The sequence below is a fragment of the Gordionus sp. m RMFG-2023 genome, chromosome 2 (assembly GCF_954871325.1).
Source record: "Gordionus sp. m RMFG-2023 chromosome 2, tfGorSpeb1-WG-v2, whole genome shotgun sequence".
Classification (NCBI taxonomy): domain Eukaryota; kingdom Metazoa; phylum Nematomorpha; class Gordioida; order Chordodea; family Parachordodidae; genus Gordionus; species Gordionus sp. m RMFG-2023.
In genome coordinates this window covers 2875024-3001893 of record NC_088776.1, presented here as the reverse complement: position 1 = coordinate 3001893, position 126870 = coordinate 2875024, and the positions used below count along the sequence as shown (strand labels likewise).

The window sequence follows — 126870 nt, the reverse complement described above, 5'->3', positions numbered from 1 at the left end:
GTCTTAGAACTATTCGTTACACAAAAGAAGTTAAGCGCTTCTACTATTTGAAAAAGAAAGTTTTGATAGGACAAGCCTCCCTCGATAGTGCTTTCAGCGAATGTTGATATGTAGTTGGAAGAGCGATAATTGATTATTTCGAATATGTTGGCATAATATTATATCATCTTTGAAGAGTGTAGATTATTATACTTAGAAATCGACATTTTAATTGGACAAGATGTCTTTTTTTTTGGGAGAATTGAAAAGGGACGATATTTTCCGTGAATGGAGAAAAAAAAATATATATATACAGTATTGTGATGATTTAATGAAACATATTGACGATTAAATTTAAAACCCATCCATATAAAATTATAATCTTTGCAAAAATAATTAAAATAGCAAAGGAATATATAAAAGAAATTTCAATAATGCTTTGTCTATTATTTTAATTAGAAAACATAAGGTTGCATATTTGACGCTACAAATAACTTTTTATTAAATCAAAATATTTGCTAATCTAAATTACATATTAATGAATTTTATATAATATACTAAAATCATAACTGTTGTGATATTCAGTTATAAAAGATATCTTATTCAAATTGTTTCAGATGTAACTTGTAAACAACAATTGTTAGTTTTGAATAATTATTTATTTTTTAATTTAAACGATTGTAATTTTTAGGTAAAATTTAAATAATAAGTTGATTGTACTTTTATTTTCATTAATCATTATTTTTTAATTTCAGACGATTGTAATTCCTAGGTAAAATTTAAATAATAAGTTAATTGTACTTTTGTTTCATTTACAGACGAATTGGATATTTGAATAATTTGATAAAAAAAAAGTTTATAAAAAGAAAGAAATTGTTTTCAATTTCATTTTCCTTTTCTTTTCTTTTTATTTTTATTTTTAACTTAAATTTTATTTTTGTAAAATTAATCTATTGTTTTCAAAAACCTATATTTTAATTTATTTAATTTTTATTTCTTTTATTTTATTTAGAAAAGCTAAACCTCTCAACTCTACAATAACAATATTTTTTAATATATTTCAATTTACAGTGTCCAACAAAATGGCACATGGTTATTATATGTTTTCATCCACTTCGATAAGATAAAAATGAGGGTTTCAATCTACCACACAAAAATGTTTTGTCAATTAATGTTTACCTTGGTGATATATTGACAATTACCTACATAAACATATTTATAGTAGTGAGTGTTGTTAAACGCCTCGATTCGAGCCGAATTTTTAAAAACAGCTGACTCAATATTATAGCCAGAAAAATATTATCTATGCCTCGGGATTTCGTTAACAGATGTTCAACCCTTTGTGCCACGCAGGATCAGAATCTTATTGGACTTGCATAATTTTTTTACTGATAAAATATAGTATTCAGCTGTTTTTAAAAAATCGGCTTAAAATGAGCCGTTTATGCAATAATCGATAATGTTTATAAATTATGGGCTAATCATATTATAAAAAGGTTATAATTTATGGGGATAGTATTTTGATGTCAAATATGAATTGATTTATAAATATATTCCGCAAACATAAAATAAATCATTATATACGTCTGTTTATTCCCCTGGCTTTAATTATGATCGTTGTGCCTTGGGCACCGAGGTACCATCCTCAAACTCTATACGATTCAATTTCGCACCCCCAGTTTCTGCTATATTACCCTATTTTCCCCATTTTTATTTATTTTTATGGTCAAATAAACGAGCCCATATATTTTGTTCCACATTAACCCTAACCACTTTGGTATACCCCGGGATTATATCACTTATTTCTTTCTTTAATTTTAACAAATCTAAGGGAACCTCTGTTCTTCGACTAACCTAAGGAGTGCCACCTTCTCTCGAGAATTAAGATAATATAACTGAGACGTATAAATCTCGTCTTTATGTTTTCCTGCCTTTTTAAATCCAATTTTTAGCCATTGCTACCATCCTTTCTGCTTGTCCATTCGAGTTGGGATGATACGGTGGAGCAAAAATGTGTTGGGTCTGTGACTCAGCACAAAACTGTTTAAAATCATCACTTTATGAAGGCTGGACCTCCATCAGACACTACTGTATCAGGTAAACCGAATCGGGCTCCATAATTTCCTAATAACAATTTTTTATAGTATTATATCCATGTACCCTTTGCATATTCTATCCCCTTTGCATATGATATTAACCGCGAAAAAGCATGATTTTTTTTGGTATTTATTGATATGAAGATAATGGCCATTTAATTGTAAAAATAAAAAAATATATTTTTTAATTTAAAAAGAAATCATGAATTTAAATTGCACCCTCCCCCCCCCCCCCCCCATCTCTCCAAGAAAAATTTAAATTTCAAAATTTAATTTTAAAAAAAAAAACTTCATAACCGATTCAAAATATTTGTAACAGTTCGGTTCGCTCTTTTAATATTATCTTTATAAGGGTTCGGTTACGGTTCAGAAAATTATAACGGTTTTCCCGGTTCGGTTTAAAATTATTCAATAGTATTTGATCGATGAATAAAACTTTTCATTTTTTTCCAATTTTTTTAAAAAATAAAAATAATCATCCAAATAAGATATATTAAAATATATGACGCTCGCTAGCGGGCCAAAATATTTAATCTTTTAATTTTTAAAAAATTAATTGACTGGATTTATTTTTCAATACATTTTACATTTTATTTATAAAAAAAAACCTTGAAAATAAATGACATGTTAGAAAACATGAGGTGACAGGTTTGATGCTTCAAAATAACTTTTATTAAATCAAAATATTAATAATCCAAATTACGTATTAATTAATTTTATAATATATTTAATCATCTAATCCAAATTGAATAACTTATAGGATGTTACTGTAAAATATGAATACGTTATTGAATAACGTATTAATTTTTTTAATTTATAATAAAATGAGCGTAATCATTACAAAATAAAAATAATAAATTAAACATCCCATAATTCAAATAATTACTAAATTTGCTATTACAGTGTTGTGACTTGTGATATGAAACATGTTTGTAGTAGTTCGGGATTGATATAATAATATTCCCCAGAGAGTGAAAATTTGTTAAAGGAAGAAAGAAAGAAAATTTTATTATTACTTTAATTTTAATATATATAAATATATATATATTAAAATTAAACGTGTTATGCTATAAATGCGTTTTACTTTATATAAATTAAATTATGTTTAAAACTATACTTTTATATAAAAATATTGTCTAACCCTCGTGATTTCGTTAACAGATGTTCAATTCAAACCCTTGTGCCACCCTATGAACAAAATCTTAAGACTGGCATAAATAATTTTCCTAATAAAATATTGAGTAAGCCGTTTTAACAACACTATGTATGGTTTTAAAATGATCAGGAATTTGGAATCAAAATCTTTTATTTTTAAAAAATCAGAGTAGGAGTGACAGGGGCGTTTCCAGCTGATCTCTATTTTGCTTTTTCAATTTTTTTTTTTTTTCAAAGGTCATAAAATTACAATTTCGGAAATCTTTGACAACCAAGCTCACATAAATTCGGAAAAAGTAAAATAAATTACTCAAATCTTCGAATTGAAACATGTGGAATTCTTACGAAAAATCAACGATTGCGAGATAATTTCCATCTACAATATTTGGTCACATAAAAATTCTACTCCTCTATGAAAATTGGAGTTAAAATATTTTAAAAAAACAATATTGAATTTATACCCTAAACTTAGGACTGTGAGATGTTAAATATATATAAAGTTATCATTAGCCATTAACATGAATATTTATTTATTTATTTTTTATTAAAGAAAGAGGGAAAAATGATAGTGAAAGAATTTTTCTAAAACAAAGGTGAACAGAATATATATGAATATGGGAGGGAACATAATGTTTATATAAATCTCAAATTAAAAAAAAAAGGGGGGGCTATTGAAATTAGTATTGGTTAAAGGGCTCGACTTTTCAAAAAAAAAAGAGAAAGCTAACTCTAAATTTTTAGCCCTAAAAGAAGCTTGGAGATTTTGTTCTTAGATGGTCAGAAGGTTTGAACATCTATAAACGAATAGACTAACTTAATATTATTTTGGGTAAAATGAGAGACCCTTAAAAGTACTATTTTCACGGCCCGACCAGTGTTTCATATTCTAAGGCCCGGCCAGGTCATATTACTTGGCCGGGCAAGCTGGGCATAGGGCCTTGGCCAGGAGGTCTATGGGTAAAACAATAATTTTAAACCAGCAGAAAATCTAGCTGTTTATAACAACACTATTCAGAAATATTGTTAAAAACAATTAGGCAAAATTTTGGTTTAGTTAGAAAACTGGGAGAAAAGTTAACGTGAACAACGGTTAAAAAAAAAAAAAAATTAAATAAATGATTAGGGAAGCGAAAATATTGAAAGGTTATAAAAGAATACCGTAAAAGAACAAAATAAGAAAGAATTTTAAAAAAAAAACACTATTATACTAAATCAATATTAGTAAATATACGTATATGCCAGGCATAAAAACTGCGGTATTCGATAACCTACACTTTTTGGAACGACTTGATTAGTGGTCTACATCGGGCCTAATTTTTCAAGCTCGATTCGGCCCCAAATTATTTTTGCAAAATATTTACCGGCCCGGCCCGAATTTATTTAAATGTAGAAATTAATTATTGTAATTACTCAAAATAAAAGGTAATACGTTATATGGAACCTCGTTTCTATAAATAAAATTCAACATAAAATCGATAAATTAAGATATATATTTTAAAAAATAAAAATGTTAAAGGCCCGACACGACCCGGCCCTAATTTTCTTAAAAAAATATTAGTAGGCTCGATCCGGTCCGAACCCGATTTTTTTAAAAAATAGGCCCGGATACTGGCCGGGTCTCCTTTTGCAGAGCTCTAATATATATAACCGCATTATAACTATCCTCTTTGTCGAATCATTACTTTAAAATTATACAAATAACCCAAAATTCGTTCGCGGCATTGGGAATAATTCTCTTTTAATTTTTCAATAAAAAATGAGTCTGAACTCTGAACCATGGGTCTGGACCCCGGGCTCAAAGCAGGCTCTTAGCACAAAATCGTGTCGTAAATTTTACGAACAAGCAAAATTAACAACACTTACTTCTATAGGTACACTACCAAAATTTTTTTTTTATAGAATATAAGATAATTTTTTTTTTTTTAAATTTATTTCCTTGAATTGATTTTAACCTAAAAATTACCTTTGTATCGGAATATAAATTTTTTTAATGTTTCCATAAAATTATTAATGCCCGCATTCTTTGGCTAAGGCCTGCACTAATTTATCTTGCAAAGGTCGTTATATAAATTGAATTAATTCCTTTTTATTTTTATTACCAATTTTAAAGGTTTGGTGTTGTTCTTAATTGTTTTACTATATATAAAAAGATTATATATCGAAAGGCTAGTAAAAAAAAATGTTTTAAGGGATCCTCCCCCCCCCCTCACAACTATCTCGCAAAATTAGAATGGCCCTCCTACCACCTAGAATTATGATGATCCGCTGTCAAGGTTCTCTCTGTAAAAAAAAATAATTTAATTTACTTTAACAGTATTAGGGTTGGTATACTTGTGTAAAGGTGGAACTGCATCCCTAAAAAGGGCCAAAGCATAAGAAGAAATTGTTAGAAGTTCGGAGAGATGCGATAGGTTATTCATTTTCCAAATTTTTCTACAAACGAAGATGATTGGTTAATATTATCACCATAATAAGCGAGTTTGCTTTGCTTTATTTGTCATATTTTTAATTTTTCTAAAAAAAAAATAAATAAAGGACCTAAACTGGCCCGACCCGATAAAGATGAGGTTGGATGATGGGAAGGGGGGGGGGGTAGGTTAATGTATTTTGGAAACATGCTTTAATCTTTGAGAAAAGGAATATTATCGAAAGCCGTTTTTTAAACTTCTTGCCATCGGTTTTCCATCCTTATATAAATGGTAGGGACAAATGGTAATATTATATCACTTCATAGGCGTCGCCACATGAAGCGATGCAGGGATTAATCGCCGCTTCTGGAATTTGCCTATAAAAGTTTATAAAAAAAAAAGAAATTGTTTTTAATTTCACTTTTCTTTTCTTTTTCTTTTTCTTTTCTTTTTCTTTTTTCTTTTTCTTTTTCTTTTCTTTTTCTTTTCTTTTTTAATTTTTATTTTTAACTTTAATTTTAATTTTGTAAAATTAATTTATTGTCAAAAATGGATATTTTAATTATTTAATTTTTATTTCTTTTTTTTTTATTTAGAAAGGCCAAACCTCTCATTTCTACAAAAACAATATTTTATATTTTAATTTGCAGTGTCCAACAAAAATACAACCATGGTATTACAAGTTTTCATTCACTTCGATAAGATAAAATGAGGGTTTCAATCTACGACACAAAAATGCTTTGTCATTTAATGTGACGATTACCTATATAACCATATTTATAGTTGTATAATGTAGGATATCATCTTTCTTCTTTCTTTCTTTCTTTCTTTCTTTCTTTCTTTCTTTCTTTCTTTCTTTCTTTCTTTCTTTCTTATTTATAAATATATTCCGCAAACATAAAATAAATCATTATATGTATGTTTATTCCCTGGCTTTAATTATGATCGTTGTGCCTTAGCACCGCTCAAACTCTATACGATTCAATTTCGCAGCCCCATTTTCTGCTATATTACCCTTTTTTCTCCATTTTATTTTATTTTTACTGTCTAATAAACGAGCCCATATATTTTGTTCCACATTAAACCTAACCACTTTGGTATACCCCAGGATTATATTACGTTTTTTTTCCTTTAATTTTAACAAATCTAGCGGAACCTTGGTTCTTCGACCAAGAAATAACTCCTAAGGAGTAACGCGCATTCACGGTCGCGAGAATTAAGATAATATAACTGAGACATATAATTCTCGTCTTTATGTTTTCCAGCCTTTTTACTTCAATTTTTAACCATTGCTACCATTCTCTCAGCTTGTCCATTCGAGTTGGGATGATACAGTGGAGCAAGAATGTATTGTGGGTTTGTGACTCAGCATAAAGTTTAAAATCATCACATATGAAGGCTGGATCTCCATCAGACACTATTTCTGTTATTTCTTAATGACAAATTTTGTGGCATATCCATGTACCTCTGCATATTCTATCCACTTTGAATATGAATTAACCACTAAAAATATGATTTTTGGGGTATTTTATTAATATGAAGATGTAAAAAAAAATATTCTAATTTTAAATCATATATTTAAATTGCTCCCCAAGAAAAATTAAAATTTCAAAATTTAGGTTTAATAATTTAAAAATTAATTATTTTTTTAAAAAAACCGTCATGAAAAGGTTTATAAACGATTCAAAATATTTGTAACAGTTCGGTTCGCTCTTTTAATATTAACTTTATAAGGGTTCGGTTACGGTTCAGAAAATTATAACGGTTCGTTTTCGCGGTTCGGTTCGGTTTAAAAGACCCACTATTTGATCGATGTATAAAATTATTGATTATTTTTTTTCAATTTTTTTTAAAAATAAAATTAATCATCTAAATAATATAATATTATAATATATGACGCCCGCTTGCGGGCCAATATTTAATCTTATTATTTTTATATGTTGATTGACTGAATTTGTTTTTAAATATATTTCATATATATTCTTATTTATAAAATAAAAACTTGAAAATAAATGACATGTTAGAAAACATGAGGTGACAGGTTTCTTATTTCTATATATTTCTTATTTCTATATATTTCTTATTTCTATATATTTCGATTTCCTTATAATTTTATCTCAGATATTAGTATATTAATGTATCAATTTCCTATTTCTATATAATTTACTTTTATTTTCTAATAATAAACAGAATAAAAATATAATGTTTAATAAATAATTTTTATCCCAAAAATTTGTCTAAATTTATTTACATTAACGTTTTATTCGCTCAATTAAATTTTGTAATAGCGTTTTACTCGCTCTGATAATATTCAAATATCAAGCGACTTACTCGCTTTATATATTTTTTTAATAGCGCTTTACTCGCCTTAAAAATATCTGCGAATCTCCCGCGTTTTATTCGTTTCAATTTCCTTTGTAACAGCGCTTTACTAGTTTTAAAAATCTTTACAAATCTGCAGAGTTGTTGAAAGATTCTTTTTAAATGGATCTAGATACAGATACATCCTCTAAAATAATATCTAGATACAGATATTTTAATCAAAAATCTATCTAGATGCAGATACCACATTTTTGTATATAGATACAGGATCTAGATACTTGTATCTAGATCCTTTAACAACCCTGCAAATCTGCAGAGTTTCATTCGCTTCAATTTTATTTGTACTAGCGCTTTTTCCGCCTTACTAATTTTCGTAAATTTTACAGCGGTTATTTTTCCATGCTTCAAAATAAATTTTATTAAAATCAAAATTTTGCTAATCTAAATTACGTAATTAATTTTATAATATAGTAATCATCTCATTTAAATTGAATAACTTGTAGGATGTTAATGTAAAATATCGTTATTAACGTAATAATTTTTTTTAATTTATAATAAAATAATAGTGGAATCTTAAAAAAAAATAATTTTCAAGCCCAGCCCGGATTTTTTTTAAAATATATTTTATTTAATTTTCGATTTTACAGCTTTAGTTTTAAAATATGAGGCCCAGGCCCGGATAAATTTTAAAAAAAATTAAAATATGGCCGGGCCGGGCTTAAGGCCGCGTCTGCTGATCTCTGACCAAAATCAAATAGTTTTATAATAAATTAAACACCCGATAATTCAAATAATTATTAAATTTGCTATTACAGTGTTGTGATGATTTATTGAAACATGTTTGTATGTACTAGTTCGGGATAGATATAATGATAATATTCCCGAGAGAGTAAAAATTTGTGAAAGAAAAAAAGAAAGAAAGAAAGAAAAAAAAATAATGAGTAAGGCGTTTTTTAAAAATCTACTCAAAATGAGCCGTTTTAACAAGACTATATATAGTTTTAAATGGTCAGGAATTTGGAATCAAAATCTTCTTTTTTTAAAAAATCAGAGTATGAGTGACCGGGGCGTTTCCAGCGATCCCATTTTTTTGAATTTCAACCTTAAGAATTTCCAAAAAAAATGTTTTGATTTATATTTATATAGAGAATTTTTAATTTCAAATATGGAAAAATATTTGCAAAGATATTAAATTATACAAATTTAAATTAAATTGTTTTTTAAATAAAATTATTTATTTTATAATAAATTTTAATCAATAGAAATAGAGATAGACATGAAATTTTGCCCAATTATAGAGCAGGAAATCCAACAGTTTTAAGATTTTTTGGGGCAAATCTAACACTTTTCCGAAATAAATAGTAATTGTTCTATTTTTTAGCCCCATTTTTGGACAGATTTTAAGTCAAACCTAGTTTCATAGCTTTTTAAAAGAAAACCCATCAAATTTATACCTAGAATTTCTTTCGGAAATATACAGCTTAACTGGTGTTGTTAAACGGTTCGTTTTGAGACGATTTCTAAAAACGGCTAACCCAATATTTTAGCCAGATTAATATTGCCTAAGCTTCGCGAAATTTCGCTAATAGATTGTCCAAACCTTTGTTCCTTCTGCAAACGAAATCTACAGACTTGCTCAATATTATTCTGGATGAAATGTTGAGTTATCCGCTTTTAAAAAATCTGCTTAAAACGAGCCGTTTAACGACACTAAGCTTAACCTTTCAAATAAAACGTATAAGAGGACGAGATGGTTGATTAGCTAAGAAGAAAATAATAATTTTCACTCGAGATAATCCCAATTAATTATCTTTATATATCTATATTCGGGCTACACATTCGCGTTTAAATTTATTCGATTAAAAAAGACATTCTTTAAATCGTTTAAGTCGCGATAGCAAAAAAAAAGCTTGGTCACTTATCCCCGGTCTTCCCTACCCTTACCAAAAACTACTGACCAGGCGCGTACGCAGGAATTTAGTCTGGAGGGGGGGGGATAATAAAATTTTTTAAGAAATATTATTGTTTTTTAAAAATATCAAGCTTACATTTATTAGGACTAATAACTATTTCTAATACACAATTTTAAATTAATGTGGTGAATTATAAAAAAATTATATGTAAAGAATCACTTAAATGACCCAAAATAGAAATTTGAATTTTTTTTAGCTATAAAGTTTATATATATAAAGTATAAAAAAATTTAAATGTTAGAAATATAAATTAATATACAAAAAGCTTAGAGAATAATTGTATTTTGTGTGTTATATATTTACAATGTAAAATCCAATCTTCGTTGGGATTGAGCTAATTTTTCATTTATCTCATCCTTGCTTGTTGTCAAATGCCTATGAATATTCAAAAGATCTAAACCTTTCAATCCACTTTCAGATGTTGTACTTCTTGGTATGTTTTTCAGAGACCTGTAGGCCCCTGGGCCGGACAGTATTTTAATTTTTTTTAAAAAAACACCCGGGCCGGATCTGAATTTTTTTAAAAAAACACCCAAGCCGGGCCTTAATTATTTTTTAAAAAACACCCAGGCAGGACTGTATTTTTTAAAACAGCCTTATATTTGAAATCGTTATTAATAGTAATAAAAATCAAAAATAAATATAATTTATTTTTAAAAAATCCGGGCCGGGCCTGAAAATTGAGCTTAGCCGTAAAAATCTTTAAAAAAATTCGGGTCGTGCCCTGCAAATGGTACTTCTGCAGGGCTCTGTTATTCTTCTTAAAAAAGAGAATGTTCTCTCATTAGTTTACTATTGGGAAGAGTTGCTAATATATATAAACCCTTTTAATACATTGGGAATATAATCTAAAATGTGTTTGAAATAATGCAGAGCATCCATAGCCTTTTTTGGGACTGTATCAACAATAGTTAATCTTATAAACATAGTTATTCAGCTCATAAGGCATCATAAGATACTTTAACATCTTCATGATAAAAATCCAACAAATATTTTTTTTTCAATCACCATCTGAAAAAGGTTTAGGAAGGCTTTTATGAAAATAATATTTGCAGATTGGTAAGTGCTGCATAATGAATTAAAAACCATTCATTTATTTGGTTTATAAATGTATTTGTATCTAAGATATACTCTTCTACTGATCCTATATTAATGTTTTAACTATGAGCTTGCCTTGCTGCAAGTCGAATGAGACAAATATTAAACACGTATAGCTCTCCTTTTGACTTAACAATAACATATAAAATATGAAATTCTTCATAAAAATTAGCCCTAATTTCCTTGAATTCTAATAAAATTCTCTCCGCTATTCTCATCTTTTTAATCAAGTCATCATGTTTTTGAAAAGTAATACATAAAATAGTTGTACATTCTAATGAGAAAAAAATTTGAAATAAGCATTGAATCCAATAATTTTTTTGCTTCTAAGGAAAAATTTTATTTAGGCCATTGTGATATGTCAGTAATAGCAAATAATCGGCTCTTCTAACTCTATAAAAGCTGTTACTGCTTGATGGCGGAGACTTTATCTCGTAGGACAAGGTTGCAATTTCTTTCTCCCTGATGGACAATTTCAGAATAATTATTATTTGACTAGAAATTTAAAAATGGTAGATAAATATTACGCCACTAAAAATTTGAAAATAATAAGATAATATTACGACGGAAAACTTGAAATCGAAATTAATTGATACACTAATGTGATAATAAATGTAATTAAATATATATTTAATATGAGATAGGAATAAATATTAACAAATATAAATTAATATAATACTGTGTAAATTTAATTCAAAACATTTCCATACTTATTAATTTATTTGAAAATAAAATTATTTGACTTGTAAAAAGTTGTTAAAATAACATATTTATATATTCTTATCAATTTTTACAAGTTAAAATTTTTATTTACAAACGAATTAAAAAATATGATGTTTTAAATTAAATCTGCACAACACTCTAAACAAAAATATTTTTGAAAAATATATCCGGCATCTGCATTTTTTGGCTTTTCGGGGGGGGGGGGGGATTTGTCCCCCTGTCTCCGCCCCCCGCTGCGTACGCCAATGCTACTGACACATCGTGATTTGCCTTTACGTCATACTTATTTAATAATTTGCATCTCTGATAATATGTTTTTAATTAATCTCTTTACCTTTCACCTTCAATTTTTTTTTATTATTATTTGAAAAGAAAGAAAGAAAAAGAAAGAAAGAAAGAAAGAAAGAAAAAGAAAGAAAGAAAGAAAGAAAGAAAGAAAGAAAGAAAGAAAGAAATAAAGAAAGAAATAAAGAAAAAAAGAAAGAAAGAAAGAAAGAAAGAAAGAAAGAAAGAAAGAAAGAAAGAAAGAAAGAAAGAAAGAAAGAAAGAAAGAAAGAAAGAAAGAAAGAAAGAAAGAAAGAAAGAAAGAAAGAAAGAAAGAAAGAAAGAAAGAAAGAAAGAAAGAAAGAAAGAAAGAAAGAAAGAAAGAAAGAAAGAAAGAAAGAAAGAAAGAAAGAAAGAAAGAAAGAAAGAAAGGAAGGAAGAAAGAAAGAATAAGTGTTGTTTAAAAGTCCGATTCTGGTCTATTTAAAAAAGAATAAATGGCCCGATTAAGATAACCAAAATAACATTATGTAATCCTAAAAATTTTTGCTCGTATAAGCTGGCAAAAAAAAACGCCTGGACAATCTATTCACCAAATCTCGACGCTTATTAGTGTAATATTATTTTTAGCTAAAATATTAATCTGGTCTCTTTGACACTTACTATATGTGCAGGGATCTTGATACCAGCAGAAATCTATTTCCCGAAGTCTATTTACCTCGTATTTAAAGGACCCTACTTATAGGGCAAATCTTAATATACAATAATCATTTATTATATATTCTTAAAGTCTCTTCTCTAAGTAGGGCGTGAAAATAAATTATTATTATTATTTAAAATATTTTTCTTTAGTTTTTCTTTGTAATAATAACGATTTATCTCCAAAATTCTCACGTTTCGGATTTGGGATGAAACTTAAAATTCTCTTCTCTTTTTTTTTGCCGGAAATGTGTATATTTTTTAGCGGGTATTTTTAAATTTTTTTAAAAAAAACCTGCGTTCGTTAAATGATTTTCAAAAAATTCAAATTCTCGCTCGAGAATTAAGGATAGGTGGTTATATTTTATCAAAATTATTTACGGTATCCCGTCATTACAGAGAAAACAATTACATAGAAACTTTTACAGAGAAAACAATGATTATAGATAATATCGTTTATAAGAGAATATAATTTATAGAGAATGTCATTTATAGAGAATGTCATTTATGTCATTTGAATGTCATTTATAGAGAATGTCATTTATGTCATTTGAAATTTATAGAGAATGGCATTTATAGAGAATGTATTTTATTTACGATATATATATATTGTTATTTTAATAATGGATTAACATAAGTATTCTTGTTAGTTTGTTAAGTATTATCATGAATTATATAAATCAAAATTTGATTTTTTTAAATAAAATAATCCCTTTTTCAATATCCGCGTACGCGGTTGATGATGACCATTATTCACGCGCGTTGTTTCTTCGGGCGAATCTTTTATAAAAAAAATGATTTTTAAAAAAAATTAACCCCCCTTGATTTTTTTAAAAATAAATGCGTAGTGTTGTTAAAAACGCCAATCAAAAAAAATTACGCAATGCCTTGAGATTTTGCTAATAGATGTCCAAAACCGTTCCGCCCATCTATGAGCAAAATCTCTCTAGGGCTTGCGTAATATTTTCTTGGCTGAAAACATTGGGTCGACCCGTTTGTCGTTTAACGCCGCACTAGGGTTAGAACCCCGCGAAATCCCAAAATTTGATAATATAGCTTATGAGTAACTTGCAGCCCAAACCTACCCCGGTTTAAAAAGTCCTATCAATTTACTGATTCGAAATAACCCCATAAGATTAGGAACACGTTTTTTATCGAGTTCGGGTTTTTAATAAACATATTCGGTTCCGGTTGAAGGGAACCGGGTTTCGAATAGGTCCGATATGGAGTTTCCTAAATATAAAGTGATAAGTTATCTTAATGATAAAATTAAATTGCGCTATTTAGTGAATTATTTAATTTTAGAAATCGGTTAACTATATTAAGTTATTTTCTAATACGATTAATCTACTATTTAATTAATAAAAAAGATGAAAAAGGCAAAACGCGATTCACATTATAATGTTACATTTTGAATTAATTTTTTTAATGTAAAGAAAGAAAGAAAGAAAGAAAGAAAGAAAGAAAGAAAGAAAGAAAGAAAGAAAGAAAGAAAGAAAGAAAGAAGGATGGAAAGAAATAATGTTAAATAAATTACATGCAATTTATTTCTATGTACCCACCTAAACATAAAAATAGGTATCATAGAACAGGCATATTTTATATCCCCCAGGAGCCAATTGCCGTATTACCTCACTTAACCCCCTATCTCTAGTGTGGTTAAATCGATTTTTCAAAATTAGCTAACTCAATATTTTATCCAGAAATATATAATGCCATCCTGAAGATTTTGCTCATTAGATGAAACCAAGATTTTGGCATCTATTAACAAGATCTCGAAGCTTCTTAGACAATATTTTCATGGCGGAAATATTGATTTAGCCTTTTAACAACACTACCTAAATGTTAAAGGTTATCACCAAATTTTGGGACAATTCTTGTGTAAATATAATTCAAAAATTTAATTTTCTTCGGGAACTTCACTATAGTGTAGTACAACTTTAATAAAAAAATGAACAAAATTGATACGATGACTTTGGGAGGCATTCCTTCTTTTAAACATAGACCTAGTAGATGGAATAATTTTAGGTCTCGAAGGGTCTAACCTAACCCCGTATATTATAGACTCTCCCCCTAAACTTCCTATGTATACTAAACTCGTAGCATCGAAATATCTAAACTTCGAATTGATAATAAGTGGATTCAAGAATAATAGATTCCCCCCTGCTGAGAATCGAACCACGAACCATTCTCTTAGCCTTGATGGCTCTCAACTCTCATTTTAAAAAAAACTGTTATTTTTTAAAAAATATTAGTAATAGCCAATCCCCACGATCTCTGTCACCATAGAATTTGACTTGGCGCTTAGAGACTCCGCTGGGTTACTTTGGTGTTATAAATTACCAGATTTTGCAGAGAATTTCTAAAAAAAAATATATAAAACAAACACTTACCTAACAACTCCCGAAAAATAATTAGACCCGTCAATCAAGAATTTATTTAACACGATAATTACCTAACTTTTACCATCTTAAAACCTAAAAAATTGAACTTAAGCTTTCTAAAGTTGAGGACTCAACTCGAAGATTTATTGGAAATATTTTTGGATAAAAATATGGGTATGCTGCTTTATAGTGGACCATAAAGTTAGGTAGTTAAACAACACTAGGTATTTCTAAATGACGAAGATCCTCATTAAATTGAAGAGGGGTAGTAAGGGATTGGTAGGGGAGTCGGTAACAAACCAAAGGGGAAACGGGTTACTGGTTTAGATGAGGAGTGTTTTAAAAACGGCTAACTCAATATTTCATCCCAAAAAAAAACTTACACAAGACTGAAGACTTTGCTCATAGGAACGAAGGTCTAGGCATACTTTAACCAAATCTCGAGGCTTATATTTTTCTGGCTAAAATATTGAGTTAGTACATTTCAAAAAATATTGGTAGTTACAGTTACACTAGTTACAATTTTTAAAATATAACCACTTACAGTTACATTTGCAACTAGCGCCTCAAAACGAGCCGTTTTAAAAAGCACTATTGATAAGCACGTATAAAGGTTAAGCATATTACGATTTGTAGCTCATTTTAAAACATGCGTGGCATATCATTCGAATTTTAAAGGCGAATTTTCATGCGTGTTATTAAATCTTATTTTGGTAAATTTTCCTGAATATATATAACCAATTGCAAATGAATTTTAAATTTGATTATAATTTAGCGTAGTAAAGTATCTTTGGTGACTATCGCTAACTCAAACTTAAAATTTTTGTGTGAATTGAATTTAGAAAATTGGAATATGGAAGTGGGATTGCATTTGCACAACGAAGATTTCTCCCATAGATGGCAGAAGTTATATCGAGGCGTATTATACGTAATATTATTTTGGCCAACACTTAATTTAGCGCGTTTTTTTAAAAAATCCGCTAATCGAACCGTTTAGCAACACTAACCGCGAGACTCGATGTATATTTCGGTTTAGCGAAATCAGCGAGATCGTTAATCAAGATAGAATTGTAACGGTATTAAATTAACGGATCGAAAGAACTCCAAACACCTTTTCTTGAATCTAATTATTTCCCTACCATAGGCGTAGCTACGATTTTTTCTAGGAGGTTTCGCCACCCCCTCACCCGCTTATTTCGACCTTTAGCCCGGGTAACACTCGTATTTTAAATTAGTATATATTTATTTTCAGGGTTGTTAAAGGATCTAGATACAAGTATCTAAATATAAAAATGTGGTATCTGTATCTTGATAGATTTTCGAATAAAATATCGGTATCTAGATATTATTTTAGACGATGTATCTGTATCTAGATCCATTTAAAAAGTATCTTTTAACAACTCTGTTTATTTTACATTTAATATAATCCGGTTTTTGGACTCTTAATCATTCCAATTAATATGAATAAACCAACTTTTTTGTGGTACGGTTTCGTGAAAAAGAAATTCGGGGTATAAATACGAAATTCATTTCGGCAAAATAATATAAAAAATTAGACTAAATCTTAAAAAACAATTCATCTATTACGATAAAATATTTTCGATAAAGTTTTTATCCTTTTCGTGTCGTGGAAACCCTTTCTAAAGTAATCATAAAAAAACACAATAAAGATCATTTCAAATAAGAGTCGTTATAAACTAGTCCAAAAAAAATGGAAGCGCGGTGAAAGAAACAGCTGTTTAAAATCGAATGAAGCGTAGAAAAACGAAACGCATTTCATCTAAAACAAAATTTCTCCACTCCTCTATCCCTCTGCTAACAGCTATGTTATATGGCATACATACCTCATCTCTTATTATTTATGCCTTTTAATACTAAACAATATCATCTAAATATTAAAATAATATATTCGACATCGATTTTCGGTAATCGGGATATAACAAACCTATTTTGTGGCGAAAAAGCAAAATATAAAGATTATAATCAAAAAAAAGACGCGTTCGTAATAATGCATTTCCAAGGGGTCGTTGAATGCTAATCAGCTGGAGCCGCCATTTTGGTAACCCATACAAGCTCATATTCTCATGTTACAAAACTACTATTAAATTGATAAACTCGCTTCCATATTATCTCGATGATCAGGCAAATTCTTTGATAAAGTTTGATGTCAGAACATAGGAAATAAATTTGGCCTCTCGTTTTTAAAATTTTTTGATATAATGATTACGGGTAATCAAAATGGCGTGCCCATACGGATAATCAAAATGGCGTCCCCAGCTGTTTTCCTGCATCGTCAATGCTTTTATAGAAATTAAAAGAAGTCCTAATAGTTGTACCAATAGTATATATATCAAGTTTAAACTATTACCACCCACCAGGATTTAATATCTAATAACTGAAAATGATGAAACATATGTTGCCGAGTTCAATACAAAATAGCATTGAGCTGAAGTTCTAGGTATTGGCCAAAGAACGAATAAAAAAATAAAAGACAAATTTGTAAATTATAGCTAAAAAGCATAGCATGCAAGTTTATATTATTTTTTTTATACATGACAATTTTATATCAGATCCAATAAAAATATATATTTAAAATTTTTTTTATAATATATTTATATATAATAATGTAAATAATTCATGCATCATGCAATTATCTAGAATTGAGCCTTTTATACTTTTATACTTAAGAGTGATAAAAAGTGACTTAGAATAAAAGTTTACGAGTATTTTATATATAATTGAAATAGAAGAAGAAAAAAAATAAAATTTAAAAAAATGATCTAAAAATGCAAAATTAAAATTTAGATAATTAAAATAAAACTGATAAAAAGATACAAAATCGTTAAAATCGCAAATTCTTTGTGTAAATTAGAGAGGCCACCGGAAGTGGTGAATACAACTGAAGAGTCAGTAGAGGTCGGTAAATGCGTATCTTTTACCTCTCCGCAATTGATATTCTTCAACATATTGATGTAGTCGGTTCCTAGGTATTCGCGAAAATTTTGCATGTTTGGCGGCACTCGTTCCAGCTTCGTGGTATCGTCCTTGAATAGGGTGTCCTTTTCGTTAGGAGAGGATCTAAATAGGCTAAATGTGTTGGGGTCCGATTTAGTAATTTCTCCGAAACTTTCCTGAGCTCTAAGGAACAAGTTTATTATATCTCTCTGTTTGGTCCAATTTTTGGGGGATGCAACCATGACTTCAGCGGGAACTTTGGTTATGAAGCAACTATTTAGAATCATATGGAAAATTTATATTTGTATATAATTAAATAAATATGTCATTACCTCTTCCATTGACTGACACCTTTGCGCGTACCGTCTCTACATAACAATTCGTAATCGTGAGATTGCAGGCCTCTAGCCCAGGGCTGTTGATTATTGCCATCTGTGTTATCTTGAACAGTTGTGTGTTTCATAAAAGCGACAGTGCCCGGACCACTCTCCACCAAGCAACGGAAAGAACCGGAATAATCGTAAAAAGGTTCAGCGGAGTTCCTAAGTTCAATTCAATAATATTAGATTTAAGAAAAATTGAATTTAAAAGAAGTAGATTTTTTGGGGGGTGTTAGTGTAACTAATGATATATTTCATATACAACGATACCTGGCACAAAAGTCCTTTCCCTTTCCTTTGCACAAAGCGCAGAGATTGACGGGATTCGGTTTTTTGGGATTTCGGAAGAATCTTGGATCGTTAGCTCCAGGAGCGCAGCTTTGCTTGAAGAATTGGCTCACTACTTCCGGAATATTGCAGCCAGAGTCTTTGAGCGCTTTCGACGATATTTGCTTCGAATCTATCAAGAAGCTGACGGGCACGTTCCATCCAGCCGTTTTGTCGATGCCGGTATGACAAGATTTTAAGCCTTTTTATTTTGGGCGGGAAAATTTTTTTAAAATTTTAATTTTTGTTATAAAATTTTTACCCTTCAGATTTTTTAAATCTATTTTGCTATCGCTCTTTTTGACCACGGCCACGGCGTAGTAAGAAGCATCATTCGCGCCATAATTTTCGTGAAGAATTGGTACCAACCCGTATTTCCTATTTATATGATATAATTACAAGTTACTTCTTTTCGAAATAAGTAAAAAAAAAAAACGTAAAAAATTCAAATCATTTAACCGTTTAGAAACTCAAAACAACTCTATTCGCTATCCGAACTCGTTGTTTACGAATAACATAAATATCCGAACTCGAATAAATCGGAGGTATGCGCGGGAACCGGGCTGACCCGCGCCCTATTAAATATATAATTAAAAAGTGAACCCATGGGTTGGACCGAGTTTAAAATTCAAATTTCCTTTTCATAGGTTAGGGCTCGGGTTTTGGATCGCGGGGTAGGTTTAGTCTTATATTTAAAAAAAAAAACTCTGGACTGAGCTAGCCTGGGGGGGCTAAAACTATTTATCTTTTAGACTACGGGCGGACCGGACTGCGGGCGAACCGGTTGTAATCAATGTTTTGGTCCATTTAGATTAACCCCTCTGAACCTAATTTACAATCGATACACAATTCCTCTCATATAATTAATTGGTAAACTATCAATTTTCTTGGAATGCCTTGGGTGTCCAGGGCCTATCACAAATACCCGAACTAAGTTTGGCCAATCATATTCTTTTTTTTAAAAAAAAAGGTTAAAATTTTTTATCGATAGCAGTTGGAATCTTATAATATTCATTTACCGCTCAAATATTTTCAATTTCGAAACAAAATTTACGGAAAAACCCAACTGTCAAAAATATCGAAATTTAAATATAAACCGCGAAAAAGAAACAGGGCCGTAACAATTATATAAAATAGAATCTGAGCAATACCAAAAGATTTATTAGAAAGAATATTTTATTTATAGGCAAAAATGTTAAGGAATTTCGTTTTTCCGGAAGCAGTAATCCACAAGGCATGGGTAAAATGTCCGGCTACATCCGTTCCCTAATCTTAGTAACAATATAAATAATTAGTTTAATAATTACGATCCAGCTAAATAGGCGTCTCCGCCATCTAAGATAGCAATGTCGGCGTCTCCGCTGGATATCTTCTTCATGCATTCTTCGTGCGTTTCAGCTTTCAGAGGTATGATTTTGGGGAACCAATTTTTGATCGAAAATTCTCGAGACATTTGAACGACTTTGTTCAATTCGTTCTTAGACGTAACGCAGAATATGGCCATTTCCGTGTTACATTTGTTATTCCCCTCAACCACGCCGGCGTAAGAACCTTTACAAAATAAAAGTTTTTGAGCGAATAATATAATTTTTACGAAATTTTAAAGACGGACGTTTAATCATCTAACCTAAATACGATTTCGAAGTATTGCGACTTCCGACGTCAATCAATTCGACTGTCGAATCCTTGAATAGCAAATCTTTATGACCATATATCTTGTTGCTTTGTCCGAACATGCGAAACTTATCTGTTTGAGAGCCGTTGACACCGAAAACCTTTTTAAAAATGGTATTATTAAAGTCATATGGGGGACTTATTATTTTTATTATACCTTTTGACCTTCCAGCAACAAATTTTTGAAGGCCTGTTTAGATTTATCGCTTTGGCCCGATAACGTCATAACCGCGTGTGCCGGCGAACTTCCCCAGAAGCAATCCTGGCTGTCGAAGATGCTAGCTTTGCGGCCGTCGGGACACAACAGCTTAAAATCGGTATCCTTGAAACCATCTCTCAGCTGACCTTTAGTCATTTCCAAGGGTGTGGCATCCTTGACGAACGCTATATCTCCCTGGCCATCTCTCAAACATTTGAACGCGCCATCGTATCCGGCATACTCGTCGTCCGATGTGGAGCAGTGTTTTTCACCAGTTCCGGCGCATAATTCGCACATGTTGTCAACATTGTTGCCTAAATTTTTTTTAAAAAAAAATTGTATATTATTAATATTAGAGATCCGCAAAATATTAGCCCGACCTGAATCCGGCCCGGTTAAAATAATTCGGGTTCGGGCCGGGTCGGGTCGGCAATTAAAAAAAATTTCGGGCCGGGCTTGAAAAATTAGGCCCTACGCAGATCTCTGATTAATATATTCTCAAATAGGAAAAAAATCAACTGGTTTACCCCCAATTTTATATGTCTCGTTATTGGCACCGGGAGCGCAGCTGGCTTTAAAAAATTTGGAGGCTGATAATACGGGATTATTACAATCGACGACTTCCATGACTCCACTCCTTAGTAATGTACCTAACAAAAAAAAATCATGATTTTTTTAAATTTCGATTAAATTACGGATTGAAAATTTGAATGATTTTAATCACTAGTATACCCCCCCCCCTTGATATCATCATCTTTCATTAAGGAGTGTACTCCAAGGCATGGCTCAAAAAATAAAACTCGAGGGGATGGAGGAAAATATGGTTTTTTTCTAGATATCATTTTGGGTTAAAGTATCGATATCGAAATACAAATTAATAGGTTAAATATTAGTGTTATCAAAGTAACTAGTTACTTTTTTTGAGAAAAATTAGTAGCTCTAACAATATGTTTAAATAGTATGTGTATATATATATCCTATGTATTAAGATTATACGATTGATTTTCTCAAATTCAAAAATATACTGTTTATTAAATATAATGTCTTACTCAAAAAACGCTCCCGTAGAACGTTTGTTAAAAAAAGCTTACGCAGGCGTCAAATTTTTTACGCAAAAAATATATTTTATAGTGCCTTTTATTATATATTTTTTGCTGATGCAAAATTTCAGTTTGTAGCCTTTACTTCACGCGGTATATATAATTCCATGAAGACTCTCTGCTAGACGCCGATGGCAAAAAACAGAGATATTTGGACGTCATATAACTTAAGATGCTGGCTATAACAGATAGGGATGAATTGCTGGGTTTGGGTTAGGATTGGGAGAAAACATCATATGCATAAAGTTTTTTTGTCCGCCTAACTGGTAAGCGTGACGCGCGTCTGGTTTTTGCGGTCTAGAGGAGGAAATTGGGGAGTTGAAGGCGGTTCGCGAACCCTGGGGAAGGTGGGGGACTTTAATAAAACTCTCATTTCTTATGGTGTAAGGCGGCGACTTGATAATTTTTTTGAACACGTGAGGCTATGGTGACGAAAAGCATCGACTATACCCTCAATCCTGCATAGGTTTTACGCTACCATTTTATAGGCGATCGAAGTTAGTCCGCTACCTCGATCTCGTGCTGAGCAAAAGACCAAAGTGACTACTAAGGAGTGTGCATCAAGCAATACCTATCCAATTTTGTGAGTTTGAGTGGGATCTAGTTTTAATAGTGAAAGAACTGACTCATCAGCAGTTGATGGTCAAAGTTTCTTCGCGAAAAAGGTCGCACAAAACTATTTTTTCAGGGTAAAAATAAGTGCATTTAAAAAAGGGGCATCATTTGACTAATATTTTCTGGCATTGCTCAAGGAAGGCTATCGGGCAACTTGATTTTGCTTAGAAAATTTACGAAAAAGATAAGTTCTATATAAAAGGAAGACTGAGTGAACTTTATGGAAATCTCGTACAAATTCGTCCCCCATCCAGAGGGAAGGGAGCCATCTACGAATTCCTGTCAGACAGATCTAGATCAATAAAATTCTTGAATAAAAAAAAAGGATCCTTTCATGAAATAAAATATGTGGTGGGTAGGTAGATAGATAAAATGTTTCTTAAAATGAGGTCTTAAGATCAGGGGATTTTGAATGATGGAAGGATGTGGGTTGGGAAGCAGATTTATTATTCATAACGGTATAAACGAATGATCCAAGCGGAGTGACATTATGTTTAAAGTGATGGATTATTCGGATATTCGTGAATGGATCAACTAATGTACAATCCAATTACAAAATGATTATGATCCAGATTGAAAAAGATCTCTTTAAAGGGGATGAGGGGTGTGGGGGGGGGGGTTCAGGTTTTTCGTACCCGAAGTTTAAAAAGGGGCGAACTGAGTTAACGGTCAAACTTGTTGAATTTACTCTTGGAAACTCAATAGAGAGTCGTGAGACCAATGGAGGCGTAGTAATTCTGGCGGAAAAATATGGCGACAACCGGAATAGAGGCGCGTTTATTTAAGGCCCAATTCGCATATTATTTTTTGTAATAGATTCGAATTTAACCTTAAAGGCAATCGATAATATGATTATTCGTATTAAAATGTATATTATTAGTTGTGTATGATGATTAATCGATGTATTTAGATTGTATTTGTAAAAAGATTTACACATATATAGACTGAAGTACAAAAATATGACGATACAAAGTTAAAATATAATAAAAAATAGTTCTGTCGCTAACTTTGGATTTTTGGAGAGAAAAAAGAAAGAAATACTAACTAAGAGAACGTTAAAGTCTTCTAGTTTTTGATTCTACGAATAAATTACCTTGGTGACAAGTTCTTCTGAATAAGGGAAACCGAACCTTTAAAAGTATTCTTTTATTTTTCCCAAATTTCTAAAGAAAAAGACTTTTAATCTTATATTTCATTTACTAATTCATTGCTTATATTTACGATTATAAACTAATAAATTTAATAATACTTTTAAAAATCCTATACAAAAAATTTAATCATTTTAAATTTAAACCCTATACCAAATCAACACACAATATTTTGGACCAACGTACTCAGTGTAACTGGGGAGCCTTGGTTCAAAAAAAAATTAAATTTCCTAATTGGAACTTTACATTGAGATGTTACATATTGATCTAAGATTAGAGGTTATTTATGTTATATTTATTGATATGTTTGAGATAGAAAAAGTGGGCCAACATGCCCCGGTCTCCCAGAAACTATAAATCAACCATTTTTTTTATAACCAATAGGAATGATCCACCCCGAGCTCCTTCCAACAGCTGTATGGCAACTCTTTTTGTTCTTTAGATCGTTTAAGGAGTTGATCGAATTGTCGGACGCTTTTATAACGGCGACTCCATTATATTTCGGTTTTTTGACTCCCTTATCTTATTATTATAAAAAAAGTAATTAAATAATAAATAAATTTATCTTTAATCTACATAATAACTCAACACAATTTATAAATCCCCCCCCCCCCTAATCAAACGTCAATCTGTTTTTCCCGGCAATGTGTCACTTTTTTTTTCAAACTCTAAAATCATTTTTTTAGCGCCTTTTTTTAAATTTAAAACCCGGAAATGTATTTGTTCATGTTCGGAATTCCTAACCCTATTAAATATGAAACAATTTCGTAATGAACTTTTTTGAACTTAATATTATATTAATTGTAAATGACTCACAGGTTAACGAATAGAATTTTTCTTAAAATTCATAAGATAGGTTATTCCAACCTAGACTGACAATTCATTCATTAAAGGTGCACATCTATGCAAATCAGCTGGAGACGCCATCTCGGTTACACTAATCGTTATTAAAATTTTAAACGAGAGGCCTAATTCATTCCTATATCTGATGCGAACTTTATATAATAAGAAGCAAGTTATCGATTAGTAGTTTTGAACGTGAGAATGATTACCATATGCGTTACCAAAATGGCGGCTCCCAGCTGATTTGCTTTTAACGACGCTTCAAAAATTGCATTTTAAATGAAACGAATCGTCAGTCTAGGGTATTATTATATATGTCATTCATTGGCTGGAATACATATTTCCGGTAAAAATCTCGACGATAACATATGGTCTCTGGAAGAAAAAAATAATTACCCGTTCCGTAGACTTCGGCTAATATAGGGGACAGGCTGAATTCCTGTCCGGCTTTGTAGATGTATCCGGGATCTAGGCTCACCAAATCGGCTTCGAAGTTCTTTATTTTGGTCATGCAATCGAACACGTCCTTCCCCACGAGGCATTCGAGTCGAGGTGTCAGACCCAAGTCGCCGAATGCCCGACTCATGGCCAGGCATTTGTTATTTTCCTCTACATTTATCACGCACCACCGAGCTTTAAAAAAAAATAAAAAAAATAATTAAAGGAGATTTAAATCTTTTGGCGCGAGATTTGAAAAGTTTGGCGCGATATTGAGGGAGCTGGGGGGTCAAGCGGGATCAATAAAGTAAAGACACAATTTTCCTACATTCAAAATATGTTTATATGCTACTACGAAAATTTCGAAAAAAAAATGTTAATAATAATAAATTAACGCGGGGAACAGCTGTTAACAGTGAAAATTGGAGACAGGTTTTCCTTAAGGAAGAAAAAAAAAATGTTCTGTTCTTTCTAAGCTTCGGTCCCTATTGACCTAGTCGTATCGGCTCTGGAACGTTTTAATTACTAGTGTTGTTAAATGTCACGTGCCCGTTTTTAAAAACGGTAAACACAATATTTCATCCAAAAAAAATATATATATTAAGCAAGCTTGAAGATTTTGCTCATAGAAGGAACAGGGGTCTAGGCAATTTTTTCTGGCTAACAACACTACTAATTACCTTCAGTAACGTTATGAAATAGTAATTGCTTGGAATATTTAATAATGACAACTTTCTAATTATCTTGGTTACGTGTATGTCGGGCTTCTGATGTTATATAAAATACTTTTATAATGTTCCATATATTGACCAAAACGTAACCTCCATTAATTGAACACTACATTATAGCTAAAATAGAATTGGTTTGGTCCTTCCTGTCGAACCAATTTTTAAAGCCTGAGAGTTCTCCTTATGGTTTTGTTCTTTTATAAGACAAGTGACTTTTTTGGCGACAAATTAGTTCCACGAGAAAATCCTTTCACAAGAATTCAATGTTCCTTGTCAATTACAATTACCTGTCAGATTGACAGGGATGTCAATATAAATGACAAATGTTTATTTTGATATCGGTCTTTCTAGCTGATTTTTTTTTAAAACTTTTTTCATTATCCACTTTCAATCTGATCTTATTGATTTAAGTTCTGGTCTCTCCCCCTAGTCTAACCTCCACTAGGAAAGCTCAAATTACATTGAGGAAGAGGGGGGGGGGAATCAAGTAACTTAAGTAAATTTTTTTTTAAAAATTCAATTATGGTACGAGGTTGATTGGGAAAATCCAATCACTTCTATATTCATATAAATATTTGCTTGGTAAGGGAGGTTTTGTACCTCGAGGATAGCTAACTTACAATTCTCTTAATTTTTCATTTTGATTTCACTTTAAAATGGGCGGTTATATACGGTATAAATTTCAAAGACTCGCAAAATCCAGCCCAAGGAATAACCCCCCCATAAACTTAAGCGGACCTTAAAATAAAATGAATTATAAGTATTTTTGGCTGGGCTCAGTTTCTAAAACCAACTGGACCTAAAAAAAACTGTAAATTCTAAAAATAGGCGGATTTTAATCCCTCCAATAAAAGATACAACCCCCTGAGTATGCCAATTATTTTTGTTCCTCTTAATTATTTCCCATCTTTTTTATCCCGGTTTGATGGGCGTTTTACTAGAGAACTAAACGTTGTTGTCATAATAATAACCTAGACTGATCACGCATACATTAAAAGTGTCCATCAATGAAAAACAGCTGGAGACGCCATTTTGGTGACCCATATCATTATTTAAAAATTTAAAACGAGAGGCCAATTTATTCCTATATCAGATGCGAACTTTATTAAAAGAATTACCGGATCATCGAGATAATAAGGGAAGCGAGTTATCAATTTAATAGCAATTTTTAACATGAGAATAATTACCATATGGGTTTTACCAAAATGGCGGGTCCAGCTGATTTGCATTCAACGACGCTTTCGCATGCATCGTCAGTCTAGGTATTATTATTGACGTCTAAGGCTAGTACGCTTAATGTCACGTTCGCATATCAAGTAAAAATAATAAACAAACTTATAAACCAGAGTTGTTAAAGGATCTAGATACTTATAAAAATGCGGTATCTGTATCTGTATAGATTTTTGATTAAAATATCTGTATCTAGATATTATTTTAGACGATGTATCTGTATCTAGATCCATTTAAAAAGTATCTTTTAACAACTCTGTTATAAACTAATACAAAACTGTCAAAAGTGTCAACTACTAAACAATATTTCGTAAATATCATCATTCATTAAAAAGATATTATTAAAACTTTTCAAAATATTTAATTAATGCAAAATTTTTTTATAAATATTCTTAGCCCCCCTGGGAGTTATAAGGACCTTTTTTTAAAAAAATGATTATCTATTATTAAGTCTAATAATAAATTAAAGAAATATTTTATAAATTTATAAATTATAAATAAAATCAAAATTAATATTTTTGATTATCAATCTTTTTCAGAAATTTTTTTTTTCTAAATCACCCGTTAGGGGTTCTATGAAACGCGTACTAAAAAGAGATTCATAATTTTGGTCAAAAAATTAGATAAATAATAAATTCGAATTTTATGGAAATCCTGTCGATGGTTCCTATGCGCGGATCTTTACCATATGGGTTGGGGATTCTTAGATTTCCAGGGAAATATTCTAATAGTGCCATTCCCCTCCCACCTTCCATTTAGCGAAATCCTGGATAAGTGCTATGAACTATTGAGTAGTTGGAGATCTCTAAAATTGGTCTTTCCTTACAACACAACCCATGAGGATATTAAACCCCCCCCCACTCCATATTTTAAAATCATTCTTCACGACGAACCTGTCTTTTAAGTTTATCACCTTCTCGGGATTTTTTACATCCTTCTGTCAAAATATTTTCGGACAACTCGATTCAAATCCATTTTTTTTTTTAAATTTCTTCCCTGAATTATATTCCATCGCCTTTTACACTTTAAAAATTTTTTTTTTATCCTCTCAAATTTTTGCCTATTTTTTTAAATCTTCCCTTTGAAACATCTTGATTTTAATTGGTCATTTGCTTCTTCGCACTAACCAATTACAATGTGGCAGGATTTTGTTAAGGGGATTTTTTTTTTTAGGTTCACTCATTATAGGCCCACGGATTTTTAAAAAATAATTATTTAACATATAACTCAGCCTTTTGTTTCTCTCAAATTATTGTTTATATAGGAATATATTGCATATATATTTTTGAGAAGTGATGGGAGTAGAGGTTAGTTTTTTCTTTAACAAGGGGGGGGGGGGAATTCTTCTTATCTAAATAAACATGCGAATTTCCGGGTGAAGTGGGAACGGCTAGATGTCTGCGTTGGGCGGATTTTTGGCCCGCTCGCCAATATTTCTGGCGGGCTTGGTCTGGTTTTCTAAAAATATTTTTAGCGCTAGAGGGCTGTGAAGAAAATTTAAAACGACGAGTGTGGCTGGCTTTTTGGGCTAAAAACCAGCCCATCGCAGACATCTAAGAACGGCTCCATGCCAACTCCCCCCCCCCTCCCGTTCCAATCGCTTATCACGTCACATCCCAAAAAATAGTTATGTGATTATAAATTAGAATTTATATTTTTAATGAATTGGGCTCATGTATGGGCCGGATATATATATAGATACATATATATATGTATCGACATTAGAAGTTAATTTTAAAAGATTATCAGAGTTGTTAAAGGATCTAGATACCCTGTATCTAGATATAAAAATATGGTATCTGTATCTAGATAGATTTTTGATTAAAATATATGTATCTAGATATTATTTTAGACGATGTATCTGTATCTAGATCCATTTAAAAAATATCTTTTAACAAACTCTGAAGATTATATAATAAATTAATGACAATTAAATATTACCCGTTAATCCATCTTGGCATTTTACCGAGATTAAGGTGAGGATCAATAAGATTAAACGACAGAAAACCATTCCGAATTAAGAATTAAGTAAATAATTTTTTTTTTTTTTTAAAAAATAATAAATAAAAATTTATATTTAATAATATTATTATTACACTACACTACACTACACTTTTGTTAGTCGTTAATAAAAAGAATTGTTTTTAACCTGAGGAAAAAAAAATATATATTTTATTATTTTTTTTTAACAAATCGTGAGTCGTTAGTGAATTTTATATGAAATCTTATACATAACATTAAACTTTTAGGGACCCCCATATAGGTAAATAAACTATTATATATGATATTTTTATTTTTAAATAAATATTTTAAATAATATTTATTATTATCTTGTTTAAATATTGTAACTTATTTTTAAAGTTATTTTGAAGTAAATAAATAAAAGTAATATTCGTTTTCAAATGTCCTCATTTATTATGTAAAATTTACAATGTTTATTTTTAAAATATATATTTTTTTTTTATTAAAAAATTTGATTTTTCCCGTTTATAAAATTTATTTCAAATTAATTTGTCAAACTTATATTAATGTTAGCTAATTTTGTATATATATATATAAATTTAAAAAGCAAGTGATATTTTCTATTAATCATAATTGATTTTTAAATAATTCTGACGAAGGCACAAAAAATCTCTTCTCTTCTCTGTTAAATTTATCAATAAAAGTCAAATGATAGATGGCATGGCAAAACGCTTATTGGCAAATCTATTGATTTTGTTTATTTATTATTTTTTTATTCAAAAACTAATTTAAATCTTGAAAGAAAAAAAAATTAATTTAATAAACGTTTTGGTCAATATTTACACAAGTTATTTCAAGGTCGTTTTAAGGAAATTCATTTTTTAAAAAAAAAATAAATTTAACATTTTACCGATAACAAAAATGTATCGTTTTAAAAATTAGTAAGTAATTGTAAAAAAAAAAAAAAATAACTAATTAATCAGAACATCTGATAGTGTATTTGCATTTTTAAATAAAATTTGCATAACCAAGGACCATTTTTTGTACTCTCCGCGTTACTGGTACGGCAGAGCGTTTTATCGATCTTCGTGATGCCAGCTCTTATGCGCTTTTAGGATAATTTCCAATCCCGATGCAGAAGTAATGGCATTGACACTTTTCAAAACATTGAGCAGTATCAATATGAAAATTAAGATCTACACGATAAATCAAGAACATCTTTAAGATAAAAGATACTTTGTTATGAAAAATTGGTTTAAAAATAGTATTTGTGTTAAGATTATATAAAAAATGTGTTAGAGAAAATATTAGTAATTTCCTAATTATATTGGAGTGCTCCGCTCAACCTTCTCAAAATTTTTGAGTTTTTACTTCCAATTAATTTTTGCCAAAGTTATAGCACGGTCAAAAATTGATCAATAAGCTTTTTTCCTATATTTTGATTTTTAAAACTTTGAATGTTGATTTTTCTCATTTTTAAACATTAGCGCAAGTGGATCACTCTCCAATTCTATGCCGACAATATTATTAAGAAGCTCATTTCATTCTCGAGAATAACAGGTCAAGACCCGTGGTTTACCAAAGAATCATATCATTTTCGTTTTTTTTTACCATCCAAAACTGCGATAAAAGAAATTATACGCGACGATGTGGAGGTTTTGTATTTATTATATATTTTTTTTTCCAGGTATAATTCTTTATTTAAATCACATACCTGCAGGCAAGACCCATGCCTAGAAAGCTAGATCCACAGATTTCTAAGAAGATCCTATATCATAATTAAAACTCCTCGTTGGGATCTCCGGTGTCTACACACCTACAGTTATTTTTTTTTCTTCAGAGGTCTTTGATTGATTGGAAAACATCGTCACCAAAGATTTCCATTTCCCAGGGTGTTTTAATAGTATTTTGAAGATCGAAGTATTTATCTATATTTAAATTATCGACATGGGTCAGGGCATGAGAAATCAACGCAAGCCTAGTCCTAAAGCTTTACCATCCGGTGCCTTTCAGAACTGATTTTAAAGGAGAACTGCTGATTCTTCGGCTTACGTCACATATGTTGATTGCTTTTTGTTGTGATTGGCGTTGGTAAAAATATTTGCAGAGTAGTGATTATATTCTTTATTAACCAATTTACCAGTCAACAAAGGTGTATGCCGTTACGATATTACATCCTAAGACCGAGGACGATGCATGTTCTGTTGTTCTGCCGAGAGGAACAACCCGAGGATTGTCCCTAGGCATTCATATCCTGTTTTAGCTTTAAAAATGATTGAATTAGGGTTTTTCTCAAGGAGACAGGGATAATCATCGGGAATGTGCAAAAAGTGGAGTTTCAGTCTTCTTGAGAATGGGTGGTTGGTCTGATGTTGTATGGTGGTCAGTTTATGTCACAGGTGCAAGAGCAATTTAATTTATTTTCTTATAAATATCTGTCCAATTTTATTTATTTTCCCTTAAAAAGCTGACCATTTTAAGCCCTGTAAATCTTGGGCATTTACTTCCATTTTTCTATATTTTGGCCGTTATGTTTACTCCTAACTTCTAGTCTTGCTATTTATTTTTCAAACTAATGAGTTTATTTTTCACATTCCTCTTCTTAGATTTACCTAGAATCCATCTTAGATTTTCGTGTTCATCTAAGAATTTTTATTACTATTATCCACACAATAAAGACGGCCTAATCACTGAGGAGTTATATCCATCTTTTAAATTTAACATCAAATTTTGAATGATTCAAAAAACGAGGGTCAGGATATTACTAGATTTAAAGATTCTCAGAATTTATAGCGCACATATTGAATAATTTTAAATGTTTATAGCTAAAGGGGATATACTTTAATGACGCAAACTTTAACTAACAGTTAAAAATAATATCTAATAACCACTAACTTACATACATAAATATATTATCAAATTTAATAAAAGATGTTAGGTTCAAATTCACAATTTGAAGTTTTAACGATAGATTTTAAATTTCGACATTATGCATAAATTACATGCTGCTAAAATAAAATTGTATCTTGCTCTACCTTTATAGTTAACACGTTATTTTCAAGCGTTGCGTTATTTAACGCGGAGTTATTACAGCTGATTCAGTTTTAAAAACTAATTTTAAGATAAAGACAAAATAGGGATAACTAATCACCGCAAACGCAACATATGTTTTTCATATTTTATCATAGCATTATCATCATAACGCTCCATATTTATAATAGTTTTATTTTATAATATTTCATATTATGCTTAATTTGTAATACATTAATTTAAATAAAAAGCTAAAACCAGCCATTAAAATATTTTTAAGCATTAGCCTGGGTTAAACCAAATTTATATATAAATGGGTGGGCAGGCGGATAAATATTTCCCTAAAAAATTATAAGTTGGTTTGGCGGGTTAAAAAAAATTCAAAAGAGCGAGTGAGCTTATTGGCTAAAAAAAATCGCCAATAGCGGATCTCTACTTCTTATATCTAATCTAATGCCTCATAGGCATGTTGCGCGATTTTTCTCGATCTATTTTAATAAGATTAAGTTTTAAATAAAAGACAATAAAAAAATAATATCTTTTTCTTAACCAGCGAAAAGCGAGTTCAACCTAACCAAGGATCAAATTTATCCTCCGAGTAAAGATGAAGGAAGCCCCAACAGCCAAGAAATTTGATCGGTCAGATGCTTTAAAAGATTCAAAAATTTGTAACGTTTTTTGCAAAGCTTTGATTTATGGTAATGGTAACAAAATTAATAAGCAAAAAATCCTAATTGATATGCCGCCTGACTACACCCTTTATATTTTGTTGAAAATTTTCATCTTATATGTGAGATATTTAAGTTTAATCAAGCTTCACAGAAGCCTAATATATCAACTATCCAGAAAGATAGTATATTTTAAAACTAATATATAATAACATCAAAGGACATAATTCACGTTGAAATCTATTTTTGCAAAATTTTATTAATTAAACTAGGTCACAAGGGCTGAGAGTGGTTAATTATGAAGTCATAAAAAAATTAAAATCAAGATAAAATTTGTAAATCGCCCATAAAGGTCATACTAAATAAAAGTTAATAAATACATTCGAAATAAAAATATAACACATAATAAATTATTTATCCAAATTAATATATATCTTTAAAAATTTGTCGAAAAATATTAGAAAAAAAATATAATGAATTCAAGATGTTTGTGAATTGGTTTTGTTGGGTTCGTTTTTGAGCTGATTGCTAAGAGTTAAATGCTGAGCAGACAGGGGAGGAGTTGGTTTAGACTGCATACAGGATTTAGACACCGAATCGAATAATCTTAAAAAAGGACGAAAATAAAATTATTTTAATGTATATCTATAAATATTTAGAATTGTATGTCCTGTAAATTAATTTTTTTTACAAAATTCTTATCAATCATATAAATGTCGTAAAAGTTAAAGTCAGTTTTTTTTTGAAAGAAAGAAAAAAAATGATGGAAGGAGTAGCGAAGATCAAGAAGTGGTCTTTGGTCCGGACCCATGCACTTCGACCGGAACACGGTCTTTAAAAAAACCGATCCAGACCGCGGTCATAAATATTAAAAAAACATATCCGGGATCTATCTTTTGATTGTTATTTATTTTTTAAAGTCTAATTCAATTCTTAATTATTGGGACTTTATAGTTAAAAATGCTTCTTTGACACGATCATTAATATATAAAAAATAAAATTACATAAACTTAAAACATTAATAAAAAAGTAAAAGGACAGGTCAGGGTTGCGGTCCGCTCAAAAAAGGAACGAACCGCTGTCATTGATTTCCGTTTATTTTATTATTTTTTGATGAAAGCGTTCGGTTTTTAAGTTGAATCAGGTTAACAATGTTTGTCATTGATATGATTGGTCGAATAATGATAAAATGTATATGTTTATTTAATTTCAATGACATGTATAATACCTAGACTCACGATTCGTTCATTGAAAGTGTACATCAAAATGCAAATCAGCTGGAGACGCCATCTTGGTTACAGGAGCCTAATTTATTCCTATATCTGAATGCAAACTTTATTAAAGAATTACCGGATCATCGAGATAATAAGGGAAGCAAGTTATCAATTTATAATAGTAGTTTTTAACATGATAATAATTAATATATGCGTCACCAAAATGGCGGATCCAGCTGATTTGCTTTTAACCGACGCTTAAAAAAATGCATTGTCATGAAATGAATCGTCAGTCTAGGTATTATATTATGTCATTGATTTAATTATAATTTTAATAGTTTTTTTTTTAAAATAAATAATGTTTATCGATTTCTTTTTAATGTTTATCGTTGAAAGTGAAAAAAAATAAACAAAATAAATAATTATTCATTTTTGTCGAAAAAATTCAAGTTTGAAGTTTCAAGAAGTTGAAAAAAAAAATAAGAAAAAGAAAAATAAAAATTATACATTTAAATTCCAAAAAAATAAATAATAAGTTAGATAAGTTATATCTGAGTTTTAGGTTAAAATAGAAAAGGGTTATAACTGTTTATCGCATAATAACAAGTTACTTTTCGATCTCGGGAGCGCATCTGACAAAGTCGTGTTGCCAAAAATTGAACGAAGAATTCTTGATAAGCTCGATGAAGGTTATCAAAAGTCCCCAAGGGTGGGGTCTGTTCACTATAAGCCTCTCTAATAGTACTCTGTTTTCGTAGGATTATATCACATAAATTTCAAGGAAATAGATTATTTAGTTTATATTAAAGAAGTATCCAACTATCAAGTCATTTCAGCTAAAGCGATCATCGGCCAATGTCGATTTAGAGCAAAAGAATAATTCCTCAAAATAAAATATTTTTGTTTTAGTGTTTATTCACGAAAATAAGACAGAATAAAAGATAACTCCCCTTAAGCTATCATTATCAATTTAATCCAACCTAAATTTAAGGACATGCTATATAAAAGGACCTTACGTGTGGTTGGTGGTTACTCTATATGTGACAAGAGCTCACCAATTGTTAAATCGAGCATATACTCAAATTTTCTGGAACAAGTATATGGGCTCGAGTAAAAATTTAGATTTTATTTTCTACCAATCAAATTGTAGCTAGTAGAGAAATAATATTTCTACGAATATTTTATTCATATCGCGCGAAATTACGCTTTTGCCCGGTATCGCCAATGGCTGGAAAAGTTTTGCAGGAAATGACGCCCAACCAAAATATATTTAAATTTAGAGAGAATTTATAACCTGGTGATTTGTTCCTGTATGGCCTCCGTGTTAGCCTCGGCGAATAAATGCAGCAGGATACAACTAAAATAATGGGTGTGGCTATTGGGGTACCGCAATTGATTGGCTATGGCGTTGAGAAACAGGTAGCGACCTATGGATAAGGGGGTTATCCCCCAAATTATTTAAAATAGCAATGGGGGTATTTAAAAAAAAATACCTTCCGAGTCCAAACCAACCGCTAGATTCTGAAAAATATCCATGTGGGCCGAATGGGTTATAGTCGTAAGACCCGGGGTTAGCCCCTTGTTTTGAATGGAAGATATGGCTTGCGTACCCACGTACAGAACCAAGGCGTTCAGCAAGGGGATATTGTAATGGGAACCCGCACTGGGAGCGGCCTTAATTTTGTTTTTTTATTGAGCGTAGCGCATTTTAATTTTAAAAATAACAAAATATTTTTATTAAATCAGACTCGCGCCAAAATTAGGGAATATGAATAATTAATATCAATCGCGTTACGAAGGATCAGCTGATTCATGATTCGTTACGAAATAATTTAAAAAAAAAATACTCTCAATAAAAAGAAGGTGGGGGGGGGGAAGGGAGAAATTTAGATTAATTTATATTTATAGGACAGGTGAAATACTTTTTTACCCAAAATGATACATATCATCCAATAAATAATACTTTTTTTTCTTCATTATTCATTAAAAAATAACTTAATCGAAATAATTTTATTTTTAAGCACTTATTTTTTTTTTATACAACTCATGTTTTATGACCATAAGGTATCTAAGAAATTAAAGTGTCAAAAAAAAGTTTATGGTTTTGTAACTAGTGTAAAACGAACCAACCCAATATTTTAGCCATAAATATTATATGCACACTTGGAGATTTTGCATATAGATGGAAGAAAGGTTTGGACATCTTCAATAACATTTTTTGGCTAAAATCTTTGGGTTTAGCCGTTTAACAACGTAGCGCGCAAATCACATTCCAAAACAACAATGATAAAAAAAATTACGGAAAAAAAATGTCATATTTTTTTTTAAACCTGCAAATTTGATCGAATATCTGTCAAGAATGTCACGGGACTTCTAGTCTTGAGATAAATGTCCAAACACTTGATTAATTTTTTTTTGAGGGTTAAAAAAACATCATATAAAAACCAGACAAACTTATAATCGATGGAGCGTGTGACCTCCACCGTCAATCGTTAGCGGTCTCCAAAAAATAATAAAATGAATAATTAAAATATATTTCAGATAAGAAAATACAAAAAAATTATTATGACTATTGTCTCGTCGGTATAGAAATGCTTCTAAGGAAGCAACCGAGACCCAATAATAAATAATGTAGTATAATATGTTCATTGAAGATAGAGGGCAAAGATATAAATTCACCAATAATTATCGAAAACCGATATCAACTGGGATCGGAAACCGGTATCGGTTAAAATTGAAGGTATCAATCGATGTCGATCTAATACCTATCCGCATCAGCTATTTAGTTTTGTAATTCGGATCATTATCCCAAGACGATATCTTGAGTATTTACGCAAAATCACTTCATTTTGAGACCGATTTTTAAATAGGGTCTAATTAATATTTTAGCCATCCCGAGATTTGGATAATAAATGTTCAAACCTTCGGTATCATCTACGAGAAAAATCTCAGGCTTGGGTATCATTTTTCTGGATAAAATACTTGAATTAGGGCCGTTATTTAAAAAACCGGTTCAAATGAAACAATTCTCATTAATCTTGAGAAAAATCCATTTTTGATTAAAGAAAGTAAAGATTTAGCATATAAGCAACGAATTACACTATATAACCTTCTTGAAAGCGCCTTGATTCTCGAGACTATGATCGTTGACCATGCGGCCAAAGTCCAAGTGGGGAGTCAGCTTGGGACTGTTCCCTATCTCGGGCAGCATGTCCACCTTCAGGTTGGGGGTAAAGGGGTCCGGAAGTCTCATGTCGCGGGGGAAGGCCGAAAGAATAAGGTTCCTCATTTGGACGCAGTGGGGCGGGATAGCATCGCAGAAGCCATAGTGGAAGTCGCACAAGAATTCGGGAAAATCGTGAAGTAGCACGAGAAGCAAGCGTAGGCTACCCTGTAATTGTGCGTTATTTTAATTTTAAATTTCCCAATGTCACTTTCATACAAAAAAAAAAGGTATGTAATCGATGGCACCAAAGATCCCATAGATACGAGTAACTTTTAAAAAAAAATCGATATTTTTTTTTAAAAGAAAAAATAAATTATTAACGTTGTAGAAATAAAGAAGGGATCTTGGCAAATCGACGTTCCTCAAGAATGGCGCCAAAAATTTGAACATGTCGGTCAGCAGGAGCGCGTAATAATTCCAAATCTTTGAGAGTAGAAAAAAATATAATATTAAATTAGATTATTACCTAAAAAATAAATATTAATACTTGGCAAATATAAAATACAACCCTTATATTTATATCCCATACTCGTGTTCATTTCTAGCATCCATTAAATTATACCAGAGTTGTTAAAAGATACTTTTTAAATGGATCTAGATACAGATACATCGTCTAAAATAATATCTGGATACAGATATTTTAATCAAAAATCTATCTAGATACTACAGATACAGATACCACATTTTTATATCTAGATACTAGGATTTAGATACTTGTATCTAGATCCTTCAACAACTCTGAATTATACAAGTCAAATTGGAAAGATTTAATGTGGTCTTATGGCTCTAGACTAAGATAAATGATGTATGTCAAGGCCAAGGCTTAAAATTATTTCTCAGCATAATTAATTGTACTCTGTAAAATATTTTTTTAAATATACGATATACAATCAAAACATATAATTTATCAATAGGTATAGACCACCTTGGATTGAGAAGGGTAGGTCAGGGTTTTGGCGATGAACGTGCGGTGAGCGATGAGTTCTAGCCAGGAAAAGGCGAAACCCGGAACTTCGCTAGGCCTAAGGACGTGGTACGCGTTGCTAATAAAAATGTGTGGAATAAATTAATTTTTATTAAAAACGCGAGAATATCATTATGGGGGTATTTGTGAACGGGGTAAAATAATTAAGGGGGGGGGGATGACGAGAATAGTTAAAAATCGGATTGGGAAGATTTAATTTTAAAATTACTAACCAAAATGCGGTGATTATATTGATTCCGTGAGATTCCATCAAAGCTTGCATACTCACGATCTCGGTGTAAAGCACGGAAAACAGCCGGTAAAAGGGGACCGGTTGAAACCGCCCGTTATGACTTGGCGGAAACCTGTGATGTTGAACTAGCAGACCAACGAATATTCCCAAAACCTTTTAATAGGAAGAATTTTTTTTTTTACAAAATACCCTTTGCATCGTTCAAATTAGGACGACTCTATCCGTCCAATCATCATATTTAAAAAACGCAAATACGTTTGCGATTTAATTTATCGTTTTAGATTTTTGAATATGACCAAATTTAAACGACGCTGGAAATATTTTTTTTGTTTATTTCGTTTTTATCAAGTGAGAAAGAAAGAAAGAAAGAAAGAAAGAAAGAAAGAAAGAAAGAAAGAAAGAAAGAAAGAAAGAAAGAAAGAAAGAAAGAAAGAAAGAAAGAAAGAAAGAAAGAAAGAAAGAAAGAAAGAAAGAAAGAAAGAAAGAAAGGAAAAAAAGAGAACTCATTACAGGATACTCCAAAGGAGTTTACCTCGCCAGCAGATTTCTTTCTCAAACATTTCCTCCTCTCTAAGATGACATGTTCCTGTCAAATTTATTTCTACCAAAAATTGGTTCTTAACAAGATGAAAAAGAGCAAATTTTCTCTCATACAACTGATTTGAATAAAATCATACAATTTAAATTTTTGTTTTATATTTGGTATTACAAAAAATTTAAACAATAAAAAAAAAATATTACACTGCATAAATAAATAAAAATTCGATTTAAAATTATTTTGGATTTACAAAAAAAAAAAATTACTAATATTTCCGAATAATTTAAATATTTACTAATTTGTTATTCGTCAATTTTTTTTAATAAAATTATGATTGGCTTTCTATTCCAATATTCGTAAAATTTCGATAAGCCTATTTACTAACCTTATTCATGAGGTTGACTTGGGTGCCATTGTTAAGGCTCTGGTTGGAGTGCTTGATGAGCAGCGATATTAGCTTAACATACGCGTCGATGTGCTGGTAGCAATTGTTCAGTCCCAGAACGTCCAACCGCGCGCGTTCTTCCAGTAAATTCGCGTTTTCCGTGGCCTTCCCGCTAGCGATATCGTTGTTGCTATTCTTGCGGGGATCGGGTTCTTGGAGGCTCTTGTAACAGGACTCGAGGCAGATGTCGGTACAGATGCGGAAGAAACGCGTTATCAGGTCGTCCGTTTTAAAAATGCCTTGTTGGTGCATCTTGAACAAGTATATAAAACCAAAAATTTTCGTAGATGAAATCAAAATTTCAAAATGAAGTCAAAAAAAGTTCGGTCCAGATCAATTAATCAATAAAATATGGGTCCCAAATCTGCGCGCGTATTTATTTTTTTAAAAACCTGCATCATAAAATTGGTGATGGTAGAATCGATGTCCACTCTTCTACCACAACCGGAGCCCTTTTCCCCCATCGACGCTTTGAATTCGGAGTTGGCGGCATTCGTAGAGTTAGATAGTGACCCGGGGTACAGTGGACCAGCCCCCAGGTAAAAACGATACGTTTCGAGCCATTCCTTGTATAAGAAATCGACCCGATCTCTCAAACCTACAAAAAAAATGAAAAAAAAATCAATTCATATGTTAAACATTTAGAAAATCTAATTAACAACTATTACATCGCACCCTCTAAAACGGTCGAGATTACCTATAGGGTCGTCGAATTCTTTGGCGGCGGAAACGCCGGAATGGAACATGGCAGCGTAGACCGTAATAGATAGGTCTTTATCGCTGCCCAAATTAGCGAAATCCTTGGCGGAACGGGAAGGCGAGCTACCGGTGGTCGTAATCGAGTCCAGGAATATTATGTCGGAGTGATCCGTCAAGTGGTTGAGCGTTTCGCGTAACCTTTCAACAAAAAAAAATGGGATGAATAAAATGGAGTCCCTTTTCAAGAAAAATCCTGTATCGTCCTCCCATATTTTTACGAATAAATAGGTTCGTCTCCATTTTGGATGTTGCCCTTGGGTCATTTATTCAAAAAAAAAATGAACCTAATCCTCTCTCAAAATACTTCAATTAGACCGTTAAGAAATTAATTTTTTTTATATATATCGTCTAATAAACTTATTTAAAAACTTGAATCAAGTAATTTTCAGGGAATTTCTGTACGAATCATTGAGTTATTTCTGGTAGAACCTAACCTAGATATTCGCATCCCCGGTTGTCGATAAAAAAAAACCCCCGTAAACATAAACTAAGAACTTGAGCCTAACACTCGATTTCTGGAGCAATCATCTAACTTTAGTTTCTCCTGCCCCCCCCTTTCCTTCACTCCTTTTTTCCAATGAGAATTACCGCAAATTTTTTAAAAAAAAATCAAATACTCGTAAAATAGGGGGATATTGTGCCTGGTTCCGTGGGATAAATTAGCCAGGGCATCGATCGTCTTGTAAAGATCAGAATCGGTGAGCGGATAATTTTCTCTTTCGTTCACGCAAAATTTGTTGACGAGTTTGATGACGTAACTGATGGCCTTAGCCCCGCTGCTGCTATTATTGGCATTATAAATGCCGTGGTCCATGGTATTTTCAAGACACTTTTTTGTTTTGGGAGAGGTAAAATGAATTAAATTACATACTAATAAAATGGGTTTTTAAGCTTCTTTCTAATTAGGCAAGAAAGTGTTGGATTGTTAATTAAACGTTATAGCATTTATTGAATGACTGAGAGATAGCCATTTTTATTTCGTTGCGATAATCGGCTAACTCTAATGAAAGCCATGACCCAGACCCGTAATTCTAACCGAATCGAAATTCTAGGAACTGGGCCAGGGCTGTGGTCCGGTGTCTCGGGGCTGAGACTCTAAGATCACCACTTCGTTCGAGTACACACATGTTATTAGATACAGTTATAATTGAACTATTAGACGCAATGTTGTTAAATCGTGCAGTATACTTGCGACAAAAAGGAGTCGTACATAGAAGCGTTCAGCAATCGATCGTTGTAGAGGACGGTTATTAGCTCCAGATCGAAGCCGATATCATCTTTATTTTCCACCAAATACCTTGTCGGTTTAATTATTTTTTTTAAATGCAAGACATGTATGATTATGCCGGATTGACCCCTTTAATATTATTTCTACAGAACTACTGGGGCTCAATAAGTAGCCTTTTCTCTACTTTACATAGGAAACCAAAAGCGTGAAGTAGCATATTATACAAGACGGCCGATGTAATTCTTTTATAAAAAAGGTAATAATCTTTAAATTTCACATTTTTACCCTTTTAATCTGATTTGATCTGGTTGATATCACCCTAAAAATCAACAGTTCTCTAGTATTGTAAAATCGCTACCTTTTGAGCCCATTTTTTAATCCACAAAAATAATTTCGAGCGAACCTAAAAATTCGACTCATATGATAGCATAACGTTCGAACATCTGTTAGCGAAATCTAGAAGCGCGGGTAAAAAATTTTTGTCAAAAATATTAGGTTCGCCAGCTTACAAAAATAGGCTCATAGTGGAACGATTTTTACTACACTCTGATTGACTCAGATATATATAAAAAACTAACTTGGTGACGTGCTTGTTAACCCACTGGGGTCCGAAGGTTCTAGGGTCTTGCAGCGTCTTGAGAACCAAAACGTGAGCATCCCTCAACTTAGCTAGCGATTCATCGTGCTTGCCCTGAAGTCTCGCGGAGCTGTTACAACATTGGACCAGACCGTCAATGCACTTGATAAATAAAAAAAATATATATATAATAACCGGACATGCCTGGTCCACACAAAGTGCGACTTGGGCGGACCGAATCTTAACCGACCTAACGCGTGAAAATAGGTCCGATGTGGTGCTCTACTATTTTAACATAAAAGTGTTTTAAATTTTCTGGTTATGTGCTCGATGCGAACTCAGCCAGTGAAAAATAGGTAAGAGTTTTCGATCTGAAAAAGAATCTAGAGAATGGTCACGTCTATAACAAAATCATATGGGAAAACAAAATGGCATGTCACGGGCTGATTTGTAACAGCTTGGTTTCTAAATACGCTTAACATTTTATATTTTTGTAACATAATTTTTAACAATTTATTTCCATTTTTCATAGGTCTATAAGACTTTTTAGCCCCCTTAATCTCATCCAAAAAGTTGGTTTGGGAAAAAATATTAATTTCATATTACTCAATAGCTACTCAAGTTGTCCATTTTTTGAATATACAACTAGTCAAAAAAAAAATAAAGAAAAAAAATGTGATTTGTAAACTTTGTGAATAAGGTTTTGAATGCCGGCCATGGCAGAATTACTGAGCTTACTGCCAGGTTCATTAATGTTGGAAAAGTCCTTCATCCCGGTTAATCCAGATGCTAGATTCCTTATCACGAGGGATAGCTGTATGACCGATCTAAGAGGAGCAGATGTGTAAAGACGGTTGGGACTTGTGTACTTTATATATATATAAAATAATTGTATAGAAGTTATAGAGTCGTCTTTAAAGTATAGACTTAATAGCCAAAAAAAACGAGAATAAAACACAAAAAAAAATAGCAATGCCACCAAATATTTAAAATAAAAGATCCTGAACCAAAATACTTTTTTTAGCCTATACCAAAAAGCAATTAAGCCGACCTAGGATCAGGGCCCCTTTCCTAAAACGATTTCAAATGTTGATTAGTAAGTATCATCCTATCTTTTATCATCGAAAGCATTCGTACCCATTTTTAATGGCACGGGGTTAAAAAGAAACTTTTATTTAGACAAAAAAAACGCCAGGAAATGTAAAAAAAACTGGTTATACTTAAAATCTGGGGATATTTCCCATTAAAGATTGAAATTAGTGTTGTAAAAAGGTTCGTTTTAAACCAATTTTTTTTTTAAAACGGCTAACTCAATATTTTTATCCACAAAAATATTACGTAAGCATGAAGATTTTCCCCATAGATGGGTACAAAAACAAAGGTTTATACATCTATTAGCGAAATCTCGCGGCTAACGCAACAATATTATTCTGGCTAAAATATTGAGTTAGCCGTTTTAAAAAATCGACTCAAATTGAGCCGTTCAAAAAACACTAGAAAGAAAGAAAGAAAGAAAGAAAGAAAGAAAGAAGAGATGGCGCAATGTAAAAAATAAAAAATTGAAATATCAAAATCAAAAAAAAAAAACTTGTATTTTTTTTTTCATACCTAACCCTAACCCCGTTGTTAAATAGTTCTGATTCGGGTCGGTTTTAAAGAAAATGGCCCGATCAAGATTTTAGCCCAGAGAATAATATTGTGCAAACCTCGAAATTTGGCAAACAGCTGTTCAAACATTTGTAGCCATCTTGTGAGCACGAATCTCCTTGGTTATAATCTTTAATAGGGCTTTTTTTTAACAATGCTACCTCTAACACTATACGCTTTAAAAGGAGAGATTTTTTTTTTAAAAAACCTCGGATATGGCATCGCTCTGAATACCCATGTGACTTAGTCGTTTATCGAGCTCGTCGCTCAGCTTGACCAATATACCGGACGGGGCAGGATGGGCCCTAAGAAGGTAGGCGTTCTCTGGCTCGTTTGGGCGGGTGTCTAGGAACTGCGAACACGGCAAAATGAAAAAATTAATATAATGTTTTTTTCCTAATTGTTCTGGAAGATTCTAATATTCTATTTTTAAAAATGTAGGTTAATATTTAAAAATTATAAAGTAGTTGGGATTACCTTACACTTACACGGGAAAGCGGGTTTAAATACGGGTCGGAAAAAAAGAGATTTTGCAGGGCTCTAGTACTAATATATATAAATAAAAAGGGTAACGATATTATGTAACGGCGTTACATTTGTGGGGGAAAAAAAATAACGTCGATAAAAAAAAGTTATCCGATTAATTTTACCCCGGGCATGGCACTAGCTTGCGACGATTTCTGTGGCGGCCCGTTGTTGAAAGACGAGGTCGCGTTTGAAAGGGAGCTGTTGGAAAGGAACCCGGGAATATTGCGGGAAAATACGTCGTAAACCAGGGATTGGTTGGGGCTAGCTCCGCCCATCTTTCCAGATAATGAATAAAAGAAAATTTAGTTGGCAACGTTAAGAATCGATAGTGATTTATCTAAATGGGAGGAGGATAATGGGAGTGATCAGAAGACGTGGGGGGCGTGAAACGGTCTTCCAAGCCGAGACTTGGGGCGGGCGATAGAAGGGTTAGATGATCGCGATAACGGAATCCGTTAAGGGACCTGAGCTTAAATATTTGACCCTTTTCACATTTACGCAAACAGGAGTGATCATCCATATAATTTCTCTTTGAACACATACTTACCAGGTTGTGGTAATTAGGATTTTATTAAGTTTACTAATGATTATATATATATGGATATTTTGTTACATGTTTTATAATGCTGATAAATATAATAATTATATACGATAATTTCCTAATATTTGTTATATACACTTATCCATTCTGTTTGTTTCCGTCATACCATTAACAATATATAAAGTGGAGTAAAAGCCAATGTGTATATATCAGAAGACAAATGAGTATACCTAATAAACTCATGGAAGAAGGAAGAAGTTCCAAGGCCTCAAGAAGCGATAACAAGGTTGCGAGATATTGAAGATAATAAAAAAATCGGATTATCTTGAAATTAAAATACTACAAGAAATTGGACTTGCACGAAAAAATGCTTCTGTTAATAGAAGAAACGTGTTACCTAGCTCTTATAAGATTTTCTTGGTTGAATGCAAAGAGAAACAATAGCGCAAAGAATCTTTCCTTTTCTTACGATGGCTCTTATCATATCTTACGATACTATTGGCCCAACTCCATCTTTGCAATCGGATTTCCTCCCTGAATCCAGATAATTTCGACCCCATCTAACTTACTAACAATGAGCGAAAGAATTTTGAAGGACCCTGAAGCAAATTTGTATGATAGGTACAAAGCTCTTTTCACTCTCAAGGACATTGGGACTGATGATGCAGTTGAAATAAGCACAGGTTTTAGCCGATCATAAAAATAGTCAGTCTTACTTATTAAAGCACGAGCTAGCCTTCGTTATGGGTCGACTTTTTGCCACTAAAAGAAAGGCTTAGCGATAAAACGGGAGCATTGTATGGTTAGACACGAATGCGCTGAAGCCATAGGATCTATCATTGGATCCAGAAATGCAAATCCAGCTTCCTGGTGGAACTAACGAAAATATTTAAAATTTCTCAATTATTCATCGGGACGTTAATGATCAAATCGGGGAAGATGGCGCAAATCAGAGAGGAAATATTGATAAAATAATCGCCATTTTGAGTGAAAATTGATTGAGAATCGAGCTAGCTCGATGAGCAACATGAGTGGGCTGAATTTGTTCCAGAACTTTTAGGTCGCTCACGTGTTTATTTGCAACTACAATTAAAAGAAACTGTTAATTTTTAATTCAAAGACGAGAGGAGTTTTTATTCATAATGGCACAAAAATACTCTATTAGGAACAAATTTTACGGATGTTAAAATGTTAACAGAATTGATACAGGAGTTGGCAGAATATTGTAGATATGGTGCTGGCTGAACATCCAAAAACTTAACAGCAGCCAACCAAGAAATAAGATCTTATGTTAGAAGTTTTCCTGAATCTATAGTAAATTGTGCTCGGAATGATTTTTTTTAGAAGAGTGAACCCAAATATTAAACCTGGCTACAAAATAGGAAGATTGTTTCTGAATAAGAATATTTAAAGTACGATATAAAAAATCTCAGGATGAATGCTGATTGACAAAACTACTGGTCAAATTTTAGAAACTCCAATCTATGATGTAATTCCTCCCTATGGTGATGGTGAAAGATGGTCATCGCAATTGTTTTACAATAGCAGGAATGAAGATGGTTCTCCAGCGGAAAAATTTTTGTGAGGAAGGACATTTTTAATGCTGGATTCGTTAAAGGAAGGAGAAAATGAAAAGGTTGGATGTGTAGTGAAATCTAGTAAATTTTTCCTGGGACAAGAAATACGTATTTTTTTAATGTTCAAGGAAAAATTCAAATGGACCATGGGAAAGGTGGGAGAAATAATTGGCAATGTCAAATACATGGTTAAAGATGACAATGGAATAGTATACTGTAGACATCAAGATCGATTGGGGCCAAGAGAGTAATGTAAAGGAGGGGAGATGTTGTAATTAGGAGTGTATGAGAGAGAGATATGGTGATTGATGTTGGAGAGTGTTGTGTATTTTGAAAAATGAATAACGTTTTTTGAATAGTATGTTCGAAGGAAAAGGGAAAATGAAAGATATTATAATATTTTTTTTATACGATAAAAAAAAAGTTTTTGGATTTAATTACAAATTAAATAAAATAATTGTATATTTTTTATACGAAAGTTTTGAATTTAATTTTAAATTTGAATAAAGAAATAATTAATATTTTGGTACGGAAAATTATTATATTGGAATTCCGCCCGCGGAACCATAAATTCCACATTCCATTATAACTAAGATATAATAATTTGCTGGCAAAACCCGGGATTCGAACCCGGATCTGCTGCTTGGAAGGCAAGATCCATCGATATTGATGTTCCGGTGGGAGATCAAGACACAATGGCTCGATAACGATACTCCATCGATATTGATGTTCCGGTGGGAGATCAAGGCACAATGAACTCGATAGCGATACTCCGGTCAGAGATCCATCGATATTGATTCTCCGGTGGGAGATCATTATCTAGGAAAATGATATTGATACTCTAGGCGTGATCAACTTACCAAGGCAGCTTATCTAGATGCCCTTTTGAGAGATCGAAATGTTAATTGGGGAGAGGTCGTGTATGTCTCTAGGAGATATAGTTTTCCTATCAATCAATGAAAGGGAATATAATACTCAGGGTAATATGAAAGTAGGGGATGAGGTTAAAATTAGTAGTAAGGGTATAAAAGTAATGAAAGATTTTGTATGTTGGGAATTGGAAGGAGGTACTAAATGATAATACTTTTAGTATGCCAGATAATGAAACTTTTGCCATGGAAACATTAAAAGGTAAGATAGCGTACTTCAATTCTCAGGGCAACTGTGGCGAGGAAAAATTCTTAAATATAGATGACAGAATAAAGGGGATATATGGGGAACAACTACGAAGGATTAGTGACGATAATACAAATAAATATAATGGGGGAGACAAATTACCAAAAGGAGAAGATAATATCGAACATAATGTAACAGTAAAAACATATCCTTATATTTTAAATATGTCTTTGGCTGAAAAATTAAATTTCAAGAGTTGGCCATATTTTATAAATGAATTTTACCAATTTAATGAATAATACAACTCTACTTCTTTTTTTATGCAAATTAAACAACATTTTGATAGTTTTAATAACGTTTTCATCTGGCAAAACACTTTGTACCCAACAATCTACAATATCCTTTACGCATAATATCCTACCATGGTAATGTGTGCCCATCTTTTCGGGATTGCTTTTAGTTTTTACAAAGAAATTTTTTGGGAACATCTTGAGCTATAGCCCTTTTCTTTATAGACGCACAATGGATATTTGATAGATAAAGTAGAGACATAGTGCTTGCTAAAGGATTAGGATCTTTCAAACACTTTGACGATTTCTCTATTAATTTTAAGTTACTCCGTGTGTTTTCCCTTAAAATAATTATTGTTATTCTTCCTGGTGTTGATGATGTTGTCGCATGCTAACAAAAGGATATCTCTTGAAATTTAATTTTTCAGCCGAAGACATATTCAAAAATATGAGGATATGTCTTTACTGTTACATTATGTTTGATATTATCTTCTCCTTTTGGTAATTTGTCTCTCTCATTATACTTATTTGTATTATTGTCTCACTAATCCTTTGTAACTGTTCCTCATATATCCCCTTTATTCTGTCTAGTGTTGTTAAACCACCTAATTTTGGTCAACTATAAAACAGCGTGGCCATGTTTTTAATAAACATATTCGAATCAATTTTCAAGCTGAGACTCAACTTAGGCTAAAGGTTTGACTAAGCCACAATAGAAATGGTCTCAAAGTTAGGTAATTTAACAACACAACTGCCATCTATATTTAAGAAATTTTCCCCGACACAATTGTCCTGAGGATTGAAATAAGCTATATTATCTTTTAATGTTTCCATGGAAAAAGTTTCATTATCTGGCATTAGAGAACTGCACGGGCTGTCCGTAGCCCGACCCGTCCCGAAAATAAATAATATTATTAATATCTTAAATAGTCAGTGTAATTTATAATATTAATTATAAAATCATATCATTTAATATTTATCACATTTTAGGATTAAAATGTCAATCATATTAACATGTCATGTCATTATTAATTATTATTTTATAAACCTAACAACCGGATACCAAACTATTTTATCACTAAATTGTGTGTTTCCCGTGAATTACAGGATAAGACATATTTTATGTACTAAAGATAAGTTTTATTCATTATTTATTATTTATCTAGCCTATACATTGTCTTTTTTAACATTTGTTTTAAAAAATTTCCATATAAAATTTAAGATTGGGATTTGATTCAGGGGAACTTATTTCTATAATTTAAATTTCACTACCATAAATGTTAATCATCCTAGAAATTAAAAAAATATTATATAAAATTGGTAATGATATTCTAAGTTACATTTATATATAAAATATAATCTTTACTTATTTCGTTTTGTTATTATTTTTTTTTATCTATCTACCTTAATATGAGTTGTAAATTTTCCAGCTAATTTTGGTTGTCAATATTTTAAAATATGGCAGAAAAAAATTAGGAAATTAATATAAGATTCTCAAAGAAAATAAGATGTATACTGTGATATGTAAAATTTAAAACATGAATATTAAAAGAATCTGTATCTGTATCTTTTGTCAAGAAAATGAAAAAGATACAAGATTCTTTTCAGAATTAAGGATCTTAGATACAGATATTAGTATTTTATTAAAAATGTCAAAATACACTGAGTACAAGATATAAAGGGATCTTGTATCATATATCTTAGATACAAGTATTTGCAGTACTGCCCAACTCTGTTTATTTCAATCTAATTGATTAAAGTCATTTTAAATATTTTTTTTAGATTTTAGACACAGCCATATTAAAAAAATTATCTCAATGGATGCAAAATTAAAAAGAATTGGTGAAAAGATTAAGATAAAAGAGTATGAAGTAAGGGAGAATCTTAATGGAAAATCCGATGTATGGAAGAAATTTTCATTTATATATGATGAAAATAAAGAAAAGCTTAATAATGTCATTTGTATTATATGCAAATTTATTTATGTATATAATTCAATAACAACAGGTTAGATATTTATACATAAAATATGATCTTATTAAATTATTTTAGGCACAAATCAACTTAAAAGACATAAATGTGTATATACAAATACAAGTACAACAGCAGAGAGTAAAAAGACACAATTAACAATTGATAGTCTTTTAGGTACTGATCCGAAAAAACTCAAAAGTTGTACAAAATTGAAAAATGAGTGCACAAAGGTGCTTACTATGTTTTGTGGACGTGATTTGAGATCATTTGATACAATTCATGGGGAAGGCTTTGTTGATTGTTGCCAATATTTTGCCAAAATTGGTTCAATATATAGAAATATTGATGTTAAAAGCATCATTCCAAATCCTACTACAATTTCTAGAAATTTAGTAGATACTGCTGATGGTATCCGCAATAAATTATTTCCTATATTAAACTCATATATGAAAAAGGGTCGATGTGAAGGTAACAAATTTATGAAAATATGGTTAAATTATTAATAATTTTTTAGAGCCACCACAGACCTTTGGACTGATGATTATAAAAAAATATCATATGTAACTCTAACAATTCATTTTATAAATAATTCCTGGAAACTAAATAAAATTGTATTGTTTACATGAAAATTTAAAGAGGAAAAAAAGACAGGGGAAAATATCAAAAAGGAAATTATTAGAAATTTCACCTTGTTAGGTATTGATTTCATTAAAAATAATAAAAATCCATGTATTCTTTGTATCAGGATACAGCAGGGCCTATTTATCGGAAATTCCAATTATTACCGACCAAGGAGCTAATATGATTAAAGCTTTTGAAAATCATAAGCGTTTAAATTGTGCTTCTCATCTATTAAATACAGTATTGAGAAATACTTTTGATAACAAAAATATTGAATCTTGTTCGGAGATAAATCAATGTTTTAATGACTGTAAAAGTTTAGTAACGTATATGAAACAGAGTGGGTATGTTAAATTAACTTTTTATTAAAATATATCATTACATTTTAGATTAGTTAATCGCCTCGAAAAAACTCTCCACATGTGTGTTGAGACTAGGTGGAATAGTAGGTTGAATATGATTGAATCGATCTTTAATCAATATAATGACACATTAGAAATCCTCAATTCCAGAGGAGAGTCGATTAGACTTGAAAATATTGATTTTGAAATGATGAGGGATCTGATCAAGTTTCTGACGCCTTTTAAAATTGCGAGTGATGAACTTGAGAGTGAGTTAAAACCTACTATTCACAAAGTTATTTTATGCTATCATAAAATATTGAATTTTTTAGCTAATCCTAGCTTAAACTATCAGCTAAACCAGCTTTCATTAAGATGCCGGGAAATATTGGTGGATAAATTTAAAATAGATTTATTCCAGCAAATTTCGACGTTTTTGTGCCCAAAATTTCGGGATATGAAAATGTTATCCCGGGAACATTATAAAGATTTGTGTCAACATACCAACACGTTGATTAACGCAGAGAAAATCAACAGAGATGTGATTGAGCAAAAGTCTTTAAACAACTCACCATCTAACTCGTGCTCAACCGATAGAGTAGTAAAATATTAAATTAATAATAAAATTATTTATTAAAAAATAATAAAGTAAATATATATCTAAATATTATTAATGAATATTTTTTTCTTAAGAAACTACGGAGGTGGTAGATACGTTTTTGGACTAGTGTTGTTAAACAGCTCGTTTTGAGCCGATTTTTAAAAACGGCTAACTAGATATTTTAGCCAGAAAAATATAGCCTAAGCCTCGAGATTTCGCTTATAGATGTCCAAACCTATGTTCCTTCTACAAACAAAATCTTCAGGCTTGCGTAATATTATTCTAGGTGAAATACTGAGTTAGCCGTTTCTAAAAATCGGCTCAAAACGAGCCGTTTAACAACACTATTTTCGACTTCTCTCTATGGGAGGCTGACAATGCGTATTCTGATGCTAGCGCCGAAGTTGACGAGCTAAAAAAATACCTAGATCCGAAATTAGGTATTGATGACGATAATATTTTAAAATGGTGAAAAACAAACCATTATGAGTTTCCAAATTTAAGTATTTTAGCTCTTAAATTCCTGGATATCCCTGCTTCGTCGGCTAGCAGCGAAAGGGCGTTTTCAGCTGCTGGTAGGGCCTTTGAGGAGAGAAGGTCTCGATTATAACAAGCCAGATAAACTGGACGTCTCTTTATTTATATATCATAATTATTCACTTTGTGAAAATTTTGATAATGATATTGATGAGGTCAATATAATATAATAATGTTCATTATATTTTTATATATATTTATTAACTTTTATATCATATCTATATTCGCATAAATGATGCTTATTGTATTATTATAATCGTTATAATTCTTAAATTCGCTTGTACATTAATCGTTTTATAATATTTTTTACAAATTTAATAAAATGCAACTTAATATATATCTTGAATAGATTATGGCCGTCAAATAAACTTTTATTTAAGGTGGCTGAACTGAATAAATACACATAAATTTTTTTTGGTTATTATAATATTAAAACTTAAATTGCAAAATTTTATTCGGGTCGGGCTCGGGTCGGGTTGGACTAAAAAATGTGTGCTCGGGTCGGGCTCGGACAAAAAAAAATTTTAAATTCGGGCTCGGGTCGCGAAAAAATTACTTTGCAGTTCTCTATCTGGCATACTAAAATTATTTTATTATTATTTAGTACCTCCTTCAATTCCGAACATACAAAGTCTTTCATTACTTTTATACCCTTATTACTAATTTTAACCTCATCTTCTACTTTCATAATTACCTCGATTATTATCTCCCTTATACAATTTATTTGCACAAGTATATCTCGTAAAACCATTGATATTATAATTCTCCACTTTTATTTTATCAATTTCATTAATCTTACATTTATTATCCTCCTTATTAATACGATTTTTAACATGTTCATCGTCAATATATATTTTTTAAATATTATTATAATTATTATTTCCCTTTATCTTCCCTATCCCTACGATTTTTAACATATTCATCGATAACATATTCCTTAATAATATTACCATTATTCACACAATTTTTACAAAACTTCTCTTTACTATTTTGTACCTTAAATAAGTTCCACCATGCATTACTTGGACCTAAAATCTTAATATTATCCCATCCTAATATCGGTATGATGTGGAGCAATTCATAAGCCGAAAGAAAGATTTGAGCTTACTTCTAGATCAACGTTGTAGATATCAACGATAATTCCCCTCATTTTTTGGATTCCTTTAACCAAATCGTCAAAGAGTACCGATTTAGTGCAATGGAAGGGCCTATACAAAGTAATAAATCTATTGCGCAAATAACTGCTATCGATCCCAGTGTTGCGGACAAACTGACCTTTTATTTAAGAGGCAACCCCTCTAATCACTTCTTAATAAGAAATGATGGCTCTTTATATGTGGCCAGCTCACATGGTTTGGCTTTGGGCCATGAAAAAGTTTCATCTTATAACCTAAGCCTATCCGTTACGGACGGTTTGCATATCGCCTATGCTAACTTACTCATAATTGATACCCGAGAATATCCCTTCAGTCTTACGTTGGTATGATACAAGCTAGCGATGTTTATTTCACCAGCGTAGGCAAATTAGCCTATCATATCGTTCATTCTAACAGAAGCTCTCATATCGTGAACATAGATCGCAATCAAGGTCTCATCACGATAATCAGTCCCGGGTTAGACCGGGAAAATATCCCTCACTATAGCTACACAGTTAAGGTCATGGATCAGGGCTCCCTGTTTTGCCTGACTAAATTAGTTATCAATATTTTAGTGAATTACAACCCTCCACTATTCATACTATCGTCAGCCAAGGTCACCGCCATGGACCGCGATACAAGGCAAGTAATCTTCCATTTCGAAGATCAGAATGAAGACTTAAGCAGCGACAAATTGGCATACGGGATTTTGAGTTAAAATTATACCCGAATAACCATTTTTTGATAGCTTCACTTTAAACGTGGCCGTTTTTGACGGACATTTTTATGATTTCGCTGTTTTAACTCTCAGTTATAACCGGACCACTAGAGATAGACCTTTCATGTTGAAAGACTTTTACAGTTTTATTGATTTGGAAGTCTTGAAACGTGGTGACGAGAATTTAGACCCGAATAACTTTTATGGAATCTTTAGGAACCCTAACTTTCAAACAAACGCTTTACATTAACGGAAATATAGTATCACCGACTCTTTTGGGAAGAGTATATATTCGGAATCATTTAACGCGCTTATTGGCTTACTCAACTAACCCCAGCCTTCAGTACAAACTCATATCTAACTATGGCGAGATAAATTTTCCAATCGTTGCTTCATCTACCAACGGAGACTATTCAGCTTTTTTATATGACTCACGGTTTCTTTAATGTCTCCTTTTTTTGTCATTAGATGTACTCATAAATATGGCTCCTTCACCAGTATATCTGTTTGGAACCTTGAAATTGGTCATCTTGAACTGAACCGAGAAGCTCGAAAGACCTAATTTCATCGTCAAGTATTACAACGTGGACTTTAAAAGCAAACTCATGGTAGGCGGAACCGAACTGTAGAGGCTCGTACCGTTACCCCATTTAAACCCTTCCCGCTTGGAGTACCTGGTATTGACAAATACAACAAATTTATTTGCCGTCATCATTTCATTTGGAGAGATGGGAGGATACAGATAAGACTAGTGGGGTTATTAGGCTCAAGAGGAGCTGGAAGGAATGTTTCCATCAAGGGTGAACGAAAGGAAGGTCCTTCGACATTAGCTTCACTGCCAGAATTCGGGATAGGCGCAATGTGTTGAATTTTAACGATATACCGATTACTGTGTCCGTTAAAGATGTTTTGGAACCCTTTTACCACTATATGATTCTAGAAGACTCCATCATAGGTCATATCTCGTCTATTGCCTCAAACGAATCTAGTGTTTCTTCTGTTGGCGCAAATTACTCTTATTTCTTGGTTTCAGGCTTTATCGAATCCTATGGTTCTTCACAGGGCGATCTTAAGGTAAATCCATCAGGCCCAGGTTTAGATCGGTCAAAAATTCAGGAATACCTATTCCAAGTTGGTGTAATTAGGCACTATGATAAAATCAGTCTCAAACGGTATTGCAATGTGTTGGTGACGGTCAAGATTTCCACGGATCCTAAGCTAGTTTTTGACTGCGAGAGAATTTCAATAGTGATACCATTTATAATTTTACCAGATATCCCATTTTCAAGCGATTGGTACCTGGTTATGAAGATAGTTTTAACCTGATAGAATCTTTGAATATTTGTCAAGAAATAGATATACATGAAGATGCTTATGATTTGAAAGATCGTGTTAACAGATCGTCTTCTCCGATGCGGCCTCCACCGTCATTCAAAATTGGGGCCCATTTTGCAGACCACCTCATTTTCGAGTCAGCCAACCTGACCTACTCTATGGAATCCGTCCACACCATACCAGCTAAGAAAATGGGCAAAATAAATGCCTTCACACAGGACACCGAAATAAGGCTTGGTAAAACGAACTCGTTTGCCAAGGGTTTAATCATCGATCGTAACCTCGGTTTGGTCTATTTCGATCCTTCTCTTGTGAGTGAATGAATGGGGAAAAGGCAACGATTACAGGCTCGATCGCGAGCGCGTAGGAACGTATATAATAAACATGTCAGTAACTTATTTCGGTGGCGATTTCGAAAATGGAGACGAAATTTTGAAATAAATCATTAAATAAAAAAAAATACGATGTTAAAATTTTTTGTAGTATCTTTAACTGATAATATTCGTATCATTTTAGCCAGATAATCCAATATCTTAAATTAACGTTTGAAAGCTATTTGGAATTTGGATAATAATTCAGATATTGCAAAAAAAAATCCTACATTTTATTTTATCATATAATCCCATTATGTCGTGCGCATTCAAATTCACAAAGTTACAATCTTAATTAGATTTTTTTTACTGGTAATAAATACATTTATATAGATTGGTCACCTTGGGTCGTATCTTAGCTGGTAACTGGTCGAACCCTACCAAACCCGTGTCACCCACGTGTCTCTTTATACCGGATCGGTTTCGAATAACGGATCTTCGGTCGATTTCGGATACCGCTCTCTCTATAGTTGTCTTCTGGGCGAAGCAGCAAGCTAACTCGAAATTGTCCGAGGCTAAGCAACTGGCGGCGTGTTCGAGCAATTCGGAAGAAAGGAGAAGGGAATTGGGAGGAGATCGCTCTCCGGTGAGGTTGAGATTGGAAATATCGGACGAATGAGCCGGGGGAGATATGGTCGTAAGATCTGATTAATTGGATTGTGTTTTGGCATTCACAAAAAAAATATTGATTTATGATCGATAATTTAAGAAGAAGCACTTTTAATGCCTAGGATAATAAATCTATATAAAAAAGACAAGAAATAAAGTTTTTACATAGTGATAAAAAAATGAAGATGGACCCAGACCCACCACTCATACAAATCATATTGATTCCTTATCGATATAATCATAATCGATTATCATATTTTTGGGATAAAAAGGGAGGGGGTGGGGAGGAGGGGGGTTCATAAAATTTCTAGTCATGATTGAAAATTTTAAATCGATTATTTTTATGAGTGGTGGCATGTAGGCTCAAAGGTCATTGGTAAAAATAGTAACTTTGACCCTCTTATACAGATGTGATTCAGGTGACGTTTTGCCAATTCCCCTAAGAGGTGTTAAGGCGACCAAATCATAAAGGATTCAGTAATAATTTGAAATCAAACCTTCCAGATTTTCCTCGTTTTTGGTGAGGGTGCTTAGATCGAAGGCGTTAGAAAGCGGGTTCAATAGTTGATTCTGCGCGGAGCTGGGCGTAGTGGAAGGAGCCATCGAGAGGCTAGAAGACGTCATGCCCTTTAAGGAGTGCGATAGTGATATATAAAAATTAATAGGTCGGTAGTTATATAATTTTGCAGGGGGTCAAAATTTAATTTTTCCTAAATATATATATATAGATAAGCGATGATAAATAAGGAAACAATTTAACGTTCAAATTTTAACTCAATATTTCATCTAGAATAGTATTACGCTAGCCTGAAGATTTTGTTTGTAGAAGGAACAAAGTTTTGTTTGAACATCTTATTAGCAAAAATATTGAGTTAGCCATTTTTTAAAAATCGGCTCAAAACGAGCCGTTTAACAACACTAATTTTTGCTGTTAGTTTTTTTTTCATCTTTTGTTGAATATTAAAATTGGGCAAATTATTTTGATAATAAAGCAATTAAATTTAAAACCCACAAGTACCTTAATAAATACAATTACATATAACTCAATGGTTTCCTCTTTTTTGGGGGGAAACGCAATTATGAAATTGCGTATTTTTACATTTCATAGTGTTTTGAATATTATGATAAAATCGATTGTATAAGCAGGGTTTGGAAACACTAAAACATATTAAAAACAAAATTAAATTTTTTATTTGAATATTCAAAAAATGTATTTTTTGAAACCCAGTTATAACTTGTATCACCAAACCAAATATTCACTTTTATATTTTTAAAAATCAAAAATTAAATCGATGCCTTTTTTTACATTTGATATTCCTTGGGCATGTTAATGTCCAATTTATTTTATTTTTTTTTAAAAAGTGGCCATAATTTACCCCGGATGTCCCTCTGATAGCTAGAGCGAGCGCACTCTTGAAATTGGTGAGCAAGCTAGCGTAAAGCGGTTCTCGAACAGTGTAAAGCGAGATGCCGCCAGCCAAAAACCGGATGAGGTGGTGAGACGCGGTTCTCACGCGGGCTTCGTCCGGATCCAAGGCGAAATCCTTGTTAAGATTTTTAATAAAAAAAATAAAAAATTGTTTTAAAAACAAAAGTTTTGATTTTAAACTCGATTTTCCAATTTTTGATTAAAGAAATGTAAGAATAAATAGAAAACCGAACCTGAAAGGGACAACATAATGTCGGAATTTTTCGTAGTCCCATAAAGGTGGTTATTAATTTATTTTCTTATTATTTCAATGAAAAATGGAATGAAACGATTGTCGTAAACAAGAAAAATTTAATAACAAATTATAAGTAATATCTTAAGGTATCTTTCCTTCTCTCCAATATTTTTTAAAAAAAATTTAAAATTTACATATTCTTTGGTAAAAATTTATAATATTTACTCACCGAGCTAGTGATGCTAAACGGATTGAAGAACACAAGATTTTAACCAGAAAAATATTGCTTAGGCCCTCGAGATTTCACTAATAGAATGTCCAAAACTCTGTGCCCTCTCTATAAAGCGAAACCTTAAGATTTGCTTAAAAATTTTTTTTCTGGATAAAATATTGAGTTAGAATTTTTTTAAAAATCGGCTCACATCGAGCCGTTTAACAAAACTAGAGAACTCGATAAATATAAGCAGTATATTTTTCTGTACTAAATTTGAATCAGAGCGTTAAACGCATTTAAAAAAACTAAATCGCGAACCTTTTTGATTAGGCTTTCAGCGGTGGCAAGCGTTATCTTGAGGACCCTTTCTGTTAAAGGCGGCAAAATCTCTTGGACCGAACGCTCGAGCGCCACCCTTACAACCTGCCTGAGTTGGGGCATCAGCTGGAACAAGGGGATTTGGGAATTAATCTGGACGCGCGAAAGGAGCCCACTGGCGATGCTACTAACATCGATGTCGCCGTACTTGAATTGAAAGTGGGGGATAGGGAGGACGGGCCCGCTACTAGAAGCTGAGGAGGAAGAGTTCGCGATTTGGTGGGCGTTAGAGGAGCCGAATCCCGCACTGGAAGAAGGAAGGGAAAGCAACGGGGCTAAAGTGGTGATAGGAAGTGAGGATAATAGAGACGAGGCTAGGGAGGGGGTCGAGGTTGCTGAGGGAGGAGAAAAAAAAACGAAAAAAAATGTACATATTTAGTGTACTCAAAACAAGTTTAGAGCCCAAATTATATATTGATTTCATACATTCCAAAAAAATAATAAGGAACCATATCCATAAAAGGCTCAAATCGATAAATACCTAGTGTGAATCCCTGTGGATATTTCTTGGTTTGTTGGTTGCTACTGAAGGCATTGTTGGAGAGCGGCAAATTGTTCGAATTCTGGCCTTGACCAGGGTGGTTAAAACTGTTACTACCCTGGCTTTGAGGACCATGTTGCTGTTGTTGCGCGTAAGCAGCTATCATTTGCTGGAGTTGGTGCTGAAAGTGGGGACCGGGTGGTTGCATTGGGGGTGGTGGCATAGGGTGCCCACTTTTAACGCCTGTTCAAAATAGGTATATTATAATAACATCATATTGGTGAAAAAAATATAAAAAGATGGCACGATAAGCAGATGCATTGAAATTAAAAGAAGTTAGATCATCGAGTCACGTTATTTATTAAGTTTGAGAGAATGTAGGTTTCCAAGAATAGCTTAAGACAAGTGGCAAATTCAATTGTGGGAAAAAAAATGAGAATAGTAAGTATATTAAGTATCTTATTTTCTTCTTCCCCTATTCACGTCTCTTACCGTAAAAAAAATATCAAGGAATTACCCAAAAGTGCCGCCAAGAACTGTTGCTGCTGTTGATTGCTAACACTTTGTTGCGATAGTATTTTGCCGGCGGTGGACGGTCTGGAGAGCGCTAATGAGGTGAGGGTGGAAGAGGAGAGGCTAGGAGCGAGGGAGTCCAACGTGGAGCCTAAAATGAAAATTGGGTTACGAAATTTAAAAAAATCCAATTGTTCTAACAAATCATTATACCTTGAGACTGATTTTGTTGTTGCTGCATGAGCATCATACTGAAAAAATTTGCTGGGGTCATTAGGTGGGGAGGCATGGAGGACATTGGGATATTATTGCCAGAGCTGCTGATACTCATCACGGAGGAAGATGTGCCGGAGGCAGTTGATAGGCTCAGAGTTGCCGTACAGGTTATAGAGATGGTGCAGGTTGAGACCAAAGAAGAGGAAAGGGTAGAAAAGGTGGAAGAGAAAGAGGAGATATTTTTGAGGCCGATAATTTTATTGGGCTGTTGTTGAAATAGGTTGCCCTGTTGTTGCTGGAACTGTAGCTGTTGGAGCTGCTGGTAGAGTTGATTCTGAAGCTGGGTTTGGGAGGATTGCTGGGAGGAAGCTTGGGAAGTAATCGTTTGGAGTTGAGTGGATTCGTTGGCCAGCTTGTCGCGGTATTTGGCAAGCTCGTTGCGGCAATGTCGGGCCAGCGCCTAAAATTTTAGGAATAAAATTGAGTAGGTATGGCATTAATAATAATAATAAAATACGTTGATATCCAAGCTGAAGGCCTTGCAAAGCATCTCTATTTCGAATTTTAGGTTGAGTTTCATGTCAGGTTCTTTGTGAATTTCCGCGAGCAAATGCATTATGGCCATGGTCCAAGGATTGGGAGGCTTAAAAACCTAAAGAATAGATTAAATAGATAAGGCATTAACCGATTAATAAAGATGATTTTAGGAAAGATGAGTATTACTCTTAGTACAATCTAATTTAAAGTTCTTTGTAATTAAGTAATATTTTTTTATTAAAAAAACTCATTTATTCCTTTGATTATGACCATTGCACCTATAATTAATGTTGATTTAATGAAGTGTTTCAAACAAGTTAAAGTATAACTTAGGTATCATTTTAAAAATGTATTATCATTTCTATTATAATGAGAAAAAAAAATGAAATGAGGGTACTTTAGATTTGGCGCACGATTCCAGTATCTTGGCGGCAAAGGGAATAACGAATAGCAAGTCTTGTATACCCTTTACACCAGCGTCCAAAATTAATTGCTTCAGGTCTATCTCCTAAAAAAAATCAAAATATTAACCGTTTTTTACAAAATTATGAGGAAAAAGAATTGTCTTAATATCCGTGTAATGTTTGGATCTTATCGTTAGCAAAAGCCTAGTTTCCTGCCCCCGATTTCGCCCAGACAGGAAGAGGCGACTTGATTTTAAATACCGCACCGGAAGATAAAATATACAACATAATTAATGTATAGTGGGGCGGGCCATATTCAAGCGGATACTGAGCTGGTTTAGCCTGCTCAGGGCTTTAAACAAATATCTAACCGTCTACTACATAAGAATATATGTACATATATAAAAAAAGTCATCATTTTTATAAAGGAAGTTTAATTTTTAATTTTAGTAAGAAAAAGAGGAATTATAAAAAAAAAAAAAATTTCGCTAAATTTAGATAAAGATTGGGTGGAAAAGGGGGTAAAAAGGTAGTTGGGGTGGGGGGGGGGTGATTATCTTCTTGAAGGATTAAGGAGATATAACGATCAATCATATTAGACCGTTTACGTTAAAACGAAGCTATAACTATAACAAAAAACTACTAATTAGTAGGTTATGGGTGGTGTCCACCTCGAACTAAGCCGGAGTTATCTTTTAGGGGATTCACGATAATGGTGGCCTTGATAAATAATATATTTTATTCTTTCTTTCGGTGAATATCAAAAAAAACAGCATACCGATTGCAGGAGGGGTTTATTCTTGGCGATAGTTAGAAGCCCGAGCCAATGACCCAAATTCTTGAGAAGGGAGCGGTCCGAGAAATTTCCGGCTGATTTATCGCTCCTCAGCAAAATCTGTAATATTTTTATTTTTCGCGGGGAAATAAAAAGGAAAAAAAGGAATTAAATTTAAATAACGCGATAAATTATGTGGCATAAAATGAATGATTATAACAAGTTTGAAATTTTGATAAAGCGATATCGCTCAACGAGTATTTCATGTTTTGATCAACTACAAAACGCGCATTTAATTAATATCAAAATTAATCGCGTTTAGAGTCATCGTAGATATAGATAGAACTATTAAATCCCAATATTTCGTATGATCCTGTTTAAATTATCTTTATTTTTCTTTATATACCCCATATCACACGTTTTAAATGTTAAAACAAGGAAAAATTAAAAGTTCTTTTTTTCCTTATAAAAAAAGTATATTTGAAAAACGTCGATAAATGTCGATTACAAATTGACAGATAACAACGAGAACAATTTATCGCTCGATTAATTTAGTGGACATAGAACAATATAGATCTCAGCTGAGGATATATCTATCTATAATATAATATCTCCAAAGAAATGTTTATCCGATTCGTCCTACGAATTAACCTTCATTTTCGAAAAAATATTTTGTTCAGAGCGTTTTTTTTCTGGATTGTGGGGCGATCTGAACTAGGGTAAGTTAGACCTTTTACAATTGAGGCGTAAATTTATATTTTTTCATAGAAAAAAACCTTGATATTCTTAAAGGTCTCCTGAATGACTAACGAACTGAGCCTGACAATTTTGATGCAATCTAAAAAGTTGCTGTACAGGGTATGGAAATTGTTCTCTATGCTGGCTCGCTTGTTGACCACGTACTTCGCTATCCACGCCAAATTCTCGTCCGTGAGTAGTTCCGATATCTCTTCCGTCTTTATTAAAATGTAACAAGTAATCGTAATTTTTAATAAATTTAAAAAAAAAATTAATTTCTTATTTTCCTTTAACTTGCCCATAATTCGGCCCGTTAAACTTGATTTGTTTTGTTGAATCGATTTTAAAAGGAAACGTATGCCATAATTATGTTTGGGGAATTACCCACCCTTCGGAGTTTGAACTTCTCCAAACACTTTTTTTTCCGCGAACTTTTAAAAACTTGATTATAATTTATATCAAATTTTTCCGTATATTTTTTTCCTATATAAATTATATATGACTCAAAAGGTTAACAGTCTATAAAGAAAGAAAGAAAGAAAGAAAGAAAGAAAGAAAGAAAGAAAGAAAGAAAGAAAGAAAGAAAGAAAGAAAGAAAGAAAGAAAGAAAGAAAGAAAGAATAGGTAATTTCCAAACATGATATAATATAATATTTCTGGTAAGTAGTGGTATTAAGAACACCTGGAAGATTTACATGAAAGGACTTTTGAATGAAGAAAATGAATGGAATAATAATATTAGTTGTGCAAAGGTAGAAGGTCCAGGGTGTAAATTTGGCAAGGACGAGATAAGGAGAGCAGTGAAAAAGATGAAGAAAGGGAAGGCATCGGGTTTAACGATGGTGGTATCAGAGATGTTTAAAGGTTCTGATGATTTAGGGATTGAATGGTTAATGAATTTAGCAAATCAGATTGTCACAGAAGGTACTATTCCTGAGGACTGGCGAAGAAGTATAATTATCCCAGTATACAAGGGGAAAGGTGATCCTTTAGATTGTGGGTCTTACAGAGCTATTAAACTCTTGGAACATGCAATGAAAGTATTTGAGAGAGTGTTAGAAAAGCGGATAAGGGAACAAATCAAAATTGATGAAATGCAGTTTGGTTTTACATCGGGAAAAGGCACGACAGATGCAATTTTTGTGGTGAGACAAATTCAGGAGAAGTATCTTGCGAAGGAAAAGAAACTCTATTATGCGTTTGTTGATTTGGAGAAAGCATTTGATAGGGTGCCGCGTGAGATTACAAGATGGGCCTTGAGAAAATCCGGTGTGGAGGAATGGTTAGTTACCGCAGTGATGGCAATGTATGTTGGAGCACAAACAGCAGTACGGACGGATCATGGTGATAGTGACAGCTTTGAGGTGAAGGTAGGACTTCATCAAGGATCCGTGCTGAGTCCATTATTATTTATCTTAGTAATGGATGTGGTGGCTAGAGAAATGCGTGAAGGACTTCCCTGGGAGATATTATATGCAGATGACCTTGTATTAATGGCAAACAGTGAGGGAGAATTGAGGGATAAAGTTAGTAAATGGAAGATGACTATGGAAGCAAAGGGCCTGAAAATGAATGCATCAAAAACAAAGGTGATGATTGGTGGGGAAAATCTAAAGATAGAAGAATCAGGTAAGTGGCCTTGTGGTGTATGTGGGAAAGGAGTTGCTAGAAATTCTATCCAATGCACCAGATGCCAGAAATGGGTACATAAAAGATGTAGTGGGAAAAAAGGCAGTTTGATGTTAGAAAGAATGACCTTTATTTGTAAAACATGCATGAAAGGGATACATAATAATGATAACCTAAAAAATGGTGGTCTGGATATTGGCAATGGGTTAACCCTAGAAAAAGTGGATAAGTTTTGTTATTTAGGTGATATGCTAAACGCAGATGGTGGTGTAGATTCTGCTGTTGTTGCAAGGATCAGACAAGCTTGGAAGAAGTTCAGAGAGATGTCATCTATTCTTACAAATAAAAAAGTTTCTCTGAAGTTAAAGGGGAAAGTTTACGTAAGCTGCGTGAGGAGTTGTTTAGTTTATGGCGGTGAAACATGGGCAATGAAAGCAATTCGCGAAGCCAAATTAGAAAGAACAGAGATGAGGATGGTTAGATGGATGTGTGGGGTATCTCTGAGAGAGAGAAAAACTAGCAAGGAATTGCGAGCAAGATTAGGTATAGAAATGATTGGTATGGTAATGCGACGAAATAGACTAAGATGGTTTGGGCATGTGGAACGTATGACAAGAGATGACTGGGTAAAGAGATGCACAATGATGGAAGTAGGAGGATCAAGACCTAGAGGAAGACCCAAGATGACGTGGACAAATGTGATAGCGGCGGATATGAGAAGCTTGAATCTTACAAGTATTGATGCTCAGGACCGTCAAAAATGGAAAAGAAAAATCAGAGGGAAAACTGGCCTACCCGGGTAAACCTGGAAATCGCCATAAAACGGAGAAGAAGAAGAAGAAGAAGAGCTCAAAAAAATGATTTTAAAAGTTGTATTAAAAACACATTGCCGGGAAAAACGTAACGCGTATCATGTATCAATTTTTTTTTGATAATGCCAAGTGCATCGCGATTTTACAAATTTTCACGAATCTGATTATTTTTAAAAAAGCGAAACTTTTTAAAACTATCTCATTATTATTTATTGTGGGAGAAGATATTAGACGAAACTTCTTCCACGATATGACCTTATAGCATTCGTTAAAAGTGTAGATAGATGAAAAACAGCTGGGGACGTTATTTTGATTACCCGTATCGTTATTTAAAAATTTTAAAACGAGAGTCTCGATTTATTTCCTATGTCTGACGCGAAACTTTGTTAAAGGAATTGCCCGATCATCGAGATAACAAAGGAAACAAGTTATCAATTTAATACAGTAGTTTTTAACACGAGAATAATTACTATACCTGTTACCAAAAAAGCGGGTCCAGCTGATTTGCAATCAACGACGCTTTCGTGAATGCATCGTCAGTCTAGGTATTATTTTATGTCATTTGATTTGTCCAGAATACAAAAATAGCTAGAAAGGGCGGGGTAATTTAAACCAATACTTTCTTTTCTTTTTCCTTATTGGTTAAAACCAAAATATCTTTTGGCTAAGAAAAATATCAATTTAATTGGATATAAAAAAATACCTTTTGGTTGATATTGGCCTGAGAAAGGTTGTTAAAAATGAAGGCCAGTTTATCCTGCACGTTTTCGCTCGGAACGTGAACTTCTTCTTTCACCTCAGATGGAGCGTTGTCTTGATCCGCCTGGATGTCCGAATTTTTTTTTTACGAAAATGGGAAATAACATGTGTTATAAACAAAACAAAAAAAATAGGCTTTCAAAAATAAGATATCAATTTTTGTTTTTAAATGAAATGATGAAATTACGTTAAACAACGCGTTGGAGTTGGTGGCCATGAGCGTATTGCTAGATTTGGAGGATCTGGCTGCAGAAAAGAGTGAAATCGGTGTCAGGGTATTACTAACGGCAGATCTGTTCCTTATTATATATATATATAAGCAATTGAATAAAAATATGATTTTAAAATCGAAATACACAAGGAACGAAAGATTAATTAGGAATTTTGAAAAAATAATATAAACAACAGTTCTGGTCAAAAATCATCGAGATTTTGAACTGAATATAATTATATTTATTATTTACGCGGTGTTCGAACTGTTAAAGGCGGTAATGGTGTTGAGCGTGTTGACGGAGGTAAAATTCGAATTCCCAGCTGTTATGGTGGTCTGGACGTTTTGAAGGGGAGGGGTAAAGCTCTTGGATGGGTTGGGGGCCGATATTCTCCCACTTTGAGGCATTTCCTGGCCCTTGATCCCGTACTCTATATACTAAACGTGAGAGATAAAAAAATGGTTGGGCGTTCATTATTACATATTATATGCGAGGCCGAATATTCGCGGTTATCGGCCGATTACTCGTTTTTTCAAAAATATCGGTTATAGGCCAGTTATTTTCAATATCGGTTATCGGCAGATTATTCGTCTTTTCAAAAATATCGGTTTAGAGGTCGGTTTTTCGTCTATTTAAAGATATCGGTTACCCCGCCGATATTATTTATAATTTTCGCATCCCATCCGTAAAAAACGCGTAGGCACCTTTTAATTTTAAAATAAATTTTTTTGAAGAATAAATGTATCACTTCTTTAAGGTAAGACGGGAACTCCGTCGCAAAATGGGGTAAAGCGGCTACGTGGGCGCAGTATTGTGGGTATTGCCAGAGTCGATCCTTGAAACTATCCAGAGCGGTTAAACCAAAGTACCTCATCTTGTCGCCTCTGCCCGGCCTTTTAAGGGCTTCCAGCACGAATCTCAAAGCTATCCCCAGACCCAGGTTATTGCAAACTACTCCTAGGTTTTTAAAATATAAATGCGATCATTAAATATCGTTACTTTAAAAGTCGATACATATGTCATATTTGGATATGGAAATTCATCCATGGTGATTCGGAATTTGACAAATTTTATATCATTCACTTTGAAGAGAAGATTTTTTTTTTAAATTTGGGGAAGATTTGGTCCCGAAATTTAAAAATGGATAGAAGTATAAGCGCGGTTCAAATGTTTGCGACAAAATTGTGCGAAATTCTAAGTGCGGGCATAAGGTAGTAGATTACATTTCAGGTCAAATTAAATTTAAAAAATTGCCTTGAGTAAATGATTTAAAATTGAGGGATTCCCAATACGTCAATATATATATATATATACACACACGCAACAATTTTTTAAACCTAATAAAACACATAATTTAAGTCAATCCACTTGGGTTAAATACTGAAGCGCTATCTTAAATCGTTCTCCGAGCTCAGAAGCGTCAAACCGACGGATAACGTTTAGTCGCATTCCGTAATGGTTAACGAATCAATATCATCGGTTCATAAATTCATAAGGTTCAATCAACCCAAAATATAAATTACTCTAAAAAACGGAAGAAATAAAAAAAACAAAACAAGAACATTTTCTCAAAAAAATAAAAAACAAACCAAAGTAAAGTAAAGAGAAAATGAGTTGAAATCTCATTATTCATAAAAAAACGAAAATTTGAGGGCCAATTTTTTTTTTGATATTTAAAAAATTTATGGCAATCATTTAAAAATTTTAAAAATAAATATATTATAATTTCAAAAAACCATCGTTTTTCCGAGTCGGTTTCCCTCTTTACAAAAAATATTCTTGTAACGGTTTGAGAAATTTATAACGGTTTTCCGCCGATCTCATGGTTCGGTTTGACACTCCATAAAATTTATAAAAGCCCGGTCAAAAACGGGGTTTTATGGATCGATTTTTCCTTTAACTCCATGACCATTAGGAGAAGTAGGAAATTGTCAAGTGGATATATATGTATATGTATATATATATATAAGAAAACACAAGGGAGGGGGGGTTAATATATCTGGAATAAACTAACCTCGGACCCTTATCTTTATCATGTCTAGTGATCTTTTATTGGAGGACGTAAACTTAAGAATCCCGAAATAAAATTAAACTATGCTAAATACCTTTTTCGACTAATCCACCGAAAAGACAGCTCGTGACGTGCAGTTCCTTGTCGGGGTAAGTCGAGAAAAATCGGTACTCTTCGAATAGGTTACGTATCATGCAGGCAAAGACTTCCTGTAATGGAGGATATAAAAAACAAAATAAAAGGTATTTTAAGCATGTTTAAAAAGTATCGGGATCGTTTTGTTATATTATAAAATAGGAGATACACCCGACCAGAGTTCCAGTAATGGATCTTATAAAAAATATACGTACATATATATATTTATTAACTCTCTCATTGTGCTGGTAGTTAACATAAATTTAATTCAATAATTTTTTAAAAAAGTAAGAAGATAATATATGTCCTGAGTAATGACTAGAGGTCCGGTCTCGGTCTAAGACCGATAGGACCGGACCGATCTTTTTTTTGAGGACCGGGGTCCGGTCCGGTCCGAGGGTATTGGCCCAGTCCGGACCGTGACCTTCAATATTAATGAGAAACTGTTCCATTTATCATCCGTGAATGAACATTATGCGATTATGTTATTAATTTTTAGCTGTATCGTGTTAAATGGAATCGATAAGAACACTCCGGTCGGATGTCAGACTCCAGGGGGGTGTCAGAAATATACGTATTTTTAAGAGGCAGAAAATAAATTTTGTTGTACCCGCTCTCTCTTCTCCGTGCTATCCCTGAATCTCTTGAGCATGTCGAGAAAATCCTCCAAGCACATGATAGGGTGGGGCGGTCGGTTATAAATCCGCTGGAAATAGGCGTTCGCCTCGTCCTCTATGTCCTTCCCGAACGAGGCCATGTTAAGGTCGGGGAACATCGCAGATAGATCCACCGTGAATAAGTCTATTTGTAAAGTGAGTGTTTTTTTTTACAAAAAATAACAATAATATATATTATCAATTTGGTACCGAAGAGGGTGGGAGTAGGGGGGTGGTGTTTTCTATTGCATCTATGAATGATTTTTTTAGAGATCATATCTCAAAAGCTCTTAGACTAATTATCCAATTAGAAAATGACCCATTTCATCATTATTCGCGAGTTCTTCCAGATCCGTTTAAATCGGGTCTCGTATCTGCACTGCCAGGCCCGGTCCGGATTTATTATAAAAAAATATTTAGACCCGGCCCGGATTTTTATCGATCCAAATCGGGGTTTTTTTTAGCAAACACTACTTTTTTTTCTACATCAATTCTCTTTAAATTCATTTTTTTTGACTTGGTTGGTTAGAAGTTGTGTTAGCATTATCGACACCCGGATTATCGTTAGAAACCATCTGATGCTGTAATCGCTTCGCGTACGCGTCCACTTCCGACATGTCGTTGTCTAATTACGAGATATATAAATGACGTAAATAGTTTATAAGATAATTGGACGTTTTTCATTAAATTAATTAATCAGAGTTATTAAAATTTTTCTTTTTTAAGAATATCAGAACGAGGTGGGGGGGGTTGGAAGGGATTTCAAAAAGAAAATCGTTTTTATAATATTTTTTCTTACCAGCTGGAGCACTCATGGCCCTAGCCAGAATAGCGTCGAAAGGGGAGGTGGTCATAGCGTTGCTATTTCTACCGCCCTGATCCAAGTCCATCTGATTGTTACGAGATTGCATGACGCTCGAATCATTAGCGTTCTCTTCGGTCTGGAAGGAGGCCGTTATATTGGAGAGGAGCTGATCCATGATTAAATTAGCGGCGTTATTAATGCCGCCTGGGTTATTGCTGTTAGCATTGTTAGAGGAGGAAGTGTTAGCAGGGTTATTGATAGTGTTGGCGTTCGAGTTAGGATTATTCTGGAGTTGAGGAAGCGTGGGCATGGAGAGTATGTTGTTCATCATAACGTTCAAGGCCTTTTGCTGTTGGGGCGACTGATCGAAGGGAGCACCTTGTCAAATTTAGATCAAGATTTTTTAAGTTAATTATCATATGCGCCAGTGAAAAGATTTAAAAAACTAAAGGTTTAGACAATTTATAATATATATATATATAATAAATCATGTGATACTATAAGTGGTTCGATGATTATAAGGGTACTAACACTTCTATTAGACAATCTGCTTTATTTAAGATATCGTTTCAAATCAAGGTCGCGGGAGCAAGGGTTCAGCATAGATAAAAAAAATGCCCTGACGGCAAAACTAGTCATATTTGTATCAGGCAAACCCTTAGTCTGAGATTTTACTTGCATAGAACATCTTGCCCCCTCTATTAATATACGTGACCCTAGGGCTGAGTCATTAAAATGTCAAAAATATTCTTACCAGATGGTATTTAAAATTGTTTGGTTGGCCATTTTGAGACCATAAACCAAGCAGAAAACGATCCACTGGGAAACCAATCGAAGGGAAATGTGGACGCGGGTTGGGACCTTTTTAGAAAAATCGGTTTTCGCTTAGGTTCTTTGCTATCGAAACCTCCGCTAAATGAGTTTAGTCGGGTTGATCCATACAGTAAAAATATATAACAACCCCTTTTGCAAAAAAAAAGAAAAACGTCTTAAACCCTATGATGGTGCATCAAATTATTTTATTTCGAGAGGGATTGGGGGGTGAGGTTATTTATAAAATAAGTAAGATGCCCCTCTACAAAAAATATTAGATTTAACAAAATATGCAGTTGGAACATTTAAATAATCTAGGCGAATATAAATACGATAAAAAATAATATAAAAATAATGGCTTATATTAAAAAAAATTAAAATTAATCGGCAATTAATAACAAGAGCTTACGTTTATATCGAAATCCAACTTAAAAAATATATTTTTTTAAAAAAAATAATTATAATTTAAAGTTTGTGTCCTAAATATTAAAAAAAAATATATATAAAATAAATAAATTTATTAATTTTGAAGAAAAAAGAATAGGCATTTTTGTATTTAAAAAAAAAAATATTTAAAAATTATTTTACGCAATATTTTATTGGGAGAAAAAAAATATATTAAAATTAAAATAAAATTTTTAAATATTTTTTTTATAACAATGAATAAATCGATTTGGCTATTTAAAAAATATAAAATATTCACGCATTAGAACAAAAGAAATATAATAATACTTAGACGGACGATGCAATCATAGAAGAATACATCAATGAAAAACAGCTGGGGACGCCATTTTGATTACCCATATCATTATTATAAAATTTTAAACGAGAGGCCAATTTATTCCAATGATGTCTGACGCAAACTTTATTAAAGAATTGTCTGATCATCGAGATAATAAGGAAGCAAGTTATCAATTTAATAGTAATATTTTAACATGATAATAATTACTATATGGGTTACCAAAATGGCGGGTACAGACGATTTGCTTTTAACGACGCTTTAAAAATGCATTTTAATGAAATGCATCGTCAGTCTTGTCATTGATTAGAACCAAAGAAATATAATACTTGCCTAGTTTGATGGTTCATTCATTAAAATGCATTTTTGAGATGTCGTTTAAATTGTCACGCCATTTGGATTTACATGTTAATAAATTTACCAAAATGGCTAACCAGCTGATTCACAAATGATACGCAATTTTTAGCGTTTGCTAAGCGACTCGATTTCGCCATTTTTTAAATTAAAAATTTTAGCCAAAATTAACAGAGTTGTTAAAAGATACTTTTTAAATGGATCTAGATACAGATACATCGCCTAAAATAATATCTAGATACCGATACTTTAATCAAAATTTTATCTAGATACAGATACAACATTTTTATATCTAGATACAGGATCTAGATACCTAGATCCTTTAACAACTCTGAAAATTAATATCACGCAAGCCTCGAAGTTTCAATAATAGATATCCAACACTTCCTGCCATCTATGAGCAGAATCTCCAGGGTTGCAATGATATTTTTGGCTAAAATATTGGACGAGTCGTTTAACAAACCACACATTTAGGTAGTATTATAACGTCATCGATTAATCGATTAGAACATACTTCTGTTGCCGGCTATATTAGGTTGCAATGGCGCTAGAGATTGGGGAGGAGACTTTTTGTTGCCAGAATTGGTGATGCTTCCAGGCAAACCTAAATACAAACCAAAAAAAAATAGTAAATTTGATCAAAGAATTTATTGGGATATACAGGACTACCTTCAAAGGATAATTCAATTTTCGTGAGCGAGTATGTTTTTAAGATACAACTGTCTAGAGTAGTTGCAACTTAATATGCACCATAGATATCTGCAAAGTTAGGCCCGGCCCGTACCCTGCCCAAGTCCGGCCCGGCCCAAACGGGCTTCGGGCCTAATATTTTTAAAAAAAAATAAAAAAATTTACCAACCCAGCCCGGCCCGAATTTATTTAAATATAGAAATTAATCTTTATAATTACTCCAATGCAGATCACTAATGCACCATACAAATAGTCAATTAGCTTTGGATTTGTAGGGGTAACATATAATTAGCGGATATAAAGGCAGCCAGGGTAGAAAAAAAAACTCACTCAAGTTGGTGTTAGCGATTGAGGCATTGGAATGATGGCACAGCGCTTGTAGAAATTCGATCAGTTCCTCGCTCACTTGCTGGTTGGACGAAGAAGCCGAAAGGAGCTTATTTTGATAAAAGGAGGAGGGTGATAGAAGCGAGCCCCCACTTTGGGAAGAGGGAAATAAGTGACTTTTGTTCATTCCCAAGATATTGTTGTTGTTAGAGGTGTGAGAGGAGAGGAAATTCTTGATAATAATAAATGTTTATGAACACGTGCGTATTTAGACAAATATAAATCAAATAAGCGCCTGACATGTAGCGCCCATTAGCCTCCTTTAAGTCCAAAAAATGCCGAGGCTGAAAACTAAAACGTAAAATAATTCGACTACAATAGTATCCCCCTGTATTAGAGGATCCTACTGTTACCTAGAACTTCAGGCGAAGTTTAGAAAGGTTTAATACATAATAAGGTTCCTATTCTTACTTTCCTTGTGTGGTATTATAAAAAAAATGTCGATTTTTTTTCTCTCTCTCCTCTTTCAAAAGTACCTGCAAAGTATTCAGCATGATATTGACGATTTCCGTTGGCAGCTGTAAGGCCTTGGGCAGCGAGATATCTTTGTTACCGTTATTATTATTCCCGCCATTTTGGCTGGTGGTGTTCGCTACTATGGCGCTTATCCTGCTAGTGGAGGAGGAAGCGAAAATGTTTGGGCATCTAAGTAAAAAAAAAAACAAAATAAAAAGTCGCGGTGATATTGAAATGGTTTTCGTCATTCCGAAACCGATCGTTTCTGTTTTTAATGATTCTAACCGGCCCTGGTGAAAAATGGAGATGAGCCAATTTTAAGCACTTAGGAGTATAAAAGTAGTTTCTGTTCGGGTCACTAAAATATTAAAAATTACCTTCTGGATCCAGTCCGTACAGTTCCAAAGGGGTGTTCAGGTTCTGACTCAGTAGAGCCCCGTATTGTAAGGCCGTATATTTTAAAAATGCTTTCCTTTTAAGCCGAAGATGAAAGGTATGGGGGGGGGGGAGGAGGTTACAGAGGAAATAAATTGTAATAATCTTATATCGAGGAAAAGAGTTGAAACATAATTTAAGTACCTTCTCTTGAGGAAATAGATCAGGGCCCATATAAATGGTTCCGAGTGTTCCCTTATCTTTTCCGCCAACCATTTTTCCAGTTTCAGGTACTCTCGTCTCGAGGCAAGGCAAGCCAGGTCTATGATAAAGCCGAAGGGGGTGCAGTTCAATAGCAAGGACAAAGCCTGGATAATAAAAAAAAAGAAATAAAATTAGTTTACGATTTATAAGATAGAAAGAAATAAAGAAAGAAAAGAAATGACATACCCATTCATTCACGCTTAATTAAAATATAAATATAACCCTCTTTGGGGGGGGGGGGGATTAGAAAATGAGGCATGTTTTGTATAAAACAAAATATAGCACACATTAAAATACTATTTTATTTCCATTATCACTTATGCTTAAAAAAAAATAATTTTTTATTTTTACTAACGCTCGTTATTTAAATAAGTAATTTGATTGGTTGGATAGGTTCAAACTTGATATAATGCAGAGAAGTTTGCAGATTTTAATTTTTTGACCAATCCCGGCTTAGGTCTGCAGTAAAAAAAAATTTAAGCCCTGGCCCAGCATATATTCAATATTAAAAAAAATTCCCAAGCCTAATAAGTTTCAAAAAAAATGATTTATTATATTTAATAAAAAATAAACAATATTAAGTGTATTTCGATCATTTTTGTCATATTAATTATTTTGAAATAATTTATTTTTTTAAAAAAAAATTATTCGTTTAATATTTATCATATTTATAAATAGTCGCCCGATTTTATATATCACGTGTAGAACACGTGATTTCTGTCCCAAAAAAAGTATAAAAGGGACGAGATTTTATGATTATAATGACGTTTTAACTTTTTGTTTATTATTTTTGTAGTTATATATTTTAGTTGGCGATTACAATTTGGAGTTAAAAATTTATTCATTTAATTTTAGGGTGGTGTTGGTTATCACGGCCTCCTTCGACAGGGCATAAAAACCAGCTAAAGGGGTTGATGTCGGGAAGGGCATCAGATTGTAAAAACCTTGCCACTACAAAATTTCCTAATGATTAAACCAGAAACCTGGAAATCGCCATTAAACGGAGAAGTACTGAAATTTATTATTAGAAAAAAAAATGGCAATATTTCTTTAAGTTCGCAACTGTTTTTAAATAAGCTAAATTTAAATTTAATATTTTTACAAGCCCATGCCCAGCCCTTAAAAAAAATTAAAAAACCCAGGGTAGGCCCATGCGCACTAGGAACCGGATATGAGCCTGCCCGGCCTTTGATATAATGTGAACCAGGCCTAAAACCTCCAATATTAGAAGACAATATAAAAAAAACCTAAGCATTTTATAATCAATTTTGAATCAATGAAATATATAATACCTAGACTGACGATTCATTCATTAAAAGTGTACATCAATGCAAATCAGCAGGAGATGCCATCTTGGTTACACTAATCATTATTAAAATTTTAGACGAGAGCCTAATTTATTCCTATATCTGATGCAAACTTTATTAAAGAATTACCGGATCATTGAGATAATAAGGAAGCAAGTTATCAATTTAATAGTAGTTTTTTTAACATGAGAATAATTACTATATGTGTTACCAAAATGGCCGGTCCAGCTGATTTGCTTTTAACGACGCTTAAAAATGCATTTTAATGAATGAATCGTCAGTCTAGGCATTATATATGGCATTGTTTTGAATAAGCTCTCTTAAACAGAACCGCGGGTAGTTATCCACGCGGGTAGCTATCCATCTACGTACAGTCGGATTCTTAAAAACGGCTAGCCCAGTATTTTAGCCAAAAAATAATACGCGAGTCTGGAGATCTTGCTCATAGAAGGCAGAAAGATTTAGATCTAGAAACTTGAGAAAATATTATTTTGGCTAAAATCCTTAATTTGAAAATGGCTAAATCAAGCCGTTAAGCAGTTTAACAAGATTATCTACATTATTACAAAGCAGCATTTAAAAAAATTCTGTATGAGTTTTAAAATTTTTAAAAAACTAAAGCGGGGATAGACACAACCTCTTTAAGGAATAGCAAAATCAATCCCGCCCCGTAATATAAGTACCCATCCCCCAGCTAATAAGTGCTAACCTTCAAATCTTGTGCTATGTCTAGAATCCTGGAAAGTCTGCTTTGATCGTTAGGATCTTTGACATACCAATCGGCCATCGAATGCATTATGAGAGTTCGAGTTATGTTGGAATGATACTGGAGTTTTAGGAAGAGATATTTAAATCAACGAGAAAAAAAAAGTCGATTCCCAACAGAATTCAAAATTTTCTATCATATTATATTAAAAAATTTTTTTTTTTAATTTCCTTAATTGTTTACTTCAAAGAATATGAGAGGGACTTTAATTATAAGAACATTATTTATGATAGCTATTAAATTATGCTCTATTGGGATCCTTATCCTCCCATTTACGGTAAATAAATTCTTCAAAATATGCAAAAGTACCATTTAATAAGTAAGTAACAAATAATAATAATAATAAGTACCTGATTATGCCAGGCGATTTGCAGTACGATCAACGAATTCGAGTTGTTGGACAAAAAATGGGGTATAAGGGAGGCCAACAGATCCTGCCCGAGGAGGGTGAGCAAGCCCTTGATCTGAAGCAAGGCCAGCATCAGAATCTCGGGACAATTTTGCAGCGGAAACCGGAAAAGTTCTTGGACCCTTTGGTAATGGCCTCGCTCCGATAATTTCAGGAGGGCTTCTATCATGTCCAGAGATTTCCTGGCGGTAAAAAAGGATGAAATATTTTTAAATATAAAAAAAGGCTCAAGTTAGATGTTCACAGTAATATTTTTTTTATGGATAGAATCATTACACATGTTAAATATTCACTGCAAAATACGTAATCAAAATGAATACAATTTTCCCATCTCTTGTTTTTAAAATTTTTTTCACATGGCCCGGGCTACTAAACTCTAAAATGTACATTTTTATTGCTCACGACATTTATTATCCTTTCATTTTCTTTTAATTTTATTTGTTCTATTCTATTTTTTTCCTTTCTTTTATTTATAAAAAAAATACTAACAAAACTCATTCCCAGTTATACCCATCATGATTTTATTTACACCAACCCAATCCCTCCCCTCTGTCTTTCCTTTTCTCATTTTCTCACCAGATATGGGTTTTTCTATCGCATTCCTCTTCGGGGTTTAACTTGAGGATCTCGGTGGAGATTTGTCTAGAAGGAAAATCGGAAAAGCAGAGAACGTCGGGGTTTTGAACGATCAATTCCAGCCACGAGAGCTTTTTTTATTTAAAAAAAAATATACATATAATAAAATTAAAAACTTTTATTTCGTGTTTACCACTAAGTGGTTTAAAAAATTCGCTTATTGACAAGTTCCCTAATTTTTTTTCGATCCTCTAGGGAATGCCATGGAGTTAGGGTTCGTACTAGTGTTGCTCAAAAGCCAGATTTAGGTTGGCTAAAAATAATTATTATTCTTTAGCCTCATATTCTATCCCCTCCAAAAAAATCCCAATCTAATTCTACAATGTTCTAGAACATTACGCCTTATAATCTGAAAAATAAAGATGCCAATCAAAATATCTACAGTTTATTCTTCCTACTTGTTCTTCCGAGTTGTTCCAGCTTCTGTAGAAAAAATCCACAGGGAAGGTTTCCATGTTGAACTCCAAGCCCAAAGTGATAGCCTCCATGATTAATTTAAAGCCTGATATATATATATTTTTTTAAAAAAAGAAAGAATATTTAAATTTTCATCATCTCATTCCAAAAAAAATTATGGAAGGAGGAATAAAGGGAGAGTTTCCAGTCATAACTAAGTTTAGAGATTCAATGAATATTTAAAAATATGTTGGACTCCTAGAATTCCTCAGTGCTGTTATTTATTAGAAACCTTGCTTTTCCTTCAAGATAAGTCCAGGTTGATCAAGCTCGTAAACTACGTCTCGCCAGTGAAAATGCGGTACCTATTTTTACAATAAAAAAAAGAAATTTGATTTTATAATGTTTTCTATCTTACTTCCTTCCTTTCCTTCTGTCTCCTTCCTTCCTTCCTTCCTTTCAAGTGTAAACGAATAATTTTAATTTATTTTATACATTTGCGTATATCATGTAATATATTATATGGGGAGACCGGCACATATGCCAATAAAAAAAATATGTGGCAGACGATTTTAATTTTAAAATAAAAATATGCGGCAGACGATTTTTATTTATTTTTTTTAAAAAAAAATTGTATAATGGAGCACTTAATATTCATTTACGTTCATATTTTTATTTTCCTCGTGAAGCAATTTGAAAAATACACCACAAAATCATTCAAAATATTCTTTTAGAGAGGTCCAAACCATTTGTGCCAAAAATTAAAATATCCCCCCCCACCCATCTGACTTAAAATTTCGATTTGCAGATTCTCTGAATATCAGAGATGTATAAGTATCCAGATACATTTTTATATAAAAAGTATTTGTATCTAGAACCTTCCAAAAAAAACATCTATTAGCAACTGCGCTGATTACACGTATATTAATAATAATAAAAAAATGTTATATTGGCCAAAAGATATATTTGAATAGTAAATTTAAAATTTGATTTAGCAAGATAAGATTAAATTTGGTAATGAACAATAGAAATTTGATAATCATGGCCCAAATCTTGATGCATCATTATATCCTATAGGCCTGTTAGAGAGATGATGTAAAGTATTGTTTAATATATTTATATTCTTAAAAAAATAAACTGTTGTCGAAATTAGTGAAGAATACTAATAATAAAGATAATGTTCAAATATAAATAATGTGTTGAGAGAAATTAAGTTTCATAAAAATTACTGATTACTAACCACTTCTTTCATAGCCTTTACGAATATCTCCGTGTTCCACGAAGTACATTCCTGGGGTTTGTTGGCATCCTTGGGTTCGCTCCTGGTGGAGTTATCAGAACTGCTAGTATTCTAACATTTTATTTATTTTTTTTAAAAAAACAATTAAATCACGGCTAGTGTATTTTAAGTTATTTTTTTGAGGAGATTATCTAGAATCACGAGAAAATTTGTAAAAATCTTAAAAAATAATACCAGCAAAATAAAAAGGATATAAGATAATAACTGTTAATATAAAATAAAAAAAATAATAACTCTGCCATCGTAATAAAGCGAAATTCCATCAATTAGTCCCGCGTGGGAACTCGCCATCCCGCCGAGAATCCTCGCAACGGAAGCCGGAGTGATTTCGTGCACGCCTAATAATTTGCGGAAAATATTAAATTTCGTAATTCCTCCCAATTCGATATTATTGTGTGTGTAATTTTATTTATCATTTAGTCGAACAAATGTGAAGATGGGGAAGGGGGGGGGTGTAGATCTCTTATCAATAAAGTAATACTGGATGATCACGTCAAATCAATGACTTAATGTGTTGGTTATATATTTTGTAAAAATTTATATAACTGTCAATCTATATTTAAATGAATTGGGACCTAGCCGGCAAGACCTTTTTTGGGTTGGGGTCGGAGTCGAAAAATTAGGCCCGATGCAGGTCATTAATTTAAACAAAACTAATTCGAGGTAATTATACCTATTTCTATGAGGTCACTCTGACAGGTCTCGAGACTAGAACAGAAATCGTAACCGAGTTCCGTCACCAATTTAGACACGTCTACCATGGTCTTGGTTATGGCGGGGATTTCTCTCACCAGTTTCCGCACCAACATGGGATCCGTATCTTAAAAAAAAATGTACCAAAATTTATATATTTTATTGAATTCTCAGTTAACATTTGAAGTTAAGATCATATACTGACAAAGGTTGGCAAAAATCGTGACCCAACTCATTTTTTTTTAAAATTCCAGTTTAATATTATCTTGCAAGTAAAGGACTAATGCGCAAGGGGAACGAGTCAGGGAATTGTAGAAAAAATAAAATAATGATATATGTTGTAATTTGATATTTTTTTCGAATAAAGAGCTGAGATCAATGCAGCCAATATGACAAAAAATGGAGGGAATGATTTGAAAAAGAAATAATTTAAAAAAAAAAATTATATAATAACCTATGATGGGTGTAAATACTCATTCTTTAAATTTACTATCTGAAAGATTTGGAAAATAATTTTTTAAAAGTAACCGGGAAACAAATAGTTAGTGAGGGTAACGTATTTTACAAAGATAATCAGTTCGCGAGTTTCAAGCTGAAACAAGAGGGAGTGGCCATCTCGTGTCACTCAACAAGATATTCGTTAAAACTCAGCTGTTAGTATAAAAGCCTATATTATAACTGGAATGGGCAAAATGATTGATAGATACGTGAAGGCAAATCAAAATAAAATCGACATTGCAAATTAGAGAAAAAAAATGATTGAAAATATTACACTCTAAAAGAGCTGCTGAAAATATGATTTGAAATCCTAAAACCAATCGCGACCTGTTTGAAATTTTTTAGAAAAAAAATAAATCAAATATTTCAGACACAGTATATTTGTTGGAAGAATTTGCAATCCTGCACACTTCTTGCCCTACCTTTTAAATCAGAAATGTCATTCAAATTTAACAAACAATGTAATGGAAACGGGAAATGGAATGTGGGAGGCTTCCGTATCCAAAACTGACTTATATCTTTCTCTTAGTAAAGTTTCCAGCAAGATCAGAAACATTTACTAAATTTTGTTTTCGGATACCCAATTGAATGGTGTGTGGCCCAAGGAAATGTGATGATGGGTGTAAGTATTATAAGACAACTATTTACTGCATCATCATCATCATTCACTTCAGTAGAGAGAGTATTCTCAGCGCATGGAGTTGTTCGCTCGAAGCTTAGAAAAGGCAGGAAAATTAAATTTATTTTATATTTAAGCAATTAAATTCTAAATACCAAATGTCGACGATATAAATATATTACTTGTGATTTTTAATATATGTTATTTCTTAATTTTTACAAATTAATAGATTATTTATTTTTTTAATTATTATTAAAATAAATATAAATTTTTTTTTAAATATGTATTGATTTTTGATATTAGTTTCTTTTTATATTTAGAATATTAAATAGTTTTTCCACTATTGCGATTAGGGTCAGCAGTTATTTTTCTACTATGCCAAAAAAATTGAAACAAAAAAAATTAACTTTTTTGGTCTAGCAAGTGGTGATTATTAGTGCAATTATCCAAATCTTTGAAAAAGATTCAGAGTCTCAGACAATGACACTAATGAAATGGAAGATACCAGGGAAGAAAATGATATTCATAGCAATACTTTCACATTCCCTAGATTTAAAAAAATTTTCGAGATAAATATTAAAACGAAAACTGGCTTCAAATTTATTTGTTTAAAATGTAAAAAAAAATATTTCCTCAAATCAATCTATTAGCTATAACCTCACGAAACACCTAAAAGTAAATTAACATTTTTACATCATAATAGTATTTATTTTATAAGAAATAGTTTTAAGGAAATGTAAAAACATATAAATAATTTTGGCAGAGGGGACTCTACATCCAAAAAGACTAATTTAATTCAGACCAAATTAATTAATAATACAAATGCCAATATTACTCAGAAATTGACTGATAAAGTTATTATAGATTTTATAATTGATACAGTTCAGCCAATGTCCTTGGTTGATAATCCATCATTTACCATGATAACTAAAACGTTTTCACCCAATACAACTATTTTATGTCGCCAGACACTTATGAATAAAATAGCAGATAAGTTATTCCCAAATAAGCTCTAAAAATATTTAATAAGATCAATTTATAAATATAAATAAGTGTTTACCATCTGTTATGTGTCCAACTATCTGCCGAGGTACATATATATGATATCTCTGATAACGCTACTATTAGAGCATCTTTCATCACTTTAAACTTATCTGCTATTTTATTCATAAGTGTCTGGAGACATAAAATAGTTGTACCAGGTGATAAAGTTTTAATCATCATGGTAAATGATGGGTTATCAACCAAGGACATTGGCTGAACTGTATCAATTATAAAATCTACAATAACTTTATCGGTCAATTTTTGAGAAATATTGGCATTTGTATTATTAATTAATTTGATCTTGAATTGAATTAGTCTTTTTGGATGTCGAGTCCCCTATGCCAAAATTATTTATATGTTTTTCCATATCAGTAAAACTATTAGCATGAACAGTCTTATAAAATAAATACTATTATAATGTAAAAATGACAATTTACCTTTAGGTGTTTCTTGAGGTTATAGCTACTAGATTGATTTGAGGAAATATTTTTTTTTACATTTTAAACAAATAAATTTGAAGCCAGTTTTCGTTTTAATATTTATCTTAAAAAATTTTTCAAATCTAGGGAATGGGAAAGTATTGCTATGAATATCATTTTCTTCCCTGATATCTTCCATTTCGATAATATCATTGTCTGACTCTGAATCACTTTCAACAATTTGGACATCCATATGCGATGCCATTTTAAATTATTAACACATGATTTAGCTTTATAATACAAATTGGAAATAAAAATTATAATTAATTATGGTATGTCAACATCTTTATTTCTTTTACATGAATGAATTTGATATATATATATATATCCTTGACAAGTAATCACGTTTAATAAGAATTCTTAAGGTAGGGGTTAAAGAAAATCATTTTCGAATTGCCATTTTCAGCTATCAACATATAAGTTTTTTTTTAAAAAAAATCTTGGCAATAAAATATGGCTTTTTACAAACGAAGCCAGAGAATATTTATATATGCGCCAAAAAAATTCAAGGTGAAATTTTTAGACAAAATTATGGTTCCCTCTTGGGAAACTCTTAAAAAAATAAAATAAATAACTTAAAATTCCAATATTCAATAAAAAAAAAAATTCGGGCCACAATTTTGAGATATCCTAAAAAGTTTCTATTTGTCGGATATTCTTTGTTTTAATATTTTTGGATAATCTTATTTCCCACATTTAAAATAATTTTTGAAGGGAAATCTTATTATCAAAAAAAAATGATTTTTAATGAAATGATGTGTAACCCGAAATACCTTATAATAATAAATACATAAATATATTCATAAAATGCGTTCGTTCTACATTCTAACTCATGTTATGAAACATATGTGCAATTTAATTTAATTTTTAATAAATATCCTCCCAAGTGTTGAGTAATGATCTAATGATTTGTTTTTTTTAATGTAAAGCAATCATGTAAGGAATCTTTTTCATCGCCTTCCATCAGTCAGTGTTGGTTATTAATCTTTTTAATACTTTCTAATTCATTCTTCTTCCTTCCTTTCTTTCTTTTTTTCTTTCTTTCAAGAGATGATAAAAGAATATAAAGCAAACTCAGTATGATTGATTTTTTTTAAAGATAAGCAATCATGTAAGGAATTTTTTTCATCGCCTTCCATCAGTCAGTGTTGGTTATTAATCTTTTTAACACTTTCTAATTCATTCTTCCTTCCTTCCTTCCTTCCTTCCTTTTTTTCTTTCTTTCAAGAGATGATAAAAGAGAATATAAAGAAAATTAAGTTAGGTTGAGGTAAAAATAATAAGAAAGTTAGTATACATTTTTTTTCTATGAAAAAAATTAAATAAGAAACAGCTACTAAAAAACGAATTTAATTATATTTCAAAAGGTATCAAGTTTTTTATAACTTATTATTATCTCAATAAACTTATAACAATTAATTATTTAAAATAAACTTTGTTCAAAAAAGAAGTAATTAAAATTTTTTTAAAAAATTGTTTTAAACTCAATTTAAACAAAGAAAATCGTGAGTTGTCATGATTTTTGCTAACCATAAACGGATAGTAATTTAAAATAAAATATAGAAGCCAAATAATTATTTAAATTAAATATAACCATGTAATTCTTCGTTAAAAGGTGTGCGAAGTCTCCGATTGTAGGGATACAAATGTGGGGCTAAAATTACTGGCACTTGATCTGGAGGAAAATCTTAAAATAAAGAAAAAAAATACATTATAGCAGTATTACTTTTTAAAACAGTATTTAATATAGATTTATCGAACTTTATTAAAATAAAATAAATTCATCATTGTGTAAAAAAACAAATGAAAAATTTGCAAAAAAATAATCATTTGGAAAAGAAAAATATAAAACAAGAAGTTATAATTCTTTAGCCCAGTGGGCTAAAAAAATAATTAGACCTATTTTAGGACTAAAAACTATCTCATGAGCTACAGGTTTAAAAATAATATAGCTCAACCAATGACATTTCATTAATATGCATTTGAAAGTATCGTTGAATACAAATCAGCTGGATCCGCCATTTTGGTAAACCATATAGTATTATTAAATTGATAACTTGCTTCCCCATTATCTCGATGATCAGGCAATTATTTAATATAGTTTGCCTCAGACATAGGATAAATTGGCCTCTCAATTTAAAATTTTTAATAATGATATGGGTAATTAAAATGGTGTCCCCAGCTGTTTTCATTGATGTACACTTTTAATGAATGCATAGTCAGTATAGATGTTATTATATGCCATTGAGCTCAAATTAAAAGAAGGCAAAAATATATTAGCTCAAAACTCATTGTTGCTTTTTGTTTATCAGATTATCTTAAGCATTGAATGTTTATTAGACCTAATTATCCTATTTTAAGCCATTACCTAATTATACATACTAGATTATATAATCAAATTTTGGTTGTATTCATTTTTTTTAAATCCAAGGTATGTATAAGTAAAATCATTCATAAAACCTTAAAAATTAACACCCTAGTATAAATTTACATTAAAACATATTTAAATAATATCTCTATTGTGAACAGGGTTGCCAGGTCAAAATTTTCAAATTGTGGGAGAAATTCGGTATTTTGTGGGAGTAATATAAAAATTGTAAGAGAAATATAAAAATTGCATAAAAAAAAAATTTTGCGGGCCTTCGGCCCACAAAGGACCGGCCTGCGGCCGAGATTTAGAATTGACTTAGTTATCCGCTTATTATTTTTTATAAATATAAAATCGAATCTATTTTCCAAAATAAAATAGCCAACTATTTTTCAAAATAAAATATCCAACTCTTTTTCAAAATAAAATAGGTAACTATTTTACAAAATAAAATACGCAACTATTTTTCAAAATAGGTAATTATAGTACGACACAAAATTTCTTAAATACTATCTTTATTATTAAAATAACATAATGATTTATTATAATATATTAATTTTGTTTAAAAATAATAACCAACGATCTTTTTTAAATACAAAAGAATGTAAACAAGATAAAATTTTATAAAAAAATTGTAATTTTACAATCTAAAAAAATATATTTTATGCTATTGTATAAATAAGATTTTATAAAAAAACAAACAATTTTAAATTTACAATGTAAAAAATTATTATAATCAGTGCGGGGAAGTTGTTCTACAGTATTTAGTTAATACAATGGGGGAAGGGAATATGATATTTTGAGGCATCAAAAATCTTCAAAGCATAAATCAGTACAGGGCAGTCTATCAACATCTATTGCAAAACAAAAATATTCTTCAAAAATAAGAAATAATACAGATGCAACTACAGTTGCGGAAATGGTAAATACCTATCATGCAGTACAACATTCAGAGAGCTACTTAACATCACAATGTTGGTAGAATCTTTCCCCATAATATTTAACGACTAATATAAAAAGTATACTTTGTAGAACACAAATGAGCAAGGCTATCATCAATGTTTTAGGATATAAATCCAGAAGGTCAATTCTTGACGATTTGAAAGATGTGCAAACATATGCAATTCTAACAGATGCATCTAATAAGGAGATATCAAAACATTTCCCTTGATCCTCCCCTATTTCAACAAAATTAATGTCATTTCAATAAAACTATTAAAAAATTTTTCTCCAGATATGAAATATCCAAAGACATAGCTAACCATATATAATGGTAAATATGGCAGATTTTGAATTACCAATGAATTGCATGGCAGCTTTCTGATCTGATAATTCCTCAGTGAATTTGGCAAAAACCAGAGTGTATTTACAGAATTGAGTCAGCATAATGTTGGTTGACAGGTTCCTCCTAATACGCGCCATCGTAGAATTTTAAAATTTTACAAACCTTTAAAAAATAAATAGATTATAAAAGCTGTCCTAATATTGAAAAAAAATTTCAAAAATAAATGGCAGAAGTATATTTAGGAATTAATTTATTTGATTTTATGCAAATGTATAAATAAGATTTTATAAAATATAGAAAGTCAAATAGTTATAGTTAATTATATTTTATTTGAGATTTAAATAATGGAACTAAACGTTTACCGTCGTTATTAAGATATTTATAAAATTCCTGGCATGACATTTTATAATTTTGTTTAACCATTAACTCGGCCTCTAATGTTGTTAAAGCAATTCGATTTCTCTCCTTTCTCCAGGCAGTCCTCATCAGGCTAAAAATGCGCTCCGATGAGGCATTAAAATGAGGTAAGGAGAAAACATACTCGCAAATTTTTTCCATGCATGCGGATTTATCGTTATTATGAAAAAATCCCACCCATTTCTCCTCTGCTTTTAGACCATCTAACTTTAAGTATTCTGGCGAATCATAAAAAATGGAAAAAATTACAATCTCTTCAAACAAGGTTTCAATGTCTATCGGTAATTTTAATATATTTATTAAATTACAAAAACCATCAAATGATGGTTTCTGTTCCAAGGTCATAATATTTATGCATTGTAAATAGAGTTATTAAAATCAAATCTTGATTGTAAATATTCCAAAATTGTCTTAATAAAAATATTTGCTTCATTTAAAAATACGTTAATTATAGTAATATTTGAACATTTTAATATGATATTTTTAGCTATAGCGCCATAAAATTTATCATCTATTTTTAACTGTAGAGATGAACAGAGCTGTAGCATGATTTTGTGAATCTTTATCAATAAAGAATCTTCTGATTGCAACTGAATATTAACTACATGAAGTAGATTTCCTACATGTGAAACTAATCCCAAATATGCTTCTGACATTTCATCCTCGAAAAAATTTTTCAAAATTTTAGGACAGCTTTTAAAATCTTTATTTAAGAAGTATTACTTTAAGGGTTCGTAAAATTTTAAAATTCTCTCGATGGCAGGTATTAATGATAACCACCTGATAGGTGCATATCGCAACAACTCACACCATTACAAATCAGACCACTCCACCAATTTTAATTCAGTGACTCTTTTAGTTGATGAACTAAATTCGTTAAAACATTTCATCACAATTATTTCGAAATCTACAGATAGTACATTCATTGCCTTCTTGCAAGAATTATGCAGTATATGTGGCATATACAGCCAATTGGTATTAATTCATTATTGTACTGCCTCAATTCGGTAAATACATTTTGATTTTTGCCAAAATTAACAGAGGCATTATCAGCGCAGAAAGCTGACATGCAACTCATTGATAACCCTGAATCAGCTATATTTATCATTTGTGGTTATCTATATCGTTGGATTTTTCACTATATCGGATGAAAAAAATTTCAATAGTTTTATAGAAATGCCCTTATTTTTCTTGAAATAGCGAAGGATCAGGGAAAATGTTTTAATATTTCCCTTATTTGATGTATCTGTTAAAATAGCATATGGATGTCCTTCTTTCAAATCGTCTAGAATTGACCTCTTGGATTCAGGTCCTAACACATTTGTGATAGCCTTGCTCATTTTTGTCCTACCATAAGTAAAGTTAGCACTTATTTTGGAGTCGTTAAATATTATGGGGAAAAGATTCGACCCACATTGTGATGACAGATAGCTCTGTGAATGTTAAACTACATGATATGTGTATACAGTTTCCGCAATTGTAGTTGCATCTGTATTATTTATTATTTTTGGAATATTTTTGTATTGCAATAGACCTTGATAGACTCCCCTGTACTGACTTATGCTTTGACGATTTTTGATGTTGCAAAATATCATATCCCCCCCCATTGTAGTAAATAAATACTGCAGAACATATTCTACATTTAGCATGGCTATCCGTAAGCCTCATCAACCAAACATATTTTTGCTCCCTAGCAAAATAGAACATTTTATTACTTAAATCTGTTTGGTATATGGGATATAATATCAACTTCTAAAAGTTCTATTCTTCTAACACAAAAATTTTGAAAATGTCGAGTGGAGCACTGCAATTCTAGATAACGATATAAAATATATTAAGTAATTTAAAATATATTTATAATATTTATACATACTGTTCTAACTTCTATTCTTTCTAACACAAAAATTTTGAAAATGTGGAATAAAGAATTGGAGAATTTTATAAAAAATATATTTTAGAGCGGAAAAATAAAATAAAAGAACTAGACATATTTTTCGAATAAATATTTAAAATTTATTTTAAAAATATAAAAATAATCAAATACTGTCTCTCAAAATTATTATTTATATATTAAAAACATTAAAATGCTATAAAAAAAAAATTGTGGGAGAAATTAAAATATTGTGGGAACTTTTGTGGGAGCTTTTGTGGGAGATTTCTAATTGTGGGAGTTTTGTGGGAGTGAGATGTATGTGGGTAAACTAAAAAATTGTGGGAGACTCCCACGATGGGGAGACATGGCAACCCTGATTGTGAATACGTGTTCAAATATAATGTAACAACCTCTCCTTAGTTTATGAATAAAAGCCTGAAGTTTGTCTTGAAATATTCCTAGATCATCTTTGCCGTGTATTAAGGTAACCACAAACAGATATAATATTTCGAAGGTAATTTCTTGTGAAATTTCATTTTGGTTGAAAATGGCAAAGTCTGAGATATTATTATATTTGAGGAATGAGTTAATAAATAATGATGTATTAAATAATAATGTCTAAAAATATATTGATATTATTAAAATCAATAATTATTCATAGTTCGATTCACCCCCCCCACCTGACCAAAAAAAATGTAATATTATTGAATTAAAATTCTGTTCTAAATTAAATATTTTCCAATGCATATCATTCAATTCATGATATAGAAACATTACAAAGAAATATTAAACATAACATGTATGTATAAATATATCTATAATATCGATTTCAAGAACTTAGCAATGTTTACATGGAAATCAAATGATATTTAAAAGTATATATTTTTTAAAAGAAACATTGGCTTATATTAAAACTAAAAGGCTGAATTGGATAAAGATTCTAGAAAAACCTAGCTAATCAATTACTGTAATTTGGTTGCAATCTTAGACTTGAGAAATTTTTTTAATGAAAATAATAAATTGGTAATATAGTTTAAACTTATGTATAAGTGATAATGTTTTTATAAATAGGAAGTTTTTACTTGAAAAATATTATGGATATAAAATAAAAACTAACTTCCATCAAGATAAGCTTTTAAAAATTCTGGCAGTTTTTGCTTGATAAATAATTTTGCATAGTCTTTAATTTCGTTGTTTGATGAATGTATTAAGCATATTGCATAGGCTATCTCTTCTACTCTACTCAATTTTGACAACTTACTGAGCTGGCTTAAGATTTGTGGAACTTTTAAATGCTATATGTGAATATTTTACAATAATTATATAATTTAAAATATTAATAAACCTTTTGAATTTTTACAATGTTTTCGATTGCATTGCAAATCAAGGATATGAAATTTGATTTATTAATAATATTATTATATTCTTGCTTTAAGTATTGAATCTATAAATTAAAAAGAAGGTATTAATAAACTACCAAATCTTTACAACCTGTGGATATTCTTTATTTATTGTTCTGTAATCACTAAAATCTATTTCAGAATATATAGATTTGATCAGATGTCTTTCCCCTTCAAAGCCAAAGTTACCCACCAACTAATTATAATAATATATTTATTAAAAGTATATAATTTTACTTGACTAATTTCAGCAGCATTTGCCTTATAAGAGCTTTTAGATAAGGTTTTTAGAGCATAATCGATTTCTGCAAGAGCAAAAGATAAAGGGTCTAAATTCATATTTTTATTTATAAAATTTCCTCCAATGCATTTTCATATATTTCAAAAAAAAATGAATTCCAAATTTCGAATATAGAGAGAAACCACATTTAAAAGAGTATTTGACAGCTGATGTGACACATACTTTTAAACATTGATTAATTATGTCATTAAAGATAAATTACAAATAAATAGATTTAATAAAAAGAATCATATAATATAAATATTAATGTCTTTTTATAGATAAAGAAAGCATAAGAATCGACTCTTATTTGTTAATAAAAAGATATTACTTCGACTGCTTCGCAGCCCTAAAATAACTAAAAGGTTGACATAGATTAATCTTGTCATAATAATTTTAGAAATAGATGGATCTACCAATTTAATATAAACATATTTTTCTTAGATTTTCATGGAGGAGGTGTGAGAATAATTTCATAGGGTCCTTTATTTCCATATATTTTTGCCCATTAAATTAACCCATTTTGGAATATTTTTTAATCGGTGTCAGTGAAAGTCACCTATCCCCCTCCCACTCCTCCTTTAAAAATTTACCTAATCAAATTAACCCATTTTGGAATATTTTTAAATCGGTGTCAGTGAAAGTCACCTATCCCCCTCCCACTTTTAAAAATTTACCTAATCAAATTAATATCATTTTAGGCTAATAATTAAATATAACCTACGCACCTTTCATTCCACACCCTCCTTTACAAATAAAATATATTTACAGATTCTATGTACATTATATCTCAATATTGATAGTAATTATAACTTACACTCAGAGTTGTTAAAAGATCGAATCAAAAGATCGACGATCCTGGATTCGATCGCAAATTTGTCAATTTTACGAGATTTATGATTCTGACTTAAATTGAGGATAGAGATCGAGATCATTTTGTTTAAAATTCGATCCCGATCTTTTTAAAAATTAATTTTTTACTTAAAAAGCAATAAATAAAATAAAAATTTTGAAAATATTAAAATATTATTTTTTAAAAAAATATCTATCTTCATATTTAATCAACTTCCATTCCACCATTTATTTTATAGATATATTTATTCATTTCCTAAATTTTACGAGATTTAGAGCTCTTACGAGTTATTTAATATAAATTTATAATAATATATTAATATTTATTTTAATAGGTGAATGTAAATGTCCATTATAGATTTAGAAGATTCTATTGCTTCTACTATTGATGTAACAGCAGATATAAGTGAGAATGAGAATCTTTTACCATTTTTGAAATTACGTAAGTATTTTACTTTATGTGAAATGGATGAAAGCAACTCTTATAATATGATCAGCACCAAATGCCGTCTCTGTAAGAAGATAATATCATCTTCCAAAATATCCTCCTCGAACTTATAGAGACATTTACAAGTAATTCTTTTAAATTTTTTTTATTTGATAATCTTAATGTCAACATGTTTAAATTTAATTTATTACATTCCAGAGTTGAGCAGGTCCTACTGAAATAGAATCTAGATACAGATTCTTTATAAAAAAAATGTATTATTAGATACAGTATAATTAATAAAATATTAGACGAAGAGTTAATCTTGGTTTTGTTATTTATATATAATAATTAGGCATTTATTTTTAATAGTACTATTATATTAGTTTAATTTTATAAAGAAGAGTATTTATAATAAATGAAGTGTAATAACTAATAATTAAGTCTTTATAATGTATTTTGACTTTCTTTATTATAATTAAAACATCCAATTCAATGTTATTTGTATTGAACTTAGCAATGTTTCACCAAAAGAAAAATAAATTTATATTCTATTATTTCTTTATTATAATATGTTAAATCTAATCTTTTATAATTATAATATGTTAAATCTAATCTTTTATAATTATATTTTCAGTTTGAGCTTGATTATATAATCCTCTTGACAACATTTTTAGGGTTTTTTTTAATAATATATTTTGAATTGAAAGTATTTTTTGTATCATTTGACTCAATCCAAGTTCTTAAATGCCAAAAAGCCTCATTATATTCATAATAGGAAAATACTTTATCAAAATCTTTGGCCCATATCATCATGGGCAACTTTTAATAATGATAGACAATATTGTAAACTTAAATTTTTGAGATAACCTACCCCCTTTTAACCACTAATAACATACTTTAATATGTTTAACAAAATTTGTTGAACCCTTTATAATTTTTTTGTTTATATAGGTTTTACATTCAGCCTGTACATTGTTTTTTTTAACTTTAAATTCCCATATAAAATTTTAAAAATGAAATTTGATTCAGGAGAAGTTATTTTCATCTTTTATAAAAAAAAAGCACAGTGAATTTAAAAATGAGATTATCAAACACCTCAACGAATTCTCTACACAAAAAAATATATCACTGCAAAACCAAAGTGGTTCTGGTTGCAAATCCAGACAATCTAAATTAAATTTTAACAATCTAAACATTCCAGCTGTATCGCAAAAAAACAGCAGAAAAGGTTATCATAGATTTTATTATTGACACCTTCCAACCACTGTCTCTGGTTGATGATCCTTCATTTGAAAAAATGATTAAAACTTTTTACAAAAATTATTTGTCGCCAAACACTGGCACATGATATCTAGTTCCTTCTAGTTTCTTATGTATGCACCACTGCTGATTGTTGGAATAGTTTCATCGAAGGTATATTATATTTATATGAATTTTATAATGTTTATTTTATTAGGGCTTTTATTGGACTTACTGCACATTGGCTGGATCCGTTAACCCTCAAGAGAAGGTCAACCGCTTTGGCACTGAGAAGGATAATTGGGAGGCAAACGTATGGTGTTTTGGCCAATGAAATCATGGGTATCCACAAGTTCTATAAAATTCATAATAAGGTGATGAAGATGGTGACTGACAATGGAACCAACTTTGTCAAGGCATTTATTTATATTTAGAAAAAAATATTTAAATAAATTTATTTTTTCTAGAGTTTTTGGAGAAAATGAAGAAGATAGTAGTGAGGATATTGAATTGATAAATTTGGATGACATATTATCCGTTGATGACCCAATTATTCCTACTATCAGCCTACCAAAACATCAACGTTGTTGTTGCCATAATCTTAACCTTATTGCAACAACAGATGCGGAGAAGGCAGATAGTGATCTCAATTATAAACGAATATTTAGATCCACTTTTGCAAAATGTTTTGCTTTAGTTAATAAACAAAATATGTCGTCAAAAATGGCGGATATTTTATTGGAGAAATTGGGAAGATATTTAATAGCTCCCAACAAGACAAGATGGAATTCTTATTACCAATCCATGAAATTAATAGATAAGATGCTTTCTGAAAAGTTTTCAGAAGTAGAACAAGTATGTGATCAAATTGGATTTGCAATGTTTAGGCAAGAGGAATGTTTTTTTGTTAAAGAGTATGCAACAGTAATACAATGATATTCTCTAAATAAATTCAAATTTTATAGGTTATGGAACATTTGGCGATCTCGTTAAAAATCTTGGAATGGGAGGATAATATGGAGCAGGAATATCTATCTCCCGTTCTATCGATATTGATAGATAACTTAACGAAATTTAGCTGCCTGCGGTATTGTCAGCCCCTTGTAGATAGTGTTCTTAGAGGTATTGATAAAAGGTAATATTTTTTTATGCAATTATTTTATATTATCAGATATCTGCAAAATATATTAAAAAATTGCAATGATCTGGCAAATTTAGTAAAAAATTTTAACAGGCCAGTTCTACTAAACCTCTGATATCTAGTAAAATATTAATGGGCCTTTGAAGACATTAAAAATTTATAAGATTATTTGAATTTTAAGCTAATATTTTGATTAATATTCTTTGTAAATATATTACAATGTTAATTTCTTTGTATATTAAGTATTAAGTTTACATTTAATCAATATTTATGATATGACCCAAATATAAATAAATACCATACAGATGATGTGCCAGACTTGACTGTAAAATTTAAAAGGGTTAGGTTTTGCAGATACTTGATTTGATTTATATGAATCAAATGAACTCTTATTTAATAATAAATTAATTATCATTTCATAATATAAATTTCCTTCACTGTATGAAGACAGTAACATTTTGGCAGCCATGATTCACCCTAAATTTAAACTTAATTGGCCTTATATTAATCTGCCACAAAATATGATGGTAAAAGAAAGATTAGTTGCCCATTTGGAAAATATGCAGGAACAACCATATGCGGATACTTCAAATGAATGTATGGATGATATTGATGCTTTTTGGGGGGAAAATACTGTACAAAATGCTTGTTCCGTTAAAAATATTTTTTATTCATATGATGATTCCATGAATATTTTTAATACTTATATTAATTTTAAAAAAATATTTATTGAATATAATACACCTTGGAGCGCTTGTTTAGTAAAGCTAAACATGTTCTAAATGAAAGACGCGGATGTTTAAATGATGATAATTTAGAAAAATTTTTATTATTAAAAGCTAATTTTAATTATAAATAAATATATTATAATTGTTATATTAATTATTCAATTACAATAAATTTCTACCATATTTAATTTATTTTTATATTAGTTAATTTTGCATCTGTTATATTATTATTCAATTACAATAAATTTATAACATATATTAGTTAATTTTGCATCGGTCAGAAATTTCCTTCAGAAATTTAAATAGAAAAAAAGATCGATCCTGGATTTCGATCCTCTTTTTTTGATAAGATCGTGATCGGGATTCGATCGTTTTAAAAAGATCGGTTAACAAGCCTGCTTACACTAAAGAAATTAAGCTTAAAATCAGCCATCACCTACCTTTAAAGTAATTAAATGATACTGTAGATCTCGGGTATAGGCTTTTTCTTTGTCCCACTCCTTTTAAATTAAAGCCTATAGAGGTTTAAGCAACATCTTTCGAAATGTTGTACCTACAAGTACGTGCGGCTTGCCCACAAACGTGTGGAGGGCTCCTCATATTTTTACTTTTATACCCAAATTAAATTGTTCCAATTAGATGGAAATGAGGAAAACCTAGCCTAGTTCTGTTGTATCTTCAACGCTAGAGGGCAACAGCGCTATATATCATGTATCACGTAATATTTACTTTACAATACTTTGAAAGAAAAATAGGTAAAAGTTTATAATTTTAAAAATAATTACTATAATTCAAAATTTTTTTAAAAAAACATTTTTATATTAAAAAAAATGAAACTTCAAAATAATTCGTTAGCATATAGGTGAATTGTATCAGGGGCGTCGCTAGCCTTCACAATCTCAGGGAGCTCAACTGAAAAAAATTTTATGGGGGGCAAAACCCCCATATCCTTTATTTGCGGGCTTTCGGCCCGCTTTTGCCCGGCCTTCGGCCGAGTTTTATATTAATATATTATACTTTTTTAAAATTTGTTAACTCTGAACAATTATTCTGATTTTCATATTTTGTCATTTATTATATTATGCAAACAAAATAAACTGGCATATAAAAAATCACATAATGCAATAATATAATTCTCAGGGGCGTCGCTAGCTTTTATAATCTCAAGGGGCTCAACTAAAAAAATTTTATGGGGTATATTAATATATTATATTTTTTTTAAATTTACTAACTCTAAATAATTAATCTGAATGTCATTTATTATATTTTGCATACAAAATAAACCAGCATATAAATCATTAAAATAATACAATACATTTCTAAAATAATATTTTTTAATACAAAATCTATCTATTACAGTATAAAATATTTTAGATTGTTGATATAAAAAATTTTGCGCCTAAAGAATTATAAATGATAAAAAAGGTTAATTAATTCATATATATATATGCCTCAAATGATAATGGTTTTTGAAAACTACATAATAATATATAATATTAGCAACTTACATTGACAAAAGGTCATGAAACTTATATAACTCTCTATTACCATTTTAGACAATGTTTTATAGAATGGACTAATAAGAAAAAATTTATAGACCTTACCAAATCAACAATTGTTGAAGAAGAGAATATAAACGAATAATCCAAATCATAAAACTATATGGTGGTTAGAGCTTCCTCTTAGATGACATGATGGAGCTAGATAAGTAATCAATAAAATTATTGTATGAATTAAATTTCTAAAAGATTATCTTCCATTTTTAATGATATATAAACGACTACACAGTTGACCATTATTGTTTATCTAAAATATGCGATCATATGCTCTCAGCAGCTGTAGTCATAATCTTAAATTACATAGCCACACAAATAATAGATGCTGGTTAATTTGCAGTCCTAGCCATGACACTCACGATGGTAACTCATATCAGAATTTATTCTTAGATAAATTGATAAAACAACACTAAAAACCTTTAGAAGAAATTATGAAAATATATTGAAGCCTTGAGTTATTTACATGGCAAAAATGCCATATTAGATTTGAAATATTCTGTAACTACATAATAAGAACCAGAGTAATATCATAAAAGCAATTAAGATTTTATATATTATTGTCACACCATCTCTAGTTGGTATTTTATATCTTAAAATAATAGTAGTTTGTAATAATATTAAAAATATATTAATATTAAAAATTTAACTCAAATCTATATTCCGAAGAAGAAAAAAATAGCTTCCTAAAAACATGTAAAAACGAGAAGAAAAAATATTTAATTTATTACATTCATTGTGGGATGAATAATAATACGCTTAATTTTAATTATATTGTAAATACGTTAAATATTTGTAAGCAAATTGTTACTTATATTTATTATCAAAAGAATTTATTAGTAAAATTTTAAAAATATTAACTGTAATATATTATATAACTGTCAGATACGTCTGTAAAAGTGGCATTTTACCTAATATTTTATAAAAAATTATATATAATAGAGGATTAAAAACTATATGTCTACTTACTTTTTATAAATAAATCTCTTATACTTATTTAGATTTGGACCTTGAAAATAATTTTATGAAGAGACATGATAATTAAATTTAAAAATCAATAATATAGTTGATTTGTGATTTTGAACTTGGCTAAAATAATAAATTATGAATCAATTAATAAATGATTATATTTATTTAATTAGGGTTATATAATAATTTAAATAATAAAAGTCAATTATGCTTCAACTGTTAATGCTAAATTAATATTTAGTGAGTGATATTGTTATATTATTAACATAGAATTTGATTGCAAGCTGACATAGTATAATTTATATGTAATAATCTAATCAAATAATTAAAATAGTATATAAAAATTAAGATAGTCTTATTAATTTTTTAATATAATTAAATCTATATATTACTCAATAGAATTATAAAAGAAATTATTCAGAGGGCAATTAAAAACATTTAATTTTAGCTCAAGGGGATATTTAGGAACCATTAAAAAGAAATTTTTGCTTCATGGGGCTATTCAAACTTTTCAGGGGGCTCGAGACGCTGCCCCCCTCTAGCGACGCCACTGAATTGTTTTTAATATGTGTTAAATATAAGTTATAATTTATTAATGGATTTTTTATTGTAGAAGACTTAAGGCTAGAAACGTTATATTATATTATATTTATTTAATATTAAATTGATGTTTGAAACGTTAGATACATTGATTTTTATTTAATATTAAATTGATGTTAATTTTGTATATATACCAAAAATAATTATGATGACTTTTACTTTTTTGTTTTTATTTGATCTTAGTTGAAAACAAAGAACTAAATTTTTAATATTCCTAATCTTCACGGATTCCACATTCTAAAATTGATGTTATAATATTAACCTTCAATCTTCCTTCAATACAATCGCCCACAATTTATTATATATTATTTATTCTTGTTCATTATTATGTAATGCCTAATTACAAAGCATCAGATAAATTAAATCAGGGATGCCAGATTTAGTTTGAAGGTCATTTGTACTTCACATTATTTGATATAACAATGCTTCGTAGAGTTCTTCAAGTTGATATCGAAATGTTTTTAATGCTTAACTACGTGACACTAAGTTAGTAAATAAATCTTATTAATGTTAGGCCGAGCAACAATTTGCATGGGATATTTTGTATACCAGAAGACGTCGATAAAATATGTATTGGTGCAATAATCTATAATGCATTTTTTGCACCATCATTTAAAACATTTCTTATTTTGTGCATTTCAGTTCTGTTAAGCAATGTCGTTACATTTTCTGCATAAGTGAATAGTTTGTTATTATTCTTGGCTAACGAAAGAGAAAGGAAAATTATTTTTTTTTAAATGTTACTCCTCAAAATATGGAAAATTAGAAATTTATTAGAAATCAAACTGAAAGAAATGTGCATTTATGGACAGTTGATTTATATAAATAATTATTAGCCCTCTTCTTTTATAGAGAATAATAATACATTCAAAGATATAGTTTAATAATTATTTAGTCCTATCCAAATTTTATTTTATAAGCTGTTTTATTTCAACAATTATAAACATTTTATGATAATTCTATCCCTAGAAATATAAAAATTGACAATTATTATTTAAATTGGAATTCCGTACAAATAATTTTTAAAAAAATAATTTGGAAATTTGTCTACTAAGGTTTCAGAATTATTGTTTACTTGCAAGATTCCAGGATATCTTCTTCGTATTTAATGAATTTCATAATAAGGCCTACTCAGCGCATGAATTCTTCTACATCCTAAATGTCGGTCACATGAAAGATCCTCAACTTCGAAAAATATTTGACGAAAGAGATTACCAATACTTTCCTGCCAACACAATGATCATCAAAAATTAAAATATAGAGATGATCAATTTACTAATACGCTGTCAACTTTGTAATTATAGGTTACTGATAATTTAACTTTAGATCCCCTTTTCCAATAAATTTGCATTTAACTTCTTATCTATCCAATTGATAAAACTTTTTTAAAGGAGGAAAAAGTAACAGATATGATTATTTTTTTATTATGGCGATATCTGCTTTTATTCTGTTTTTTAATGATTAGCTAATTTTAACATTCAACTTAATTAAACACAAAATTTAGTTTAGATTCTTCCTTTAAAAAAGGAATGTGAATTGGATGTAAAGGTTGATGATAATTAAACAAGTTTCAAAAAAATTATTTATATATAATAAAATGTGTAACATAGTATTGTTGAATGAATCATTTTTTTTTCGATCTTGTCAATGTGTACGTACTTCAGTTTGAAGGCTAATAATATATTGAAAGAGCAAAAATGATGTTTGAAAAAAAAATCATGATAAATTTATAGAAGAATGCCCCTTACTCTCAACTCTTCCCTTAAAAAATATAACTTATCAATCCCAAACAATCCTTTTCTAATAATTAAATAAATACCAACAATAAACATTACCAACTAGGACAACCACATTGTTTAATTTAATATTATACCATATTTTAATTATGTTCACATCAGAATAATTTATAAATGTTTCATATTCATAAAAATAGTTCAAATTCCAATATATCTTCTTTGTTCTTTCTTAGCTGGCATCTCCTGATCTCCCATTCTCCCTTCTTCCCCCAAGGAAAATTAATTGTTATGTCAGAAAAATGACTGACATTTAGTATATTATATTAAATTTATTTCTTCTTTTTCTAACTGCGACTACAAAATTTAATGTTCAAAAAAGAATATCTAAAAATTTCCTTAATCCCGCAATAAAATTTTGAGATTATTTATGTAAATTTATTGCATTGTCATTTTTACCAATTTCGTAATATAGTTTTTAAGTAACCGAAAAATAACTTATAGCATTCCTCTCTCAAATGTGATTCATTCTTCCAACAAGGGTATAGTGCCTAATATTACCTTATTATATTATTTAAACGAAATATTATTGTAAACCGTTTCTCTAATTTTTTTAAAAAAATGATTAACCTACAAATTGTATTGGAAATATTCTTATCAATTAATATTATACAAAATATAATTTTAGTGGCAGAATCTGGATGATTCAATCTTATGAATTCGTATCCTTTGTATTAATCATTTTATAGATTTTTGGAACATTTCATCATAATCTTTTATCGAAAAAAGTTAGATAATATGATTCCATAAAAATACTAGTCAACATATTTGAAAGCCCGGTTAGTGCTCTTTATTCAATTTATCTATGAAACATTTGGCAAAATTATTATAACCTAATTTTAAAATTAAGGGGCAAAAAATTATTTAAAATAAAAATAAAGGCTTGAAAATGAAATTTCTTTTAAATTCACTGCCGAGATTAAAAATGAATGTTGAAATATAGGCAGGGCCCAAAATTAGACCTATGTAGGTCTGTGACTATCTTTTTATTTTTTTGAGTGGCAAGGGATAGGAGGTCAGGATTATTTATATTTCACTACTAAATATTTTAAATTGTCCGTAATACTAAAATTTTGGCGGATTAGATTTGTATTAATTATATAGTTTGTATAAATGAAATCGTTAAATATCACTAGAATATTTCATATGGTATCAATTTTTTTAAAAAAATTTAAAAATAGTTCAATAAATCTGAGAAATTAGATGACACTTATTTCGAATTTATTATCTTTCACCAAGTTGAAACAATCAACTTACATATACTAGTATACCGTATCTTTCTTTATGAATATGTGCATATTGGTTTCAAAGTTATTAAAAAAAGTTATTAAAAAATTTCTTAAAGATTTTATCACTGATGTCCTTTTTGATTTATAAACACATTTTTAGCCTCATTTAAAGGTCCCTTAATATATATGCGATATGTTATGATAATCTTTATTTCTTGTAAATCGATCCTCGTTTTCGATAAAATCGTCAAAATTTGTTAGATTTTAAATTTAAAAGATATACTTTTCATTGATTAGGCCGGTTTTATTATATGGAGAATGCTGGACCGCACAAAAAGGTATACAGGTATAACATAAATTTATTAATCTTCATTCACTAAGTTTAAAAAAATAACACATGATCTGACCCTAACCCTAGGTTAGGTAAACTCCTGCAAGGGACTTCCTAGACCATTCGTTTTTTAGACTATAATGAAACATGTATAGAATTTGAAAGAAACAAGTTATATTTTGTGTTTTAAATTAAATTTTATTTCTACTTTTAAAAAATCAAATAATAATAATGATAATAATAATAATAATAATCAACTGGTATATCTACTAAAATATTTCAATAGATATTTAAATTAATACTCAATTAACATCAAAATAAATTATTTCACAAATTTGAATAAACAACACAATTAACATTCCCCTCCTCGACAAATCATCAAGTTGCTGCTCGGTGGGCGCATAAGTCTGTCTGAGTCGAGTCCACACGTTTTCGTAGGTTTGTTAAAATTGTTGTACGTTATCATTATCATAAGGAATAATTGATCAAATTTGAATATATGGAATACGGAATAAAATTTTAAATTTGGAAAAAAGAATTTGGAATAAAAATTTTGGAGTTTCCGTAAGAATGATAAATCAAAAAAGATTATATAAAATTTCGCGTTTTTTTTAAATTTTGCATTTTATATATTTTATTTTAATAATTTAAGTAGCGTTTTAATATTTTATTTTAATAATTTAAGTTGCGTTTTAATATTTAATTTATTTTTATTTATTTTCAATCTCCGAGGTTTAAATATGCAAATAAAATATTATTCACATTTCCCTCTCTTTAAATAAAATATTTAAATTTAACACCCTAGTTTTAATTCAAAAAGTGTTATTTTTAATAAAAATTCTTCATAAGATAATTTTTAGAAAATGATCTCATCACATCATTTAAATACTTATCTAAAATGAAGATGTTACATAACTTGTCTTCAAAAGCTTTATTTCAAAAACATTTTTATCATATTAAGTATAACTTATAGGGGTTATTTAAATCAATCATGTGATTTAAACCTTTTAATTCATGTTTTAATTACTTTTTAATATATTTAAAATTAAAGTTTTATCTTCTTGTTTAGGATTTTTAATGGTTTATTTTTAATTATATATAAAAATTCATCTTTAGGTTTAGTTAATTTACAACAATTGGTCATCATACAAGAAATAAAAAAAATATCAATATTTCACTAAGAAATTAAGTAAATAATTTTTTTAAGGCATTTTATGTGTTCAAATATGTCCATTATTGATTTACATTTAAGTTATTTTAATAAGTAAATTTACAACATGCCTTTATCTCGGCATAAAATTTTAATTTATAATAACTTTTCTTCTTACGTGGATTAGAATAATAAGTAATCATCATTGGTCTCACAATATAGAATTCATAACCTAACGTCCAACTTCCAATGGTTCTTTCTAGGTTCTCACATTAGGTTAGGTGCTGGTTATCATATTTTTTGCATGAAAGAACGTGCTAAGGTATGATTCTTGGTCATATCAATAGATAAGGTAGTCATCTCAATAGGTAGTCATCTCAATAGATTAGGTAGTCATCACAATAGGTAGTCATATCAATAGATAAGGTAGTCAACTCAATAGATTAAGCAATCATCACAATAGGTATTCATCATAATAGGTAGTCATCTCAATAGGTTAAGCAGTCATCACAATAGGTAGTCATCACAATAGGTAGTCATATCAATAGATAAGGTAGTCATCTCAATAGGTAGCTCACTTTTGTATATGTATATATCAGAATAATATTTGACCATATATATTTTTTTTTTAAAAAACAAGTCATGTCCTTCGAATTTAATTTTTACTTTTTTTTTTAATTTTAGGCAAATTTTATATATTTTCTTCTTTTTTTTTTACAAAAACGTACTGGGGCGCCATAAAGAAAACACGTTAAAGAAACAAGAAAGAAACACGTTATATTTTGTGTTTTAAACTAAATTTTATTTCTACTTTAAAAAAAATCAAATAATAATAATAATAATCAACTGGTATATATACTAAAACATTTCAATAGATATTTAAATTAATACTCAATTAACATCAAAATAAATTATTTCACAAATTTGAATAAACAACACAATTAACAGAATTTTATTGTTCAAAAGTTCATAATACTTTTAAATTGTAACTAATTATTTGAAACTTTAATTTAGATTAATTTAATAAACATTTTTGACATATAAAAATAAGAATCTTAATCAGGTGGCTATCAAATTATTTTATTTCGTTGATGTGGCTATTAGGAAGCTATTAAAAAATTTCGATCTGGGGGCTGTTAAAATTTTTGATGGGGTACGAGACCCAGCATGCACCCTCCTAGTGACGCTACTGTTTAGAAAAACTATTTAAAAAAATATAAAAGTAATAATCAACAATATTTTTCAATATATATAAAAATTTTGAGAGATTATATAATTAAAAATTTGCTGAATTTTTTTTCTGGGTTCCTTTTGTTGAATACTTAACAGAATGTCGCTGCCCAGATCCACAATTTCTACTTAAAATTGAGCGTAGTTAAAGCAAAGGCTAGTAACACCATTATGAGCCTCCAAACATTAAGCGTTTATATTTTTAGAAAAGATGAAATAAAAAAGTATGATAGCATAATCATTGTTCAATACAACATTAACATCAGCGGCTACTAAGGGTGGAGGGCGCAATTTTGAGTCCCCCTTAAAAATTTGAAGACCTTAAAAATTTTGATTTTTTTTATAAATACCTAAAAAGGATATTAGCTTAAAAAGGATCATTTTTTAAATATTAGCTAAAAGAACACAGGTTATTTAAAAAATATTAGCTATAATAAGAATCCCCTTGAGATAGTAAAGACTATTTACTTACTGATTAACATACTAGTCTACCGAAATAACCAATATTAACAGGTTGTATTATAGTGAAAATATCGGGTACTAGCTGTAGAGCCAGTCTACAGAAGCTTTGCTTAACTGTAAATTAAATAATTTTATTATTTGCAACTTGTCAGTCATCTTATTTTATGCTGTGTAGATTAATACTATGCAAAATATAAGGATAAGAAATTCAGATTTTTTTTATGTTATAATTTTATTATTAATTTTACTTTATGCAATTCATTTTATTAAGAAACAAATAGATATAAACTATGATTTCACCGATATTAAAGAATTGAAAATCAGAAATTACAAATATTACATTTTTCAAGATACTAATAAAAACTTTGATTATTTATTATGCTATAATTCAAATCCTCAATATACAATTAATTATCCTCAATCGATCTATGATCTCCCTCATATTATTGCTTCGCTTCAAAATGTTTATTCAAAAGATTATAATCCTTTTGATCATATAAGCAAGACACATCAAAACTGTCAAAATATCCTAAATAAAATTAATGAATTATATGATATTTATATACATTCAGCACTAATACATGACAGATCAAACATTCATCAAAAGAATAAGACATTAGCCTTTAAGTTCTTTGGAAATAAATTCTCAAAAAATAAATATAAAAATATAAAAAATTCTTTTTACAATCAGTCAATATTATATGTATTCAATAAAAAGACCTATGAACAAACAAGTTATAATTTACTTAGGGGTATGAGAAAAATTCATAATCCATTAGCAAATGAAAAGATATTTGTTGATAAATTATCAAATAAAACATCCTTGGATTGTCAATTTTGCTCCTATAAAATAAATACTGCTTTAGATGAACTCAACATAAGCCTTTCAAATACTTATGCCTATACATTTTCCAATGCATTTAAAATTGACAAGTGGCATTCAATAATTGCACCAAAAATACATAATCCAACCGAATTACAATATCAACATGTCAAATCAATGATGGTCTTAAGCCAACAATGGTTTGGTAATGCAAGTAACCATGAATTTACACAACTCAGTGATGATCAATCTAAAATAGAAACACATTATTTTTACCCAATTATTAGTTGGGACTCATTATCAAAGGGAGGAGCAAGCCAACTACATCCACATCTTCAATGTTTTCTTTCTCAAGAACATTATTATGGTAAAATGTATGGATTTTTGCAAAATATCAAGAGATCTTCTGGAGTATATAATTCTCACAAATATGATTATAACAATTTAGATGAAAATATTGAAGAATTGGCTCAAAGCTACAGGGAATATATTGAGGATTTAATAAATGTACATTATTTTTTTGGACTAACTATCCCATGTCCAGGTGATGTAAATGGTCTGCATTTAAATGATAAAAGTTGTGTAATACTGTCATATCTAAATGCCATCAAGGAACACCATATTTTTGTTATTTATCAGCCCTATGAAATGTATAATACTCTAAATAATTCTGTCAATTCATTTGATAGGTTTGTTAAGGCAATTTATGCTGTAATAGACACTTACAGAGCACCAGTTATTCAAAATGCAACAAATAAAAATCCATCTTTAAATGCTTCAACCACATCTTCGCATCCCAAATATGCTTTTAGTGGCTCCATAATGTATCCCCCAATCAAATATAGATTATTTAAGGATAGGAAAATTTTAGATTTTCCTACTATCGCCCATTTTGTAAGCCGTGCCCCTTACTTTGACGATGTTTCTGATTTTAGTGCTATAGAACTTTTTGTTATAAATAATGTTGTTCATGATCCTTATACCACGATTAAGGATTTGAAATCTAAAATTCCTCTGATAAAATTTTAAAACGTCAAATCATCAATATTCACAATTTTTAAATTTTTTTTGCTCAACGTGAACTTAAATCAGGACATTTTTTTTTAAAAAAAGAATAATAAAATCTAATCAATTATATATCCATAAAATATATCTTGTTTTTATAAATTATCAAATTGTAATCTTTTTGCCTTATTTCATTTATAAATATTTCATTTTTAATAGATATTGTTTTTATATTTTGCAATTTTTTTTTTATAATGCAATAAAATAAGTTTTAATATTTTTGACCCATCAAAAATATGTAAATTTAAAATCCTCTAAATAATTGTTTGGAATATATTTTAAACTAAAAATAACATATAATATATTTTATAAAAATAATTTTCGCGACGAATACTTATTATAAAATTTCATACAATTATTTTGATGCAATATTATTAATAAAATATTTTGTTTTTTTAAAAAAAAGAGCAAATTGATTTTTTACGCACATCTTCATGCTAATCTTTGGGCTAGTTCTTTTATATTTTTTTAAGTAACTCATTACGGATTCTTGTTGGTCCGCAACTTAATCTAATGAAATCAAATCTAGATGCCAGGACAGTTCTTTCATCTTTATAAAGTTGTTTCGCAATTTTGTATAGATCTGCCCATACTACATAAAAATCTTACAAACCCGGGTAAAATTCTGAGGCATAAATAAAATTTATATTCTTAGTCTTTAAAGTTGAGCTCTATGAACTAGCTTTTCTTGGTCCTCAAACTACAGCTCTGTTTATAACCACCCACCCACCTCATCCTCCTTCATCCATCAATCCGTTTTGAAGATTCATATAGATTTGTAATAATTCCGTCACCTGACACTCAGGTTTAAAAAAATAGGAAAATAACTATCATATTACCCCACGCCCCCTTTCCCGCATAACCCTCGACATGAAGATTCGATGACTGACAATGAAAAGATATTTTATTACAGTTAAGAATCCACGGGAAAAATTTGTGTTTAAAAAATAAGTTTTGACTTAAAAAAATCAAAAAAATCTTATCTCTCATGATTTATCTGCCGATCCCCCCTCCACCCACTTTCCTAGGTAGAGTAGATCTAGATGGGGAATAAATAATTTTGTTAAACCGCTTTCTACTAGGTTTATTTATAAAAAAAAACTAACAAGTTATAACCGTGACCGAACGCCAGAGTCAATTTTAAATAGCTTTGGATGATAAGTCCTATTCAAAAGCGAATCGAATAAGAAATTATTCATTTACGAATGAGGACTTTTTTGTTCGGTTATTCGACAAATTATTCGGTATTCGAATATCCAAATTATTTGGAATAATTATTAAAATATTTATTTTTTCCCACAAGAATAAAATTTAACCCGATCATTCTTGACAGGTGACGCGATTAACCAATCACAAGCTAGCTCAAAAGTTTTTTTTTCTCATTAATTGTATCCTAATTTGCTTCTTTTTTTTTTGGGGGGGGGGGCTAAAAAGTTTAATTACCATTTTCTAAATTGAACCCATAAGCATTTTAATTATCGCTAATAACTTTATCTCGTAATTCTTTTATCATCGATGGGGTAATAAAATGAAATTTTGTCAATATATTTTGTTAATAAATATAATTCCTATCGAATACCGATTTTATTATTCGTAAGATAACCGATAGTCAATTATTCGATTAGTTCATGCGGTATCCGTATATTCGTTTTGAAATAGACCTTGTCAATTAGGGATAATGACTCCCACTGGTGTTTGTTAAAAAATTATTAGTCACAAACTAGTGTTAGTCGATTAACTATTATATTTACATTCATATTATTTAATATAAATATTAATAACAAAAACCGATATTAGATCCCATGATTATATATATATTAAAATATCAATATTACGACCTGTTTAAATTATCTTTTATTTTCTACATCATATAAATAGTACAACTCCAAATCACCTAATTACAAAATTTAAAAAAACAAAGAAAATTCAAAACACCATCCTTTTCTTTTATAAAATATATTGAAAACAGTATACATAAATGTCAATCACAAATCAACAGATACAATACTGACTATTAGTAATAGTCAGAAAAATTCGACTGAAAACAATAGTCACTAAATTAGTCGACTAACCTTGTAATCATAGTGGCGCCATTGCGATCGCTATATAACAGCTGACGGTTTTTTAGAATCTTTTCTTTATTCAAATCATTCTTTCTTAGATAATTATTATGAAATGAATTAAAGCAAAAAAAATTTTTTTTGTCTTTTTAGCTCTCACCTTTTTCTGTTGGTAAGCTCCTTCAATATCTCATCTCCACTTTATTACTCATGCTATCTCTTTTTTTTATCTAATTTTCTGATATCCCCCTTCCCCCTCACCGAAGTTTCTTATAGATTCCATTTGGAAATTCCACCGGAGTATCGCTATCGAGGCCAAATTGTATCTTGATCTCACACCGAAATCGATCTCATAAACAGATTTTTTATTTTATTTTATTTATAATATAAATTTTATATAATTTTTTTTAAAAAAAAATATACAAAATATTAGATATGTTGCCACCTAGGCACTAAAAAAAAATAAACAAATTCAAAAATTAAAATAAATAAATAATAAATATAATTAAGAATATAAAATTTATAAGCTAAATTCATAAAAAATTAGTCGACTGATCGAAATAATTAACAAAACTAGCTTACAAGTATTTAAAATTGAATGAATGAATGAATGAATACGACCAAATAACTATAATTATTATTTGCTCGTGAATGGTCGCCGAAGCTGTGGCGTAGTCAACTGCTACACTTTACCCGCCCCCAAAACGTAGAGTGATGAGTGACAGTGTAAACTGATCCGTTTTTTTATCTCTCCCATCACTCAGACACAGCTTTAAGGTCAAAATTTCTAACCTACCTCCCAACCTCCCCTTTCTCCTAGAACCCAACATCCTAAAGTGATAATATAAACCCCCCCCCCCCAATATATATTTTTTTAAAGGTTTTATTTGACACCCTCGCCCCCCCCCCCACAAGTGAATTGCACATTTATTTTATTCACTATTTAAATTTGGCCTAATTATCGATAATTTAAAATGATGTATATCTAATTTTATTATTATTAGAATTTTTAAAACATTTAAGAAGCGATCAATGACATATATTAATACCTAGACTGACAATGCATCCATTAAAAGTGTAACATCAAAATGAAAACAGCTGAGGACGCCATTTCGATTACCCATATCATTATTAAAAATTTTAAATGAGAGGCCAATTAATTAAAGAATTGCCTGATCAAGTTATCAATTTAATAATAGTTTTTTGACATGAAAATAATTATTACACGGGTTACCAAAATGGCGGGCCCAGCTGATTTGCATTCAACGACGCTTTCAAAAATGCATTATTATGAACGCATCAGCAGTATAGGTATTATTACTTGTCACTAGAAGAAATGTAATAATAATATATTTATTTTTTTTATAAGGAAAATACATTTTGTTCCTAAAAAGGAACACTATTATATGAAAATGAATAGTAAATATTTTTCTACGATCCCTTCTTCTATTTAAAACTATTTTTTAAAATTCATTTTACAATAGTGTTCAATCTGGTAAAGGAGGAAACATAGCAAATATTTTTCTAAAATTTCCTTCACAATAACTTGTATCTAACCCCTAAGCATAACCCTAGAGAGTTGATTGGCATTCGATAAATTATTTTTAATTTGATACTTTTAATCGAAATTTTTTTTTCGCCCCTTTTCCTATTTCCCATGAACTCCTCTCGAGGAAAAGCGAAATAATTGTTTTTTATTTTTTTTTAATAAGAAAAATTTAAAATACGATTTTCTGCCGAAAGTACAGTAATGATATGGAAGAAGAAATAAAAGCAAATAATTTGGAGTTTTCGTTTTTGAATTTTTGTAGAATTAACGTATCTAGGAAAACCGGTAACCGGTTTAAATTATCTTCAGTAATCGGTTTTTAAATTTTTTTTTAAAAATTCTATAATTTATTTTATTCGGAGGCTAAGAATACATAAAATACGGTTCGCGTTCACAACTACGAATTCAGGGGTTATAGTGGTTTGTTTAATTTTTTATCCATTGCTGTATAAAACGTTTTAAAATAAATCCCGGAAGAACGTAAAATCTTAGAATTAGAACCTCTTCAGTTTAATCTAATCGGCTCCAAACCTCCATGGAAAATAGGCTAAGAACTTCTCTCCGAAAATAAATATATTTGGAAGTTTTGTTGAATTTTTTGGAATGTATAAGCGATATTTTTTAAAGAAAAAAAAAATTTAGATGAATTTCTTGGAGAATGCTAAGAACTTCTCTCCGAAAATAAATATATTTGGAAGTTTTGTTGAATTTTTTGGAATGTATAAGCGATATTTTTTAAAGAAAAAAAAATTTAGATGAATATCTTGGAGAATTGGCATTATATTTGTTTTCAAAATGTTTAAAACTTCAATTTTTTTTTATAGAATGTGTCGTAGAGAAATTTCAAAAGCCGTTTTTCTAATTGGAGGGAAGTTATTATGGAATTATTTTTTTTATTCCCTTTTAGCTTCCACCTTTTCTGGTGGTAAGCTCCTTCAATCTCCTCTCAACTTTATTACTCATAATATCTATTTTATATTTCTGATCGATTCCATTTAGTCCTCCCACCGTAGTATCGTTATTGAGGCCATTGTATCTTGGTTTCACACTATCAATATCGACAGATATCCCACCGGAGTACACCGGAGTATTATTATCGATTCCATTGATCTCCCACCGGAGTATCGTTATCGAGGCCATTGTATCTTGGTCTCACACTATCAATATCGACAGATATCCCACCGTAGTACACCGGAGTATTATTATCGATTCCATTGATCTCCCACCGGAGTATTAATTCCGATGGATCTACCACCGGAGTATCGTTATCAAGTCCATTGTAGCTTGTTATACATTGTGCTTGAATGACCTCCGAGGTGACCATTATCCTAGCGCTGGCCAAGAGATCGTTATCATCCTTGAATGACCCACAAATTCAGCTGGCCATCTTATTAGGTTTATTGGACAAGTATCCTAGCACCCGGCTGTCTAAGCCTATCGGTGACCGGGGTGGCATGTGGCATTTTTTAGCTCGTAATATCATCTTATCATATGTCTGTACCCATCCGTCATCGAAGAAAAACCCGAAATTTTTTAGCTCCTTACCAGGATTGAACCTGAGACCTTCGGTTTACAAGCATACATCATACACCATTAGGCCACCTCGGCGATAGTTTTTATGGAATATTTTTTTTTAAAATTTAATTAATAACACGCAGGAATTTTTTCTTCTTCAAATTATAATATGTTTATTCATCTTCTCAACCAGATGCACAATGATAGCAAATAGAACTATTGAACAAAATGAAGGGTCTAAATATTGATTAGGACGAAATAGGGTCTTCGGGAGGTTAGTAATCCATTTTTTTTAGACAGAATTTGTGAAAATATTTTTAAGACTTCTTGTGCTACAAGGAGAAGAAAATAAAAACTGCGAAAACGGCATGCCCTATACCACGGAGTTTTCGACTTAAAGATATTACATTTTGATTTCCCCTCGGAGAAATATTAGAATGACCCAAAACCAGATATTCTACATGATACTGATATATTATTAAGATTTAAATTTCAAAGATTTTTTAATATTCGCAGGTATCTGTTCCCTAATCAAATTTCAAAAAAAGACGCTTTCAGCTTCTTATTGCGATAGTTGAAATAAAGAAAGAAAGAAAGAAAGAAAGAAAAGATGAGAAAAGAAAAGAAAGAATAGAAAGAATATGTATCTACCTAAATAATAACACAAATAATTTTTTAAGGAATTAAGCAGGTATTGTAGTTACCAAAAAAAGAGATTCTGAATGACCCGAGGCTAAAGCTGAATTTAAAAAAAAAAATTTAGATATGAAAACTTGTAAATATTTTTCTAACCCGATAATTTTCGCAATTTTTTTTTAATAATCGGTGTTTGTCGAATGGCCCATTTGAGCGGCTAACTCTATATTTTATTGGGAAATATTATAAGGCAAGCCTGAAGATTTTGCTCATCATAGTTGGCACAAAGGTTTGGAATTTCTAATAACGGAATCCGCCGGCTAAAATATTGAGTTAACGGTTTTTTAAAAAAACCCGGCTCAAATCGAGCGGTTTACACACGACACTACGGGTAAGAGACGCTAGGTGTTAGTTTAAGTTAAGGCTATGTCTTAAATTTAAAAAAAAAAGTTACTCACGTTTTGCGAAATGCGTAAACTATCGTGAGTTCTGAGAGATATACGAAACGTGTCCCGAAAATCATACATTTATTTTCAATTTAAGGCTATGTCCTAAATTAGACTCGTGCAAAATGTTTTGCTAGAGGATCAAATTTTTTTAAAATATATTTTGTAATTCAAACTCCCTTATATATATTTGGTAATAAAATTTAAAAAAATATTTTAATAAAAATAAGATCAAAATTTGACTTTATAAATAAGATTAAAATTGATTTTTCTTTCTTTCTTTCTTTCTTTCTTTCTTTCTTTCTTTCTTTCTTTCTTTCTTTCTTTCTTTCTTTCTTTCTTTCTTTCTTTCTTTCTTTCTTTCTTTCTTTCTTTCTTTCTTTCTTTCTTTTCTTTCTTTCTTTCTTTCTTTCTTTCTTTCTTTCTTTCTTTCTTTCTTTCTTTCTTTCTTTCTTTCTTTCTTTCTTTCTTTCTTTCTTTCTTTCTTTCTTTCTTTCTTTCTTTCTTTCTTTCTTTCTTTCTTTCTTTCTTTCTTTCTTTCTTTCTTTCTTTCTTTCTTTCTTTCTTTCTTTCTTTCTTTCTTTCTTTCTTTCTTTCTTTCTTTCTTTCTTTCTTTCTTTCTTTCTTTCTTTCTTTCTTTCTTTCTTTCTTTCTTTCTTTCTTTCTTTCTTTCTTATGACCTAGTAAGCTTTTATTAACTTTATTTTTTAAAGGCTTGTCAAAGTCGTTTAAATTTTAAATTTTAAACTTTAAAAAAATAAAATATATAAATTACATCCTATTTCCCTTCAATAAATATTTATAAATTATCATATAAAATTAAGATTATTTTGTCGCACATTTATGTTATGTTATTTTTGTTGAAATTAATCATGCATTATTAGGTGGCCTTAGATAAGATAATTTATATATTTAAAAAAAAAACAACCAATAACAATATTATTTTATAGCCAACTGGATCCCCCTCAGACCAAAAAAAATGCAAAATATACCTTAAAAAAATGTAAATCCATCAATTTATCACGAAGATAATCGCGGATGATTTCTCCTAAATATTCTAGGAAAAATTTTGTTTTTCCCAGTTTGATGGGCTTTTACTGAGAGAATCAGCGTTGTTCTGTTCTATATATATATAACTCATAGGACTAGGCCCTTAATATCACGTATCACCTCGAATTCATTAACAGCTGATTGATTTTTTCCTTCGCATATGCTTAAATTCGGCGGGTATTCTCGTTCGATCTGAGTTTAAAAAAATATCTGTTTACGAAATCAATTTTTTTTTATCTTTTAATTCAATTCACCAATAAATAATCTAAGAAATAATGATTTTTAAATAGAAAAAAAAAATTTGATTTAAAAATAACAGTCAGCTGTTAAATCCGCGATCGCAATCGCGCCACCACGAATTCAAGGTCACGTGATAAAATTAAATCTCTCGTTCCTCTACTCATTATTATAATATCCCCTTTTTATTGGCTAAAAAATATCCATTTAAAAATCAACCGTATTTCATTTTAGATATGCGATATCGAATAAAAATACGATAAAATTAGGGACAATTATTTTAAAAAATGTAGGGAATATAGTGTTGGGTAATTTTGTGAAACCTAATATACTCAACCTCTTATAGTAGAAAATTATCCTAGGATCTCCAAATGTATGATAATTTCATCTCTAAATTAATAATATTTTTACTCCTTTAAAAATATTAAGAAAAATTATAAATCTCCGTAATAAAAACAATTGAAATTTTTTTTATCTAAAATGATATTTGGGATAAGGTAACATTTTTTTTTGCGAGAGGAGAAAAATTCAAAGGCAAATTAAAATTTATTTTACTGAAAAATAGTGGTATTGTTAAAAGCTACTTATGAAACGTATTACAGTTACTAGTTTTGTATTTTTTTTTAAATGTCTAGTTTACATTGTAAGGTTATAATACTTTATAAATTATTTATATAACGAATAATTTTAATTATTCAACTAAAGAAAAAAATACAGTTGATATTATAATGTTTACACCGAAAATAATAATATCAGCATTAGCACATATATATTTCAGAGTTGTTAAAAGATAATTTTTAAATGGATCTAGGTACAGATACATCGTCTAAAATAATATCCAGATACCGATATTTTAATCAAAAATCTATCTAGATACAGATACCACATTTTTATATCTAGATAGAGGATCTAGATACTTGTATATATATATCCTTTAACAACTCTGACTTTTGTTAACAATAAACTATTTTTTTTTAAAAATCTATGTCTATAAAGAGCCACTCCTATTCTCTGCAAAGAATAAGCTTAGAGTGAACAAAACGTTCTATGCAAGCAGTTTATATTAGCACAATTATTATATTTAATAAAAAGGGTAAATTTATATTTGGAAAAAATCGTCGTATCTAAGATAATTGCGTTATTATTGGATTGTAAGTGTCGTTTAAACGGCGCACAACTCAATATTTTATTAGGAAAATTATCATGCAAGCCTTATGATTTGACTCATAGGTGACACAAAGATTTGAACATCTAATAATGAAATCTTGAGGCATTAGGCAATATTTTTTCTGGCTAAAATATTGAGTTAGCCGTTTAACAACACTATTGGATTGTATTTAACAACAACAACAAAATTATGTCGTTTTTAGGTTTTTAAAGATAAAAAAAGAATATGATCTCGAATGATGTTGATTTTGGGCGTGAATTCGATTGTCTCAGGGTCACCTTGAGGTATTTATAGAGTTTCCGTTATTTTTTAAAGCATTTTCATATTTTTTGATCTATTTTTCTTTCTTGTCTTATACCCGGCCAGCAGTCAGTTTTGTATAGAATGGAGAATTTCAGCAATAATTTTAACGTCATGGTATAGATCACGGAACTTATATTAAAATAAAATTATATTGTTATTATATAAACTTTTTTAGAATATTAGCATATACAGATTCTTTTAAAGGTTTGTCAGTGTAAAATACTTGCACATCTTCCAGGCATATAAGTATCTGTGTTATTAATGGCCGTATAGTAACCCTGATACATGTATTTTTCACCTTTAAGTAATGGCTTTAGCCACTGGTTGCATGATCTAATTTTAATCAGGTTCATGTGTTGCGAATTTATCCAACTATAATTTATCACATAAAAAATCAAATTCTATAGGAATTTGCATTTCATTTAAGGGATTTATACCCCATTTTGTTGTAATGGGATATGGTAGTTGGCAATTTAATTTTCCTTTTTAATTATCTGAGATGATGGCTTAAATTTACTTTATAAATTTCACAAACGTTGGTATTTCGATGTGGCTATATGGTTTCTTATAATCGATATTCTTGTTGGCATCTTGTGTTGAAGTTTACTGTATGACCTACACATCTTTGATTCATGTGAAGGTAGTCGAAGTCATTTAAGTCATAATCAGTTATCCCGATAGAAGACATTATACTTTCTATTTAGATACAATATCTACAATTAATGAATGAAGATATTATATTAAAGTAAATTAGGTTAGGCATACCTATTTGTAAAAATTTGCTTGCGTGATCTGTTATTTATACATAAATTTTTATTTTCAACGATGCTCCTTAAAAATATCAGTTAAGGCTTTATTGGAGTAGATCATATGTAAGCCTTGTCCCGCGAACCTTTGCCAAGTTAAGCTGAACGTTTAGTTTTTTACAAATTAATCACATCTATCAAATTCAATAGTTACATAAATATAGAAGTTTTGAAATATTTTCCAAAGCTTGGCCAAGTTGTTTCTGCATTTAGTTCCCATTGTTTTGGTAATACTTTTAGAAGGAAGGGGTGGTGCAATTTTTATCTTCGTTATTCTAAATCATTTGATCTCCAACCTCATCAAATTATGAGTCGGCCAATATTCATGATTATATTCTGTATCTGTCTGATTCATTGATCTGATCAATGATCCATATAAAATAATTAATTTAATTTAAAATAAAATATTATAACGTATATTTAAAATTTTTTTTTTTTTAGTATATTAAAGATTTATTTGGTTTATCTGAATATAAGATCAAATTAAAACACTATAAAAATTAAAATAAAACTATGTTCCCAAAAAGGAACCATAATTATTTCTAAATAGTAATTAATTATTTAAATATATTTATTATATATAAAAAATATCTTAAAAAATAAATACTTTTGGCAGTTACATTCCAAAAAATATAACTAGTTACAGTTTTTTTTTACAAAAACGTGAGTACAATATATTTAAAAAAAAGTATATTTGATTGGTAATTTTCCTTTTAGTGACCATATAAGTCTACAAACATGAATAAAATTTTATAATACTCCACTAGGGGGTTAGTTATAATTTAATATTTAAGAAATTAAGAAGGGAACAGATAAGCAAATACATCATAATAATTTTAAAAAAAAATCGAAGAAAGTTCAAAGTTCAAAATACATTAGAACTTAACAATAAATTTAGTATAGTGAAGTAAATCTTACGGCTAAATATAAATTTTAAATTCATTTTTAAAAAAATTGTACTGTAAAAAATATTTTTTTAAAACTAAATTCATTATCGAAAAATATTATTTTACAATTTAACATACCTTAAACTATTTTACTAAATAAAACCTTCAATATGCTATCCAATTATTTCCTGCTAACCATTATGACTATATTTCTGTGTATTCATGGATATTTTGGAAAAAGTAAATTTTGCAAAATCTTATATTAATCATATGCGTTAACAATTAATGATATACATATATGCACCAAATAATAAGCTCTGATGTTACCTTATAAATTTATTATCCATCTTTGTCTTCTTCGAAAAAATTTAAGTTTTCTAAGCGGCTAAACCTTTAAATATAGATATACGCATTTGCGAATTCGTTTTAGGGCCTAACCATAGACGTATCCAGGATTTTGCTAAGGGGGGAGGTGGAAGCACTAAGGACAAATTTTCCCATATAAACTCTAGTGATGATCTTTATGTTCACTTATTGTAGGCCTTTGGCTATATTAGATTTTTATAAAAATAATTTTGTAGTTTTCACTTTTTTTTAAAAAAATTAATATATTTAAAAAAAAAATTTTTTTTTTTCTTTCTTTCTTTCTTTCTTTCTTTCTTTCTTCTCTCGTCGGTGAGTGGGGGGCATTTTGGGGCATTTCCCCCCCTTTCTCACATAGGCATTTTTACCTAGAGGAATCTTCTGGCGTTTTTTTGACAGGCAGGCTCTATTCCTAAGCCAGGTCCGGGTACCCGGGCCGAGCCCTATTTTAATTGTTTATATATAATATACTAGGTTCGGGTCTGAATTATTTTTTTAAATAATCGGGCTGAGCCAGGCCCTAAAAAATACCCAGCCGGGTCGGGCTGTTTATTTTAAAACCAAATATTCTTAAATTCGTCATTATTAGCTATAAAAAATTTAAAATAAATACAATATATTTTTAAAAAAATTCGTACCGGGCAGTGCAAATTAGTGTTGTTAAATGGCTGAGCCAAGCTGGCTTAGCCGAAAACTCAGGCAGTTTTTGAGCCAAAAATTCGGCTCAGGCTCCAGCCGGCTCATTGAGCCGGCTGGCTCAAGCCGATGGCTCGGTTTTTTAACAACACTAGTGCGAATGGTACCCTCTGCAGGGCTCTAATATTTATATTGCTATGGTTTATATTTGTATATTGTGATAATAATTTAAAATCGTTACCGAATACAAGAATAAAATAAAAAATTAAGAAGATTTAAAAATAAAATATTAAAAAATAACGAAAGTTTTATTTTTAAAAACATGAATTTAGAAAGTAAAAAAAAATTGTTTTTAAGTTTACACAATTATTATATATAAAGTTGTAAAACATTTTAATTATTTTTACAAAATATATTAAATTATAAACAATCATTTTAAAAAAATACGGTTTCAAAATTAACCGGTTCGACGATATTTATTATCGGTTCAATCGGTTCAAGAATATCCGGTTCACCACAATCTTTAAAATCCGAAAAATATATTATAATCCCCTACCCCAGTTTGAATCTGTTTGAAGACTTGAAGTTATTCTTTAACATTTTAGGTCGATAAATCTTTCACTTGTTGCACCCTTGATCGAAATGTTACAAAACATTGTTATACCCCCCCCCCTCTACCGCCCTCACCTTACTCGTAATCTTTATCCGAAAAAGATTACACAAATGATTATTAACATGTCAATCAATCCACTTCAAGATATTCAAATTAAATTCTCCTTATGGTTTTATAGTGATGCGGATGATGATTAACAACACGTTCGAGAGTTTTGAATTCGGGTACGAAACAACGAAACAGAGAAACAGTGAAAAATCGACAATCTCGCTTATATCTCCTAGGAAAATTTTTAAAGTATAAATTTGAAATTGTTATTGAAAGATGTTAATTTAAATTTAATTTTTTAAAAAATCTCCGAAAAATGGACCCCTATTTTTCGTTGTTTCGTTTTTCGCTATATCGTGCTTTTACCGAGTGTTTAATTTTTTGTTTTCGTGAAGCTATTTCGATATATTAAGCCAGTAATCTCTCCTCCCACAGACACTTGCCATAAAAACAGAGTGACGAACAGCAATGTTAATAGATCGTTTTTATTGGCTTTCATTTTTCCCCCATATGATTCATTCTTAAGACACGGATAAATGGTAAACGATGAATTTATAGCCTTCAACTTAATACCCTCGTCGATATAATATTTTCTTAGAAAAGATTTCAACACCCCTCCCCACTTCCCATGAATCTATGATCCGAGGACCTGGCGTGATGTGATAAATAATTTTAACAGTTTAATCGAAATGGGGTGGAAAACAGGAAATCTATCAATAATATATATTTTTAGTGTCCAAACTAGGCGAGTCGAATTTGCCGGAGTTTAACAAATATATATATTTTTTTTAAAATCTTAGAATTAAGCAACAAATGAATATATTTTTTTTCCTTCTTAAAAAAGGGGTCAATAAGGACCGTAAAAGGTTCAACCATTTTCGAAATCGCTATTAATTGGCGACACTAAATTTTTAGCTCTCTCTCCTATCCTTTATAGGCCCTCAAACTCTTCAGTGTGGCTTCAGTTCTATAAGATGTTTTTTTTAAAAAAAGAAGCATTTACTCCTTCATTGGCCACGTGTTCCTTTCTTTTTTTGACTTTATGGAAAAATAGTTTTTAATATGCTTTATATACGTTTAGCGTCAAATTTATTTTTAAATCATTTTTTAGAGCGAGTATCGGATTTTACCGGAATAATTATTAGATCATGTTTTGGACTAATTTAAATAATTTTTTATTGAGCGAGTATCGGATTTTACCGGGATAATTATTCAATCATGTTTTGGACTAATTTAAATCATTTTTTATTGAGCGAGTATCAGATTTTATTATTCGATCATGTTTAGGACTAATTTAAATCATTTTTTATTGAGCGAGTATCAGATTTTATTATTCGATCATGTTTAGGACTAATTTAAATCATTTTTTATTGAGCGAGTATCGGATTTTATTATTCGATCATGTTTTGGACTAATTTAAATCATTTTTTATTGAGCGAGTATCAGATTTTATTATTCGATCATGTTTAGGACTAATTTAAATCATTTTTTATTGAGCGAGTATCGGATTTTATTATTCGATCATGTTTTGGACTAATTTAAATCATTTTTTATTGAGCGAGTATCAGATTTTATTATTCGATCATGTTTAGGACTAATTTAAATCATTTTTTATTGAGCGAGTATCGGATTTTATTATTCGATCATGTTTTGGACTAATTTAAATCATTTTTTATTGAGCGAGTATCGGATTTTATTATTCGATCATGTTTTGGACTAATTTAAATCATTTTTTAATGAGCGAGTATCGGATTTTACCGGAATAATTATTCGATCATGTTTTGGAATCACCTATAGCTTATGAATCGTAGAAAATTTTGCTATATTAACCTTTGAGTTCATTTATAATTTACATTTAAAAAAATATATATATTGAAAAATTTAATTATAAATTATATATATTAAGTTTTATACAGTTTTATACAGTTTTATGGAAAAATTGTATGAAATTCATATAAAATTTTTTAAAAAAGCGCTGCCAATTAATAATAGAAATACATCTCAACTCTAAGGATATTTATGCGAAATAAGTGAATAAGAATTTTATATATGTTAGCGGTTAAATGCGTTTTTCTTTCTTCCAGTAAATGCGTTATTTTGTCAACTTTAAATCAATTTTTTGAGCTCGTTTTTGAAAATTTCCAAGAGTACCCCTAACCCTAAAGGATGGGAGATATATCCTAAATTAGGGTTGAAAAGAATGATAAACATAGGATGGAAAAATCCTATGAGGTTGGGAAAGAGGGATTTCAGGATTTCTATCCACAATGTTTGTCGAGGGAGATTGAACTGAAAATGTATCCTATCATGTTAGGAAAACCTACCTACCCTAGAAATTTCAGACCAATTTCGATATAAACTTTTGAGCCTAATTAAAAAAATAAAACATCGTTTTTTTCCATAGACTTTTTTTATAGGTAAATTATAAAATGACTTAAAGGGTTAACCAGCAAAATTATTTACGACTCATAGGATAGATGTTTTCTAAACATGCCGAATACATTTCTGGTCAATATCGAATTTTTAAATTTTTAAAAAATCGCGTTTAAAAAATGATTTTAAAGTTGAAAAAATGATTTGAAAAAATGACACATTGTCGGAAAAAACACATTTATAGGCTAAAAATTTTAATTTATAGAATGACGCACAACTTCAGAAAACATGAGGTTACTAAAAATTTAAAAATTATGTCGTATTTTGTATCGTTAGAAAAACCTCAATTTAGAAGTGATGAAAATCAGCTGATTCAAAATTTTGGCCCCCAAAAAAAGATATTATCTAACCCTCGAAATTTGGCAATATAGACAGGCCCTTCGTATTAGGCATCATTAAAATCAAAGATCCGAGTTAAAAAAAATCAGCTGATTCAAAATTTTGGCCCCCAAAAAAAGATATTATCTAACCCTCGAAATTTGGCAATATTGACAGACACTAATCGTACTCCATATCATTAAATCATAGACCCGAGTTAAAAAAAATTTTTTTATCTGCATAAAAATGATATTATAAAAGGATTTTTAACAAGCACTTTTTTTTTGTGTAAATCGATGTTTAATATGTGTTGTTTGGTCGGGCATTTTGAAACCACAGAACAAACAGAGACCAATTTAAGGAAAACTCATTAAACCATCGGTTTCGGTTAAGTTCCTGTTATCAAAATTCCCAATAAAATGAAATTTAAAATTCTTGAACGTTCGGGTTAGGGTTCATATCCCTGGTGTTTTATAACTTTAAAAAATCTTAAAAAATTATAAAAAAAATTTTTTTTAAAAATATAGATGGGGTCTTATACGTAGTGGGGAATGGCACTCACCTCCTTCACCTTCTCCTTACCCAACGTTCCTCTTTGCTTTCAATTATCAGTAGATTTGTCTGAGAACAATTGGTCATTCATTTTTTTTAAAACAATAATATGGGAAAAAATAAATAAAATGTAGATATATTTATGAGTATGATCAAAGCTTCATTGATATTCTTCTCATTTTTTTTTTATATGCAGAGAATCGTTTTCCGATATTAACTGCCTCTCCTTCAACAAAAATGATATTATAGAATAGTTTTCTACTCTGTAAAAGTTAAAGAACATATATGAAACCCCTAGTTTGATTTTTGCCCCCCCCCCAGTGTCAAAAGATACTGGAGGACCCCGTGGTCTCGCCGGACTTTTGATTTTATTTAACTTCTATTTATCATATTACATTCAGAGAAGTTATAAACTATAAACAAGAAATATGTATGGCGGCTTACAGAGTAAATTGTAACTTGTTTGTAAAGATAAAAAGAGGAGCTAATCTAGTATAAGAAGCGTAGAAATTTTTGGGAGGTAGGGCGTTATATTAGGGATAAAACAATTTCAAAAATATAATTGTTATGTTCCTAATGTGGCTTTATATAGGCACGGGACTTTATTTCTTAGCCGCACCTACCAAAGATTTCCGATCATATTTATCCAGGATCGGTATTATATATACATAAGCTATAACGACTAACAGAAGAAATTAACGCTATTTTTATTAATATTGATTATATATATATATTTTGAAAACAGGTAATGAAAGGGGTGGGTTATTGTTCCTCGAGGGCAGGAGATTGTTCTTCGCTGTACTCGTTTATTGTATTAAGAGGTCGAGTGCTCTGTCGAAAATCATCGGATCGAACTCTCGTTCCATGGCTGAGAGGTCCACTTCTTCTCTTAGTCCGTCCACTTCGTCGGTCGGGTATAGGGGGTTGATTCTCTTAGTATCCATGGAGTCGTCTCGTCGATCTGAAGCAATCCCCCGAGTTTCATATTGTGTAACATGGCATGAGCTTCTTCGTGCTATCCATGTCCTATTTGGATCTTTCACGAGGTTTTGTTGCGAAGAAATCCGTTATGTTGCGTGATAGATGAACGAAGTTGTGAAACACAATTGAAAGCACAATCCTTGTTACTGGGTGTTTGCAGGGTGTGGATCTAGAGGTTTTTTTCCTGATTATAGTATACGATACTTGGCTCGGTTACTGTACTGAGACCCGTTTGTATTTGTTCGTCGAGTATTTATATCCCACCCAGATTGCGGGCAGTTCTTTATGGTTGATGTGTGGGGTGAACATCTGGGATACCGAATGCGTGTTTGGCCTCTTCGAAGAATGAGTAACTCTCAGAAAAAGCCTCCGCTATACTGAGGTGGGCGGAGGAGGCGTACACATGGCTGATTTGTTGACTGGGAATGTAAATGGGAAGGGTTTCATCAGAGCTGAGATTGCTGCCACAGTTTTAGGATATGCTCCAAAGATAATCTATGGGGGAGTTTTGTCCGGGTTCAGCATTGCGTCATAATATGGCGCGAATACTCTGGAACTGTTATAGAATATGCATAATGGTTTAGTATACCTAGGACCTCTAGAGCGATATCCCTTTCGATACTCACGGATTGTAAAGAATATTTATATAAAATAAGCTGGCAGAATCTTAACTGAGATTTATTGTCCTTGTCTATCTCTGCGGCTTTCACGGCGAAATTATTTTATCTGTTGAGGTAAAAATAGATTTAGCATCGTTAATGGCTAGACCCCAAGCGGCGACCATATCTAAGAAAGTGGTGGTATCGTTAAATTAACCGGTCATCCGAATTGAAAATGATGGTGTCATCAAGGTAGACGGAATAATTTGCTTTTATCACCAATATTGCGTACAATTCTAGAACTACATTTTGCAACGCATAAGGGGAGAAGCTGGTCTCCATCTGGAGCGTTTTATATTGATATTTTGAGCTTTACATGGCGAACCCAAAATGCTTCTTCCTACTTTGTGCCAAAGGGATTGAGAAAAACGCCTATTTGAGGTCGATCTTAGTCCCTTTGGATGCCTTGTCTTTCTCTCTCATGCCGAGTGAAAACTTCTGGCGCCTATATTTGTTAGGATCAGGTAAGAAGTTACTTTAAATTTTATTCATATTTAAATAGCCAATGCGAGTAGTTCGGCACGTATTAAAATTATTAAATTTTTGTTAAGCATCAATTTAAAATTTTTATAAATCAAATAAAGAAAGTGAAAATTATAGTATTTAAGTAATTTATACCTAATTTTTGAAGTATCTTACAAATAATTTACAAGATAATATTTTGCAAAAGAGTCATTAAACCCAGGGAGGGTAAGAAGATATATGAGGAAAAAAAAATAACCATTTGATTAAACGACAACTTCGAGCCGATAAAATATATTTTTTTCAATTAACCTAAAATATTGAGTAAATTTTTTTTCCTCACTCCACAATCTATGTTACCTTGTGATTATTCATGTCTGTACCTGTTTGTAGTGTTTTTAAAAAACCCGACTTGGGTTGATTTTTCAAAATGGCCCCATTAATATCTTAGTTAAAATAATATCACGTAAGCATCGCGATTTGGTAAATAGATGTCCAAGCAATTCTGCTAGCTATATGCAAATATTTAGGCTTATCTTATGTTATTTTTGGTTAAAATTTTGATTGGAATTAGAGCCGATTCGGGCCCTTTTAACAACACTACCTGTTCGAATAGCTACGAAAAAATTATTATAACTATTATAATAATAAAAGGATTTTACTTTTGGCATTAGCTTATTGTTTTTATCCCCAAAAATATGATTCTAGATTTTATTATTTTTTAAATTCGAAAAATTCCATGAGTTGATAGACAGTAGACATCTGCAAAAGTAGGCCCGGTCCGGCCCGAATGGGCTTCAGGTCAGGGCTGTCCGGGCTTTTTTAAAAATGAAATTGGCTTCGGGCTGGTTGGGCCTAACAGGCTTTGGAAATTTTTTTTAATATATCTAAATTTATCAATTTTTATGCTGAATTTTTTTAATGTAAAATAAAAATATTTTATTTTATTTATAGAAACTAGTCGGCATATAACATATGTCTTTTATTTTGAATAATTTTTAAAAATTAATTTTTTATAATTTAAATAAATTCGGGTCGGGCCGGTAAAATTTCTTAAAAAAAATTCCGGGCATGGCTCGAAATATTAGGCCCTATGAAAATCACGAATAGACGGCACTATAACAGGCCTTGACCAAAATTCTTTCATTATAACCTAGGTCAAATAACTTTTCAGTATTGGGTTATGTCCGACGGGTAATCGCAAAAAATTTAAGATATGTAGTGTGGTATACACAATGTATTTTAGTTCTGCCATCAACTTAGAGACGACACACTCTTGCGTTTAAAAAAAAATTTTTTTTTGAAATAATTTATATTTTATTTATATTGTGTTATTCTATAATCAGTATATCACAATGATATTTTAAAATATATTTTATTTTGATACAAAATAAGTATTATATATTATGTAATTTTATAAATAGAATTATATCCTGTTTTTTTTTAAAAATTACTATCATATTTTTTATTATTAGTTTTATTATTAGTTTTATTATTTATTATATATAAAAAGTATTATAATGTTAATTTATAAATAGATAAATTATGTGTTTTTTTATTATTTTATTATTTTATTAATTGTATTTATATTTTATATTATAAATATCTTTTTACTAATTTTGTTAAAATTTATCGGTGTTTTCAAAAAAATGATAATTTTTTTTTTCTAATTTTTTTATCAAGTCATTTTTTGATCATAAAACTCAGGGATTCGAATCAAACCCGAACTCGAAGAAGAAAACCCGGGTTTTTTGGGAAAATATCTGAACCTGAACCGAATCTGAACCCCGTTTATAAAATTTTCAAAACCCCGAACCGAACCCGAAAATTTTATTCGAACCCGTGTTCAACCGGGTTCAGTGTATTGTTTAAAATCATATATTAAGATATTTGTATAATTTCAAATATAAATATTAATAATTCGACTGAGATTTTAGAAATATTTTCAAATTCCAATTAAGTGAAGCGTTAATAAATTTTGAAACAACTTAATTCATTTACACCATTTTTAAAAATTTTTTAAATTTATTCTCAAAGATTGCTATTGGAGTTGTTTATAAATTTTACGCAATCGAATTCATTTACGCCATTTATTTTTAATTTATAACTAATTCTCAAAGATTAGTAATAAGAAGGAAATAAAAGTGAACAAGTCTAACAGAGTTGTTAAAGGATCTAGATACAAGTTAGATCCTGTATCTAGATATAAAAATGTGTATCTAGAAAGATTTTTGATTAAAATATCGGTATCTAGATATTATTTTAGACGATGTATCTGTATCTAGATCCATTTAAAAAGTATCTTTTAACAACTCTGAAGTCTAAGTATAAATTATTATATTGTTAATTTAAGGATATACGTTCTTAATAAAATTTTTAAATAAAATTGATACACGACTGCTTTGTATTTTTAATTATATTTTGCCTATAAATAAAATAAAAAATTAATTTTTTATAACAAATTTATGTCCAATTTTTTAATTATGATTTAAATATAAATTTTTTTTTTATCACATCAAAAGTTTTTAAACCCGAGCTGAACCCGAAAATTCGGGTTCAAAATATTTCCCTGAACCGAACCGAACCTAAAACCGAACCGAACTTGGGCTAAAATTTGCTGGGTTCGCACCCCTGATAAAGGTAAAATATAAGAAGGCAATTTTAAGAGTTACATTATTGTAAATTGTTGGCGATATTTTAATCAAAGGTAATATAAGTGCTATTTCAGTGTGAAAATTTTAAAATCTTTTTTTTTCAATGACCTATTATATTATGCACATTATTAAAGATTGAGTATAGTTTTTATTTGAAAACCAAAACATCCCGAATTTTTAAACGCTGGAGCGGTCCAATGACTAACTTTTAATGTAATACTGAGTCTTTATTTTTATATATTAGCTAGGATAAGAAAATGGAGATTATCCCAATTCGCCTTTATAATTATAAGAATTTTATATAATCATTTATGTTACAAAATTGTCCTGGAAAATATAGATGTGTTATTTTAAAAAATTAATGAACAATAATATTGAAAAAAAAAATATCGTGTTGCATAATATAGTATAGGCTGTGCGAAAATATTTTTTTCTGGATAATATAGAATAGAAAATTTAAAGCGATGGCTGCCGGAAATATTATCGAATAAATACCGACTTGAAAAAATATATGCTATTTTATATAATTTATAATGAAAAATGCCTTATTTTTTTTAAAAATATTTATTATATAAGAATTCCATTACACTAGACAATATGCCATATAGTATTGTTTAAGAGCTCGATTTGAGACGATTTTTAAAAACGGTTAACTCAATATTTTAGCCAGAAAAATATTATCTAAGCCTCGAGATTTGGTTAATAGATGTTCAACCCTTTGTGCCACCTGTGAGAAAAATGCTGGGGCTTGTATAATATTTTTACTAATAAATTAAGAGTCGTTTTTCTCTGAGCCGTTTAACAACACTGATGCCATATTGATGAAAAATATAAAATTTGGTAGAATGATTTTGTAAAAGTAAAGGTAGCTATTATAACAGTGGCTTGCATTTGTATATAGTTAAAAAAAAATTTTTTTTTAAACTGAAACTAGATTAGTGGATCTTAGTAAAGACTGGATATAGATTGGGATTAAATAAAATCACTAGGTTTACTGTAATATTAATTAATAATAATATTTATATTTATCTCAGTGTTATGTTACCCAATCCCAAGTATAATAGGCTAAATGGATGTGGGATGGGTTAGAGTAAAGAGCTTTATATAAATTTACAAATTAGCTATATTTCCCTAAAATTAGGTTTGGACTAAGATTAGCATATATATGAGATGAACACCAGTCAGCATTACTAATGTACATGGCTCCCTCATAGCTTTGATATAAGTCTTCAATATCAGATTTATTTTATTTAAATTTTGTTTTGGCTAATGTAAGTGGCCCCTATCCCTGGGGTAGTGGGAATACAAGATCGACATTGAAATTGGCTTTAGATATATGACATAGATTGATTCATTTTACAAAAAAAAAAGTTCCAGATGTTTTTTTTCTAGTTAGCCTATCAGGATTTGGACATTCTTTTTTAAACATTATATTCATTTATATTTTGGGAAAACCAGCCCTAGCCTTAAAAAAATTGAAAAAATAGTATAGATAGAAAACTCTAACTTATTTTTTACAAGATTATTTTTAACTCAGACACTAAATAAAATTCTATATAAATTTAGATAAAAAGCTCCCCAACTTATTTGTACAATATTATTTATAGCCCAAATGCTAAATATAATACTATAAAAATTTACTATTAAAATTTAAAAAAAAGGTCTAAATTTGTATCCAACGCACGCTAAATATTACTATATATAAATTTATTAATAAATTTATGAAATAGAAAAATAGGAACTAGATACGAAAATAACTCATAAATATCTACAAAAATAATTATTAAGATAAGAGAAGGCTAAGTATAAACAAGTTAGATCCTTGCAAGAAATTGAGTTATAAAAATAGATCTAAAAATAATTTTAAAATTCTTTTTAAAAATTTAAAAAAAAAAAAAATTATAATATAAAAACTTTGAAATTATTGTATAATTTATCAGAAAACTATTTTTATTAAATTAAAATTAAAAAAAATAAATATTTTTTACCTTACTATTTATTAATAAAATAATAAAACTTAATTATGCTATCTAAATATTTCTTGCTAATTACTATAACTGTTCTTATCCAAGGACATTTTGGACAGAGTAAATTTATATAAATATTATATTAATTGTATAAACCAAAAATAGGATGTACATACATCATATATTAATCATTTGTCCGGATAGTAGCTTAAAAATTTCAAATATATTACTTGCCCACATATTTGTCTTTCTTCGAAACATTAGGATTTCTAAATTTTTGAACAAAATAGATGTCAATATATGATTCTAAAGATTTGCATGTATGGTATACTAGAGTGGCTTGTGCATGAGTAGGAATGATTGATAAATAATTGTTTTATATTAATATATTAAGAAAAAAATAATAATAACAATAAACTCGGTTTAATTAACCAAGAAGTGTTTATTTGATAGATAAATAACGATAAGTTTTAATAATGACATAAGATAAAGGGAATCAAAATCATAATATTCTTGAGAAAAAAACAGTGAAGGAATTCCCCCACACCTCTCTTCAGAAATTTTCCTGTTCTGGTAAATATTATTTTAAGGTAATAAAAAA

The 126870-nt window shown here is 30.5% G+C and overlaps 3 protein-coding genes and 2 long non-coding RNA genes across 9 annotated transcripts in view; 3 read left to right on the top strand and 2 right to left on the bottom strand.

Moving 5' to 3' along the window:
* Positions 1 to 13289: 13289 nt before the first annotated feature.
* LOC135925026 (melanotransferrin-like) lies at positions 13290 to 28912 on the bottom strand. The gene is made up of 12 exons (XM_065460162.1): positions 28680 to 28912; positions 24739 to 24975; positions 23878 to 24021; positions 21164 to 21286; positions 20595 to 20950; positions 20391 to 20538; positions 20071 to 20314; positions 19026 to 19141; positions 18707 to 18965; positions 18389 to 18598; positions 18041 to 18329; positions 13290 to 13497 (listed from the first exon to the last, which is right to left on the bottom strand). Exons 1-12 carry the CDS (start codon positions 28747 to 28749, stop codon positions 13471 to 13473), a joined length of 2223 nt encoding a protein of 740 aa, XP_065316234.1. The 5' UTR covers positions 28750 to 28912; the 3' UTR covers positions 13290 to 13470.
* A 3766-nt stretch (positions 28913 to 32678) lies between these two features.
* LOC135925196 (CCR4-NOT transcription complex subunit 1-like) lies at positions 32679 to 88443 on the bottom strand. Of its 3 annotated transcripts, none has more exons than XM_065460410.1 (55): positions 88289 to 88443; positions 88140 to 88247; positions 87997 to 88095; positions 87769 to 87946; positions 87062 to 87208; positions 82303 to 82395; positions 78049 to 78195; positions 77610 to 77713; positions 77316 to 77426; positions 76368 to 76440; positions 76078 to 76181; positions 75620 to 75750; positions 74985 to 75225; positions 74578 to 74694; positions 72502 to 72665; positions 71943 to 72111; positions 71410 to 71638; positions 70904 to 70993; positions 68478 to 68861; positions 68196 to 68303; positions 67633 to 67823; positions 66982 to 67096; positions 65625 to 65833; positions 65129 to 65313; positions 64852 to 64963; positions 64609 to 64728; positions 61503 to 61682; positions 60730 to 60846; positions 59945 to 60055; positions 59528 to 59662; positions 59008 to 59470; positions 58799 to 58945; positions 58282 to 58524; positions 57741 to 58135; positions 56921 to 57088; positions 56042 to 56171; positions 55278 to 55579; positions 43900 to 44052; positions 43458 to 43601; positions 42291 to 42470; positions 41604 to 41764; positions 40986 to 41094; positions 40415 to 40626; positions 39736 to 39935; positions 39431 to 39636; positions 38979 to 39290; positions 38036 to 38208; positions 37764 to 37881; positions 37160 to 37261; positions 36722 to 37003; positions 35943 to 36011; positions 35106 to 35286; positions 34907 to 35039; positions 34224 to 34358; positions 32679 to 33004 (listed from the first exon to the last, which is right to left on the bottom strand). In XM_065460410.1, the coding sequence occupies exons 1-55, from the start codon at positions 88388 to 88390 to the stop codon at positions 32878 to 32880; spliced, it is 9219 nt and encodes a 3072-aa protein (XP_065316482.1). In that variant the 5' UTR covers positions 88391 to 88443; the 3' UTR covers positions 32679 to 32877. The 3 variants fall into 3 exon arrangements, with proteins under 3 accessions (XP_065316482.1, XP_065316484.1, XP_065316483.1); XM_065460412.1 differs by having other exon boundaries at positions 64852 to 64957; XM_065460411.1 differs by having other exon boundaries at positions 88143 to 88247.
* On the top strand, positions 61396 to 66448 carry LOC135925197 (uncharacterized). Of its 3 annotated transcripts, XR_010571574.1 has the most exons (4): positions 61396 to 61445; positions 61519 to 61694; positions 65634 to 65816; positions 66236 to 66448. It is a non-coding gene; the product is annotated as an uncharacterized LOC135925197 (long non-coding RNA). The 3 variants fall into 3 exon arrangements; XR_010571573.1 differs by lacking the exon at positions 61396 to 61445 and having other exon boundaries at positions 61502 to 61694; XR_010571575.1 differs by lacking the exon at positions 61396 to 61445 and having other exon boundaries at positions 61502 to 61701.
* Positions 88444 to 102652: 14209 nt separating the features above from the next.
* On the top strand, positions 102653 to 104044 carry LOC135923953 (uncharacterized). Its single transcript, XM_065458980.1, has one exon. It carries the CDS (start codon positions 102793 to 102795, stop codon positions 103888 to 103890), a length of 1098 nt encoding a protein of 365 aa, XP_065315052.1. The 5' UTR covers positions 102653 to 102792; the 3' UTR covers positions 103891 to 104044.
* Positions 104045 to 126271: 22227 nt separating this feature from the next.
* The window catches only part of LOC135925121 (uncharacterized), a 14041-nt gene continuing 13442 nt past the window's right edge, over positions 126272 to 126870 (top strand). Inside the window, exon 1 of the long non-coding RNA XR_010571544.1 lies at positions 126272 to 126389. This is a non-coding gene — a long non-coding RNA (uncharacterized LOC135925121). The remainder of the gene's footprint in view (positions 126390 to 126870) is intronic.

What these genes read in the sequence shown, in the direction of transcription:
- LOC135925026 (XM_065460162.1), bottom strand. Translation starts at nt 28,749, where the DNA reads ATGGTTTTCTGTCGTTTAATCTTATTGATCCTCACCTTAATCTCGGTA. An exon ending in GGGGTGGATCATTCCTATTG is followed by an intron (nt 21,287 to 23,877) that starts GTTATAAAAAAA and finishes TTTTTTTGTTAG; the next exon opens with GTACATTACTAAGGAGTGGA. An exon ending in AGATTTAAAAAATCTGAAGG is followed by an intron (nt 18,966 to 19,025) that starts GTAAAAATTTTA and finishes CAAAATAAAAAG; the next exon opens with GCTTAAAATCTTGTCATACC.
- LOC135923953 (XM_065458980.1), top strand. Translation starts at nt 102,793, where the DNA reads ATGAGAAAAATTCATAATCCATTAGCAAATGAAAAGATATTTGTTGAT.
- LOC135925196 (XM_065460410.1), bottom strand. Translation starts at nt 88,390, where the DNA reads ATGAATTTAGACCCTTTATCTTTTGCTCTTGCAGAAATCGATTATGCT. An exon ending in AAATCGCCTGGCATAATCAG is followed by an intron (nt 74,695 to 74,984) that starts GTACTTATTATT and finishes CTAAAACTCCAG; the next exon opens with TATCATTCCAACATAACTCG. An exon ending in AATCGTGCGCCAAATCTAAA is followed by an intron (nt 59,663 to 59,944) that starts GTACCCTCATTT and finishes TCTATTCTTTAG; the next exon opens with GTTTTTAAGCCTCCCAATCC.